Source organism: Lactuca sativa, chromosome 3, assembly GCF_002870075.4.
Source record: "Lactuca sativa cultivar Salinas chromosome 3, Lsat_Salinas_v11, whole genome shotgun sequence".
Classification (NCBI taxonomy): Eukaryota; Viridiplantae; Streptophyta; class Magnoliopsida; order Asterales; family Asteraceae; genus Lactuca; species Lactuca sativa.
The window spans coordinates 46,510,424-46,654,602 of NC_056625.2; the positions used below are offsets into that span (position 1 = coordinate 46,510,424).

Here is a 144,179-nt window from a genome sequence, read left to right on the forward strand (position 1 = left end):
AACAAATGTGAATACCACACCCGGTATCAAGGACCCAAGAATTAGAATGGGGTGAGTTATTAGAAATGATAGTGTAAATACCTGCATGGTTGGGTTTAACTTTCCCATCCTTCACATCTTGCTGGTATTTTGGGCAGTTCCGCTTCCAATGAGCTTTTTCATGGCAATAGAAGCATTCAGCCTCTTTTGGGTCAGAAGAAGGAGTAACGAAACCTTTCTTGGTTCCACTTGAAGAAGAGCCATCAAGGGTCCGAGCCTTGGTACCCTTAGAAGAGCTCTTTCTCTTCCTCCCTCGATTCTTCCCGATTGCCAAAACCGGAGTAGAGTTTTGAGTAGGAGTGATAGCAACCGACTTCCCCTTAAGACCTGTTTCTGCGGTCTTGAGAAGTCCCTGAAGTTTGCTGAGGGTGACTTCTTCCTTGTTCATGTGATATGTCATGCGGAATTGATCATAGCACAATGGTAAGGAATGCAAAATAATATCTATTGCAAGATCCTCCGGGAAGTTCACATTAAGCTTCAGCAAACGATCCACATACCTTTGCATTTTCTGCATGTGGCTCGTGACGGATTCCCCGTCCTTCATCATGGTTGTTATCATGGAGCAGATGATTTCATACCTCTCTTGTCTTGCACTTTGATGGTATCTTTCCATCAAATCTTGGTGCATGTCATAAGGGTAGAAATCTTCATAAGACTTTTGGAGTTCCGCTGTCATCGTGGCCGTCATGATGCAAGCCACTTTCGTAGCATCCCTTTCATGTGCCCGAAATTCAGCGATCTCCTGAGGAGTTGCAGTGGACTCATTAATCTCCTTAAGCTCCTTGTCAAGGACATATTCTTTGTCCTCGTAGCGGGTAATCATCCTGATGTTTCTGATCCACTCATTGAAGTTGGATCCATCAAAGGTGACTTTCCCACACAAGTTCATAAGGGAAAAGGAGCCATTAGGATTAGAGCCAGAAGCATTGTTGAAAGACATCTGAAGGAGAGAGGACAAGATTAGTTTAGTTATAAGAGAGTCCTTAATAAAACACCCAAATGTAATATTAAGGCTAGGATCCAATCACAATATAATATAACTTAGAAGAGGTATGCCGTAATCTAAGCTATATCATATTTGAAAGGTAGGTGAATGACGATTCACCAATTTCCACCACGCAAACCGCAATATTTTACTATTAGGTTTTTGAATGCTTCTTAGAAATTCCTAGATTCTTTGAGTTTCAATGAACTTTTCAAAGGCATGTTTCAATCTCAAGTGTGCCCTCCAAGTTTTGTGACTGGGATACCGAGGATCACAAAACGAGGTGTGAAGTAACCATGCAAATCACTTGGTACCCTTAAAGTTTATCACTCAATCGATGTGCCGGTTAACCACACACGCTCCATCGATACTATAATAAACCCTAAGTCACCCTTTACCTACCTTGTTAAGTCCAAGTTAGTGTGCCGGTTAACCACACACGCTCCACCAACGACTTAATCAAAGTGTAAAGTGTAATTTCATGGAATAGCACCTTATTCACATTTTTCCTAAAGTAACTAAGATTGGGAATTTAATAAAACATTTAGTTACTTTATCATATTCATCATACTTTGAATGAGAATTAATAAGTCCTTGTCTTACCCGTTCGGCTAACGACCCTCCACCGATCAAGCAAGCGGTGGGTGAGAGTGGACACCCATTAAGTCACCATTTTATAGGCAACAACCTTATACCCACCTTATAGACCGGCTTCGTGAATGAGGCGTACTAGCGGTAAGACAACTTTGTTCTTATACATATATATATAATTATTAAATCATAATAATATAAGTATAAGGGTTGAATTTTAACTTTTAAAATTCTAGGGGTTGGAACTAAAGTTTTAACTTAACTTTACTTGTTCCAAAACTTGAGGGCAAGTTTTGTAAACTTTCAAAACTTTTCATTTCTTGTAACTTATGAGTTTAATAGAGTAATAAAATGAGAACTTTTCATTTTTCTAACTCTTGTGTTTTTTTAATGGTTTTTTTTTTAATCCAAGAGACTTTTGGTTTTCCATAACTTGAGGACAAGTTATGGACTCCATTAAAACACATTATGATCATGAATTAATCTACCACATAGGTTACAAATAATTCCTATGATCATCTAAACATCATAAGAACAAGAACATGAATATGAACACTTTCAAGAATCAAAATCACATTTAATCTTTGTAATTTTGATAATTTGTTGTTGTAAATGAGTTAGAAAAGACATTACACCTTCTAAAATAAGTTTTCAAGTACCAAAATATTTTAGGGTAATGATTCTAATCCATTTCCAGCAACACAAGTCGAAATTCTGCACTCTGTCGACCCTACTCGCCGAGTGCATAAACCTACTCGCCGAGTAGGTTGAAGATACACGTGAACTCGTCGAGTCCTCCCCATGGACTCGCCGAGTCCATCAGTCAGACAGCAAGATTTTCGACTTTCTTCAACTTTTAAGCACAAATAACAAACAAACAAGCCTAGGCTCTGATACCACTGATGGGTTTTGAGCATTCTAACACTTCCTAAGTGTACATGCAACCCTAATAACCTTGGATCTATGTTTGTCTAATTATCATGCAAAGTTGAATTCCAAGGTTATATTCCTATCTAGCATACATGGGGAACAATTTTAACTTGAATCATAGATAGAATAACTTACCTTGTTGTTGCTTGTGTTCCTTGAAACCTTGTGAGCCTAGCACCCCAAGTGTGATGCCTCAAATGCTTCACACAACACCAAATGCTCTTGGAAAGACTCTTGAGATAACACACACTTCTCAAAATCGGCCAAGCCCTCTTGTTTCCTTAGTAGTGCCGATTTTTGGTGGAGAATATGCTTCTTATATAGTGTTGACACATCTAGGGTTACACCATGTAAACCCTAATGTGTCATGACTCTTCATTTCCATGACCCATGGGTTTGTAACTCCCATGGAGCATCCTATGGGTAGAACCCAACTTGATAATCCATGGAGCCTCTTAGCCCACTATACAAGATATGGATGATTTACACAATCAACCCATATATTTAATTAGTTATCCTTTGATCACTTAATTAATTCCAAATTAATTCTTTGATCAACTAATCAAATAATATTATTAATATATTAGAACTTATAATATATTAATAATCTCCAAGTGTTATTTCTCTCATTTAGTCTATCCAATTGCATGGTGCCATGCAACCCAAATGGACCATGCCGGGTCGGGTCAAGTACAAGCCCGAAATAGTTATGGACTTAGACACCTTATCCAACAAAAACCGCTTTCCTTAATGGGAAGTTGGTTGAGGATGTTTACATGAATCAACCACAGGGTTGTGTCGATGCAAAGCATCCTAATAAGGTATGTAAGCTTGAGAAGTCCATTTATTGATTGAAACAAGCATCTCGTAGGTGGAATCTTTGTTTCGACGAGAAAGTCAAAGATTTTGGCTTCCTGTGAAGCGAGGATGATTCATGTGTATATGTCAAAGCCAGTGGGAGTATAGTTAGCTTCCTCGTATTATATGTCGATGACATACTACTCATAGGAAACGACATCTCGTCCCTGAAGGAAGTTAAGTCCTGGCTTGGAAAGTGTTTCGCTATGAAGGACCTCAAAGAGGCTGCCTATATTATGGGAATAAGGATAATGAGTAACAGGAGTAAGATATTAATAGGACTTAGTCAGAATACTTACTTGGAAAAGGTACTAAAACATTTTAGTATGGAGAATTCTACCGATCCAACGTAATGCCAAGTTGAATAAGACTCAAAGCCTGAGTACCAAAGTTGAAATAGTCGATATGAGCTGAGCACCTTACGCTTCCATAGTTGGCTCGATCATGTATGCTATGACTTGTACTCACCCTGATGTAGCCTTCGCTTTAAGCATGGTTAGCAGATATCAAGGGAACCCTGGTAGAGCACATTGGACTGCAGTCAAGAATATTCTTAAGTACCTTCGAAGGACCAATGAATGGTTTCTAGTCCTCAGTGGGAGTGATGACTTAAGGGTGCGAGGGTATAGTAATGCCACTTTTCAGACCGACCGAGACAACCACCATTCTCAGTCAGGCTGGGTCTTTACCCTGAATGGAGGAGCAGTAACTTGGAAGAGTTCCAAGCAAGAAACTGTAGCTGATTCAACCTGCAAATCAGATTACATAGCGGTGAGTGAAGCGTCAAAAGAGGTGATATGGTTGAAGAACTTCATCGGAGACCTTGGAGTTGTGCCACCCATAAAGGAGCCTATGGAGATTTTCTACGATAATGAAGGATTGGTTGCCTTGACCAAGGAACCGAGGGATCATGGCAGATCCTGACATATCGACAGGAAATATCACTTTATTAGACATCGGGCAGAAAAAGGACTGCTTGTAGTGAAGAGGGAATCGTCAGAGGATAACCCAACACAACAGATCCCCTTATGAAGGGACTGAGTAGGGTTAATCACTTGTAGCACGCTAGGAGCATTGGGCTGAAGGAAGATATTAGTTTAGATTAGATAGTTTTGAAACGTGTACTAGATAAATTGTAATTAACATTTGATAATTAAATAAAGGAGTATTATTTATAAGTAAAGTTACTGTCTTGTGTTAATTATTTACCTATTGTTTCACTTTGCATGTTTTGACTTCTTGAATAATAAGATTATTCGAATAGTCCACAGTCGCTCATACTTTGGAAGTAGGTATGAAAGAAGATTGTCATGAATTGGCGTGTAGATTGTCTAAAAGTGTATTGGACATAGCAAAAGTTTGCTTCAACGTTCATGAGTGCTTATGAAATAAGATTTGAGCATTGGATTAGACCCACACTTGCTGGTATCACTTAATGGAATTTATCACGAGTGATCACAAGACGATAATATCATATGGTCTTTAAAACTAGATATATGGTTTATTGTTTGTAAGTTGGTTGTGCATTGATAATGCATAAATGCATCAGTAACTTGATGTTATAAAATACATTATTGTGCATGATTTGATGAGTGAATGGTAAATTCATATAATTCGAAGTTTATCTGTTGCTTTTATCCTAAGAGGGTAAAAGCGATATATGGGCCCCCATCGATGTTTTGGTTTGACTTATGTGCCGGGCCTGGTCAGGACTGAATTGATGTGTTCAATTAAGTTTATGTCATACAAATCTGAGATCGAGAAACAAACTGCTGGACAATAAGTATGACTATGTTCCATGTAATTGTCCGCACGATATCTAGAACGGAGGGCTATACGATCCCTTATCTAAAGGACATGTTACTGATAAGATCAGAGTTCAACAGCGTCTTTGAGAGCTACGATTGCTAATCGGATCCTAAAGTCGTACTTGCATTTATAGTTATTAGACTTATCTAAGTGGTAGATTGTTGGATTAGTGTCTAAGTCCATAACTATATTTGGTATATACTTGACCCGGTTGTGCATGGTCCTTTTGAGTTACCTTCACCAAAGCAACTGGACAAGATGATTTATGGAGAGAGAGGTCATTATGGTTTATTAATATATAATATGAATAATATTTTAAAAGAGAAATCATATTAGTTAGTTAATATTAATCAAGAATTAATTACGAAATTAATTCTCTGATTAAAAGAGATTAACTGAACTAAGGGGACTGGTATTACCAATTATAAGATGGTTGGATTTGGGCTATGGATGCTTATGGAAATGAGGGGGACGAAATTAGAGTGGAAGCCCACTATGATTTCGTCCAAGGGCCTTATTCCAGAAGGTTCTTGGAGCTGCTTAGGGCCTAAGCTATCCAATTAGGGTTTTGACTGAAACCCTAGCAGCTCAGCTATTTAAGGACCCCTAGGGCTACAGATTTCGGCCACCAGTGGAGCCCTAGAGTTACTATAGCCGAAATTGTGCCTCCTCACCCTCTTTTCTCAATCATCTTCTTGCTTTGGTGTTTGTAAGCCATTAGAGGTATCACACTTGTGATACTAAGCTCTTGAATATTGAAGATTCTTGCTACTATCAAAGGTAATCATCTACGCTTGTATTTGATGTGAATTTCAAATTTTATAGTATGCTAGATTAGGGTTTACAAGCTTTGGATAAATTTGGATGTACAATAGAGAAACCTAGATCTAAAGCTTTAGGGTTTTGTATGTGCACATAGGAATGTTCTTTTGGTCAAAACCCATCAAATACATGAAAGAATTTAACATTAGGTTTTCGATTATTCAATATTTCATAGGGAGTAACAGAAAATCGCTTATTGAGGATTGATCGATTTTGAGTAAAGCAGGCTGTTCCAATAGCATCCGCCCAGAAGTAAAGTGGCAGATTCACAAATGATAGCATGGTTCTCGCAGCTTCGCACAAAGATCAATTTCGTCTTTCAACTGCCCTATTCTGTTGAGGAGTGTAAGGAGCCTAAAAGTTGTGAGTTACTTCTTTTGTAGTCAGAAATTCTTCAAACGCTTGGTTTTTGAATTCCAAACATTGTCACTATGAATGTTACGAACCGGCTTTCGTAGTTGAATCTCTATCTGCTTTATAAAATCCTTGAGCTAGGTAGTGGCTTCGGATTTCTGTTTAAGAAAATGCACCCAGGTAAATCTAGAAAAATCATCAACAATTACAAGGATATATTTGTTACCATACATTCTTTCAATTGCAGAAGGACCACAAAGGTCTATATGCAAAAGTTCAAGTGGTTCTATGACTTTGGTGTTCACAACTGTTGGATGACTCTTCTTGCTCTACTTCCCTAATTTGCAGGCTGCACAAAGATGTTCCTTATGGAATTTAAAGCATGGAAGCCCTCACACATGATCACCAAGAACGAGTTTATTGATGTATTTGAAATTGAGGTGCGAGAGTCTACGGTGCCACAACCAACTATCATCTGAAGAAGCTTTCGTAAGTAGGCAGATAGCAGGTTTCCCTTTGATGGGGTTCAGATTTAGTGGATACATCTCGCCTTCTCGCTTAGACTTTAGGAGCACAATTTTGGTCTCCTTTTCAATGATCTCTGATCCCTCTTCATAAAATGATACTTCTAATCTAGTACCTACAATCAATTGAGAAACACTTATTAGGTTGAGTTGCAAGCCTTCCACGTATGCTACCTTGCGAATGGAAAATTCCTCATTCATAATCATATCGTATCCCTTGATTTCTCCAAGTGAATATTTCCGAACTTTACTCTTCCTCCATCCTTCAGTTCTCTAAACTCTCTCAGCTCTTCCTTCCTTCCCGTCATGTGATGTGAGCAACTAGTGTCAATGTACCATTCGGAGTCAAACTGCTCGTTATGAATCACCTACAAAAATCAAAGAGATTTAGGAACCCAAAGTTGTTTAGGTCCACGTGAGGCTTTCACAGAAATAGGAAAAGTAATTGCAACATCAACTAAATAAGATCGTTTAATCAAGGTGGAGTTATCTTTCTTTGTGATTTGAAAAACAGTGATCCTATTATCTTTTGAGTTCTTATCCTTTGAGGATATTTTTCTTTGATTATCTTTGATTTATTGCTTTACCAACTTCTTCTCAACTTTCTTCGAGTTAGTTTCGGACCTCTTGAATGGAATTTTAGGCTCCGAAACTACCCTTCCTTTGCCCTTAACATCTTTCAATATCTTGGCAGAATGTGAAGCATTCTTGTTAGAAGAGAAGTGAGACTTTGACTTTTCCATAGGTTTTGCTTGATTTGAAAAAGAGGATTTTTGAAAAACTTTTTGTTTTGAAACCTGTGGACACTAAGACTGAGCTTTTGAAAAACTTTTAGTTTTCGGATGTGAAGAGACTTTAGCACTTGGATTGGATGATTTTTCTTGATAAACGAAGTTAGGACTTTTAGACTCCAGAAATGCTTTATTTCTTTTAGATTTTTATTATATCTAGCATTTCTTTGACGTTTTTGAGTAGCAAATTCCTCAGAGGACTTATGAACACTAGCCCTAGATTTTGAGTTTCTAACAGGAGTTTTAGCCTTTCCGGATGACGTATCATTTGGAAAGTTCTTAGTTCCACTCAGACTTCCCTTTTTGTAGGTTGAGTTTACCTTGTTAAGTGGTTCTACTATGTATCTTCCCATCGTTCTCTAAGAGATCATTTTAGAGAGATATTTGGTTTCATCTGTATTGCCAATAGGGGCCGACCAAAAATATTCGTCGCACCCATCAGCATTGTCTTCTTCCACCAAGGACATTAGTTCTAAAGTCTGATTTTTGTTCAGTCCCTTAGTTGCGAAAACTTGGTTAGGAACAGTTCTAACCCTTTGGATAACTAAAGCTTTTTCTTTTAAAACCTTTGATTTATTTTCAGAAATACAAGCAAACTCAACTGAATTTTCAGAAATTAAGACTTTCGCAGGTTCAGGTTCACTTTTAACAATTTCTGAACAGTCAACCTCATCATCTACAGAAATCCCACTCATGTCACTATCATCGAATTGTACATAAAGAGTCAAATTTTTGTATAGTTTCAGATTTGATCTTCTCTTTATCTTTTTCATCCAAAATTTGTATTAACATTTCGTTATGGTCTTTGGACTGTATGTAAGATTCAACTTTATCCTAACCCATTATATAGGCATCTAAGACTTCATCTGATGATACGATTGATTCGCACTTGTAACAGTCTGCATCGATTTCGTCCTCTTTCAATTCAAGAAATGGCAAAATCATTTTATGAATTTTGTTTCCTATCTCACAATCGATATGCAGTTGAGTAATATTAAAGTAAAGACGTTTAGCAATCAAACAAAAAATGTTACGTTGCTTTAAAATGCCCAAATTATCTCATTGTGAATAAATTAAATCATCCCTAGACCTTGCTAAATATGATTCTAACTTCTTAATCCACATGCACCTCTCTTCACTTTTGTTCGAAAACCTGCCGAGTTGATTAGTTAAATTAGAATTAGTTAAACGGGTTCGTTTTAGACTATCACTGAAACTTGAAAATGTGAATTTTAAGTCATTTAATTCAGTTTCATCTAAGATGCAGGATTATTTAGAGAATTGAGAATGAAATTTACCTTACTGATCATCTTTTGACATTCACTGATCTTCTCCAAGACAAGTTTCGCTACGAAGCAGTTGTCAGAGACTCGGACGTCATCAGTGGCGTAACCCATTCTCTCTAAAACGTCATTGCTAACCATTAAGCATCTTCCACTGAACTGTGAAACTTCATCCTTCGCAACAAAGCTTTTCCTTTGAGTTGGACTTCGAACCTCTTCGTTCTCTGAATCACTCGACCAAACTTCGACTCTTCCAAACTCATCATCCTATTCCTACACAATCAAAGCAGGTTTAGCGTCATCAGCATTTTCCTTCTTTTTGAACTCCTCAAGCTTTCGGAGATAATAAGTCTCATCAACCTCTCCCTCTTTCTTCTCATTTAATCTCCTTAACATGCACTCCCTAGCCAAATTATTTTTGTCATGACAATAGTTGCAGTCATAGCCGAAGTCACCCATAAAACGTCTTCTCCTTCTGAGCGCATCATATGTACAACATAATTTACTATTTCTAGCTAGTGGAATCATAATGGTAGATCACATGCATTCTACTATTTAAATTTAAAATTTTCAAATTAACAACTACAATGTTGACTAAAGAATGTTGTTATTTGGATGGTCACGTCAATTCTTATTTAAATAAAGTAAAAGAATGTATAATAAGTAAATATGGATCGGGTAAAGTTACGGATAATTTAACTAACTTTTTGTTCAAAGATGCCACTCTTGATCAAATCAATTTTTATTTAAAAGTAGATGTCGAAAAAACAAACATACTCATATTATTTATGCTGTGAAAAATTATTATACTTAATTAAGTAATTTATTCAAATTGTTATGTATAATTTGGCTTCATTAGTACCACCATCCCATGCATGTATGTTCCCCAACTTATAGTCTTATACCATAAAGGAACTCTATATCACCGTCCATGCAGGATCCCACATATACTGATAATTCTAGAATTAAGCACTCAACCGAAGTTGTTTTGGGTTTGAATGTCACATACTAAAAATTTGGTGGCCCACCATTCTAAATGAAAGTTTATATAATATCTTACAGATTTTATACGTTTACAAAGATTGAGCTGTGAAAATCCAAAAATAAGGTTAATGTTTTAAAACAAACGTTATTGCTCTACCAAATATTGATCATAATATTTCAGGAGTTACCCCCACAAGATAACTCTATGGCAGGTTCGGTGTAGCCCGTCCAAATGATACATTTTTTTTTTCACAGTACGTATCCCAAGTCTAAAGTTGTATTGACCCAAACTATCTTAATAAAAAACATAATTTTTAGACAAGAGGAAGTATAAGAAAGAAATATGATGTAAAATGTCTTAATAAGACAATGTATTTATTAGATAAATTCATAATTAGAATTAGACTTTATGCTTTTAGACATCTTTGTTAGCATGGAGATCATATACACTAGGAAAAGAAACTGACAGAAAGTAGCATTATTGCTAGTTTTTCATGAAAACAATTAAAAGAATTAATAAAATGCATCTGTTGGGTGTTTCTGCAACCGCTTAGCTGATCGGGGGTTTTAGAAAACAGGAATACTCTGTGGGCGCCTAAAGAAATTGTGAGGATCGACTTTGGCCTTGATTCGAATCAACTTCTTGAAGTTGTCCCTCTTCCAGTATCTCTCACCCCAAACACTTGCTTCTTTGTAGTTAGCACTTCCAACACCCAAATCCAGATCATTGTAGTTGGAGTATGCCTCTCTGGGGTTGTTTGACACATAAGGCGTCATTAAAGCATCCAAGCTTCGCAGCCAAGCTATCCTCCTGAGGGATGTAGGTGTTGTGTCTGAAGGTTGACCGTTAAAATTGACAGTCTTTAGAATTTGTAAAAACACCCCCGCTCTATGAGGATACGGAATTGCTGTCTCTGAGAAATCAGCCATCCTTCCGCCAAATGGATTGATCATCAGAAGCGCCGATTCATCGTTTTGCATAAGCTTTCTCCATATCTTCTTGAGTCCTTTTATGGGGATGGGTGCGCGGGTGTAGTCTGATTTGCTTTTGTTGTTCAGCTTGGCAATGGCAGATCGGTTCGTCAGAATCTCGGTCGGGGTTGAGCTTGGCAACCCCCAAAACACAAGGGTCGACTGCACCATTCTAATTTCTTCACAAATCTCTCGGGTAACACCGAGCTCTGGAAATTTTCTGTAAAGCAACGGAAGCAATGTGTCGGTTGTGCCCTGATATATTCCTTCAAACATAATTCTTATGGTTTTCTTGGTGGTGTTGCCGATATATTCGGCAAAAACTTGAGTTCTTATGTGCAAATTTCTATCGATATTCGGTGCAACGTATTGATATTTATGGAAGATTTCGGTAGCCCCTTGTTCCAAAGTTTTATTCAGTATAAAGACGGTTACTTTTTTTGGAACTGGAACCAAGCTCAGCTTCCATGCAAGAACAATTCCGAAACTTGAAGAACCACCTCCTCGGATCGCCCAAAACAAATCTTCTCCCATTGATTTCCTGTCGAGAATATTCCCATCAACATCCATGAAGCGAGCATCCAGAACATTATCTGCAGCAGTACCGTATTTCCTCAACAGGTTTCCGTAGCCACCACCGCCCATGTAACCACCAACACCCACCGTTGGGCAAACACCTGCCGGGAAATACAAGGTATCGGTCTCTCGCGAAATTTTGTAGTAGAGTTCACCAAGCGTAGCGCCTGCTTGGACCCAAGCAGTCCTTTTTGCTACGTCCACGTCTATAGACCTCATGTTGGTGAAATCAAGCATAACAAAGGGAACATCAGCAGTGTATGAGAGGCCCTCGTAGTCATGGCCCCCACTCCTGATCCTGATCTCGTACCCGTGTTTCTTGGCGCAGTATACACATGTTTGTATAAGGGTTTCCTCCATAGGTGTCACGATCACTGATGGTCTACGTGTGGAGGGCTTAAGGAACCTGGTGTTTTGAACTGCCACTTGCCAAATGGGTAGGAAGGAAGCATTGACAGGGGTGAAAATGAGTTGAGAGACGGTAGTCACATTGTTGGATTTGGACAGTAGGCAGCTTATTAGATCGCCAGAACTTGAGGATGATAAGGACGTTGCCCATGAAACAGAAAGCAAGAAAGTTAGAACCATGAGCAAAACTGAAGAACTAAGTTGAGACTTCTTCATGTTTAGTTAATTTGGTGAGCTTGATCAATAGCAATGGCGTATTTATATACAGCAGAGAGCATACAGTTGACTTCAAATGGGGTTATAAAAATTGTGATCGGTTCAAATTAAGGTGTTTGAAAAACCTCGGAAGGAGGATGGTGATCAATTCAAAGATGTTTGAAAAATGCGGGAAGGAGGATGGTGTTCAACTGATTCTATTTTAGTGTATACAGGTGCAGCGTTGAAGATATATGGCGTGTTGACTTATTCCCTATAGAGTACTTAATTCGCATTCTAAAAACCAATGGAGCAATGAACAAATTGATATTACATATGTTCAGATTTTTAGCGTTTTTATTTAAACTTTCTGATTAAAATCTTTGCTAAAATTTTAACTACACACGTTTTTATAATAATTATCAAACTTATAAGTAAACGTTATCTCATCAAAAGTATATTTTTCTCAAACATAAATTGAAAATATTTCTTACAATGTATGTGCTTAATTTGCTGGCGCCGTATACCAAGTCCTGGGACTAGTTTGTAGATAAAGGGTTGACTTTGACTGTGGAATATAAGCATACAAATTACAAAGCGATTTTACTTTTAACATCAATTCAAATGATGGGCTCCTCACCGTTCTTAATTAATATTCAAAACCTACAAAATATGATTATGTTTTTTAATTATACACTTTTAATAAATTCTTATTTAATATAAGTTATAGATTTCTTTAGAACAACTAAAATTAACATTTAAAATCCCCTAAATAAAGGCAGAATATTCATAAAGTAATGAAAACACATAATCTATCACTAAAATAGAATAAAATAAAAATAGAAATTGTGTGATAATTATGCAAAATTAAATTTGGAGACTTATATGGTGAAATTTGGGATCAAAGATCGGCAAATTGCCTACGCACTCAAGGCCTGTTTGGTTGCTACCGCCTACGGTCCCGGCCAAGGGTCGTTTGGAGGATTAAACAATGAGACACTCATACAGTCGCTTCTCTATCGAGATATAAGACCTGTTTGACTGTTTTTAACATCAATGAGTAGATTGTGATGAGACATCCATGCCGGTTGTCAAACCAAAACAAAAAAAAAAAATACATTATCAACAGTATAACAGCCTGTCTATCTGCTAGATGTGAAGAAACCATTTGTACACGACCGCATGAAGGTGGCAATGTACATGCATCGACCACCATGTTTTTAGGGATATCAAATATCTATCTGAATCATATTTGATACCTTTAGAAACTATTATGTTGTCTTAAATAGGCCCCGAAAGCATGGTACGTTTGATTTGATCAACGAGCTACTAATTTCGGTTTTCACCATAACCAAACCGATTCATCTATATGTATCTAACAATCATTTAATTCCATCACTTACCAACTTCTATATGCATATGACATTATTTTCACAATGTCTTCCATCGAGCTTCTTTAATAATTAGTTCAGTAGTGAATTTGCTATAATAGACCTTGGTAAACTTAAATTATATTTTAGGCGTCTCCTGTTTATTCACCTAAACGGCTATTTTTATATCAACAAAAGTATGGAAGAGAGATTCTATGTCTGTTATTATACTTCACTAAAATCTTATAACTCCATCCGAACTAGTTCAAAAAATTGATTCAATAGGCACCCCGATAGATTATCCTAGTTTATATCGTAGCTTAGTCAGTATATCATTGCAAGGTCTATCATAGCAAATTCACTATTGAACTTACTATTAAAGAAGGTCAACGGAAGACATTGTGAAAATAATGTCACATGCATATAAAAGTTAGGATATGGTAGCATGGAATGATTCTTAGATATTCATAGAGGGATCAGTTTGGTTTGGGTGAAAAACGATGTTAGTAGCAATAGGAATTTCATCTTGCCCATGATATGGAGCAAACTAGACATCTATATCTAACCACATCATGAAATTTTGACTTTCGGAGTTCTAATAAATTTATTATAATTTTTGAAAGACAATGTAAGAAATACGTGACAATACATACCTGTTTAAGAAGATTGTGAATTATACCCTACAAGGAGTTGGAATTTGGTAATTTGATTCAAAGTTTAGCGAAACTAGACTCATAAACCTTTCCACAAGACTAAAATTTATGATTTTGGAGCTTTCAATATTCTTGTAAGATTTTAGAAGTTTGAGGATAGGCTCAGTGAAATTGATCATATTAACCTTAAGGTCATGACCTTAGGTGTCCCATGAAAGACTTAATGATTAAGATTTAACTTTAAAACTTTTATCATAATTAATGGTTACTTATTAGGCTATCAATATATGTAATTCAACTTAACCCGAACGTCTTGATTCTCTGCTTAATGAGCATTTAGTGTTAGGAACTTGACATAAAAAATCATCTTATTAGGGTTAAGTTACAACCCATTACGCTCCTTATGACACTAAATGTCTTAAAAATCGAGTCCCTTAGAAAACTATCACCTATTGGTGGTCGGATGGTGGTGTTGTGGTGGTCAATAATTGTCAAAATACTCTAAAACAAAGTATGATGTTGATTAAGTATAAGTGGAATAATTGGAAAATAATGCTTTTACATTCATTTGTGAATCATCACAAGTAATACAACTATAAGCACATTTGCAAGGTGGCCTACCGTGGCTGAAACAAACACAAACACACACACACATATATACACACACAGCAACAACAGGAGGAGCTGGTGGTTAAGGGAGACAATCGACCTCCAAATTCACAAAACCATAGAAATCGAAGGGCCAATGACAGGAAATAAACGCACCACCCAAACACATCCATTCTTTGGGGACTGTTGGTGGCGGAAGGAACATGCCGACGATCGTGGTTGTGGAAGTAGTGGTGGCTATTCCCGGTAGCCAAAAGAAAAAGAAAAGAAAGTGTAAATGAGATAATTTGATACTTAATAAGGGTAGATTACGATCTGTAAGGGCGTACTTAAATTGGAGTCGGCCACAAGAAAAGTGCCCAACTCTCTCCCGACGATCTCCAAGAGAGAAATATAGGCTTTAAAGTTTCATCACTAACTCTCCCATAACGACACTATCTGCCCAGAAAACAAATTTCTTGACTAAAGACATATTTACAACTTGTCACATTCAGCCCCTTACTTTAAATTATTATTATTATTATTATTATTATTATTATTATTATTATTATTATTATTATTCATGTTATTATAATTATTATTATTTTATTTCCATATTTATTATTTTGTTTCTTAAAATTTATCGAATGTCTTTCATTCCTTCTATTCACTAATTAAAGTTCTTTAGAATTTTTATCCCTAATTATAATATTATTAATATTAATTGATGTTAGTAATTTCTAACCAGAATTAGAACATTACATCCCACCTCCTAAAGCTACAATTGTTTATTGAGGCAATATTATTGACATGAACATTACATCTAATTCGGTTCAACAATCGCACACTAAATACTCTAAATTCATAGAGACTGCATTTATTTTTTCAAGAAAAGGCGTTCTCGACCACATTAACGTACATTCCGTCAAGCTCAAAATAGGCGGAAATCTTCATGATTGGTGTATTGAATTCTCTATTAACTGATTTCTAATTAAGTTTGAACATTTGAAAAAGTCTCCTCTCCTGATCAAACTGTGGCAGGTGTTAGTGTATAACCTGCCTATGGCCGGTTCTTTTAAAAGTGTTATAATATTTGTAATTTTGTGATTTAGATATCGAGGAGAAGCTCCACAATTACCAAATATTTAGGCACGCATGAAACAGAAAAACGTTTAGTCTTCTGATTCTTGATTCCGATAGATCTCATCCCACATGACTAGTAATTGCAACATGATGGTTCTCGTTAACAAAGTAATATAGTTTTAATGTTTATTGAAAAATATTTAACAAGGCCAACTTAACCAAGATATAATTAGTAATCTCATACCTTCAAGACACAAGTTTTCCTATTGAAATGGAATCTATTAAAAGGAATGAGCACATCATATGTATAACCTAATTGACTATTTCTAGCTAGTGGAATCAGAATGCTAGTTCGCATGCATTTTACTATTTAAATTTAATTTGTTCAAATTAACAACTACAATGTTGACTGAAGAATGTTGTATTCGGATAGTCACGTCAATTCTTATTTAAATAAAGTAAAAGAATGTATAATAAGTAAATATGGATCGCGTAAAGTTACGGATAATTTAACTAACTTTTTGTTCAAAGCTGCCACTTTTGATCAAATCAGTTTTTATTTAAAAGTAGATGTCGAACAAACAAACATACTCATATTATTTATGCTGTGAAAAATTATTATACTTACTTAATTAAGTAATTTATTCATATTATTATGTATAATTTGGTTTCATTAGTACCACATATACTGATTATTCTAGAATTAAGCATTCAAACGAACTTGTTTTGGGTTTGAATCTCACATACTAAAAATTTGGTGGCCCGCGCCATTCTAAATAAAAGTTTATATAATATCTTATAGATTTTATACGTTTACATAGATTGACCTGTGAAAAAAAAATATTAATAAGCTTAATGTTTTAACGTTATTTTCTGCCAAAATATTGATCATAATGTTTTAGGTTTGCCCCCACAGGATGACTCTATGACAGGTTCGGTGTAGTCATACAGCTAACCTCTTTTTTTTTTTTCATAGCACGTATCTCAAGTCTAAGGTTGAATTGACCCAAACTATTTTAATCAAAAACATAATATATAGACAAGAGGAAGCATAAGGAAGAAATATGATATAAAATGTCTTAATAAGACAATGTATTTATTAGATAAATTCATAATTAGAATTTGACCACATGCTTTTAGACATCTTTGTTAGCATGGAGATCATATACACTAGGAAAAGAAACTGACAGAAAGTAGCATTATTGCTAGTTTTTCATGAAAACAATTAAAAGAATTAATAAAATGCATCTGTTGGGTGTTTCTGCAACCGCTTAGCTGATCGGGGGTTTTAGAAAACAGGAATACTCTGTGGGCGCCTAAAGAAATTGTGAGGATCGACTTTGGCCTTGATTCGAATCAACTTCTTGAAGTTGTCCCTCTTCCAGTATCTCTCACCCCAAACACTTGCTTCTTTGTAGTTAGCACTTCCAACACCCAAATCCAGATCATTGTAGTTGGAGTATGCCTCTCTGGGGTTGTTTGACACATAAGGCGTCATTAAAGCATCCAAGCTTCGCAGCCAAGCTATCCTCCTGAGGGATGTAGGTGTTGTGTCTGAAGGTTGACCGTTAAAATTGACAGTCTTTAGAATTTGTAAAAACACCCCCGCTCTATGAGGATACGGAATTGCTGTCTCTGAGAAATCAGCCATCCTTCCGCCAAATGGATTGATCATCAGAAGCGCCGATTCATCGTTTTGCATAAGCTTTCTCCATATCTTCTTGAGTCCTTTTATGGGGATGGGTGCGCGGGTGTAGTCTGATTTGCTTTTGTTGTTCAGCTTGGCAATGGCAGATCGGTTCGTCAGAATCTCGGTCGGGGTTGAGCTTGGCAACCCCCAAAACACAAGGGTCGACTGCACCATTCTAATTTCTTCACAAATCTCTCGGGTAACACCGAGCTCTGGAAATTTTCTGTAAAGCAACGGAAGCAATGTGTCGGTTGTGCCCTGATATATTCCTTCAAACATAATTCTTATGGTTTTCTTGGTGGTGTTGCCGATATATTCGGCAAAAACTTGAGTTCTTATGTGCAAATTTCTATCGATATTCGGTGCAACGTATTGATATTTATGGAAGATTTCGGTAGCCCCTTGTTCCAAAGTTTTATTCAGTATAAAGACGGTTACTTTTTTTGGAACTGGAACCAAGCTCAGCTTCCATGCAAGAACAATTCCGAAACTTGAAGAACCACCTCCTCGGATCGCCCAAAACAAATCTTCTCCCATTGATTTCCTGTCGAGAATATTCCCATCAACATCCATGAAGCGAGCATCCAGAACATTATCTGCAGCAGTACCGTATTTCCTCAACAGGTTTCCGTAGCCACCACCGCCCATGTAACCACCAACACCCACCGTTGGGCAAACACCTGCCGGGAAATACAAGGTATCGGTCTCTCGCGAAATTTTGTAGTAGAGTTCACCAAGCGTAGCGCCTGCTTGGACCCAAGCAGTCCTTTTTGCTACGTCCACGTCTATAGACCTCATGTTGGTGAAATCAAGCATAACAAAGGGAACATCAGCAGTGTATGAGAGGCCCTCGTAGTCATGGCCCCCACTCCTGATCCTGATCTCGTACCCGTGTTTCTTGGCGCAGTATACACATGTTTGTATAAGGGTTTCCTCCATAGGTGTCACGATCACTGATGGTCTACGTGTGGAGGGCTTAAGGAACCTGGTGTTTTGAACTGCCACTTGCCAAATGGGTAGGAAGGAAGCATTGACAGGGGTGAAAATGAGTTGAGAGACGGTAGTCACATTGTTGGATTTGGACAGTAGGCAGCTTATTAGATCGCCAGAACTTGAGGATGATAAGGACGTTGCCCATGAAACAGAAAGCAAGAAAGTTAGAACCATGAGCAAAACTGAAGAACTAAGTTGAGACTTCTTCATGTTTAGTTAATTTGGTGAGCTTGATCAATAGCAATGGCGTATTTATATACAGCAGAGAGCATACAGTTGACTTCAAATGGGGTTATAAAAATTGTGATCGGTTCAAATTAAGGTGTTTGAAAAACCTCGGAAGGAGGATGGTGATCAATTCAAAGATGTTTGAAAAATGCGGGAAGGAGGATGGTGTTCAACTGATTCTATTTTAGTGTATACAGGTGCAGCGTTGAAGATATATGGCGTGTTGACTTATTCCCTATAGAGTACTTAATTCGCATTCTAAAAACCAATGGAGCAATGAACAAATTGATATTACATATGTTCAGATTTTTAGCGTTTTTATTTAAACTTTCTGATTAAAATCTTTGCTAAAATTTTAACTACACACGTTTTTATAATAATTATCAAACTTATAAGTAAACGTTATCTCATCAAAAGTATATTTTTCTCAAACATAAATTGAAAATATTTCTTACAATGTATGTGCTTAATTTGCTGGCGCCGTATACCAAGTCCTGGGACTAGTTTGTAGATAAAGGGTTGACTTTGACTGTGGAATATAAGCATACAAATTACAAAGCGATTTTACTTTTAACATCAATTCAAATGATGGGCTCCTCACCGTTCTTAATTAATATTCAAAACCTACAAAATATGATTATGTTTTTTAATTATACACTTTTAATACATTCTTATTTAATATAAGTTATAGATTTCTTTAGAACAACTAAAATTAACATTTATAATCCCCTAAATAAAGGCAGAATATTCATAAAGTAATGAAAACACATAATCTATCACTAAAATAGAATAAAATAAAAATAGAAATTGTGTGATAATTATGCAAAATTAAATTTGGAGACTTACATGGTGAAATTTGGGATCAAAGATCGGCAAATTGCCTACACACTCAAGGCCTGTTTGGTTGCTACCGCCTACGGTCCCGGCCAAGGGTCGTTTGGAGGATTAAACAATGAGACACTCATACAGTTGCTTCTCTATTGAGATATAAGACCTGTTTGGCTATTTTTAACATCAATGAGTAGATTGTGATGAGACATCCAGACCGGTTGTCAAACCAAAAAAAAATACATTATCAGCAGTATAACAGTCTGCTAGATGTGAAGAAACCATTTGTACACGACCACATGAAGGTGGCAATGTACATGCATCGACCACCATGTTTTTAGGGATATCAAATAACTATCTGAATCATATTTGATACCTTTAGAAACTATTATGTTGTCTTAAATAGACCCCGAAAGCATGGTACGTTTGATTTGATCAACGTGCTACTAACTTCGGTTTTCACCATAACCAAACCGATTCATCTATATGTATCTAACAATCATTTAATTCCATCACTTACCAACTTCTATATGCATATGACATTATTTTCACAATGTCTTCCATCGAGCTTCTTTAATAATTACACTACTAGAAAACCGAGCATTAGCGACAGATTTTAGCGACGGAAAAAATCCGTCGCAAACAGCTACAGATTACCGACGGATTTCCGACGAATAAGAAAACGAAAGTATTGGGATACTTAGTAACGTTTTTTGCGACGGATTTGCAACAAAGTACACTAGCGTCGGTATATACCGACTGTTTACCGGCAGAATTGAAGAAAGTTTTAGTTTTGTTAGTAATCCGTCGGTAAATTAAGTCTTCTTATTTATAAACATGAGGGCAATTTGGTCGATTACAATTTAGGGCTACTGTTTCACTTGAGCGGGGCTACGCATCACTTATCCTAAACCAACAAAGCCCCTCCCCATTCTCTGTGAACACCGGCAACCTGTAAATCTTTGTTCCAGGTGTAGAGACGTGGACCTTCAACCGTGTTCAATCCTTCCATCTTCACCGAAATCAGTCGACAACATCGTGTTCAATCCTTCCATCTACAGCTCAGACTTCCGACTTCCGACATCTATACATTCATAGTTCAATCTTCGACCTCAATCGACCAAAAATTGAAGAAAGAGAAAAATGAAATCAAGATTGTTTAGTATTTGCTGTTATTGTGGTTAAAGAGGAAACAGTTTCGAATTCTTACAAAGGTAATAAGTCTCTGTAAAGATTCTTAATCTCCTTTTTATGTTGATATTGGTATTTTGAATGATCTAACCGTTGATTTTAGTTTTTTTGAAATATTAACTTTTTGCTAGCGATTTACTCAACGTTTCGAGATTTATTTTTGTTTTTTGCTTGTCCTTTACGAAGATTCTTGCAATTCAAGTATTTTCGTGGTGTTTCTTTCCGTTATCCTTTTTAATGCACGCCGACTGTTTGTATAAATGCAGGACTGAATTTCTACCACTAATCCAAAGTTTCTAGAACCAGAGACTATTAAGAATGGAGAAATTAGACGATTTAGAAGAGACTTCTGATTTGGGATTTGAGTCATCAACGATTTCTGCATTGGATCAAGGAGCGGATAATTCTTTTGCTCACTATACAACTTACCTCAGGTATGTATGATTTCTTATATGAATTGGTGTTGATGTTATCAATAAACTTCATCTACAAAAATTCCAAACACTGTCATAAGTCTATCTGCTTAGTTGAGGTATTATTGTGTGTGCATAAGTTTTAGTTTACTTGTCTTTCTTCTAAGCAACTGGTACATTGTGCTTTAGAGTTTAGACAAGTTTTTATCTATAAAACAATTCTAATTTCTGTATGGTAGAATCAGTAGTACTTGGTGGTTCTATGTTTGGGAATATTTCATTGGCAATCAGTAATGAATATCGGATGCGACGTGGCATTATACAGATAGATAGCTACTAAATTAAATTGAGTCCCGATATCCTTCCTTCTCAACTCCAAGAATATTCTTCTCTTAACATTTTTTTGATTTCTTCTTTTATTTTTCATTTTCAATTGAAAGGTACAAATGCACAAGTCATCTATGCCAACCAACCAATCATATGCTTATCTTGATCCGCTTTAAGGACATAATTTGTAACCCAAGATCTTGTAAAAGAGGTTTGCTTGCTAAGAATGTTTTAGACTGAACAAGAAAAGGGACATCTTTCATTACCCAAACAACTCATAGTTAATTCATCACCTGGGGTTGAAACAGGTTAGAGCTGCAAACAAAATACACACAAGAAGAGGTGGAATATGACTTACAATTGGTAATTGATAAGGTTAAAGAAAAATTGAGAGACATAAAGAGCCTTGAAGTATCTCTATGGAGTACTCCCTTCTATGATATCAAGGTATATCTTTCACTTTATCACTGCTAGTATCAAAACATTGCATTACAGTTTTAGGATTTGTTGTCTCTTAGCATTATGTTATGTTTTTGTTGGTGAGGTTATGTTGCTGATGAAGTGTCATGGTAAAAGGAAATGGCACCATTTTTTTAGTAGGCCTGCCACTTGTGAAAGTAAGTTCAAATGATATATATATATATATATATATATATATATATATATATATATATATATATATATATATATATATATATATATATATATATATATATATGTTATTTTTGTGTGATATCAAATGTTTCAAACTGTCTTGCTCAAGTTAATCTATTTATTTTTTAAATAAAGTTAGAGCAAATGTCCATAAATAGCAACTTACTTTACTCTCACTACCAATATTGTCAACATACTTTACTTGTTTAACGATAATCCATTTGATTTTAACAAGTAGTGGCCACCTTTTGTTATTGTGGATCGAGTATAATTAGTATATGGCCATTTCATCAGCCATGTTGTTATAATAATTAGCAATTTAGCATCCTCATCAATCTCTCAATGCTACTGTAATACACCAAATTATGTACATGTCCTATATCTTAGCGAACTTAAATCCATGCTTTCCTCTTCAATTGTTTCTAGTTTCATGTTCAGCTTCTTATATGCTTCACCTTTTGTTGCAGGTTAGCTATTGGTTCATCTTTGTTTAAGTAGTGGATAAAGAAAATTCAAAGTGAAAAAGGACTCCCTGTGGATGGATTTTTGTCTCTAAAACAAGTACACATTCAGGTATTTTCTTCAAGCTTCTTGTTAATCAGTAATAAGTACCTTATCGGTCAATTTCTTCTAACAATTTGATACTATAGTTGTTGATATAGGAGTTGACATATTTGGCAACCGTCTTGGCTTTGTCGAGTTTAAAGCAAATGTAATTGAAATGGAAACATGACAAAAGGTATGGTACATGTATCAAAGTGGGTGGTCTCATTTATCAAATTAGCCATCTTTTTAGCCTTTTGAACAGTTATTTCACAATGGGTCATTTGTGAAACTACTTTACTCACAAAAGTCTCCAAAAAATGTTATTGAACATTTGCTAAAAGTTGTAAAGGTGACTCAATTCTAGGGAAGCTTTATACCTTTTAGATTTCTTGAGATGATAAGCGGCTGCCTTTTATTTGAAATAATTTGACATTTTTAAGGGTTAATAGTGAGAAATAGCAACGTCCTTTACCAGAGTTCTCGATTATGGTATCATACATTAAAGTTCATTCATAATAGCAATCTACTTTCATTTTGTTTGTGATTATAGCAAAGTACATTGCTATTACTATTAAAAATAGGCTGCCATTACGAGTAAAAACTTAGTATAATCATGAAAAAATCTAAAATGGTTTCCTATTATAATTATTTGAAAGTATGTAACTATAATGAGGAATTTCAGAAAGGTACGTTGCTATTTCTCATCATTAACTCTTTTTTATTCAAACTTCAGATGGAGGAATATTGTACTTAAAATCACATATTCTTACGTATTATCATAATTGCTACTTCTTAATAACATTCATTTTTACTATTTTATCCCCCTTTATTGTAAACATTGGAGGGCAATATATAAATATCTCTCTAGCTAACAACTCTCAATGACAGGTGTGGAATCCACGAGCTAATCAAGAAGGAATTCTCTATTGGTTGTTGACAATATTTTACAATATGGATTGAAATTTATGGTATTTGATAACATGGATTGAAATTTATAGATTTAATGTATGTCAAATGATTGAAATTTATGGATTTACTTTTATAGTTGTTGGTTTTAAAATATAGATTTGATGTATGTTTAAAAAGTTTATGTGTTGAATATGTAATTATTTTTAGTTTTTAATTTCTTCATTAATTTGTAAATTTTTTTATAATGCCAAAATCCGTCGCTAATCTGTCACAAAAAAAATTGGTAGTCATTTCGAGATTCTATCGGTAATCTGTCAGTAAGTTATTCTGAATTCCGTCGGTAATCCGTTAGTAAATTATTTCACATTCCGTTGGTAATCCGTTAGTAAATTTTTCTGTCGGTAATCCGTTGCAAATAATATTCTGTTGGTGATCCGTTACTATTACCGACGGAAAAATCTGTCACTAAAAATTTGCCATATCCGTCGAAAATCCGTTACAAACAATTAGCGACAAGAATATACCGACGGATTTTGGTTCGTTACAATTCCGTCGGTAAAGAGCATTAGCGACGGATTACCGACGGTTTTGGCCGTCGGTAATGCTCTTTTTTGTAGTAGTGTTAGTTCAGTAGTGAATTTGCTATAATAGACCTTGGTAGACTTAAATTATATTTTAGGCGTCTCCTGTTTATTCACCTAAACGGCTATTTTTATATCAACAAAAGTATGGAAGAGAGATTCTGTCTGTTATTATACTTCACTAAAATCCCATAACTCCATCCGAACCAGTTCAAAAAATTGATTCAATAGGCACCCCAATAGATTATCCTAGTTTATATCGAAGCTTAGTCAGTATATCATTGCAAGGTCTATCATAACAAATTCACTATTTAACTTACTATTAAAGAAGGTCAACGGAAGACATTGTGAAAATAATGTCACATGCATATAAAAGTCAGGATATGGTAGCATGAAATGATTCTTAGATATTCATAGAGGGATCCGTTTGGTTAGGGTGAAAACAGATGTTAGTAGCAATAGGAATTTCATCTTGCCCATGATATCTAACCACATCATGAAATTTTGACTTTCGGAGTTCTAATAAATTTATTATAATTTTTGAAAGACAACGTAAGAAATATGTGACAATACATACCAGTTTAAGAAGATTGTGAATTATACCCTACAAGGAGTTGGAATTTGGTAATTTGATTCAAAGTTTAGTGAAACTAGACTCATAAACCTTTCCACAAGACTAAAATTTATGATTTTTGGAGCTTTCAATATTCTTGTAAGATTTTTATAAGTTTGAGGTTTAGAAGTTTGAAGATAGATTCAGTGAAATTGATCATATTAACCTTAAGGTCATGGCCTTAGGTGTCCCATGAAAGACTTAATGATTAAGATTTAACTTTAAAACTTTTATCATAATTAATGGTTACTTATTAGCTATCATTATATGTAATTCAACTTAACCCGAACGTCTTGATTCTTGGCTTAATGAGCATTTAGAGTTAGGAACTTGACATAAAAAATCATCTTATTAGGGTTAAGTTACAACCCATTACACTCCTTATGACACTAAATGTCTTAAAAATCGAGTCTCTTAGAAAACTATCACCTATTGGTGGTCGGATGGTGGTGTTGTGGTGGTCAATAATTGTCAAACTACTCTAAAACAAAGTATGATGCTGATTAAGTATAAGTGGAATAATTGGAAAATAATGCCTTTACATTCATTTGTGAATCATCACAAGTAATAAAACTATAAGCGCATTTGCAAGGTGGCCTACGGTGGCTGAAACAAACACACACACACACATATACACACACAACGACAACAGGAGGAGCTGGTGGTTAAGGGAGACAATTGACCTTCAAATTCACAAAACCATAGAAATCGAAGGGCCAATGACAGGAAATAAACGCACCACCTAAACACACCCATTCTTTGGGGACCATTGGTGGCGGAAGGAACATGCTGGCGATCGTGGTTGCGGAAGTAGTGGTGGCTATTCCCGGTAGCCAAAAGAAAAAGAAAAGAAAGTGGAAATGAGATTATTTGATACTTAATACGGGTAGATTACGATCTGTAAGGGCGTACTTAAATTGGAGTCGGCCACAAGAAAAGTGCCCAACTCTCACCCGACGATCTCCAAGAGTGAAATATAGGCTTTAAAATTTCATCACTAACTCTCCCATAACGACACTATCTACCCAGAAAACAAATTTCTTGACTAAAGACATATTTACAACTTGTCACATTCAGCCCCTTACTTTAAATTTATTATTATTATTATTATTATTATTATTATTATTATTATTATTATTATTATTATTATTATTATTATTATTCATGTTATTATAATTATTATTATTTTCACTACAAGAAAAGAAAGCATTAGCGGCGACAGCCAGCAATAGCGGCGACACGTAAAAGATGCGTTACTTGTCGCCGCTATTGCTGGCTGTCGCCGCTAAAGGCATCGCCGCTAATGCTTTCTTTTAGCGATCCGCATCATTTTCACCCCAGCCGTCCGATTTGTTTTCAATCTAACGGTTGTTAAGGAAAGCGGAAAGGCGCGCTGAGTTTTCCCTCCGTGTGTCGCCGCTAATGCCCTAATGTCGCCGCTATTGCCCTACGTCGCCGCTAATAGCCGTCGCCGCTAATGCTAAACGCATATACCCTTCACAGTTTACCTTTCTGCCATTCACAGCTGATACCTTCTCTCTCGTTTTTTCTTCAATATCTCGCAATTTTTCAACTTGGTGGACGCATTGCTTCTTGGACCGGTGCTAGCTAGCTTCTCCTTCCCTCAAGGCAGCCACAATACCGCCACAACCCCAACCAAGGTCGACATTTAGCCAAAATTCCGAAATTGCCCCCAACCAAGGTCAAATTTCTCATCTTCTTTATGATTTTTCTGTTTTAGATGATAAATAGTGAGTATTTTTCAAGTTTGTTGAGTGATTATGTTTGTATTTTGATATATGAATTGGTTATGCATTTTGTTGGATTGTATGTATTTTGTTGGTTATGCATTTTGTTGGATTGTTGAATTATTATGTGTGTTTTGTTCACATTTGTGGGAATTTTGTTGGATTGTATGTATTTTGTTGAAATTTATGTTTAGATTACATTGAAGTTATACCACATTGCCTTAACATGAAACTTAGATGTATATATTTGTATGAAATTGGAATATGCAAATTGGATTAAATTGGAATATGCAAATTGTATGAAATTGAATATATACATTTGGCTTAATTGTATGAAATTGGATGAAATTGAAATATGCATTTAGCTTAATTAGGCTATTAATAAATTTAAATTAATTTAAAAAAAACATTAAAAAAATAATAAATTAGTTGTAAATCAAGTTAATGTTAAAATTAAAATAAAATAAAGTTAGTTTAATAAATTAAAATTAAAATAAAGTTAGTTTAATAAATTAAACTAATAAAAAAATATTAAATTAATTATAAAATCTAATTAATTTACGTTTAGAATCAAATTAAGTTACATTTATAAAATCAAATTATATTAATTATAAAACTAACTTAATAGAAAATATTAAATTAATTATGAAATCTAATTAATTTACGTTTAGAATCAAATTAAGTTACCTTTATAAAATCAAATTAAATCACTTATAAAACCAACTTAATAGCAACATACTTTTAGTGACTTCTTGTAATTTTAATTTAAATAGAATAAAATTAAATTAAGTTAAAAAAAAACATTAAAAAATAATAAAATAATTGTAAAATCAACTTAAAGTAGTTTTAAAATCAAGTTAATGTTAATATTAAAATAAAATAAAACTAGTTTAATAATAAATTAAACTAATAACAAAAAAGAAAATATTAAATTAATTATAAAATCCTAATTAATTTACTTTTAGAATCAAATTAAGTTACCTTTGTAAAATCAAATTATATTAATTATAAAACTAAATCAAATTATATTAATTATAAAACTAACTTAATAGCAACATACTTCTTGTAATTTTAATTTAAATAGAATAAAATTAAATTAATTTAAAAAACATTAAAAATAATAAATTAATTGTAAAATCAACTTAAAGTAGTTTTAAAATCAAGTTAATGTTAATATTAAAATAAAATAAAATTAGTTTAAAAAATAAATTAAACAAATAACAAAAAAGAAAATATTAAATTAATTATAAAATCTAATTAATTTACTTTTAGAATCAAATTAAGTTACCTTTGTAAAATCAAATTACATTAATTATAAAACTAACTTAATAGCAACGTACTTCTTGTAATTTTAATTTAAATAGAATAAAATTAAATTAATTTAAAAAAAACATTAAAAAAATAATAAATTAATTGTAAAATCAACTTAAAGTAGTTTTAAAATCAAGTTAATGTTAATATTAAAATAAAATAAAATTAGTTTAATAAATAAATTAAACTAATAACAAAAAAGAAAATATTAAATTAATTATAAAATCTAATTAATTTACTTTTAGAATCAAATTAAGTTACCTTTGTAAAATCAAATTAAATCACTTATAAAACCAACTTAATAGCAACATACTTTTAGTGACTTAATGTTGGTCATTAAAACTTTAAAATTAGCTTTAATTAGGTTATCCCGTGTTAGAATACTTTTTGAATCGTCAACTTTATGAATACTCTACTTGATTTTTGTTTCCCATAAAGTAAACCTTAAACACTAAATTATGTTTCAGTTGCATCATGTCTATTGATAAAAGCTGGACTACTAATCCACATCGTCAATCTCCCGAGTTCCAGCTAGGGCTCGACACTTTTGTCGAGAGATCCATGTTACACCTAGATTGTAAAGGTGAAACCAGATGTCCGTGTGAGAAATGTGATAATCGTTACTTCATGAATCCGAAAGCAATGAGACGTCATGTTCGTATATATGGTTTCAGTCAATCATACAAAACATGGATATATCACGGTGAACCTTTAATCCCTCCAGTTGTAGATGTCGTATCGCCAAGCAACGAGATGGCCGATGTTATTGACGATGTTATGTGGGAGTCGAGAGAAAATGATATAAACCTCGATGAAGGAACCTCGAATACAGGGGGTAGTGGTGTCGATGATGATTTTGAAGAGTTGTTAGAGGCAGTCGAAACCAAGTTATATCCTGGTTGTTCGTTTTCATTCCTTGATTTTTTAGCAAAGCTGATGCATATGAAGGTCAACAACAAATGGACTGATAGTTCATTTGATCAACTCCTTGAGTTGTTGCATTCGGCATTTCCACCGGGCAACAAGGTTCCCCGTTCATATTATTTAGCAAAAAAGAAACCGAAGAACTTGGGTTTAGGGTACGAGTCAATTCATGTGTGCAAAAACGATTGTTTTCTCTTCTAGAAGGAACACAAGTCATTGCAAGTTTGTCCCGTTTGTAAAGAGAGTCGGTGGATTGATAAAAACACCAAGGGCAAGAAAGTGGCTCATAAGGTGTTACGGTACTTTCCAGTGGCCCCTAGACTACGCCGTTTGTATTGTTCACGATACACTTCCAAAAATATGATATGGCATAGTACTGGGAGATCAGAAGATTATGTGATGCGTCATCCCGTTGATGGAGAGTCTTGGCAAAAATTTGATGTAGATTTCCCTGACTTCTCGAGTGAACCTCGCAACGTACGATTAGGGCTGGCAGCTGATGGCTTTAATCCATTTGGTAACATGTGTAATCCGCATAGTACGTGGCCGGTTGTACTCACCACTTACAATCTGCCACCATGGCTTTGTATGAAAGAGTCATCATTAATGTTGGCCTTGTTGATTCCCGGCCCTAAAGCACCTGGAAAGGACATAGATGTTTTCCTTAGGCCATTAGTGGAAGAGCTTAAGTTTTTATGGCAATCAGGCATACGCATTAAAGACGCAGCGACAAACACATTCTTCACGATGAAAGCTATGTTGTTATGGACAATAAACGACTTTCCAGCTCGTAGTAGTTTATCGGGCTGGAGCGGACAAGGGTATAGAGCATGCCCGACTTGCAATGAAGACACTCCTTCGTACCGTGCAATAAATAAAGTCGTTTATATCGGTCATCGTCGGTTCTTAGATGCTGATGATCCATTAAGGATGAATTTGAAATTTAATGGGCAACCAGAGACAAGACCCCCTCCGAGACACTTTACTAATGAAGACATACAAGATCAACTAGGTTGTCTAACACTTCGTAAACCGGGTAAACATCCTAACACTCTCAAAGAAAACATGGATCGGCAAGGATTCGAGTTGAACTGGTCGAAACGTAGCATATTTTTCGAGCTCGAATATTGGTCTTCTCTACAGCTGAAACACAACATAGATTTGATGCATGTCGAGAAAAATGTGGGTGAGAGTCTTTTGGGTACTTCTATGATGAATGATAAGAGTAAAGACACATCAAATGCACGTGAGGACTTGAAAAATCTGAATATCCGGCGTAATCAATGGTTGCAAAAAAAGGGTAACAAGTTCACTAGACCACATGCAAGCTACTCATTCAAGAAAGCTGACCGCAAAATCTTTTGTCAATTTATAAGAGATGTTAAATTTCCTGATGGGTTTGGATCTAACATTAGTAAGAAAGTGGTAGATAATGATACTAACATTATTGGGTTGAAATCTCATGACTATCACATTCTTATGCAACGTTTGATACCGATTGGAGTTAGAGCGTTATTGGACAAAGAAACTTCTACACCAATTGTAGATCTTTGTATGTTTTTCAAGCAAATTTGCTCCAGAACACTAAAGGTGGAGGATATGAGGAAAGCAAAAGAAGACATTATTAGAGTCTTGTGCAAGTTAGAGTTGATTTATCCACCAACGTTTTTCGACATTATGATTCATTTAGCTTTGCATTTACCTAATGAAGCGATTGCCGGAGGCCCGGTATGTATGAGATGGATGTATCCATTTGAAAGGTATATGAAACAACTAAAAAGCTATGTCAGAAATAAGGCGAGGCCGGAAGGTTGTATAGCTGAAGGTTATATTGCTGATGAAGCTTTGACATTTTGTTAGATGTACCTTCAAGATGTCAATCGCCTTAAAATAAACGAAGACGTTGTCATTGAAAAAAAAAATTTTGGATGTTTAAGTCTAAGTGTCGACCGACGAGCGCAACGCAAATCAAACATCTTGATATAACGGAGAAACATAATGTAGAATGGTTTGTATTGAATAGTTGTCAAAAAGTCAGACAATACATCGAGTAAGTGTTCTTACTTTTAATTATCTTTAATTATTTATTGTTACTTTTTTCCATTCATTAATTTAATATATATATATATATATATATATATATATATATATATATATATATTTCATCAATATAGAAAACTCAAATCTGAACATCCTGAAAGTGACGAAAAGACCGAATTTCCCAGCTGGTTTCTTGAAAAGGTAATCATAATTAACAAACAAATATCTTTCATAAATTTAATGAATCAAGAATACATAACACATCAACATATGTTTAATAGGTTTATCAGCTGGAAAAAGAAAACTCTCCTGAATTCCACAAAGAGTTGTCAGCCCTTTCATTGGGTTCACAAATGGATGTTTATACTTACACTGCGTGCATAGTCAACGGTGTTAGGTTTATGGTACTTAGTCGTGATGCACAACGCAAAACGCAAAACTCTGGGGTTCTAGCGGTTGGTGAGAATGGAGAGAAATATTATGGCCAGTTAGAAGAGATTATGGAGGTGCAATATCCATATGATTATTCGACTGTAATATTTCGGTGCAAGTGGTTTGATACGGGAGATATTCCTGATGATAATTTCATAAGTATCGACACAGAAAAAGAAGCGTACCAAGATGATCAACTCATATATGCTTCGCAAGCCAAACAAGTGTTCTACATCCGCCAGCCTGTTAATCATCGAAGAAACCAAAACAACAACCCTCGTTGTATCGTCGAGCATGTTAATCATCGAAATATTTGGGATCTACCATCCGACAATCCTCGTGTCCAAAATGCTTACAGTGACTCTATCCAAGATGTCGACAATGTGGAGGCCGAAAATGTTGACATAGTTCAAAACAACTCTTCATCTGGAGCTAGACTTTTTATTGACTTCTCACAATACTTTCAAAACAATGTTGATGTAGCTCAAAACAATGCTGATTATGATGATGAAGACGAGACTGAAGTACCTCCGCCAACGGGTAGAATCGATAATGTTTCCGATGAAGAGACTGATTATGATGATGGCGATTCTGATTATGATACGGATGAAGAAGACATTGAATTATATGATCAAGATTCTGATTAAAAAATCAATTTTTTTTGGTAATAGAAACTTTATTTGAAATGTAACTTTAATTCATATTGTTTGTTTATGTTTTATTTATGTTGTTTGTCTATATTGTATATCTTACAATTTCGCAGGGTAACTAACTTTTATTCATATTGCATATGAGGTTTACTTGGGCAATACTCTTGGCCATGATGGCCGATGTTATGGGGCTTGGACACGGAGGTGATGGAGCCGGGGATCCACCACCTCCAGGAGGCTTTGGTCGTGGTCAGCACGAACAAGATGGTGAGTTTTATTCTGATATATTTATTAACTATTTTTATTATTTTATAATAAGTTATCATGACTAATAGGTTTAATTGTATTTTTGCAGCCGAGCTTCCTAAAAAAAGGAGAGGCATGTCAAAAAATATTGAGTTGGGAAAGTTGATAAGGGCAAATAAGGGAAAGCCCATAGATTTGGATTTCGACAGGGAGATCACATATTCCCCTGTCGGGAAGCGTGGTAATTGGTTCACCCATGAAATTGGGAGGTATTTGTGGAACAATGTCCCTTTCAACGTATCTGATTGGGACAATGTTTCCCCCGCTTTAAGGAACGCAGCAGTTGTTCATCTAAAGGTAACTTGGATACAATTTTAATTTTAGTTGTGATTGTTATTTAATTAACTAAACTTTTTGTGTTTTGCAGAATAAATTTGATTTGGATAAGGTTAACATGGATCCGGAGCGTGCTCAATTGTTGCGGAGCATTGATTCAAGTCTTGCAAAAGTTTACAGAGGTCGAAAAAGTAAAGCTCATGCTTATTTTAAGGAAATCGGGGGCCTGTAGATATCCAAGCTGCATTAAACAACCCCCCTAACGGAATGTCACATGAAAATTGGGCGAAGACAGTCGAACATTTTCAAACGCCAGAATTTTTAAGGCGTTCGGCGTCAAACAAGGAATGTCGTGCAAAACAAGTAGTTGTAAACAGAGGGGGGTCGAGCTCATACAACAATGCATGTTTTAAAGAGGTAAGTTATGATATATTTAAATATTTATTTAAAGTATAACTAATCTAAATTTTAATGTTAAATAGGATATCAGTCGAATCGAAGCTTTTCGTAAAGCTAATTCCAATTGCCAAGGGGTATTTTATAGTCCTGCAGTCGAGCAACAATACGTAAGTGGTTAATTTGTATTTTTCATATAAGTGTTTATATCGTCAAAGGTATTTAGTAATCTAATTTTTATGATTTTTATTGTTTTTAAAAAATACAGAATGCTTTACTCGAAGAGATAAACCAACGAACCCAAGCTACTTCTGAGGCAAGCGGTCTAGCACCAACTGATATAAAAGATTGTTTTGAAAGAATATTGGGTGTTCGACGCGGACATATCAGAGGCATTGGGCGTAAACCCCCTACCGTTGTGTCTATGTACGATCAACAACAACCAATGACACAAGAACAACCACAATCACAGGTAATTGTTAGTAAATGCTATAATGGAATGGTATAATTAATTATAATGTTATTCTGATATATTGTTAATATATTTTGTTTTTTTTATAGTTGCAAATGCTCCAAACAATACTACAGGACCCGGCTTGTTCTGCAGCATTGGAAGAGTGGTTTCGCTCATTGCCGCCACCAAATAATGGAGATGATGATGAGGACGAGTAGTTATTTTAGGATTTTATGAAACGTTTTGTAATTCGAAACAATACTAAATGTGGTATATATATATATATATATATATATATATATATATATATATATATATATATATATATATATATATATATATGGATTAATATTTTGGATTGATTTTATGTATTAATATTTTGGATTGATTTTATGTATTAATATTTCTATATAAAATTATCAGATTTTTCAAATGCTATATGGATTAATATTTGGATTGATTATAAATTTAATGTGAAATAAATAAACAAAAAAAAATCAAAAGAGCATTAGCAGCGACGGGAATAGTGGCGACGGCGTCCTATTAGCGGCGACAACAGATTAGCAGCGACGGACAGCATTAGCGACGACGGGAGTATTAGCGGCGACACCAAATATTTGCGGCGACATTGAGCGTATTAGCGACGAATCAATACCGGCGACGTATTTGCAGCGACATGTCGCCGCTAAAGGTATTAGCGGCGACAAGCCTAACCTTTAGCGGCGACGTGTGTCGCCGCTGTTGCCCAATCTTCTTGTAGTGTTTATTTCCACATTTATTATTTTCTTTCTTAAAATTTATCGAATGCCTTTCATTCGTTCTATTCACTAAAAGTTCTTTAGAATTTTTATCCCTAATTATAATATTATTAATATTAATTGATGCTAGTAATTTCTAACCAGAATTAGAACATTACATCCCACCTCCTAAAGCTTACAATTGTTTATTGAGGCAATATTATTGACATGTACATTACATCTAATTCGGTTCAACAATCGCACACTAAATACTCTAAATACATAGAGACTGCATTTATTTTTTCGAGAAAAGGCGTTCTCGACCACATTAACGTACATTCCGTCAAGCTCAAAATAGGAGGAAATCTTCATGAGTGGTGTATTGAATTCTCTATTAACTGATTTCTAGTTAAGTTTGACCATTTGAAAAAGTCTCCTCTCCTGATCAAACTGTGGCAGGTGTTAGTGTATAGCATGCCTATGGCCGGTTCTTTTAAAAGTGTTATAATATTTGTAATTTTGTGATATCGAGGAGAAGATCCACAATTACCAAATATTTAGGCACGCATGAAATAGAAAAACATTTAGTCTTCTGATTCTTGATTCCGATAGATCTCATCCCACATGACTAGTAATTGCAACATGATGGTTCTCGTTAACAAAGTAATATAGTTTTAATGTTTATTCAAAAATATTTAACGAGGCCAACTTAACCAAGATATAATTAGTCTTCTCATACCTTCAAGACACAAGTTTTCCTATTGAAATGGAATCTATTAAAAGGAAGGAGCACATCATATGTATAGCCTAATTGACTATTTCTAGCTAGTGGAATCAGAATGCTAGGTCGCATGCATTTTACTATTTAAATTTAATTTGTTCAAATTAACAACTACAATGTTGACTGAAGAATGTTGTATTCGGATAGTCACGTCAATTCTTATTTAAATAAAGTAAAAGAATGTATAATAAGTAAATATGGATCGCGTAAAGTTACGGATAATTTAACTAACTTTTTGTTCAAAGCTGCCACTTTTGATCAAATCAGTTTTTATTTAAAAGTAGATGTCGAACAAACAAACATACTCATATTATTTATGCTGTGAAAAATTATTATACTTACTTAATTAAGTAATTTATTCATATTATTATGTATAATTTGGTTTCATTAGTACCACATATACTGATTATTCTAGAATTAAGCATTCAAACGAACTTGTTTTGGGTTTGAATCTCACATACTAAAAATTTGGTGGCCCGCGCCATTCTAAATAAAAGTTTATATAATATCTTATAGATTTTATACGTTTACATAGATTGACCTGTGAAAAAAAAATATTAATAAGCTTAATGTTTTAACGTTATTTTCTGCCAAAATATTGATCATAATGTTTTAGGTTTGCCCCCACAGGATGACTCTATGACAGGTTCGGTGTAGTCATACAGCTAACCTCTTTTTTTTTTTTCATAGCACGTATCTCAAGTCTAAGGTTGAATTGACCCAAACTATTTTAATCAAAAACATAATATATAGACAAGAGGAAGCATAAGGAAGAAATATGATATAAAATGTCTTAATAAGACAATGTATTTATTAGATAAATTCATAATTAGAATTTGACCACATGCTTTTAGACATCTTTGTTAGCATGGAGATCATATACACTAGGAAAAGAAACTGACAGAAAGTAGCATTATTGCTAGTTTTTCATGAAAACAATTAAAAGAATTAATAAAATGCATCTGTTGGGTGTTTCTGCAACCGCTTAGCTGATCGGGGGTTTTAGAAAACAGGAATACTCTGTGGGCGCCTAAAGAAATTGTGAGGATCGACTTTGGCCTTGATTCGAATCAACTTCTTGAAGTTGTCCCTCTTCCAGTATCTCTCACCCCAAACACTTGCTTCTTTGTAGTTAGCACTTCCAACACCCAAATCCAGATCATTGTAGTTGGAGTATGCCTCTCTGGGGTTGTTTGACACATAAGGCGTCATTAAAGCATCCAAGCTTCGCAGCCAAGCTATCCTCCTGAGGGATGTAGGTGTTGTGTCTGAAGGTTGACCGTTAAAATTGACAGTCTTTAGAATTTGTAAAAACACCCCCGCTCTATGAGGATACGGAATTGCTGTCTCTGAGAAATCAGCCATCCTTCCGCCAAATGGATTGATCATCAGAAGCGCCGATTCATCGTTTTGCATAAGCTTTCTCCATATCTTCTTGAGTCCTTTTATGGGGATGGGTGCGCGGGTGTAGTCTGATTTGCTTTTGTTGTTCAGCTTGGCAATGGCAGATCGGTTCGTCAGAATCTCGGTCGGGGTTGAGCTTGGCAACCCCCAAAACACAAGGGTCGACTGCACCATTCTAATTTCTTCACAAATCTCTCGGGTAACACCGAGCTCTGGAAATTTTCTGTAAAGCAACGGAAGCAATGTGTCGGTTGTGCCCTGATATATTCCTTCAAACATAATTCTTATGGTTTTCTTGGTGGTGTTGCCGATATATTCGGCAAAAACTTGAGTTCTTATGTGCAAATTTCTATCGATATTCGGTGCAACGTATTGATATTTATGGAAGATTTCGGTAGCCCCTTGTTCCAAAGTTTTATTCAGTATAAAGACGGTTACTTTTTTTGGAACTGGAACCAAGCTCAGCTTCCATGCAAGAACAATTCCGAAACTTGAAGAACCACCTCCTCGGATCGCCCAAAACAAATCTTCTCCCATTGATTTCCTGTCGAGAATATTCCCATCAACATCCATGAAGCGAGCATCCAGAACATTATCTGCAGCAGTACCGTATTTCCTCAACAGGTTTCCGTAGCCACCACCGCCCATGTAACCACCAACACCCACCGTTGGGCAAACACCTGCCGGGAAATACAAGGTATCGGTCTCTCGCGAAATTTTGTAGTAGAGTTCACCAAGCGTAGCGCCTGCTTGGACCCAAGCAGTCCTTTTTGCTACGTCCACGTCTATAGACCTCATGTTGGTGAAATCAAGCATAACAAAGGGAACATCAGCAGTGTATGAGAGGCCCTCGTAGTCATGGCCCCCACTCCTGATCCTGATCTCGTACCCGTGTTTCTTGGCGCAGTATACACATGTTTGTATAAGGGTTTCCTCCATAGGTGTCACGATCACTGATGGTCTACGTGTGGAGGGCTTAAGGAACCTGGTGTTTTGAACTGCCACTTGCCAAATGGGTAGGAAGGAAGCATTGACAGGGGTGAAAATGAGTTGAGAGACGGTAGTCACATTGTTGGATTTGGACAGTAGGCAGCTTATTAGATCGCCAGAACTTGAGGATGATAAGGACGTTGCCCATGAAACAGAAAGCAAGAAAGTTAGAACCATGAGCAAAACTGAAGAACTAAGTTGAGACTTCTTCATGTTTAGTTAATTTGGTGAGCTTGATCAATAGCAATGGCGTATTTATATACAGCAGAGAGCATACAGTTGACTTCAAATGGGGTTATAAAAATTGTGATCGGTTCAAATTAAGGTGTTTGAAAAACCTCGGAAGGAGGATGGTGATCAATTCAAAGATGTTTGAAAAATGCGGGAAGGAGGATGGTGTTCAACTGATTCTATTTTAGTGTATACAGGTGCAGCGTTGAAGATATATGGCGTGTTGACTTATTCCCTATAGAGTACTTAATTCGCAATTTCGCATTCTAAAAACCAATGAAACAATGAACAAATTGATATTACATATGTTCAGATTTTTAGCCTTTTTCTTTTAGCTTTCTGATTGAAATCTTAACTAAAATTTGAACTGCACATGTTTTTATAATAATTATCAAACTTATAAATAAAACGTATCTCATGAAAAATATATTTTTCTCAAACATAAATTGAAAATATTTCTTACAAATATATGTGCTTAATTTCCTGCCGCCGTATACCAAGTCCTGGGACTAGCTAGTTTGTAGATAAAGGGTTGACTTTGACTTTGGAATATAAGCATACAAATTACAAAACGATTTTACTTTTAACATCAATTCAAATGCTGCGCTGTTATATAGGCATTTTGGGAACCGGCTTCACGCTCCTCACCGTTCTTAATTAGTACTCAAAACCTAAAAAATATGATTAAGTTTTTTAATTATACACTTTTAATACATTATTATTTAATATAAGTAAGTTATAGATTTCTTTAGAAAAACTAAAATTAACATTTAAAATCCCCTAAATAAAGTTAGAATATTCAGAAAATAATGAAAATACATAATCTAAAATAGAAATTGTGTGATAATTAGGCAAAATAAAATTCAGAGACTTATATGGTGAAATTTGGGGATCAAACATCGGCAAGTTGCCTACTCACCCGGGCCTGTTTGGTTGCCAACGCCTACGGTCCCGGCCAAGGGTCGTTTGGAGGATTAAACAATGAGACATTTATGCAGTTGGTTCTCTATCCGAATACAAGACCTGTTTTGCTGCTAACAGTCGTTTCAATGTCAATGAGAAGATTGTGATGAGGCATTCATGTCGGTTGTCAAACTGAAAAAAAAAAAAAAAAAAAAAAAAAACGCATTATTATCAGCATAACTGCCTATCTATCCACTAGATATGAAGAAACCATTTGTACACGGCCACATGAAGGAGGCAATGTGCACGCATCGACCAACATGTTTTTTGGATATCAAGTATATATCTTAATCATATTTGATACCTTTAGAAACTATTATGTTGTCTTAATAAATGCCGAAAGCATCGTACATTTGATTTGATCAACGTGCTACTATATCGGCTTTCAACATAACTAAACCGTAACATCCCAAAAATCATAAAATTTAAAATCTTCAAAAAATAACCCATTTCAACCATAAGGTATTTACGAAACCATAATTTCAAAAGTATAAATACAATCAGAGCTTTTCCCAAGATCCAATATCATAAAAATAGGAAAATATGTACGATCACGCCTTCATTTTTCCTTGATCATCAAAAGTACATGAAACAATAAACTGAAACTATAAGCCAAGGCTTACTGAGTTCCCCCAAAGTACCACAACACAAACAATATTATATGCAATTTTGCATGCTGGGTCCATAACCTCCTGGTTGGCTTACCCTGACCGACAAAATCCGTGTTGGATTGCCCTATATATAACGTATTGGTTCCACAACCTCCCGGTTGGATTACCCTGGCCCATCACCTCTCGGTTGGATTGCTCTGGCCCACAACCTCCTAGTTGGATTGCCGCGGTCTATGGACTGACAGCACAAAGCAGTAGTCTCAACCCAAATATAACATGTCCACCTATAATAGATAACAAACATATTCAACATAAATATAATCATATAGCCAGGAATCACAGGTAATCCTGCAGATCTACCAGTCTAACGCATATCAGCAGCCATCATATAATCATACATGTCTACCACATAATCAACATATCATTAATCAATATATATCAGTAAATCAACTTTAATGGGCAGACCTTGGTGCCTTCGACTCACAAGTACAGTGAGGAAAACTCACCTCTTAGTCTGAACAAAAAGTTGAATAGATCTCTACTACGAATATCAGCTCTACATGTCACCTATACAATAGATACGGACCAATCTCAAATACAACTCAAAATACCCAAAATACACTTAGGTCAACTTGGCTAAAACTGGTCAAAGTCCAAAAGTCAACGTGCAATTGACCGCCACATCGTGGCCTTCCTTGGCCATGTCGTGGCCATAAAATGCCAAAACAGACGGGCCTTAACCCAATCGCCACGCCGTTGTTGTCCAAACAACACCATGGTCACTGTTCCTCGAACCTCTTAATGGAATAAGCCGATTTCTTCCGTCTCTGGGGCTCCAAAGCCTAAATCTGGTCTATTATAGGGTCTAAATGGATAAAGTTCCAACTTTATTCCTTAAGTCTCTCCAACGAATAAGGATCTTAAATTCTATGTTCAAAAGAGCAAACTCTCAACATGGCTTAAACATTAAGCTCCTAATCCTTGAAGTCCTTTCCTCTAAAACACATTTTTGATCCCAAATAACATTCTAATTCATAAAGTTTCAAACTTGATGATCTTTCATGGCTGTAAAGTGTCCAAATCATAAACCATAACATTTCAAAATGCAACAAGTCATCAAATGCATGCATGGAGGAAAAGAAAGGGTCAAGATTCTATTTTTATAAATCTAAACACCCAAAAACATCCAAAAAGGCAACTCATTTGATCTTGAGTAGTCCATACTCATATAGACTAAAAAAATATGGGACTAAAAGCACATACTTTCTAACATCAGCAAGATCTAAAGAGATAATCATCATGTTCAAAACTTTATATCTCTTGGGGGTTGCTCAAGAAGTGTACAACTCAGATCTACAAGGCTTGGAGCTCCCTTTTTGCTTTCCAATGGCTTCCTTCCCTCTAAAATAGACACCAAAAACCAAAATGAGCGCAAAACACCACCAATGGAGATTAGGGTTTGAAAGGAATGGAGTGGGCAATGGAGGCTGATGAGGGTAAAAGGTCTTCAGGGTTAATGATTCTTAAAGAGGGTGCAAACCCTAAAAATTAGGGTTTCTCCAACAGCGACCACCACACCGTGGCACCTATTGCCATGTCGTGGTGGTCCTTCAAAAACCTGCGACCTAAAAAGAATTACCACACCGTGATGGAACTCTACTATGTCGTGGCCACCCAGAAACATAAATCATTGAAATTTAGAGGCATACATGGAATCGGTGTTACACTAACTGATTCATTTATTTTTATCTAACAATCATTCAATTTCATCACATACAACCTTCTATATGCATTACATTATTTTCACAATGCTTTCCATCAAGCTTCTATAATAGTCAATTTAGTAGTGAATTTGCTATAGTAGCCCTTGGTACACTTAAATATATTTTAGGCATCTCCTGTTTATTATCTTAAACGACTATTTTTATATCAACAAAAGCACGAAACTAAGATTCTATGTGTGTTATTATACTACACTAAAATCCCATAACACCATTCGAATAAGTTCTGAAATTGGATTCGATAGGCATCCCGATAGATTATCCTAGTTTATATCGTAGCTTATTCGGTATGTGATAGCCTGGTCTATCATAGCAAATTCACTACTGAACTTACAGAAGGTCGATGGAAGATATTGTGAAAATAAGTTTATATGCATAGAGAAGTCAATATACGGTAGCATAAAATGATTCTTAGATAAACATAGATGGATCGGTTTGGTTATGGTTAAAACTAATGTTAGTAGCACTATGAATTTCATCAAGCCCATGAGATGGAGGAAACTAGACATCCATATCTAACTACAGACCCTTGAATTTTGACATTTGGAGTTCTATTGAATTTATAATAATTTTTGAAACACAACATATGAAATATGTGACAATACATACTAGTTTAAGAAGATTGTGAATTATACCTTTCAAGGAGTTGGAATTTGGTAATTTGATTCAAAGTTTAGAGAAACTAGACTCATCAAATTTTCTAGAAAACTAACCTTAATGATTTTTGGAGCTTCTGATAGTCTTGTATGATTTCTAGAAGTTCGAGGACATATTTAGTGAAATTGATCAAATTAACCTTTAGGTCACTTTAGGTGTCCCATGAAGTACTTAGTGATTAAGCTTTCACTTTAAAACTTTTATCATAATTAGTGGTTACTCAATAGGCTGTCAATATATGTAATTCAACATAGCCTAAAGGTCATGATACTTAGCTTAATGAGGATTTAGAGTTAGGAACTTTACGTTAAAATCATCGTATTAGGGTTAAGTTACAACCAGTTATGGTCTTTATGATACCAAATGGCTGAGAAATAAAGTCATTCTTAAAACCAACACCTATTGGTGGTTGGATGGTTGTGTTGTGGTGGTTAATAATGATCAAAGCACCCTAAAAAAAGTACGGTGTAGATTAAGTGTTCGTGGAATAATTGGAAAATAATGCTTTTTACATTCATTAGTGCACCATCACAAGTAACACAACCATAAGCACATTTGCAGGGTAGCCTGTGATGGAGGAAAAACATGCATTGTAATGACCAAAATTTCCAAATATATCTTTTTAATTAATCAAACATTTCCATAAAATATAAATTATCAATGACAACTTTTTTCAAAATCCATAACATCAACATTTTATTTTAAATATCAGAGTGTCCCCATATAAAATGCCGGAGAGTGCACGCCGTGCCATCAAACATTGCCTTCGCCTCTAGGATCTGAAGTACCTGAAACAATCAAAAAACTATAAGCTAATGCTTAGTGATTTCCCCCGAGCATACCCCACATAATCCACATAACCATATAATCCATAACAATCACATAAGTCATGCATATAAACATTTAAGGATGTCTTGAACACCCTCCAGGGTCTTACTCCAGGATGTCATGGGCACCACCACATGGTCTTACACCTATGTGCCATAGGCACCCCCATGGTCTTACATGGAATGCCATGGGCACCCCCACATGGTCTTATAGCCAAGTGTCATGGGCACCCCCATGGTCTTTACCTGGAATGCCATGGGCACCCCACATGGTCTTACAACCAAGTGCCATGGGCAACCCCATGGTCTTTCATGCAATATACATAAATAACTAACATACCACATAGCATATAACTAAATAATTTACCACATATCACTATATCAACTAGCATTCCACATAATACGTAATTGGCCGGCCTTGGTGCCTTGGACCCATTGGTATGGCATTGGTATGGTGAGGAGCCTCACCTCTGTCTGCTGAATCCGAAAGCCGCTCTCCTAATAGTGTGTGACCACCCGTGCTGCACAATAATACCATTAACCCAAGGTTAGGGTTGAACATAATCCAATTAAAGGACCTAAGCCCCAAGTCCTTTCCTTATGGCCCAAAAGTCTCCCATTGCTAATGGGCCTAAAGTCTATGTCCAAAAATCATTAATAGGCCTCATGGACCAATAAAGCCAAACCATAGCATTCATGGCCCAAAACAGATAAATTAGCCCACTAACTCAAAACGTGACCAGGCCTAATGACTGATTAGGGCCCAAAGGGCTTACAAGCTGAAAACAAGTCCAATCCCATCTGAGTGCGTACACCCTGCGTACCACTCCTATACGCTTAGTGTACTGGGTCTTTATGTTGTACGCGTTACGTATGCTATACTACGCCCAACGTACAAACAACTTAAGCACATTTTTTATTAAGTGCTTAATACTTGATGTTCCAACATCCAATCTTTAGATCTGAGTCCATTAAGATGTCCAAAGGCATAAAGCTGGCAACCTTATGCCTTTTCATGTCCCATATACTCCCAACAACCCATTAAGACCTTTCCAAGAGTTTTAATCCATGCATGAGGTCAAAGCACCCATCAAAACTCCATTTTTATGCAATGAATGGACCAAAGGACTTCGGATCTATCCTCCCTAAGCTCTGGAGTTGCTCAAACTCTCAAGAGGTGGTTCAAGAACACAAAAAGGGACTAATGAAAAAACCCTAGCTCTAGGAATGAAAATGATGACCAAGGTGAAAGCTTTTTACCTCCTCAAGCTCCCTAAGCAGCTCAAAATGTAAGATCCAGAAGCTCTTCCTCGTTCAAGCTTGATTCCTCCTCTTCCTTGTAGCTAACACACCAAACAGATGATGTTTAAACACTCACAAGCTCAAGAACACACTCTCTAATGATTTTAGGGTTTTCAGGGATGTTTGAGGGTGAAGGAGGCTGGTTAGGGTGAAGCTCAAATGAGATAAGGATGCTTATATAGTTCTTAAGTCTGGAAATTAGGGTTTGAGCATTTGTCATGTACGCCCAGCGTACGTGCTGGCCCTCCGCGATCATCCATGCATGGTACGCTAAGCGTACTCATGTAATACGCCCATCGTACTTTAGGGACCATTATGAAATGTTTATAATTTCAAGGGCTTCAAAGGTAATACCTGATTTGGAGTGTTACATGCACACACACACACACACTGTCACTTACTGGCAGCTGGAGGTTGCTCGTGGTTAAGGGCGAGAATCGACCACCAACTTTACAAAACCTCAGAAATCGAAGGTGCTGTGGCAGGAAGTAAACACACCACCCAAACATGCCTACCCTTTGGTGGCTGGTAGTGGCAGAAGGAACAAGCCGACGATCGTGGTTGCAGAAGTAGTGGTGGCTATTCCTGGTTGCCCGAAGAAAAAGAAAAGAAAGTGCAAATGAGATGATTCGGTACTTAATAGGGTTAGATTACAATCTTTACTTGCCACTACCTTCCTCCTCCAGTAACAATCACCAACGAAGATTTTGACTAACTATTCTTCAATATCTCGTCGTTGCCTTCTATTATTATTTTTATTTCTCTTTTTTCTCGATAGTGATCCTTGGCACAAACATTCAAAAGCTAAGGCAATTTAGGGTTAAGTGGAGCTCCTAAGGGCATACATAAGTTGTATTCGGCCTTAAGAAAAGAGCCCAACTCTCCCCCATCGATCTCCAAGAGAGAAATACAGGTTTTACAATTTCAACCCCAACTCTCCCATAACGACACTATCTACCCTGAAAACCAATTTCTTGACAAAAGACATATTTAAAACTTGTCACTTTCAGCCCCTTACCTTAAATCTTTTATTATTATTATTATTATTATTATTATTATTATTATTATTATTATTATTATTATTATTATTATGATCATCATCATCATCATCATCATCGTTATTATTATTATTATTATTATTATTATTATTATTATTATTATTATTATTATTTTATTTCCATATTTATTATTTTATTTCTTAAAATTTATCCAATGCCTTTTATTCATTTTATACACCAAAAGTTCTTTAGAATTTTCATCCATAATTATAATGTTATTAATATTAGTTAATGCTCGTTTCCTGAATTTCTAACTAGATTTAGGACGTTACATCCCAACTCATGAAGCTACAATTGTTTATGATGGATCATTATTGACTAGTACATTACATCTAATTCGGTTCAACAACACACTAAATACGTAGAGTTTGCATTCATTTTTTTTTTTAGACAAAGGCATTCGGCCACATTAACGTTTATATTGTCAAGTACCAAACAGGCAGAAATCTTCAGATTGGTGTATTGAATTCTCTATTCATTGATATCTAATTCAGTTTGAACATTTGAAAGTCTCCTCTTCTCATCAAACTACGGCAGGTGCTAGTGTATAGCCTGCCATGGCCGGTTCTTGTAAAAGTGTTATTATATTTGTAATTATGTGATTTAGAAATCAAGGAGAAGATCCGCAATTACCAAATCTTTAGGGAGGCAAGAAACAGAAACACATCTGTTGTTCTGATTCTTGATTCCGATCGACAGTAGCCCACATGACTAGTAATTGTAACATGAAAGTAATATACTTTCAATGATTATTCAAAAACATTTAACGAGACCAACTTAACCAAAATATAATTAGTCATATCATACCTTCAAGACACAAGTTTTCCTATTAAAATGAAATATATTAAAAGGAATGAGCGCATAATATGTACAGCCTAATTGACTATTTCAAGCTAGTGGAATCAGAATGCTAGATCATTCTACTATTAAAATTTAATTTGTTCAAATTAACAACTACAATTTTGACTATAGAATGTTGTTATTTGGATAGTCGCGTGAATTCTTATTTAAATAAAGTAAAATAATATATAATGAGTAAATAGGCTAAACTAACTTTTTGTTCAAAGATGCCACTTTTGATCAAATCAATTTTTATTTAAGAGTAGATGTCAAACGAACAAACATACTCATATTATTTATGCTTTAAAAAATTATTATACTTACTTAATTAAGTAATTTATTCATATTGTTATGTATAATTTGGCTTCATTAGCACCACCATCCCATGCATGTATGTTCCCCAACTTACAGTCTTATATCATATGGGAAGTCTATATCAACGTCCATGCAGGATCCCACATCATGATTATTCTAGAATTAAGCATTCAAACGAAGTTGTTTTGGGTTTGAATCTCACATACTAAAAATTTGGTGGCCCGCCATTCTAAATAAAAGTTTATATAATATCTTATAGATTTTATACGTTTAGATAGATTGAGCTGTGAAAATCCAAAAGTAAAGCTTAATGTTTTAACGTTATTTTTCTGCCAAAATATTGATCATAATGTTTCAGGTTTATCCCCACAGGCTAACTCTATGACGGGTTCGGTGTAGGCCATTCAAATGATACAGCTAACCTGTTTTTTTTTCATAGCACGTATCCCAAGTCTAAGGTTGTATTGACCCAAACTATTTTAATCAAAAACATAATATATAGACAAGAGGAAGTATAAGAAAGAAATATGATATACAATGTCTTAATAAGACAATGTATTTATTAGATAAATTCATAATTAGAATTTGACTACATGCTTTTAGACATCTTTGTTAGCATGGAGATCATATACACTAGGAAAAGAAACTGACAGAAAGTAGCATTGTTGCTAGTTTTTCATGAAAACAATTAAAAGAATAAAATGCATCTGTTGGGTCTTTCTTCAACCGCTTAGCTGATCAGGGTTTTAGAAAACAGGGATACTCTGTGGGCGCCTAAAGAAATTGCAAGGATCGAATTTGGCCTTGATTCGAATCAACTTCTTGAAGTTGTCCCTCTTCCAGTATCTCTCACCCCAAACACTTGCTTCTTGGTAGTTAGCACTTCCAACACCCAAATCCAGATCATTGTAGTTGGAATATGCCTCTCTGTGGTTGTTAATTTGACACATAAGGCGTCATTAACGCATCCAAGCTTCGCAGCCAAGCTATCCTCCTGAGGGACGTAGGGGTTGTGTATGAAGGTTGACCGTTAAAATTGACAGTCTTTAGAATTTGTAACAACACCCCCGCTCTATGAGGATACGGAATTGCTGTCTCGAAGAAATTAGCCATCCTTCCGCCAAATGGATTGATCATCAGAAGTGCCGATTCATCGTTTTGGATAAGCTTTCTCCATATCTTCTTGAGTCCTCTTATGGGGATGGGTGCCCGGGTGTAGTCTGATTTGCTTTTGTTGTTCAGCTTGGCAATGGCAGATCGGTTCGTAAGAATCTCGGTCGGGGTTGAGCTTGGTAAGCCCCAAAACACAATGGTCTACTGGACCATTCTAATTTCTTCACAAATCTCTCAGGTAACACCGAGCTCTGGATATTTTCTATAAAGCAACGGAAGTAATGCGTCTGTTGTGCCCTGATATATTCCTTCAAACATAATTCTTATGTTTTTCTTGGTGGTGTTGCCGATATATTCGACAAAAACTTGAGTTCTTATGTGCAAATTTCTATCGATATTTCGTGCAACGTAATGATATTTATGGAAGATTTCGGTTGCCCCTTGTTCCAAAGTTTTATTCAATATAAAGACGGTTACTTTTTTCGGAACTGGAACCAAGCTAAGCTTCCATGCAAGAACAATTCCAAAACTTGAAGAACCACCTCCTAGGATCGCCCAAAACAAATCTTGTCCCATTGATTTCCTGTCAAGAATATTCCCATCAACATCCATGAAGCGAGCATCCAGAACATTATCGGCTGCAGTACCGTATTTCCTCAACAACTTTCCGTAGCCACCACCGCCCATGTAACCACCAACACCCATCGTTGGGCAAACACCTGCCGGGAAATACAAGGTATCGGTCTCTCGTGAAATTTTGTAGTAGAGTTCACCAAGTGTAGCGCCTGCTTGGACCCAAGCAGTCCTTTTTGCTACGTCCATGTCTATAGACCTCATGTTGGTGAAATCAAGCATAACAAAGGGAATATCAGCAGTGTATGAGAGGCCCTCGTAGTCATGGCCCCCACTCCTGATCCTAATCTCGTAGCCGTGTTTCTTGGCGCAGTATCACTACAAGAAGATTGGGCAACAGCGGCGACACGTGTCCCCGCTAAAGGTTAGGCGGGTCGCCGCTAATACCTTTAGCGGCGACGTGTCGCTGCAAATGCGTCGTCGGTATTGTTTCGTCGCTAATATGCTTGTTGTCGCCGCTAATATTCACAGTCGCCGCTAATACTACGTATCGTCGCTAATGCCATGCGTCGCCGCTAATACGTGTGTGTGGCCACAAAAGCTGTCGCCGCTAATACTCTTTTGATTTTTTTTATTTTTTTTTAGTTTATTTATTTAACATTAAATTTATAATCAATCCAAATATTAATCCATATAGCATTTGAAAAATCTGATAAGTTTTTATAAATCCATACCATATTAATCCATATTATACAATCAATCCAAAATATTAATCCATACCACATTAAGTATTCTTCCAAATTACAAAACGTTTCATAAAATCCTAAAGTAACTACTCGTCCTCATCACCATCTCCTTCATTATCTGGTGGCGGCAATGAACGAAACCACTCTTGCAATGCTGCAGAACAGGCCGGGTCCTGTAGTATTATCTGCAGCATTTGCAACTATAAAGAAAACTAAATATATTAACAACATATCAGAATAACATTATAATTAATTATACCATTCTACAAAATATCAACATATCAAATACACTTAAACATACATCTACTTTCCATTATAGCATTTACTAACAATTAGCTGTGATTGTGGTTGTTCTTGTGTCATTGGTTGTTCCTGGTCGTACATGGACACAACGGTAGGGGGTTTACGCCCAATGTCTCTAATATGTCCGCGTCGAACACCCAATATTCTTTCAAAACAATCTTTTATATCAGTTGGTGCTAGACCGCTTGCCTCAGAAGTAGCTTGGGTTCGTTGGTTTATCTCCTCGAGTAAAGCATTCTGTATTTTTTAAAAATAATAAAAATCATAAAAATTAGATTACTAAATACCTTTGACGATATAAACACTTATATGAAAAATACAAATTAACCACTTACGTATTGTTGCTCAACTGCAGGACTATAAAATACCCCTTCGCGATTGGAATTAGCCTTATGAAAAGCTTCGATTCGACTGATATCCTATTTAACATTAAAATTTAGATTACTTATACTTTAAATAAATATTTAAATATATCATAACTTACTTCTTTGAAACATGCATTGTTGTATGAGCTCGACCCCCCTCTGATTACAACTACTTTTTTTGCATGACATTCTTTGTTTAACACCGAACGCCTTATAAATTCTGGCGTTTGAAAATGTTCGACTACCTTCGCCCAATTTTCATGTGACATACTGTTAGGGGGGTTGTTTAATGCGGCTTGGACATCTGTAGGCCCCCCGATTTCCTTAAAATAAGAATGAGCTTTACGTTTTCGGCCTCTGTAAACTTTTGCAAGACTCGAATCAATGCTCCGCAACAATTGAGCACGCTCCGGATCCATGTTAACCTTATCCAAATCAAATTTATTCTGCAAAACACAAAAAATTTGGTTAATTAAATAACAATTACAACTAAACTTAAAATTGTATCCAAGTTACCTTTAGATGTACAACTGTTGCGTTCCTTAAGGCGGGGGAAACATTTTCCCAACCAGATACGTTGAAAGGGACATTGTTCCACAAATACCTCCCAATTTCATGTGTGAACCAATTACCACGCTTCCTGACAGGGGATTATGTGATCTCCTTGTCGAAATCCAAATCCACGGGCTTTCCCTTATTTGACCTTATCAACTTTCCCAACTCGATATATTTTGACATGCCCCTTCTTTTTTTTGGAAGCTCGGCTGAAAAAATACAATTAAAAATATTAGTGACGATAACTTATTATAAAATAATAAAAATAGTTAATAAATATATCATAATAAAACTCACCATCCTGTTCGTGCCGACCACGATTAAAGCCTCCTGGAGGTGGTGGATCCCCTGCTCCATCACCTCCATGTCCAAGCCCCATAACATCGGTCATCATGGCCAAGAGTATCTCCCAAGTAACCCTCATCTGCAGCATGTAAATTACAAGATGTATAATATAGAAATGCAATATGAATAAAAGTTAGTTACCCTGCGAAATTTTAAGATATACAATATAGACAAACAACATAAATAAAAGTTAGACAAACAATATGAATTAAAGGTACATTTCAAATAAAGTTTCTATTAAAAAAGAAATTTGATTTTTTTAATCAGAATCTTCATCATATACTTCAGTGTCTTCTTTATCCGTATCATAATCAGAATCGCCATCATCATAATCAGTCTCTTCATCGGAAACATTATCGATTCTACCCATTGGCGGAGGTACTTCAGTCTCGTCTTCATCGTCATAATCATCATTGTTTTGAGCTACGTCAACATTGCTTTGAAATTATTGTGAGAAGTCGATAAAAATTCTAGCTCCAGATGAGGAGTTGTTTTGAACTATGTCAACATTTTCGGCCTCCACATTGTCGACATCTTGGACAAAGTCACTGTAAGCATTTTGGACACGAGCATTGTCGGATGGTAGATCCCAAATATTTCGATGATTAACATACTCGACGACACAACGAGGGTTGTTGTTTTGGTTTCTTCGATGATTAATAGGCTCGCGGATGTACAACACTTATTTGGCTTGCGAAGCATATATGAGTTGATCATCTTGGTATGCTTCTTTTTCTGTGTCGATACTTATGAAATTATCATCAGGAATATCTCCCGTATTGAACCACTTGCACCGAAATATTACAGTCGAATAATCATATGGATATTGCACCTCCATAATCTCTTCTAACTGGCCATAATATTTCTCTCCATTCTCACCAACCGCTAGAACCCCGGAGTTTTGCGTTTTGCGTTGTGCATTACGACTAAGTACCATAAACCTAACACCGTTGACTATGCACGCAGTGTAAGTATAAACATCCATTTGTGAACCCATTGAAAGGGCTGACAACTCTTTGTGGAATTCAGGAGTGTTTTCTTTTTCCATCTGATAAACCTATTAAACATATGTTGATGTTATATATTCTTGATTCGTTAAATTTATGAAAGATATTTGTTTGTTAATTATTATTACCTTTTTAAGAAACCAGTTGGGAAATTCGGTCTTTTCGTCACTTTCAAGATGTTCAGATTTGAATTTTCTATATTGATGAATATATATATATATATATATATATATATATATATATATATATATATATATATATATATATATATATATATAATTGATGAATGGAAAAAAGTAACAATAAATAATGAAAGATAATTAAAAGTAAGAACACTTACTCGATGTATTGTCTGACTTTTTGACAACTATTCAATACAAACCATTCTACATTATGTTTCTCCGTTATATCAAGATGTTTGATTTGCGTTGCGCTCGTCGGTCGACACTTAGACTTAAACATCCAAAATTTTTTTTTTTCAATGACAACGTCTTCGTTTATTTTAAGGCGATTGACATCTTGAAGGTACATCTAACAAAATGTCAAAGCTTCATCAGCAATATAACCTTCAGCTATACAACCTTCCGGCCTCGCCTTATTTCTGACATAGCTTTTTAGTTGTTTCATATACCTTTCAAATGGATACATCCATCTCATACATACCGGGCCTCCGGCAATCGCTTCATTAGGTAAATGCAAAGCTAAATGAATCATAATGTCGAAAAACGTTGGTGGATAAATCAACTCTAACTTGCACAAGACTCTAATAATGTCTTCTTTTGCTTTCCTCATATCCTCCACCTTTAGTGTTCTGGAGCAAATTTGCTTGAAAAACATACAAAGATCTACAATTGGTGTAGAAGTTTCTTTGTCCAATAACGCTCTAACTCCAATCGGTATCAAACGTTGCATAAGAATGTGATAGTCATGAGATTTCAACCCAATAATTTTAGTATCATTATCCACCACTTTCTTACTGATGTTCGATCCAAACCCATCAGGAAATTTAACATCTCTTATAAATTGACACAAGATTTTGCGGTCAGGTTTCTTGAATGAGTAGCTTGCATGTGGTCTAGTGAACTTGTTACCCTTTTTTTGCAACCATTGATTATGCCGGATATTCAGATTTTTCAAGTCCTCACGTGCATTTGATGTGTCTTTACTCTTATCATTCATCGTAGAAGTACCCAAAAGACTCTCACCCACATTTTTCTCGACATGCATCAAATCTATGTTGTGCTTCAGCTGCAGAGAAGACCAATACTCGAGCTCGAAAAATATGCTACGTTTCGACCAGTTCAACTCGAATCCTTGCCAATCCATGTTTTCTTTGAGAGTGTTAGGAAGTTTACCCTGTTTACGAAGTATTAGACGACCTAGTTGCTCTTGTATGTCTTCATTAGTAAAGTGTCTCGGAGCGGGTCTTGTCTCTGGTTGCCCATTAAATTTCAAACTCATTCTTAATGGATCCTCAACATCTAAGAACCAACGATGACTGATATAAACGAATTTATTTACTGCACGGTACGATGGAGTGTCTTTATTGCAAGTCGGGCATGCTTTATACCCTTGTCCGCTCCAGCCCGATAAACTACTACGAGCCGGAAAGTCTTTTATTGCCCAAAACAACATAGCTTTCATTGTGAAGAATGTGTTTGTCGATGCATCTTTAATGCGTACGCCTGATTGCCATAAAAACTTAAGCTCTTCCAATAACGGCCTAAGGAAAACATCTATGTCCTTTCCAGACGCTTAGGGCTGGGAAGCAACAAAGCCAACATGAATGATGACTCTTTCATACAAAGCCATGGTGGCAGACTGTAAGTGGTGAGTACATCCGACCACGTACTATGCAGATTACACATGTTACCAAATGGATTAAAGCCATCAGTTGCCAGCCCTAGTCGTACGTTGCGAGGTTCACTCGAGAAGTCAGGGTAATCTACATCAAATTTTTGCCAAGACTCTCCATCAACGGGATGACGCATCACACCATCTTCTGATCTCCCAGTACTATGCCATATCATATTTTTGGAAGTGTATCGTGAACAATACAAACGGCGTAGTCTAGGGGCCACTGGAAAGTACTGTAACACCTTATGAGCCACTTTCTTACCCTTAGTGTTTTTATCAATCCACCAACTCTCTTTACAAATGGGACAAACTTGCAATGACTTGTGTTCCTTCCAGAAGAGAAAACAATCATTTTTGCACACATGAATTGACTCGTACTCCAAAACCTAACTTCTTCAGTTTCTTTTTTGCTAAATAATATGAACGGGGAACCTTGTTGTCTGGTGGAAATGCCGAATGCAACAACTCAAGGCGTTGATCAAATGAACTGTCAGTCCATTTGTTGTTGACCTCATATGCATCAGCTTTGCTAAAAAATCAAGGAATGAAAACGTACAACCAGGATATAACTTGGTTTCGACTGCCTCTAACAACTCTTCAAAATGATCATCGACACCACTACCCCCTGTATTCGATGTTCCTTCATCGAGGTTTATATCATTTTCTCTTGACTCCCACATAACATCGTCAATAACATCAGCCATCTCGTTGGCGATACGGCATCTACAACCGGAGGGATTAAAGATTCACCGTGATATATCCATGTTTTGTATGATTGACTGAAACCATATATACGAACATGACGTCTCATTGCTTTGGGACTCATGAAGTAACGATTATCACATTTCTCACATGGAAATCTGGTTTCACCTTTACAATCTCGGTGTAACATGGATCTCTCGACAAAAGCGTCGAATCCTAGTTGGAACTCAGGAGATTGACGATGTGGATTAGTACTCCAACTTTTATCAATAGACATGATGCAACTGAAACATAATTTAGTGTTTAAGGTTTACTTTACGGGAAACAAAAATCAAGTAGAGTATTCATAAAGTTGATGATTCAAAAAGTATTCCAACACGGGATAACCTAATTAAAGCTAAAATACGTTGCTATTAATAACCTAATTAAAGCTAAAGTTGTAATGACCAACATTAAGTCACTAAAAGTATGTTATTTTCTAATTAATTTAATATTTTATTTTTTGTTATTAGTTTATTTTTTTAAAGTAATTTTATTTTATTTTAATATTAACATTAACTTGATTTTAAAACTACTTTAAGTTGATTTTATAATTAATTAAAAAAGTAATTTTATTTTATTTTAATATTAACATTAATTTGATTATAAAGGTAAATTTATTTTATTTTCTAATTAATTTAATATTTTATTTTTTGTTATTAGTTTAATTTTTTAAAGTAATTTTATTTTATTTTAATATTAAGATTAACTTGATTTTAAAACTACTTTAAGTTCATATTACAATTAATTTATTATTATTTTAATGTTTTTTTAAATTAATTTAATTGTATTCTATAATTAAATTAAAATTACTAGAAGTACGTTGGTATTAATAACCTAATTAAAGCTAAAGTTGTAATGACCAACATTAAGTCACTAAAAGTATGTTGCTATTAAGTTGGTTTTATAATTGATTTAATTTGATTTTGTAAAGGTAACTTAATTTGATTCTAGAGGTAAATTAATTTTATTTTCTAATTAACTTGATTTTAAAACTACTTTAAGTTGATTTTACAATTAATTTATTATTTTTTAATGTTTTTTTTAAATTAAGCCAAATGTATACATCCAATTTGCATATTCCAATTTCATACAATTAAGCCAGATGTATACATAAATTACAATAAAGCCAATTTCATCCAATTAAAGCCAAACATTAAGTCACTAACAAAATTAAGCACTTTGAAACCATATACAATACATTACTAGAAGTAAGTTGCTATTAATAACCTAATTAAGCCAATGTATACATCCAATTTGCATATTCCAATTTCATACAATTAAGCCAAATGTATACATCCAATTTCATACAATTTGCATATTCCAATTTCATCCACTTTACATATTCCAATTTCATCCAATTTCATACAATTAAGCCAAATGTATACATCCAATTTCATCCAACTTCGTACAAATTTATACATCTAATTTTCATTTTAAGGCAATGTGGTATAAACAAAAATTACAATCCAACAAATGTATATATTCATGCCAAATTTCATTTTTAAACCAATGTAATCTAAACATAAATTACAAAACATACACAAAATGCATAATAAAATTCCCGCAAATCTGAAAAAACACACAATCCAACATAATGCATACAATCCAACAAAATGCACAACCACTTCATATCTCAAAATAATAACATCATCACTCAACAAAATTGAAAATTACTCACAATTTATCATCTAAATGAACACCAAAACAAAAAACTCATAAAAAAGAGGAGGAATTTGACCTTGATTGGGGGCAATTTCGGAATGTAGCTAAAGGTCGCCGGTTTTTGGGGCTGTGGCGGTCTTGGGGGAAGGAGGGGCTAGCACCGGTCCAACAAGCAATTCCTAGTCCACCAAGTTGGAAAAAATTCGCGAGATTGAAGAAAGACAGAGAGAAAAATAAGAGAAAGAAAGGGTAGTGCAGAAAAAAAAATGGTAGAAAGGTTAACTGGGAAGGGATAACTGCGTAAAGCATTAGTGGCGACCGGCAATAGCGGCAACGCTAGGGCAATAGCGGCGACGCTAGGGCAATAGCGGCGACACTAGGGCAATAGCGGCGACAAGTGGAGGGAAAAGTCAGCGCGTCTTTTCGCTTTCCTCTACAGTCGTTGGATTGAAAAGAAATCAGACAGTTGGGGTTAAAATGACGCAGATCGTTGTACAAAGCATTAGCGGCAATACCTAGCAATAGCGGCGACATGTAACGCGTCAATTACATGTCGCTGCTAAAGGCGTCGCCGGTAATTCCAAGGTTTCTTGTAGTGTATACACATGTTTTTATAAGGATTTCATCCATAGGTGTCACGATCACTGATGGTCTAGGCGTGGAGGGCTTAAGGAACCAGGTGTTTTGAACTGCCACTTGCCAAATGGGTAGGAAGGAAGCATTGACAGGTGTAACGCCCCGTTCTGAAAGTATTTATGAATGAGTCCCTGAGATTTAAGAGAAGGGGTATTGTTGGTCCTTTTATGGAAAAAGTGGAAAGGAAAGACCATGCATGGAAAAGAGGTTATGCTGGGTACGCCCAGCGTAAGCTGGACGTACGCCCAGCGTAGTGGAGGAAGGAAATGCGGGTGTTTGTGTGAGTATGCCTAGCGTACTAGTGGTACGCCCAGCGTACTCTCAGAATCCCCAAAACCCTAATTTTAAGGCAACCACTATATAAAGAACATAAAGGCTTCCTCCTTAGCCTCCATAATCACTCTCTTAACCTCAGAAACCCTAACATAGTCGTCCCACCTCCTTGGTTGGGTGTTTTTGGTCTTGGAAAGCTTGGATTAGCAAAGGAGAGCATAAAGGAGGAAAGGAGAAGTTGTCAAAGAAGGAGAGGAACGGCTGGAGGTTATAGATCTGGGAAGACATCATCCTTTGGAGCCGATTTGAGGTATAAAGCTTCTTACTTGACATTCATATTGTGTAGATCTATGTGTTGTGAAGCTTTGACACCATTCTTGTCCCAAAAGTCCTCATCTTGTTGCATGTTTCGAGTCGGTCAAGATTATTTGTCCTTTCATACCTTAAGAGAGGTCTTGAGTGAGAAAAATGAGGTCCCAAGGGCTGAGGTTGTTCTATGTGTGAGATAAGTGGGTCTTAATGGATTAAGACCTTGGATTAAGAGCTTTATGGACGTCCCAAGTGACAAAGTTTGAGACTTTATGAATCTTAGGCATATTTGGCCTAGGGATCTGAAGTTTGGGCTTAAGAGCTTAAGCCATTAAGAAGTTATGAGGACTCAATGAGTAGCGAAGTTACGCCCCGCATAGCGGGTCAGTGCCCCGATCCCCAGTTGCGAGTCAGCGTGTACGCCCAGCGTACTCCCTTTGTTAGGTTTTTCATTTTGGGCCTTAGGGATTGGGCTGTTATTTGGGCTGCTGGAATTTGGGCCGTGACTGGACATTATGTATAGAGTGTTGTGGGGCCATTGGTCGTTATGGATCATGGGTCTAGGCCCGTTTGGTGAGGTGGGCCCAATTTAGTAAATTGGGCTAAAAGTGGGCTTTGCTTCGGACTTTTGAACTTTGGGCCATTGGTGGGCTTTGGAGCTTGCCTAGTGTTGGGCCGGATTGAGTTAAGGGTAAAATGGTCAATTTACCCTTGAAAGAGTTTTGTATTTGGCCTAATGATTATTTGTGCTATGTTGGCTAGTTCGGGATTTTCGGTAAGGCGGTGATTCGAGAATCTGCTTCTTCAGTTCAGAGTTTCGGCAGTGCGAGGTGAGTTATCCTCACTATATCAACAGGGTCTAAGGCACTAAGGCCGGCCCTTTATCGGATTGAGATTCGGGTATTTGTTGTTATGTTATTGCTTTGTTATGTTTGCATCCTGGTAGTTAGGATGGTATATGTTAGAGACCCGGTTGAGGTCGGTATCCTGTTATGTGGGTGGTGTTATGCTAGAGACCTGGTTGAGGTCGGTATCTTGTTATGTAGGGTGATGCTATGCTAGTGACCGGTTAGGTCGGTATCCTGGTAGGATGATGATATGTTATGTGATCTGCTTGATCGGCTTGTTGACTGTGAATTGTTATATGATTGTATGTTTATGTGCACATGGTTGTTTGGACTGGAGTTGGGTTGAGGCGGGTCCTGCTTTGTGCTGTAGGCCAAGATACCCTGGGCAGACCGGTTGTCCCGAAGGCCCAGCGAGCGGTCCGTATAGGCTGTAGGCCCCAAGAGGGCGGACCAGACGTGCCGAGGCTCGGAGAGTGGACCAGGCCGACTGAAGGCCCGGTGCGGGCGGACCAGTCATACTATAGACTCAAAGAGTGGACCAGGTGGATTGAAGGCCTTGTGCGGGCGGACCAATCACACTGCAGACTCGATGTATATGGCTAGACTCGGAGGGTGGACCAGGTGGACTGTTGGCCGGAGCGGCGGACCAGTCACACAGTAGACCCGAAGTGCATGGCTGTTCTGTGATCGGATATGTTATGGCATGTTATGCATATATGGTATATGTGGTTGGTATTTTGGGGATATCTCACTAAGCTTTCGGGCTTACAGTTGTGGTTTAATGTTTTTTTCAGGTTCTTCAGGAGACCGTGGCAAGGCGAAGGCGTGATCATACCGCTCCTCATGATTATGTTGTGATATGATTCTGGGAATACTCTAAATTAATTGTATTGAAAACCTTTTTGTAATAATTTAATGAAATCGGGTTGTTTTTGAAAAGTTTAAATTGGTTGGAATTTTTCGGTCATTACAAGTTGGTATCAGAGCCTTGGTTTGAGTGAATTGGAGGAACACTTGTGTGACTCCAGTCTCAAATCAGGGAGAGTTTTTTTTTAAAATAGAATTTTAAATGGTTTTCAAAATGAGAAAAAAGAGGACGCGGAGGTACGATCAGCCGGAGCCAGTAAGTAACCCCAAAATACCATACATGTTATTTGTTTTGAGCTTTGATAGAACAGCATGCTAGTGCTAGGCTAGGGATCTTCAGGATTTCATGATAATGTTGTCTGTTTTATGATGCCTGCTAGCCTAGGGATTCTTCTGTGAGAGATTTCCAGTGTTCCTCTAGGAGTGAGGGTTGAGTTCTTGTTATGTTGTTCTTCACTAGGGTGTTGTGGTGATAATTGATATAAATATGGGTAGGTGTGGAAGGTAGTATGGGCCCGTACTACTGAAAGCATAGGACCCATACGTGTATCAAGTAAGCCACAACCTCTAGGGTTGGGCTGAGAGTTGGTTCCCGGGTTAGTGGAAAGTGTCTGAGATTTTGCTGTGTTTTTCAGTATGGAGATTCTGAGGCATGTTGGGAGTGGATCTGGGTCAGGATCGGGAGCAGGAGAGGGAGTTTCGGGCAGGTCAGTACCGCTCGAGGTTATTGGTCAGATGAGCACGTGCGAGTTGGATGCGAGGATTCGTGAGATCCTGCATGATGAGGTTGCTGCGTTGTTCCAGGCTGAGTTGCCGGAACTGTTTGGGTCGATCAAGATCGCCATGGTTAAGTATTTTGATGAGCACTATGCAGCTCTCACAGAGACGGCTGCCGCGGCAGCTACAGGTACTGTAGCAGCGGTAGGGGAGGAGCTGGTCGGGGTTTTCAGTATCGGGACTTCAATAATACGAAGCCTCCTACCTTTGATGGAGTTCATGACCCGATTGTTGCTATGAGATGGTTATCGGACGTGGAGGGGTGTTTCTTCACGTGTTCATGCCCTGCTGATCAGAGGGTGAGGTGTGCTCTGAACCTGTTGAGACTCGAGGCGAAGGATTGGTGGAGATTGACCACGGGGTCATATTCGGATGCGCAGAGGGTTGCAGTTTCATGGGATCAATTCAGAGAGATGTTCAACACTCGTTATGTTCCGCAGGTTGAGAGAGAGAGAGAGAGAGAGAGATTGGCTCAGGAGTTCCTTGAGCTGAAGCAGGGTTCAGAGTCGGTGACTGAGATCACCAGGATGTTCACTGAGAGGGCAATGTTTTGCCCCGAGTTCGCTTCGGAGCAGGCTCAGATGTCCCAATATTTGAGTATGCTCAAGAGAGATATCAGACAGTTTGTGTCTATGCAGAGGTGCGAGACTTTGTTGGAGTTGCAGAAGGCCGCCAGGCGGCGTCAGTTAGAGATTGAGTTGTAGTTGCGTGAGCTGAGGCAGGCTCCGGTGCAGTCGCATCCGGCGTCGAAACGGTCCAAGACCGTTGATTCTAGGGTGGGAGATCAGAGTAGCCACGCTTGTGGGAAGTGTGGGAGCGGTCACACAAGAGTTTGTAGGTCCGGTGGTGCATGCCGCAAGTGTGGGAAGGAGGGGCACTATGCGAGGGATTGTCGGTAGTCAGCGCCGGTTCGGGATTTGAGGATTTGTTATCATTGTCATCAAGTTGGGCACTTGAGGGTCAACTATCCACAGCTTGCTGCAGGACCGGTGCAGGCTCCAGCACCGGCCACTTTGAGGATCACGGGTGGAGGTCAGGGTGGAGCGGAGCCCCCAAGGGCTCAGGGTCGTGCTTTTCAGCTTACAGCAAAGGAGGTCAGAGCAGTGTCGGATGCAGCTGCGGGTATGTTTCTTTCTTGATGTCTTGTTATCTTGTGTTTATTGCGGAGTATTGTTATCTGCTAGTCTCATTGTGTGGTTTTCGGTATGGTATTCTTTGTTCTTTGAGGGTTATGGTATGGCTATGGGTTAGTGATGGGAATTTCGTTGGTTATCATTCATGGGGATTATTAGTGGAAATCTTGCGTCTGGTTTGAAGGTTGGGTAGCATCTGCATTCTGAGGGGTGGTTAGCTGCAGATTGAGTTTCTTTCGAGCTCGGGATGATCGGTGTTGATATGTGATTTTGTGAAGGTTGATTGTGCTTGCGGGACACAGTTCGCGTGTAAGTGTTTGTGTTGTGTAAGGTTGTTGAGGGAGGTCGGTGATGGCGACCGGTGATTGATAATCAGTGCTATAAGTGGGGGAGAATTGGAAAATTCTCCGGAAGATCGATGAGCATGCGAGGTTGTTTAGCTGTTTGGGATTCAGCAGTGTTCTGACAGCCAAGAGCGTAGGCTGGTATGAGTAAGTGGCAGGCATGCGGGGTAGGATACAAACCAAGGGTACTTGATTTGTGGAGGGCCTGGGATCAGGCCGGGATTGAGTTTGTGTGATGGAAATAGAGTTCGGAACCCCTAGAAGGCTAGAACAGTATGCATGGGAGGATTTCCCAGAGAGATAACTCGGAAAGTTGAATGCTAGTTGAGCGGTCCGGATAGACTGGAGGCCGGTAGGCGTACCAGTCAGGCCGAAGGCTCGGAGGCGGTCCAGCCAGACTGAAGGCCCTAGAGGGCGGTCCAGATTGGCTGAAGGTTCTGAGAGTGGTCCAGATCGGTTGAAGGCCTGGTGAGGCAGTCCAGTCATGCTGAAGACTCTGCAGCTATTGTCCGATCGGTTCGAGGGAATGGATTGAGTATGTTGCGATGAGTTAGCATTAGAGGGTCTGGCCCCGGATATTGATCTTGATTTGTGGAGATGGTGCATGGACTCGAGAGTCCTTGCGGTGCTGATTCAGAGCATGTGTGTTGCATGGATAGCGGTTATGCCATAAAGGAGTGGTGTAGCGTTGGGCGAGCACTGTGGCACTTGTCGTAGTGACAAGGCGGTCAAGTGGATTTCCTTGGTAAGGAAAGAGAGAGGAATGTAGCTCCGAGAGGGAGTGTAAGTTCACGGAAGTGAAAGTGGTAGTGCGGAGTTATAATTGGAGTGATCCAATTAAGGTCTTTGAGCAGCATGATTGCGGCAGTGGTATGGAATCACATCCGGATGGGATGTCTGCTGAGGTCGCGGAAGGGATTCCGCGGGTGTAGAGCCAAGAGGATCGGAAGGGGTATAGGGATGGAGTTTTGGTTTCCCAGTTTGATTCTGATCAAAGAATCGTGTATGTAGTGGTGATTCATCCTGGGGGATGTTTGGAGGTGTCGTCAGTGTGACGGGTTTTATTAACCCGAGGGTGCTAGAGCTAGTGCAACATGTGCATGCGATTGCGAGAGGAGAACTCATGGGAGTTGCTCTGAGACTGAAGAATGTGTCATTCTGCCAGCATGGGATAGATAGAGTTGGACTCGGATCGGGAACCCGGTGGTTCAGGGTTATATCTAGCTGGTAAAAGTCAAGTGTTTGTTGTGATCAGGATCGAGAAAAGGGCCATCGAGTGGTACTCGGTTGATAAGTGTGGAGCCTGATAGGTGTGGTTATTAGAGGGTAAAGCCGGTGGCCGGCTTGAGACAGTGGTCAGGACACCGCAAGAAAGGAGAAAGTGAGTTTCGGGTTTTGATGGTTGTGTCTTGAGGAACCTGGTCTGGTTAATGCCAGGTGGTGCGTTGCGGGAGAAGTTCTGGAGTCGAGTTGTCACAGGCTTCGAGGGTGAAGCCTAATTTAAGTGGGGGAGAATTGTAACGCCCCGTTCTTAAAGTATTTATGAATGAGTCCCTGAGATTTAAGAGAAGGGGTAATGTTGGTCCTTTTATGGGAAAAGTGGAAAGGAAAGACCATGCATGGAAAATAGGTTATGCTGGGTACGCCCAGCGTAAGCTAGACGTACACCCAACGTCGTGGACGAAAGAAACGCGGGTGTTTGTGTGAGTACACCCAGCGTACTCTCAGAATCCCCAAAACCCTAATTTTAAGGCAACCACTATATAAAGAACATAAAGGCTTCCTCCTTAGCCTCCATAATCACTCTCTTAACCTCAGAAACCCTAAGATAGTCGTCCTACCTCCTTGGTTGGGTGTGTTTGGTCATGGAAAGCTTGGATTAGCAAAGGAGAGCATAAAGGAGGAAACGAGAAGTTGTCAAAGAAGGAGAGGAATAGCTGGAGCTTATAGATCTGGGAAGACATCATCCTTTGGAGCCTATTTGAGGTATAAAGCTTCTTGCTTGACATTCATATTGTGTAGATCTATGTGATGTGAAGCTTTGACACCATTCTTGTCCCAAAAGTCCTCATCTTGTTGCATGTGTCGAGTTGGTCAAGATTATCTGTCCTTTCAGACCTTAAGAGAGGTCTTGAGTGAGAAAAATGAGGTCCCAAGGGTTGAGGTTGTTCTATGTGTGAGATAAGTGGGTCTTAATGGATTAAGACCTTGGATTAAGAGCTTTATGGACGTCCCAAGTGACAAAGTTTGAGACTTTATGAATCTTAGGCATATTTGGCCTAGGGATCTGAAGTTTGGGCTTAAGAGCTTAAGCCATTAAGAAGTTATGAGGACTCAATGAGTAGCGAAGTTACGCCCTGCGTAACTTGGTAGTACGCCCCGCGTAGCGGGTCAGTGCCCCGATCCCCAGTTACGAGTCAGCGTGTACGCCTAGCGTACTCCCTCTATTGGGTTTTTCATTTTGGGCCTTAGGGATTGGGCTGTTATTTGGGCTGCTGGATTTTGGTCCGTGACTGGACATTATGGATAGAGTGTTGTGGGCCCATTGGTTGTTATGGATCATGGGTCTAGGCCCGTTTGGTGAGGTGGGCCCAATTTAGTAAATTGGGCCAATAGTGGGTTTTGCTTCGGACTTTTGGACTTTTGGCCATTGATGGGCTTGGGAGCTTACCTAGTGTTGGGCCGGATTGAGTTAAGGGTAAAATGGTCAATTTACCCTTGAAAGAGTTTTGTATTTGGCCTAATGATTATTTGTGCTATGTTGGCTAGTTCGGGATTTTCGGTAAGGCGGTGATTCGAGAATCTGCTTCTTCAGTTCAGAGTTTCGGCAGTGCGAGGTGAGTTATCCTCACTATATCAACAGGGTCTAAGGCACCAAGGCCGGCCCTTTATCGGATTGAGATCCGGGTATTTGTTGTTATGTTATTGCTTTGTTATGTTTGCATCCTGGTAGTTAGGATGGTATATGTTAGAGACCTGGTTGAGGTCGGTATCCTGTTATGTAGGGTGATGTTATGCTAGAGACCTGGTTGAGGTCGGTATCTTGTTATGTAGGGTGATGCTATGCTAGTGACCGGTTAGGTCGGTATCTTGGTAGGATGATGATATGTTATGTGATCTGCTTGATCGGCTTGTTGACTGTGAATTGTTATATGATTGTATGTTTATGTGCACATGGTTGTTTGGACTGGAGTTGGGTTGAGGCGGGTCCTGCTTTGTGTTGTAGGCCAAAATACCTTGGGCGGACCGGTTATCCCGAAGGCCCAGCGAGCGGTCCGGATAGGCTGTAGGCCCCAAGAGGGCGGACCAGATGTACCGAGGCTTGGAGAGTGGACCAGGCCGACTGAAGGCCCGGTGCGGGCGGACCAGTCATACTGTAGACTCAGAGAGTGGACCTGGTGGATTGAAGGCCCGTTGCGGGCGGACCAATCACACTGCAGACTCGATGTATATGGCTTGACTCGGAGGGTGGACCAGGTGGACTGTTGGCCGGAGTGGCGGACCAGTCACACAGTAGACCTGAAGTGCATGGCTGTTATGTGATCGGATATGTTATGGCATGTTATGCGTATATGGTATATGTGGTTGGTATTTTGGGGATATCTCACTAAGCTTTCGGGCTTACAGTTGTGGTTTAATGTTTTTTTTTTTCAGGTTCTTCAGGAGACCGTGGCAAGGCGAAGACGTGATCGTACCGCTCCTCATGATTATGTTGTGATGTGATTCTGGGAATACTCTAAATTAATTGTATTGAAAACCTTTTTGTAATAATTTAATGAAATCGGGTTGTTTTTGAAAAGTTTAAATTGGTTGGAATTTTTCGGTCGTTACAACAGGGCTGAAAATTAGTTGAGAGATGGTACTGACATTGTTGGAGTTGGACAATAGGCAGCTTATTAGATAGCCAGAACTTGAGGATGATAAGGACGTTGCCCATGAAACAGAAAACAAGAAAGTTACAACCATGAGCAAAACTGAAGAACTAAGTTGACACTTCTTCATGTTTAGTTATTAGTTAATTTGGTGAGTTAATTTGATCAATGGTAGTGGCGTATTTATATAGAGCAGAGAGCATATAGTTGACTTCAAATGGGGTTATAAAAAATGTGATCGGTTCAAATTAAGGTGTTTGAAAAACCTCGGAAGGAGGATGGTGATCAATTCAAAGGTGTTTGAAAAATGCGGGAAGGAGGATGGTGTTCAACTGATTCTATTTTAGGGTATACAGGTGCAACGTTGAAGATATATGGCGTGTTGACTATTTCCCTATAGGGTACTAAATTCGCATTCTAAAAACCAATGAAGCAGTGAACAAATTCATTACATATTTTCAGATTTTTAGCCGTTTTCTTTTAACTTTCTGATTGAAATCTTTGCTAAAGTTTGAACTACACACGTTTTTATAATAATTATCAAACTTATAAAAAAAACGTATCTCATTAAAAGTATATTTTTCTCTAACATAAATTGAAAATATTTTTTACAAATATATGTGCTTAATTTCCTGGCGCCGTATACCAAGTCCTAGGACTAGTTTGTAGATAAAGGGTTGACTTTGACTTTCGATTATAAGCATTCAAATTACAAAGCGATTTTACTTTTAAAATCAATTCAAATGTTTGGCTGTTATATATGCATTTTGGGAACCGACTTCACGCTCCTCACAACCTAAAAAATATGATTACGTTTTTTAATTATACACTTTTAATACATTCTTGTTTAATATAATTAAGTTATAGATTTCTTTAGAACAACTAAAATTGACATTTAAAATCCCCTAATTAAGATACTGAATAAAAGTAGAATAAAAGTAGAATATTCAGAAAGTAATGAAAACACATAATCTATCACTACAATAGAATAAAATAAAAATAGAAATTGTGTGAAAATTAGGCAAAATAAATTTTGGTGACTTTTATGGTGAAATTTGGGTATCAAACATCAGCAAATCGCCTATGCACTCGAGGCCTGTTTGGTTGCTACGAGCTACGGTCCCGGCCAAGGGCCGTTTGGAGCATTAAACAATGAGAAATTCATGCAATTGGTTCTCTATCCGGATACAAGACCTGTTTGGCTGCTGATGGTCATTTCAACGTCAATGAGTAGATTGTGATGAGACATTCAACCCGGTTGTCAAACCGACAAACAGTCGCGGAGCCAGGGTCAAACTTAAGGGGCATCCCAATTTTTTTTTTTGTGTAATATAGAATAAGGAAAAAAACCGCAATTTCATTAGATATAAAGTTCAAGTTCCATAACAAAATTAAATTTTAAAGTTCACCTTTTCGATCTTTCATTTTACGAAAGCGAGTAATTACATTTTTAGTCTTAACATTCTCTAGTGCTTCTTTTTCTACCCAACAAATCAAAGCAACATTCATAAAATCGTCACCTATTCTATTACATAAATCGGTCTTGAGGAACTTCATTGCAAAAAAACACTGTTCAACAGTTGCGGTTGCGACGGGCAAAACCAAATCTAGTTTTAATAATCTATATACCAAAGGAAAAGAGATGTCCTTCCCGGTTCCCACCAACAAATGAGAGAGGTCTACAATTCTCTTAAAGTTAAAAAAATCTTTCATCATGGAGCAAAGAGTGATAATAGATATCAAGTTGTCCATTAAGTTGTGCCCTTTATGAATCGTCAAAATCGTTTTTGTATATCCCGCTTAGCCTTAACAACTTTGCTTTATGAAAACTAGAAAATGAGTCACAAGGACTCAATGCCACCATGTACTCCATCAATTCCGTGTCAACTTCACTAAATCTATCCTCAAATTCTTGAATTTGCATAACTAAAATTGTGTTAAAAATCACAACTTCAAAATGATGTTGATTAGTCTTATTAGTCCTACGCTTGCGTGGGGTAACATAATATTCCGACATGTCCACAATTCCAATACTATGCTTTTCACAAAAAGCACATACATTCTTCCAAATTCGTGGAAACCCATCTTTTCTAAAAACTAGCAATGTTTTCTTTGTCCTTTTTACTAACGATACCGCTTCTAAAATATTTTGATTTTTTTTTTAAGATGCTTTGACAAGGTATCCGTGAGGCATAGAATTTCCAACATCAAGTCTAGAAGAAACACAAAATCAAGTGTCTTGAAATATGACAAAATACTCTTTGCTTGATTACGGTTAGATAAAGTAGACCCCTCCTCTTTGACATATTTAAGTACTGCAACAACTTCTGCAAACAAATTCACCAAACTTACAATTGTTGTAAAATGTGAACCCCATCTAGTATCTCCAGCTCGAACAAGAGAAATCTTTTGATTCAACCTTTTTCCTGTTTCTGTTTCACCAATACCAATTTCAGCTGCCACTCTTTCTTTTTGCATCTCTAGTATCATATCTTTTCTCTTACAATACCCACAAACAATAGTAACCAACAAAGCTACTTGTTCAAAGAATTCATCAACATCATCATGTTTCTTTGCAACCGCCACAACCACTAATTGAAGTTGGTGTGCAAAACAATGTATATAATATGCAGAACTATTTTTATTTAAAATCAAAGATTTCAAACCATTGAATGCACCGCTCATATTACTTGCTCCATCATAACCTTGTCTCCTCACCTATCACTACTACAAAAAACCACATAGGACCCGCCATATAAGACCCAGTTATTAAAAAAACCGGGGTGTATTATATAGAAACCGGGTTTTATAAAAAGGAGAACTATATGACCCAGTTTGCTGTAAGGAACCGGGCTACATGATCAAGTTAAAGAACCCGGGCTCATTGATAAAACCGGGATGTTTTATCTAAAGAGTCATATGGCCCAGTTTGTAAATAAACCGTGTTATATTTCCAGGGGATGCATTTTATAAAGCACAAGGTTTTTAACAAATCATGAAACAAAATTTAACTATTAGGCTCAGCCTATTAAGATATTTGAGGATAATTTCTAATAGTTTCTTGCGATTTAGTATTTTATTTATTCATCCATTAGCTAAAGATAATAAACGTTAGCAACATATTTATCCATCCCTGGTGCCCTGGTATTTTTCTAATTTGCTTCATATTCTGACCATTTTTCCCTTTGTGCTAATTTGAGTCTTTTTTGCCTGCTGATTCCTCCTCTCTGGTTCCTTGCTGGAGTATATAATTTATACACCAGAAAACTCATCTGGTGAAGTTCGTGTTGTCGGTCTTTTCATCATAGTTTTGTATTTTGATGTTTTTGCCCTTAGTGGTAGCCAATCTGCTAAAGAAACAGAACATCAAAATAATTGCAAGGTGCATCCTATACTTGAATCCAATTCAAAAGGACATTAAACATTGAGATGTACAAAAGGAGAATAAAAAACAAACATAAAAAGCTTCTACATATCTGAAGTAGGGGAAACAGATTTAACACAAATAATGATAGGACAGACTTATTGAAACATTAAGAAAGGAGTAACGGCGTGAATCTGGTGGGTAATTCGGTGAGGGTGTGAGGGCATGATAGAGGAAAAAACAGAGAATTAAAGAAATAAAAATCGTGAGTGTTGAATGAGAAACCAGGATACAAACTATGGAGGCTGAATCTCTTAGATTGTAGAGGGTGTAATGTTTTCTTCTCTCCTCTCTTTTTACGTCCTCTATCTGTCTATCACATCCATCTTCCCATTTGTGTTGTCTCTCCATATAATAACCCTTTGTGTTGTCTCTCCATACAATAGCCCTTCTTGATTTCTTCCATTTTTTTCTCTACATCTCTCTTTTTCTCTTTGTTGTGTATATTAACAATTGAATCGGTGTTTGTGTATATTAGAAAAGAAATCGGACGATGTTGAATCTAGATGGAGACATGGAGTGGGCTGAAAAAGGTGTAGTGTTGTATATACCTAGTCAATCGATGATAGAATAAAATGAAGTTTTGTGGCGGGAAAAATAATGTATTCCCTCCTTCAAGAAGAAAACTTGAGTTAAAAGGGAAAGAATGACAAATTAAAGAATTCATAAAGGTCTAAAAAAAATTATAAACATTTATATTGAGAGGGTATTTTTGTGCCTTAGTAATTTCATTTAGAGATAATTCACCTTATTTATGAAATTATTTTTATTTTTATGTTGTTAATTTTGCCTATTTATTAGTAACTAGGGTTGTTCATGCTTTGCGGCTCTCAATTAACGTATTGTACTTTCAAATGACAGTACACCTAATAAGAAAAAACTATTTTCATGAGTGATTGCTAATGTTACGGATCCTCTTCTTATCGATCAACCATTCAACCTTCCTACGTGTGTTCATGAAAATCATACTTTGAGTGATTGCAAATTTCTCGTAGAGATCACATACAAATTCAACGATCCATTACTTAATAAAAGAAAAAGATTAACAATTGCTTAACAAACACCAAGATCACGAAGAAAAGTATCAAATAAGCATAAAAATGAAGAACTAGGAATCATAAACATAAGCTAAATAACAAACATACATGAATCCTTCAAAGCTCAAAAATATTCATGGGTTTTAGCTGAAGTCAACCAAATGAAGTACTTAACCACTCATGACAACAAAACAATAATAAAAAAAATTATGTCTAAATATCAAAGATAAAGAGAATTCAAGAAGAAGATGATAATGAATGCGTAATATAATAACCAATTAAATTGTTGCTTCAAAAAGCACTAAGTAACATTTGATTGATTGAAACCATGTGTAATCGGAGTTAAATATACAAAAGCGCGGAAACAAACATCTTCGATGCATGTGTATAATCCTGCCGAACTCTTCTCACGAACGACCCATAAAATGTTTGTAACACCCGATACTTGCAATTAATTCCTTTCTTTATTTGTTAAGTGTAAGTATTTAGTTTTGATCTACACAGGGCGTAGATAGCCTCTACGCGTTAGTAAAAGGAAAAATGTTGACGGACCTCTAACCTTTTAGTTTTTATTGTTGACCGTTGAGGTGATTTTTCAGACTGTGGTGTGATTTTTTCTCGTTGTATTCGTGGGTCGAAGGCACCTATCTATCCTGGTGTAACACCCGATTCCTGGTACGCAGTTAATTCAAGCATTTCTTGTGTTTTTCTATGGGACTCAACGAGTTGGAGGCCCAACTCGTCGAGTAGAGTCGAGATTTGCGGACAATTTAAGTGCCCTAGAGAGGTTGTATTCAGGATTAAGTGTTGGAAGTCAGTGTATGCTTTAGATTCAGGTCTATTGAGGGGTTTTATGGCACAAAGGTGCCCATTTTGCTGCCATGAACACCCCATGCACTTTGGAGGCCATCTTTTATGGCTTTTTGGGCCAAAGACCCCTTGCACGCGTACTAAGTTTGGAACTTTACATGTAAAATGGACATTAGGAGGCCAGATATATGGTTTTCTTGTGTTAAGTCCCACTGAAATTTGACTGTATAGTATTGGCCAAGGAGGGACTCGGCGAGTCACTTGGGTGACTCGGCGATTCGAGATGCTTTTTCCCCAAAAACGTCTTATGGAATGGTTTTGGTTGAGTGAAAGTAACGCTCACCCTGCTAGGGGTTTGCCTTGGACCTGGAAATCATGGGACTCAACGAGTGCTAGAACAGACTCGACGAAGGGGAAGGAGATGGCGCGGTATCGGCACATCATACACACACACATTGTTTTTCCACATTCATGGGATTGTTCTAGGAATCGTACTCTGACATTTTGATTAATCACATGTTTTGGTTTTCAAACATAGTATATGTTATGAAATGGTTTGATCAGACAATGTTTATTTGCAAATGATTTTACCAGTTATTAATTGAAAAATGAAATTTTTTTGGACGTGAAAAATGGGTCGTTACAGTTGTGTTCGCAGGATTGTTGGGGATTAGAGTGCACTTGAGGATTATTATCTACAAGGACTAGTTTTATTCTGAGTGACCGGGCGGAAGGTCGATGGAAGTGGTCGGCCGGAGTTATATTCATTAGGCAAGGGTGGTACGAGAGGATTGCGGGATAGTTGGTCGTAGCGGACTTCGAGAACGAAGTCTAGTTTAAATGGGGGAGTTGTAACACCCATAATCATAAAGGCCAATAAACGAAAGGAAAACCAAAAGTTAAGGGGGGGGGGTGTCAACTCGTCGAGTCCAAGGAATGACTCGGCGAGTCGAAGCGGGATCCGTGTGCAAGGTTAAGTGACCGACTCGACGAGTCGGAGAGTGGACTTGGCGAGTTGACCCCCCTTGACTTAGGGTTTTCCTTTCCTTTCTTGGCCTTTCTGATTATGGGTGTTACAGAAGCTTTAAAGTTGGAGGTTTAAAGCTTGGAGGGAAGACATAAATCCATAATCTCCCCACTATTGCAGTCTCTTTGAGGTATCAAGTTTATACATTGCTTTGCTATCATTTAGATCTCTTTGTTTTGGGGTTTATCTTGATTTCGGGCTCATAGTTGGGTTGTCCAAGAAGTTGAGTGTTACGGGGGTTGTTATGTTAGACCTGACCATTTTTGGGACTATGTCTTGGGAGTTTTGTTGGATTAGGTGTATAATCCCATAACTATAATTGGTATGTACTTGACCCGATAGTAGCATGATCCTTTTGGGTTGCCTTCACCGTAGCAATTTGATAGGATGAATATTTGAGAAAGAGGTTATTTGTGATTTATTAATATATTATATGAATAATATATTAATTGAGAAATCATATTATTTAATTGGTATTGATCAATAATTAATTTGGAATTAATTTAGTGATCAAAAGTGACTGGTTAAATTTATGGGGATTGATTAGGTAAATCAGTAATACTTATAGTTTTGGGATAATGATCTATGGTTATTAGGGATGGACTAAACTTATATGAGAGTCTATGAAGGTTTAGTTCAAAGGACATATCAAATGTGAAGAGTCATGGTGAATTAGGGTTTACATGTAAGAAACCGTAGGATTTCCACACTATAAAAGTAATCCCTAGCATCCCTAAAATCGGCCATTCTATTTTAAGGTGAAACCCTAGCCGATTTTTTATGCTTCCTAACCTCTCTCATAAGCCTCCAATTGCTTTTGGTGTTTGTGACTTATTTGAGGTATCACACTTGAGGTACTAAGCTTTGAAAGTCTAAGAACTACAAGCTACAAGCTACAAGCTACAACAAATAGGTACTAAGCTCCAAAGCATTAGGGTTGTATGTGCACCATAAGATTATTATAGTGTTCAAAACCCTTCAGTGGTATCATAACCTAGGGTGTTTTCTGTTATATTGATGCATTGTATTATTTTCAAAGGTGAAAGATTTCAATTTTTGCTCTCTGACTGTTGGACTCGATGAGTCTCACGGCCTACACTCTAGTGTGTGTTCTTGGTGTTCTTTGTGAAATGATGATGATGCAAGTGTTTACGCCCCAAAGATCTTGATGATCTTGGGTTCACGACTTGATGTTCTTGACAAATGGTGAGGATGCAAGGGTTCACGGCCCAAGAACACTCAATGTTCTTGAGTTTACGGCCTAATGATCTTGAAGATTTAAGAACACTAGATGATCCTTAGCAATATCTTTAAGAAGATTCAAAGGAAAAGGATGATAGTTTGGAAACAATTGTGGTTGTTTTCGATAAGTATAAAAGTTAAAATTTTCTGTGAAATTTTGGGTTGTTATAGAAATGGAGGATAAGGTATCATTCTTTAGAGGAAAGAGGTTGATCCATAGAAGCCCTAAAAGTTAGAGGTGCTTAAATAGAGCCCACACCCCAAATATAGGTTTTGTGCAAACAATGGGGCTACGCTTAGTGTAGACATACCTACGCTCGATGTAGCCCTACACTCGGCGTAGCTCATCTATGCTCAACGTAGGAACACAATTTTAGAATTCATCATTTTATACTAACACATGGCATCTCGAAAAACGGATGTTACACTACATATCCCTCTTGTACCTGTATCCACACCCATCCACACCTACATGCACACTTGCAAGCCAATGCGAACAACCCTACACTAATGACGACGCCCACCCCCACATGCATACATCCATGCTGACATTAACAAATCCACATAGGTTTCAAGTAGGCACGATAATGAAGGTTTATCATTTTTAAAATAATAATAAGTTATTACAAATCAATAAAAGGGTATTTTGGTTATATTATAAAAATTTACTTTCCAATAATTTGTAAAATATTGAAATCAAACAAAAATACGATTCCATTATATATTAACTAAACACAATAATATTTCAATTACTTCAAAATCCAATTCACTATATTCTAAATATTTTAGTAGATTAATCAATTATTTAATTTCAACCCATGGAAACCTCAAGAAAAACAATTACTTTTTTTTAACGACAAACATAATCTAATGCTAAAGTACTCTTTAATTTCATATATTTTCATGATGAAACTTGAACCGTTAACCTTAAGGAGTGTTAATAACATCTGATACCGTTAAACCAGAAAAAAAAACAATTGCATAATTTAAAATAGTTATATAAATATTAATAAATTATTTTTATTTATGATTAAAGCTATAACTTTTTAATTAATTGCAATACATTTCGATTGAGGAATAGCTGACAATAATTCAAGCAATAAATGGGATGGAGTAGGTTACATGAATCAATTTACAGCCCGCCTAAATTCGTGAAAAAAATTGAAAAGTAGCGCCATTTCACACCATAATTATCTCCTAGGGTACGAAAAACGACTATGAGAAAGCCTGGTCACCATTTACTCTCCTTCGGACGATCACCACCGGAGAAAAATTATCGCCGCTTGTCCTCTCGCATTTGTTTCGTTTCAGTAGACGACCTATGTGGTGTAAGTTTGTCTCTCTTACCTTAATCTTCATGATTTAACTTTACGTCTTTACTGCAGATCATCTTCGTTTTTTTTTTTTTTTTTTTTTTTTTTTTTGCTATTTTGTTATTAGCTTCCCTAAGTTTGCAATTGTAAGGGCTATTGGCTGCTTCAAATTTGCAATTGTTTTTAGTTAGTTTAATCTTTATCAACACTATTAAAAGTCTTAAGGTGTTTACTTTAGGGTTCCCCCACCAATCAATTCTACACCCAATGCTAGGCATGTTAAATCTGCCTATAGAAGCCAGTCAAGTAATCTACTACACTTTTGCATTAAATACGATTCCATTTTAAAAATCACAAACCCTATACCCATACAGAAACAGAGAATCAAAGAGCCATACTCACAGGGAATAACAACTTTTAAATACTCGTTATAATTTGTTTTGGTTTGTTGCTGTACAGAGATCACACAATTTCACCTAATTAGTTAAAAGTTATAATGTAAAAATTTGCTTCCAAATATTTAAATAAAAAGCCCTCACTCTGTTATTGTTCTATGTACACAACTTTTATGATGTGCTCATGTCTCTTTTTTTTTTAAGTTTGTCTAGAAATTAGAGTAAATATGATGAACGATTAGCCACACCAAAATCTTGAAAGCTATTATATATAGCCAATGTGTAAGTATTTGTTGATTGTTAATTAATTTTATTATTTAATAGTTGTTATTAAGTATATGACAGCCATGTTAATTGATTTTGCCAAAATGTATTTATAACTTCTTATTGTGTTTGAGTATTTGTTAATTATTAAAAAGTTATGTTACATAGAGGACATCAAAATGAAGAAACAATAAACTAATACCGTTCCAAAAAAGAAAACATTATTATTTTTTATGTATTAGAGTAGCCACAGATGAATGTTTATTATATACTTTGGTTTTATATTTTATTCAGCCCCTCCGGTCAAAACTTTTGTGTTCCGCCTCTGGACGTCGGGACAAATTTGAAGTTATTTGTTTTTTTTATTTATACTAAAATTTCAAAAGTTACTAGTATGCATTGGGTCCTCTTGGTGATTTGCCTTTAAAATCATATTGTATACATTTTGGATTTTCTGATGGAGCCTATGAAAAATCTTGTTGACAACTACTACTTGGTTAAACTTCTTGGAAAAGTAAGAAATTTTTTAGTATGGCATGAAAATAACATTCTTTCTATAAGTTTGAATACAACTCTGCTACTTGTATATTTTTAGGGCTTTTGAGAGTTATAAAGAGAACACATCAATTCTAATTGTATGGAAGCTCACTGAGGTAATTTATCTCATTACTTATCTACTAGTTAGATGTAGTTTCATACTTTCATTTATGATTTATGTTTATCTTCTATCACAATTTTAGTACAATCATGCCGGTGTATTGGAACGTGAGCTAGTGAGCATTATGTAATGAATTGGATCTTTGACTTTGTGTTGAACAGACAACATGGATTTCCGAGTAGAGTAAGTACTTAAAAAAATCTTTTATTCTAAAGCTAGTAACAAATTGTTTCGTTTTTTAGTAGTTTTAATTTTATTTTCATATAGTTTGGTACCCTTTGGAATGACAAAATTGCATTTGAGGAAAAGGTGTTGGTTACAACTGTTGCTACATGGGCCAGAGAGTTTCTGAAAATTTTTATGAATGATGTGGTTGTCTAAAAGTGCATATAAGGTTAGTTGTTAATCTTTATAACATCCTACTTCTAGTTTAATGATTGTTTGCTAAATTCAATTCTTTTAAAATGCTAGACAAAAAACTAATTGTTTATTTTGTTTTGTTTTTTTTAGTGAGAATGAAGGATACTTCTTGTGTTTTGCTTTTAAGTGAGGTTGGAGGATAGCTGCAACACTTGATTATTGGATAATACTTCTGCATGGGAAAACAATTTTATTTTTGAATTTATTTATGTAAGTTTTATGTACTATGAAATGACCAAATCAATGAGTTTTTAGCAACACTTAAGCTTGTTTTTATCGATGACTATAATGATTGGTTATTTAGCATATTTATATTAATATAATTTGTTCATCAATGCATAATTTTTGTTTTGTTTTGAATGTGTGCTTTGGATGCAAGTATTAGTTTGTGCTTTTTATATGGTTATTTGAATAAAGTTGTCACCAATTTGATTGTTATAACTATGCTTTTTGGTATTGTAACTATAGTTGGTTTTTGCAAGGCTGAAAAAGACCCGGTTATTTGAATGGAACCAGTCCATATTTAATCTTTATATGACCCGGTTTGGGGATTGGAACCGGGCTCTTTTAGCCATATATGACCCGGTTTCATATGTTGGACCGCGCCCTAATCTTCATATATAATCAAATATTAGGTTTTATGCTCCTCTTATATGTCCTTGTTTTATAAACCACCGGGTTCTTTTGTGTTAGATAGGAGCCGGTCTTAAAACCAGGTTCTATTTAGGTTTTCGCATAGGTCTCACTGGCTTTAGGACCCGGTTCAAAACCGGGTTATTTAATTAAAATAACTGGGTCCTATAAGCTTTTTTTGTAGTGGTGTATATATTTAAAAACATTAATAAAAAAACTTTCAGATTTAAAATAAAACTAATACCGTATTAAAATTTAATGGAATAAATATTTTATGATTTCTCACCTAAGCCATACTCAAGTTATTGTTAGAAAATATGGTATCAATGACGGCTTTAAGAGTCAAAGAAGATGTATCCAACATGCGAACAATTCCAATAAATCTTTCCTTTACAATCCCAAGTCTATCAACATATCTCAAAACTATAACCATTTGTTCTTTTTTGGAAACATTTCTAGACTCATCAACTAAAATAGCAAACATATCTTTACCAATTTCATCACAAATAGACTTGATTATCTCTTTTGAAAAACAATCGACGATATCTTTTTTAATCGTGGGAGAAGTCAACTTTTCATTTTTTGGTGCATTTTCTAAAGTAACTTTAAAAATCTTCTCATTATCTTCTCTAATCAAAGATAATACTTCAATGAAAAGTCCTTTATTATTAGACTTTTCCATCTCATCATGTCCACGAAATGGTAATGCATTTTTCAATAAAAATCTACAACTACATATTGTAGCAAGCAATCGAATTTCATAATTACTTTTCTCAAGTTCTGTTTGCTTATGCAAGACTTCACCAATAGATTGGTTTTTTCTCAATAGCAAATCACACTTTTCTTGGCCTTATGGTGATAACTTTGAATATTACCCATATGTTTCCGGAATGAGTCTTTTTTACTCCAATAGTGAAAGCCTTCGCTTATAAATTCATCTCTTCCACCTTGTTCCCCTACCATATCTCCAAACAAATAGCAATAAAAACAATATGCCTTCTTATTTTTTATGCTATACTCTAACCATGGAAAATCAGTAAACCATTGCACAACAAAACGTCTTGTCTTATTACTAAATAATGTATATTAAAAACTATGCCCCTTTGGTTGACAAGACCCTTTAATCAAATATGCCCTCTTTATTTCATCCCTTTGATTAGGATTATAAGATGTAATCTTTGGCCTATCCCCCGGGTCCGAAGGAAAATCATTCAAATCAAAAGATTGTGTCGCTTTTGGTTTTGGCATTGATTGATTAGTTTGTGGAACTTGAGTAGGTTCATTAGATTGTGTTTCTTGTGGTTTTGGTATTGGTTGAGTAGTTTGTGAAACTTGATTATTTTCATTAGCCCTATTTTTTTGGAAGTTCCTTCACCATTGTTGCCTCCAACATCTAAATGTCTTTTGAAAAAACTTTTAATAGCAACCTACAATAAAAATATATGAACTATAAACTTGATTTCGAGTTTCAACAACAGTCAACAAATAACAATCTAGTAACCTACAGTCAAATTATCAATTATCAAGATATATAAACTATAATCTCGATTCCAAGTTTCAACAACAAATGAACAAATAGTGATCTACAATAAAAATATATCAACTATAACTTGATTTCAAGTTTCAACAACAAATAATCATTAAGTATTAACCCTAAGTCCGTAATTTAACAAAGTTAATTGTTAATTTCTAATTTTTCAAAGATAATAACAAAAAATTTGAATTTGAATTAACTTAAAAACATAATAGAGATGAGTATTTTGGTTATACTAACTTGTTTCATTGTGATGGAATATTCGAGGAGCGGAGGAGGTGCCCGAAATTTTGCAATTAAGAATGCTTGATTACGAGTCCGATGTCCAAGTCTCCACGAACGCAGCAAGGCAAAAAACGATTTATGAAGTCGGCAATTGAGAAGACCTGAAGACGCACGAAGTGACGATCAGATAATTGTGATTACATCTTTTTTTAATTGGACTATTGGGCTTTATACCTCTTTGTTTCAATAAACTAATTGGTGTGGGTTTAAAAATTTTGGACCACTTGGGTTAAGTTTTATTTTGGTCCATTTATAAATAAACTGAAACTTTTTAAGGTAACCAAATTTTTTTCCCGATATAAAACCGCAACATAAAACTAACACTACTAAAATTTTTTTGTGGAGTACCCCAGGATACATTATGGATCCACCAATGCCGACAAAAAAACACATTATCATCAACATAACTACCTATCTATCTGCCGGATGTGAAGAAACCATTTGTACACGGCCACATGAGGGCGGAAATGTACTTGCATCGACCACCATGTTTTTGGGGATATCAAGTATATATATATATATATATATATATATATATATATATATATATATATATATATATATCTGAATCATATTTGATACCTTTAGAAACTATTATGTTGTCTTAAATAGGCACCGAAAGCATGGTACTTTCCAATTGATCAACTGCGACTAACATCGGTTTTCACCGAAAGTTCTTTAGAATTTTTATCCATAATTATAATAGTATTAATATTAGTTAATGTTGGGTTGCTGAATTTCTAACTAGAATTAGGACGTTACATCCCACCTCCTGAGGCTACAATTGTTTATTGATGCAGCATTATTGACTAATACATTACATCTAATTCAGTTCAACACTAGCACACTAAGGGGCTGTTTGGTAGAATCTGAAATTTTAAGATCTGAATTTTTAAGAGGTCTGAATTTCTAAGAGGGTCTGAATTTTTAAGATCTGAATTTTAACATGTTGTTTGGTTGAAAGCTCTGAATTTTTGTGTTGAATGATAAAAATGACCATTTTACCCTTCTGTATCATTTCTTTCAACTACAACACCATACCCTTGATCAGGACCGTTCCAAACATATTTTGGGCCCAGGACGAGAGAAAAAAATGAGCCCTTAAAAAACACAAATGTCATCAAGTTTTTTATAATAAATCAATAATTAAAAGAAAATTATTTGTATTATCTTCTAAATATAACAATTTTCATAAAAAATTTGGGTCCCTTTAAAAAATGGGCCCTGGACGGTCGCCCCTATCGTCCACCCTCTGGGACAGGCCTGCCCTTGATAAAAACACATCAAAGTAGGATGCTAGAAATAAACATCATACATGTGATTTTTTTTTTTTCATCAAAGTAGGTTGATAAATATAAGCATTACACCGAATATTACAAAAAAATACAATGTAAACTAAACAACACAATATTTTATTACAATTATCGGACAATAATTTGGTCAGCATCACACCGCATACAAGGTTTACATGAAATACTGCATATGGTCTTTTTGGTTCTTGATCATGTGAATGAAAAATGTTGCTAATCTACAGAAACACACACAGAGGACATTTTCACCATTAACATGCAACAACCCGTCACCCTCTTCATCGTACGCTACCACCATACACCATCACCGGGCACAAACCTGTCATCGAACTTTATCATCATCATCGCAGCCTTCATGACACCATCAACTTCTATTCACCAACCCTGGTCACTCAACAATAGATTTCAACAAAAATTTAGCACATAACAACAAGATTAGCAATAGATTTCAACAAATGAACAAAATCAACAACTTGTATTAGCAACTACAAACACATTCTCAATAAAATAGATCAAATCAACAAAGTTCAACAACAAGTTTTAGCTATACATATCAATTTTCAGTTATACAAAATCTGAAAAAAAAATAGCATTTATATTCAGCATTTGCATAAAACTATACTCCGCATCTAATTTCAGAAAAAAGAAGAAAAAAAAGTTTTCTATGAAATCACTGAATTCAAGGAGACATAAACTTGCAAAAATCATCAGCACTTGAAGAAAATGATAGTACTTGCAAAAACCATCAGCACAAGATCAAGAACATTCTATTTCAATATTAGATTTCAGCATAACATCAAGACCAGTTGATTTCAACGAACATTTCAACATAACAAGAAATGAACATAATTCAACTGTGATTTTCAAGTACATCAGAACAAATTACATACAATTTCAACATAAAAAACTCTATTTCCGTAGGAAGAACAAATCACATCAGAAAAAAAAGACCAAAACACCCTTAATATCTTGAACTCGATTTTCAGAGGAAGATGAAAAAAATAGCATATGATACTCGATTTTCAGAGGGAGGCAGAAAATAACAGTCGAAAATAGAAGCAAAACATTCTAGAAAAAAAAGTCTCCAACTCTTATTATCGAGTTTTGGGGGAAAAAAGAGGAAGAAACTCTCACCTGGAACTGGAAAATTGATTACTTTGACGAAAGGAGACGGCGATAAAGGAGGCGGCGACGTTGGATGGGTTGCCACCGGCGACGTAGCTGGTGGAGGGAGGCAGTTCGGAGATAGTAAGGAAGAGGGAGAAGTGGCGCTCGTCTTGTGAAGCATAGAGCGAAGGAAATGAGCGTTGATATTTTAGGGCACAAAGGGAAGACGTGTTATTTTCAAAGTTCAGACATGATTTGACATCTGAAAGTTTAAGAGGCCTTTATAAAATTAAGAGGTAAAAAATAAGATGCTAACAAACATGTTGAATCTGAATTTGTAAGAGGTTGCCTCTTAATTTTTCAATTAAGAGGTAAACAAACAACCCCTAAATACACTAAATACGTAGAGTTTGCATTCATTTTTTTTAGATAAAGGCATTCTCGGCCACATTAACGTACATTCCGTCAAGCACGAAATAGGCGAAAAATCTTCAAAATTGGTGTCTTGAATTCTCTATTCATTGGTTTCTAATTAAGTTTGAACATTTGAAAGTCTCCTCTCCTGATCAGACTACGGTAGGTGTTAGTGTATAGCCTGTTCTTGTAAAAGTGTTATTATATTTGTAATTATGTGATTTAGAAATCGAGGAGAAGATCCACAATTACCAAATCTTTAGGCAGGCAAGAAACAGAAACACATCTGCTGTTCTGATTCTTGATTTCGATCGATCTTAGCCCGCATGACTAGTAATTGTAACACGATGCTTCTCGTTAACAAAGTAATATACTTTTAACGACTATTCAAAAATATTTAACGAGACCATCTTAGCGAAAATATAATTACTCATATCATACCTTCAAGACACAAGTTTTCCTATTGAAATGGAATCTATCAAAAGGAATGAGCGCATAATATGTAGAGCCTAATTGACTATTTCTAGCCAGTGGAATCAAAATGCTAGGTCGCATGCATTCTACTATTTAAATTTAATTTGTTCAAATTGAAAACTACAATGTTGACTAAAGAATGTTGTTATAATTTGGACTGTCACGTCAATTCTTATTTAAATAAAGTAAAATACAATAAGTAAATATGGATCGCGTAAAGTTATGGATACTTTAACTAACTTTTTGTTCAAAGATGCCACTTTTGATCAAATCAATTTTTATTTAAAAGTAGATGTCAAACGAACAAAAATAGTCATATTATTTATGCTTTGAAAAATTATTATACTCATATAATTATAGTTAAGTAATTGGGATAATGTCATAATAACCCTCAAGTTTGGTTGAAAATATCGGTTTTACCCTTTGACAAGATTTTAGTTCGTTTATACCGTAAACTTGCAATATTTTTTTCGGTTTTGCCCTTTTACAGGATAAACCGGATACCTGTACAAATGGCATCCCACATGTGCGCTGAGTAGGCTAGAGTTGCTGATGTGTCTTGCTGACTGTGTTCTTTAATTCCTTTATAAGGAAAACTAGAAAATAGTCAAAATGAGGCTTGCAGAAAGCGAACCTGCCTCCTCAAAGCCACACGCTTACCACTAAGCTGAAAGGCTTCTTTTGTTTCCTTTCTAAGCAAATCGTATATATTGTATACCACCTAAACAATCTGAATACACTTTCAATTATTATTATTATTATTATTATTATTATTATTTCTTTGAATTTCAATATAATTATGTAACTTTTTTTATTATCAATATAAAAACGTTTTTTTTTCCGTATTTTCACTATAAATTCATTTTTTTCGTATTATCAATATAAATATTTTTTTTCTTCGTATTTTCAATATAATTAGTTAAATACATTCATTTTGTATTTTCAATATAAATACCTATATGTCATATATCAATATAACTATCTTTATTCGTATTTTCAATATAAATATGTAGATTTCGTATATATTATGTAAATTTAATAATTGTATAAATAATTTTTAGATGCATTATTATTAAACGTATTCTCGACCGAATAATTCAAATGCGTATTTAGTAAATGAATAATACAAAAAATACATATTTATATATTATATACAAAATCTACGTATTTATATTGAAAATATGAAAAAAGACACTTATATTGATATAAGGCATATAATTATTTATATTGAAAATACAAAATGTATGTATTTAACTATTTATATTGAAAGTATGAAAATTAAAATACTTATACTACAAAAAAAGGCATTTATAGTGAAAATACAAAAAAAAAAGCAAAAACAAAAAAAAGTTTTTATATTGATAATAAAAAAAATAAATAATTATACTGAAAATTCGAAGAAATAATAATAATAATAATAATAATAATAATAATAATAATAATAATAATAATAATAAGGGTCAGTCCAAAGGTTTTCAATGCCCCGGGCAAAACAGCTTAATGATGCCCTATGTTTAACAACTAATATATATAATGATATGAATTACTCATAAATATATTCAGAATGCATATATTTATGAAAATAATCCATAACAAGAAACACCAAGTAACAATAAGAAGAGGTTTAAATTTAGAAACAATAATTCAATTTCAAAGTTATAGCTCAATCATTTATAGTGAAAATACAAAAAAAAAAAGCAAAACAAAATAAAGTTTTTATATTGATAATAAAAAAATAAATAATTATACTGAAAATTCGAAGAAATAATAATAATAATAATAATCAGGGCCGGTCCAAATGTTTTCAATGCTCCGGGCAAAACAGCTTAATGATGCCCTATGTTTAACAACTAATATATATAATGATATGAATTACTCATAAATATATTCAGAATGCATATATTTATGAAAAAAATCCATAACAAGAAACACCAAGTAACAATAAGAAGAGGCTTCAATTTAGAAACAATAATTCAATTTCAAAGTTATAGCTCAATCATTTATAATCAAATCGACTCGAGTCAAAAATATAATTCTAACATTCATTTATGAAATTAAACAAATACAAATGCAATGTTTTTTGAAAACAAAACATAACTCCAACTTTAAGTTTATTTACTAATCTTTTTGGTAAAAATAATTACTAGAACTATGAATTAGATAATCAAAAAGCCATTAATAGTACAACCACACCCTTAAACATGGGAAGGGTGATATATATAAAGAGAAAAAAAGAAAAAAAAAAGGATTAACTAGCTTGCAAAAGGGCAGATTCGTGTTTTAAGCTAAAGAGTAACTTAGGTCATTTTCCTCTTGGGTAAATTCATCTTTCAAGCCAAGGGGCAAAAAACCCAACTGCAGGTTTAAGAACTTCGGAGGCTCAAAGTTCAATTTTCAAGACTAGAAGGAAACCTTGACCATTCTCTGGTGCTCTTCACAAAAGTGCTACCGAAGAAAACTTATAACTTTAAAAAGAAACACATATATCGATCAGAAAACTTAAGCAAAGAAAGAAAGAGACGATTTTTAGTGTTGTTTGAAAGAAAATAACAAAAAAACGGAACTCGATTTTTGCCCCTCATTGTAAATGATAGAAACAGAAAACCTCAGACAATGCCCTTCGTAATGCCCTTCGATATGAAAGAAAGAATCGGAAATAGTGTTCATGTTTTTTGCTTGAAACGAAATACTCAGTACCCGATTCCTTGATATATACAAGATCGAATCAGAAAAACTAACTCTCAGGGATTCCTCGGTAATTCTCCCAGTCGGCTAGTCTCCTCGTCTTCTTAGGCGTGCACTTTTTTAGCCGCTATTGCCCGTCTTCTTTCTAATTTCATGTTTCAGATCACGCCATTCTTATTGGACTACTTTTGTGCGAAAAACTTTGGTCCAATTTACATATACCAGTAAGAGTTGAAAAAAATGTGATGCTCTATCCTATAGTGATGCCCTGGGCAGTGGCTCAGTTTTCCCTGCCCTTGGTCGGCCCTGATAATAATAATAATAATAATAATAATAATAATAATAATAATAATAATAATAATAATAATAATAATATTGAAAAATATATTCAAAAAAGTTTTTATATTTATAATAAAAAAATACATAATTAGATTGAAAATTCGAAAATAATAATAATAATAATAATAATAATAATAATAATAATAATAATAATAATAAATAAAATCAAAATAAAAAGTGTATTCAAATTGTTTTAGTCGTATACAATATATATCATTATTTCGGATAAGAAACGCAACATGGCTCTCATCCTAGTGGTAAGATTGTGTCTTTGTGACTCAATGAATTAAAGAACACAGTCAGCAAGACACATCAGCAACTCCAACCAACTCCACAAACATGTGGCATGCCACCAAGACACATCAGCAACTCCAGCCTACTCCACAAACATGTGGCATGCCACTTGTACAGGTGACCGGTTTATCCTGTAAAAAGGGCAAAACCGAAAAAAATGTTACAAGTTTGCGGTATAAACGAACCAAAATTTTGTCAAAGAGTAAAACCGATATTTTTGGCCAAACTTAAAGGTTATTATGACATTATCCCTAAGTAATTTACTCATATTGTTATGTATAGTTTGGCTTCATTAGCACCACCATACCATGCATGTATGTTCCCCAAATTATAGTCTTATACAATATGGGAACTCTATATCAACGTCCATACAGGATCACACATATACTGCTTATTCGAGAATTAAGCATTCAAGATGAAGTTGTTTTGGGTTTGAATCTCACATACTAAAAGTTTGGTGGCCAGCCATTCTAAATAAGAGTTTATATAATATCTTATAGATTTTATACATTTAGAAAGATTGAGCTGTGAAAATCAAAAAATAAGGTTATTGTTTTAACGTTATTGTTCTGCTAAAATATTGATCGTAATATTTCGGGATTTACCCCCATATGATAACTCTATGACGGGTTTGGTGTAGGCCGTCCAAATTATACATTTAACCTTTTTTACTTTTTTCATAGTACGTATCCACGGATCCTTTATATGGCTAGGGGGGCCATGGCCCCCCCTGTTTTTTACCTCCTTAATACTATATTATATATAAAAGTTTGGTTTTATTTGTTGACTAACGATTTGGCCCCCAAGTTAATGATATACATTTATTTTTATATGTAATGTTAAAATAACTACTTTTAAAGATAAACACATGGATGCACCACTTTTAAGAGAATTAGCTATATTATTATAAAGTTTTGCTACTTTTAGTGTGATCTAGGCTCATATTTATTTAGAGAAAAGAATGTAGTTTGTAGGAAAATTAAGTTAGTGAAACGATCTGCTAATGCCAAAAATATAAGATATCTAATTTTGTAAAGGTAATTTTAGTATAGTTAGAATAATAGTTATATTTAAGTATAATTATTAAATTGTTATTCTCTTTTACTAGTTTTGTTAACTATTAGCAAATCATATTACATAGTCAACATCAAAATGATAAAACGATCAACAATGGTTTCAGCCCCTCCGGTTAAAGGGTCCGTGTTCTGCTCCTTTACGTATCCCAAGTCTAAAGCTGTATTGACCCAAATTATTTTAATCAAAAACATAATTGTTAGACAAGAGGAAGCATAAGAATGAAATATGATATAAAATGTCTTAATAAGACAGTGTATTTATTAGATAAATTCATAATTAGAATTAGACTTTATGCTTTTAGACATCTTTGTTAGCATGGAGATCATATACACTAGGAAAAGAAACTGACAGAAAGTAGCATTATTGCTAGTTTTTCATGAAAACAATTAAAAGAATTAATAAAATGCATCTGTTGGGTGTTTCTGCAACCGCTTAGCTGATCGGGGGTTTTAGAAAACAGGAATACTCTGTGGGCGCCTAAAGAAATTGTGAGGATCGACTTTGGCCTTGATTCGAATCAACTTCTTGAAGTTGTCCCTCTTCCAGTATCTCTCACCCCAAACACTTGCTTCTTTGTAGTTAGCACTTCCAACACCCAAATCCAGATCATTGTAGTTGGAGTATGCCTCTCTGGGGTTGTTTGACACATAAGGCGTCATTAAAGCATCCAAGCTTCGCAGCCAAGCTATCCTCCTGAGGGATGTAGGTGTTGTGTCTGAAGGTTGACCGTTAAAATTGACAGTCTTTAGAATTTGTAAAAACACCCCCGCTCTATGAGGATACGGAATTGCTGTCTCTGAGAAATCAGCCATCCTTCCGCCAAATGGATTGATCATCAGAAGCGCCGATTCATCGTTTTGCATAAGCTTTCTCCATATCTTCTTGAGTCCTTTTATGGGGATGGGTGCGCGGGTGTAGTCTGATTTGCTTTTGTTGTTCAGCTTGGCAATGGCAGATCGGTTCGTCAGAATCTCGGTCGGGGTTGAGCTTGGCAACCCCCAAAACACAAGGGTCGACTGCACCATTCTAATTTCTTCACAAATCTCTCGGGTAACACCGAGCTCTGGAAATTTTCTGTAAAGCAACGGAAGCAATGTGTCGGTTGTGCCCTGATATATTCCTTCAAACATAATTCTTATGGTTTTCTTGGTGGTGTTGCCGATATATTCGGCAAAAACTTGAGTTCTTATGTGCAAATTTCTATCGATATTCGGTGCAACGTATTGATATTTATGGAAGATTTCGGTAGCCCCTTGTTCCAAAGTTTTATTCAGTATAAAGACGGTTACTTTTTTTGGAACTGGAACCAAGCTCAGCTTCCATGCAAGAACAATTCCGAAACTTGAAGAACCACCTCCTCGGATCGCCCAAAACAAATCTTCTCCCATTGATTTCCTGTCGAGAATATTCCCATCAACATCCATGAAGCGAGCATCCAGAACATTATCTGCAGCAGTACCGTATTTCCTCAACAGGTTTCCGTAGCCACCACCGCCCATGTAACCACCAACACCCACCGTTGGGCAAACACCTGCCGGGAAATACAAGGTATCGGTCTCTCGCGAAATTTTGTAGTAGAGTTCACCAAGCGTAGCGCCTGCTTGGACCCAAGCAGTCCTTTTTGCTACGTCCACGTCTATAGACCTCATGTTGGTGAAATCAAGCATAACAAAGGGAACATCAGCAGTGTATGAGAGGCCCTCGTAGTCATGGCCCCCACTCCTGATCCTGATCTCGTACCCGTGTTTCTTGGCGCAGTATACACATGTTTGTATAAGGGTTTCCTCCATAGGTGTCACGATCACTGATGGTCTACGTGTGGAGGGCTTAAGGAACCTGGTGTTTTGAACTGCCACTTGCCAAATGGGTAGGAAGGAAGCATTGACAGGGGTGAAAATGAGTTGAGAGACGGTAGTCACATTGTTGGATTTGGACAGTAGGCAGCTTATTAGATCGCCAGAACTTGAGGATGATAAGGACGTTGCCCATGAAACAGAAAACAAGAAAGTTACAACCATGAGCAAAACTGAAGAACTAAGTTTACACTTCTTCATGTTTAGTTTTGTCGAGTTAATTTGATCAATGGTAGTGGCGTATTTATATAGAGCGACATAGTATCTGGTTAATTTGTAGATAAAGGGTTGACTTTGACTTTAGAATAAAGGTATACCAAGTGATTTTACTTTAACGCCAATTCAAATGCGGGGCTGTTATGGGCATTTTCGGAAGTAGCTTGGTTGCTCATCACGTTCTTAATTAGTACTCAAAACTTTAAAAAAAAATCATTAAGTTTTTTAGTTATAGTTTTAATTAGAAAATATATTCTTATGTAATATAAGTAAGTTATAAATATTTCTCCTATAAAATTCACGTGAAATATAGAAGAAGATAAATTTTGGATCTCATGAAAAATAAAGGAAGTTGTAGTTCATATTTCCTTTGTTTTCATGAAATTTGATCATATATATACCCACATGTTTAGCTCCTATAAGCACATATTATTATTTAGAAACAACAACTTTAATATCGCAACAAAGCTAACCAGGGGTTAGCAGGCAAGAACGTTAATATCACCCTTCTTTTTCGTGGAATCTTCCTCATCTGTCACAACTCCTTCTAACACCTCATCAAACTTTGCTTCATCACTTTCAAGAAACAACATTAAAAGATGTAAAATAAATAATATACTTACAAGTTACCCATTTGTTATTTATCAATTCATCGGATCAATTTTTTATTTAACAAAAATTTACAACCCCCCCCCCCCCCCCCCCCCCCCCCCAAAAAAAAAAAAAAAAGAAAACCTTCAGAAGGGTATATTTGGAAATTCATAATTTATAAAAAAAATAAAAAACTGTTTGTTAGAAGTTTAGAAAGGAGGTCTTAGACTTTATTCTTTTATTCTAGGCATTGGAGAATTTAACTAACTTGGTGATACTAACTTTTAACCATAACTTGTCATTCAAAAAAATAAAAGAAAGATGAAAAAACCAAACTACACTTAACAGCTAGTTTTTTGTAACATTCAAAATTTTCATTTCTAATTAACTAAAAAATTCTTCATAAAACTCATCTCAAGAAAATCACAAGTACAAAATACAAATCATTATAGTAATATTAGAGTGTCCCAAAATACACGGAATCATAAACTGTAGTTGGATGTGTACAATCAAATTTCCGTCTTCTCGTGATCATCACAAGTACCTGAAACACATGTAATCAATAATTGTAAGCACGAAGTTTAATGAGTTCCCCAAAGTATCACATACAACACAACACAAATAAACAATTATGGGTCATCATCAACGCTGGAGACTACCCGAAGTCTCAGTGGGCAAACAACATGCCCTGTGGATTATCAACAATCTTGGAGACTACCTACAGTGTAAGCACACACAGTAACACATATCACAGAACAACAAATAGAAACAGTTGGTCAACACATATATTCTACCACACAGGTAAGAATAGTGAGGAGACTCACCTCACATTGAAGACTGATAAAACTCATACCTGAACTGGCCGAACTAAACTCCGCTTATTAATCGCACCAAATAACCCTAACTAACAATTAAGGTAATTTTCCATACTCAACTAACCACAACTTTGGCCAAAAGACCATTTTGCCCCTTCCAAGACCAAAACCCTCACAAATTGACCCAAAAATCACACTTAGCCAAAAAGTCAAAAAGTTAAAGGTCAACACAGTTGACCTTTACGTGCGACGTACTCGGATCTATGTTGGGCATAGAGCACAAAACCAGACAATGGGCTCCTAGCTGACTGTGTTGGGCGTAGCCAGATTTACGCTCAGCGAGCACAAAACCAGAAAATGGGATCCTAGCTGACTATGTTGGGCGTAGCCAGATTTACGCTCAGCGTACTTGGCCTAAATTCAAAACTCAACTTTTAAGCTCTGAATCATTAAGCCACTTTACCGCAACCTCCGATCTGACCCTAAAAGGCATTCTAATCAATAAACTCTCTAACTTTATGCCTTTGCATGGCTAAAGAGAGCTCAAACCCCAAAGCCTAACTTCTAACATCACCAAAACCCCCATAACTCATGCATGGATGAAAGGAAAGGACCAAGCTTGCATTTTTATGACACCATGCTCTCAAAAACGTCTGAAAGGATAGATCAAATGGTCTGGAGTACTCCATACTCACAAAGACCAAGGTTTTATGGTGAATAAACATAAACTTAAGCTTAAACAAGATCTAGCAAAGTAAGCCTTAGGGTATGAACTTTATACCTTCTGTAGATGAACAATGAGGTGTAGATTTTAGATCCAAGAGCTTGAATGCACCACCACTTCTTCACTGATCTACCTTCACTACCAAGAACACTAAAAAATCACTCAAAGGCTTCAAAACTCACACTCAAGGGTTAGGGTTTCGATATTAAGGCTAAGAGGGATGGAGGATGGTCATAAGAAGGTCCAATTGGGAATAGGATGCTTAAATAGGGGACACAACCCTAAAAATTTAGGGTTTGGGAACAGCACGAATACGCCCAACATACTCACGAAGGTTCAAGATCCAATTAATGACTTACAACCGATGTACAATCAATGTACGCCCAACATAAGGAATTTCTTTGCAAAAATTTGAAATTTTAAGGTTGAAAATGGAAATATCTGGAAACGGGTGTTGCAATTCTTCTCCAATTGAATCATACTTCATCCTTGAAGTCAGCCACTATAAAAAGATCAGGGTAATGCTCCTTCATCTTAGCCTCGTGTACCCAAGTCCACTCAAACCCTTTCCGATGATGCCACCAAACTTTGACTAAGTTCACTACCTTGTTCCTCAAGGTCTTCACCTTCCTATCTAGAATCGTCATCGGCCTCTCGATGTAATTCATGAGAACATCGACCTAAATGTCCTCTAAAGGAACCACAACTTTCTCATCACCTACACACTTCCTCAAGTGGGAAACATGGAAAGTGTCATGAATCTGACTCAACTCCTATGGCAGCTCTAACCGGTATTCCACTTTCCCAGTCGGGCTACCACTCTGAAAGGGCCAATAAACATGGGGTACAGTTTGCTCCACTTCTTGAATCGGATAACACTTTTCCATGGTGATACCTTCATACCAAATCTCCACCCGGAAAATCTAACTCAGAGCGTTGTCGATCCGCATAACTCTTTTGGCGGCTCTAGACCGTCAGCAACCTCTGTTTGACCTGTTAGATAAGCTCTATCGTCTTGAGCACTATCTCAGTGCTCCCCAAAACTCTCTATCCCTCTCCCTGGAAAATAAGAGTCCGACACTTCCTCCCATACAAGAGCTTAAAGGGAGGCATGCAATTACTAGCATGATGTTTGTTGTTGTAAGAAAACTCGGCCAACCGAAGGTAGAAGACGAGAAGAAGTCTTAGTACATCATCTTACCTTGAAAGCCTCACTATCTTCTTTATTTTTGTTTTCTGTACTTTTGTAAGTCCTCGTGTTCCATGCTTTATGACTCCATGAGCTTAGATCTAGGTTGTCTTGTGTTATCCTTCATATTTAGGTTAGTTGGAAGGTTGGTTTTTGTATAATGTTGCAAACCTTATGGTTCCCCAAAGTCCCTTTATAGTTTAGAGTTATGGATCTAAAGTTTGATAGAGTTTTGAACTCCTGTATGAGATCTTGGCCTCATTTTTACACTTTTTGACCTAGCTTGAGCTCAAGAAATACATTGGACATGCATTTCTATAAAGATATGATCTTTTGAGGATTTAGAAGAATTCTATAAAGCTTTATAATGGGGGGGGGGGGGGAGGATTAAGAGCTTAATGGATTTGGTTGGTCTGGAAGGTTCTCATAACGTGGGGGATTAGTCGCCACGTCGTGGTATTTGGCAAATTCGCGACCAATTTGTATTATTATCCCACGTCATGGCATATGCTTGTCCAGGTCATGGCGACCGACTGTTGACTTTTTGAACGTTGATCATTGACTTTGACCAAGTTTGACTTTTTAGCTAATTAAGTATGTTGAGCTATAGATTGAGACATGGTCCCTATTTCTTGTGTAAGTGGCCTATAGAGCTGGTTATCGGATCAGGATCATCACTACTATCTTATAAACTGAGAGGTGATTTTTTCCTCACTGTACTCGTCAATCAAAGACACCAATGCCAACCCACTAGATTGTGTTATCTACCCTTATGTATAGGTGTTGCTATGCCGTAGTGATCTGTAGATTGGTATATTTATAATGATTACCTTTATTTACTATTTATCGTTTATCTCTTGCATATGTCGACATATGACAATTGGGTTGAGGTGGTACTACTTTGTTCAGTATGGAATAAAACCCATGAGCAATCCAATCATAAGCAGAGGGCCAGGAGGGCAATCCATTCTTATGTTGTGGGCTCGACAGCAAGCCAGTCATAAGTTGTGGGCCAAGGGTGGGTCTATCTAGTCTCATTCTTAGGCTTACAGGGAATCCATTCTGATTTTGTGTGTCCTGTGTGCATGCATTATATGTATTCTTATGTGTGGTATTTTAGGGGAAAGTTACTAAGCTTTGTCTTACAGTTATTGGTTTCATGGTTTCAAGTACATCAGACGACCGGGGCAAGGCGAAGGTGTAATCGTACACATCTGCCTTATTGATTATGTTTTAAGTGATTTTAATACTCTAATTCTATGGTTTTGTGTTGAAAACAATTGATTCTTGTCTTATGGTTTTGTGGAATGATTCTATAAAAATGAAAAAAATTATCATGGTTTTGGGAATGTTACAAGAAGGAAAACAAGCATTAAGATTTGCCGCTAAGTCTTAATCTGTGTATAGCCCAGAAAGTCACTAAAAAAGCAAGGGTACAACTTGATTAATCCTGTGTACACCTCTTTGACTGGTCAAGGCCAATACAAGCTTGCATGGTCAGGCCAAAGGGCCCATACCCTTTGTGCGCCTCTACACGTGCACTAGTCTTAACACAGATAAGCTCTTCATCGCTCATAGGTGTGATTCTTAATGCCCACTTTCCACCATTTGAATGAACATTGCCTCCCCAACACGATTACAATGACTATATGACAAATATACATTATGCATCCCAATAACAACCACTAGTACTAAAATGACCTACGGTGACACTTTCCCAAAAACGGTTTGTCACACTTTTTATTAAAAAGGTCACTAAAAAAATTTAGAGACTGTTTTTGGATACATTTAAATTAGTTTGTGTGTCCATTGTATAGAAATCAAAACTTTAATCACACTTAATTATACCAAATGTGACAGTTATTAGCCACACTCGACGACTGTGTCCATATTTCACTATCAACCACATTTATAGATTAACATTATGATTTTTTTTATATAAGAGACAATACATAGACATCTGGTGACATGAGATGATTATATATGTTTCTGTATCATGGTGCTATTTTGACACATGAAATCCAATGTAGCTAAGAGAGGACACATATGGCCACATTAAATATTATTGTGTCCATACGGTGGCGTTTAGCAGTAACGAAGTAGCATGAAAACAAGTTAATTTTAGTGGCTTATGGTTATGTTCTTTTTATTGTGCGTGCATGTCAAAATATGATGAATTGACTTTGAAAAAAAAAACAAATAATATGAGTGTAAGTTGCATTTCGTTATGTTTACAATTAGTATGTGTTTCTATAAGTAAATTTAGTTAGAAGAAATATAAAATCTGATCAGTATAATTATAGTATGGTCATTGAATGTGTGACTATAATTATGTAATGGTCATTCTTTTTGTACTAGTTTGTGTATAACTTTAAAGAATAGCCTTCATAAAAATACCCTTTGTTGAATAGTCAACCATGTGACTTATATAGAGCCATTGACTCAAACCCAAACTGTATAACTTATTATTGGAATTTGGGACATATTTTGCAAAAAAAAATGTAATAATTTTCATTTAAAAACTGTTGGAATTACCTACATCAAATGATTTTTGGTTATAAATCAGTTTGACTTTTGGAACCTATTTTGGTCATATAACAGTTGGAGTGATGTCAACATGTAAACAATAAATGGTTAAAGTTGCATCTGCAAGGCTTGTTTAATTCAACCAAAATACCCTCTAGAAGGGGACATAAATTATTACTACGGTCTATATATTTCTGCATCTAGAACCACAAAAAATGTAAAAGACCATATTGCCCTTTTGTAGTAAAATAGTCCCAGTTTTCTTATTATATTCCATTTTAGAGTTGAAAATCCAAACCAAAACAACTCCCTATAGAGAATACCAAAAATAACATTCAATTTTAAAATGCCCCTTTTCGACTTCTGATCACACAATTCAAAAAAACAATTAAAAATTGAATGACTAAGTAGATAAATTGCATTAAATATGAATTGGTAGCATTGTGCTGGAAATAGTACAATTAAAAGGATAGAAACATATACTAAAATCTTATAGATATATCTAAGCACCAATTTTTAAACTAAGAAAAATGATAAGGGTAATATTGTCAATTTAGGGCTGAAACACCATACAGAGTAGTTACTAGTATGCATACTAACGCAAACTTCCAAACAAACTTCCACGCAACATTTTTTATCTTTTATGGAAGTAACTATCCTTTTTTGAACACTCGAGAGTGAAACACAATTTATTTTATGCATCGATCAATACGTGCATCGAAATGGTTTATCTTTACCATAAGCATACTAAAAGAGTAAAAAAAATACTTTAAATTAACCATAATGGTGAAGGAGGTTATATGTTTGTGGGTTGAAAATAACTTTAAATAAGATACTACTTAGAATCCTTTCACGACAAAACTCTAGGATTAAGGTTTGGCCTTTACCTTATACAAACAGAAGTAAAGATTATAGTAGCACACCGGAAAATCCAAGGGCAAAATAGTCAAGATATAGGAACACACTCCCAATAACAATCTCAACATCAAACAAAAACCAAAAGCATACTAACTAGAAATATGAAGTTTATATGAAATGTGCAATTCAAGGCACCAACAAAGCAACACACAATGAACACCATGTAGGGGTAAAATGGTCTAGGTATAGGAAAACACTCACATCAATAACATTGACATTGTAAAAAAACGTGAGACAGTGTAATCTGCTCGAAGATGCTGTAAATGTGTAGGAAATTTAGTATTATCAGAAATCTAAAACTAAGAATGAGATAGTGTAAATGTTTAAGAATAAGAAATTTGAATGCATCAGAAATCAGAATAATGGAATGACAACATCGGATTTGAAAAAAAAAATCAAAGTTAACAGTCTACGAAATCAAAATTGTATTACATTGTAAAAAAAAAATAGAATTTGCATCAAAGTAAGAATAGAGTTTAACAACCAAGAAGCTTTAAATTTAGAAAAATTAAAAAACCACGTGGGCGATATGGGAGGTTCACTGCTTTTTGTCTTTCAATTAAGAAATCATGAATTTTCATGTAATGAACACAAAGGATGAAACAACACCAGAAACAGTCTTTTTCATTCCCTGTAATATCGTAAAAGAGAGAGAGTGTGACATCCCTATTTTCACGGCCAGAAAAGACCAATTTGTTTATGCTTTGTTTTATAAAATCAGAATAATCTTTTAAAGAAAACGATTGCGGAATTTGTTCCCAAAACAAGATATGATAATAACTTATCAAAACATTTCTCAAGGAGAATGTATTTTCATTTATTAATAAAACATCGAGATGTCATGTTCCGATACAGACATATAAGCATAAACAGAACTTACATTCAATTACACTAATGATTTATATCTCCTTTAAATCTCTCTGTGAAATATGTCTTCATATTGATACCTGTGATACAAAGAAAACTGAGTGGGTCAGGCTTGGGAGCCTGGTGAGCATATAGGGTTTTCCTCCCACAATATTATATCATATATTTATAAATATAGAGCATTTAAACTTGTATAATTTCACCATATAAAGGCAACTCTTATCCCACCCCATCGATCCTCACAACGACACGATCTAAACTCTCGTATCTAAAATTTACCTCTTTACCTGATCCCTATTCACGAATCTAAAACTATCCTCTTCACCCGATCCATACTCATGGATCTAAAACTAACCTTTTAACCTGATCCATACTCACGGATCTAAAACTAACCTTTTCCCCTGATCCATACTCATGGATCTAAAACTACCTGATCCATACTCACGGATCTAAAACTAACCTCCAGACTAGGGACAATTAACTTAGTCTTAATCCATACTCCTGGACTAATAACAAGTTTTTATCCCTTTACCTGATCCATACTCCCGGATCTAAAACTAACCTCTTGGTCTAATCCATACTCCGCTACTAACTAGATCAACAACAACAACATCGGGGCCTCTCATCTGTTTATCACACATCAACTATCTACCCATGTTCTACCCAACATATCACTAGATAAAAATATATATTTTTATACATAGTTTAAAACCTGTATAGCGTTTTCATTCATTACCTATTCCACATAACAGATGAGGCACACCCACATAACACGTATTTCATAGAGAATAAATCAGGTCTATGAGATAGAAGAAAGTGAATATACATTCACACACATAACAACAAAATTATACACATAACACGTATTTCGTATAAAATACTTCATAATTATGTGTTAGAAGAAAGTAACCACACACTCACTTGATTAAAAGATGATCTGACAACACTACGACTTGCATAAGTAGTATTCTTCGGTAGATCTGTAAGATCTCCACAAAAATCGAACTTCTCGCGGGTAGAGCTTCGGCTCGGGAATCGCACTTCTCGGGATCTCGGGAGCGTAAAACTTCCTTCTTAACTTGGATACGAGATCCGGGGTGTCGGGATGGCTTCAGGGGTTTACACGCAGAGCTTTGGCACAAAAACGAGGAGAAATGAGCAAATAAGCTCGGAACCCTCGCATCCTATTTATAGGAGGCTGAAGCCTCGCAGTACGCTGGGCGTACTGCCTTACGCGGGGCTTAAGCCTCCGAAATCGTCACTGCATGCGTCATCCGAAGAACTCGAGTGCGAGGCGTGTCATGCTTCGCAGTACGTTGGGCGTATGCCGGTATGCTGGGCGTACTTCAGATAAGTCCGATGACTCCCCTTCGGATAATGTCGGATTTAGTAATTAAATTTAAATATTAATTATTTAATAAACTTTGAAAATTCATATCTTCTTCATACGAACTCCGTTTTCGACGTTCTTTATATCCACGCGTAGGTGAGACTATGCTCTACAACTTTCGTTTAGACTCCGTTGGCTAAATTTGACTTTATATCATTTATTTTTAGTAGGCCGAGATAGGAAAACTTCGTTATAAAATCATAACTTCTTTATCCAACGTCCGTTTTTGCCTATCTTTTCATCGTTTCACTACAATTTATGATATCTTCGATTCTCATTTAGATTGTTTCGGATAAAAACCGCTCGGTCTCAAATCGAGTATTCGGGCTGCATACCGTTAAGTCGAAACTTCGAAAAATCATAACTTCTTAATATGTAGTCAGATTTGGGCGTTCTTTTTATGCACGCTCATGGTTTAACGAACTCTACGACTTTCATTTAGATTGCTAAGGCTAAATATCCCTCTAACGTAAATTCACTTTTTACGTCGCGCTGTGTCGTGCCGGTTCTGTCGCGAAACTTCGACAGGTCATAACTTCTTCGTTATAGCTCGGATTTCGGCGTTCTTTATATGTACGGAATCCTTATAACATATACTACAACTTAGTTAAGATTATTCATTCTAAATAATCTTTCATCAAAAATTCATTTTTTGAAGCCTATCGTTTCTAAATTGACTAGCCCTGATCTACGGGCGTTACAATTATCTCCCCCTTAGGATGATTACGTCCCAGAATCATCAACGAAAATAGAACTTGTATAATGATTCCATATGCTATCTCTTCATCCTAGGTAATAACCATAAATTCTATGTTTCCTCGAAAGAGTATTTAACTCTATGGATTTCTTGATCGCAGACGATGCTCAATCTTGCCTCTGCTTATCGTACTATGCTGTACTTTCAATCGTAACCTTCGAGTTACCAAATAAGTCCTTATTATGGACTCCTTCTTCTTCTTAGGATAAATACTTTCCTTTATCTATTGTAACAAACCAATGGGTCGTGCTCTACTGACCTCTCATCGAATGATGCAATGCTTAGACTCAGGTCTCTTAGAGTTAAATTCCAAAATGGAATATACCTTCCTTCATATTCTAATGTGATATAATCACATTTTAGCATGTAGCATTTCTACCTACAAACTTCTTTTAACAACGAGCGCGACACTATCAATCGTATTAACTTCAACCTTCTGACTTAAGTCAGATGATACATCTAACTTGGTCCTCTAGACCACGTAACATACTCCTCGTAGTCGAACTCAAATTTAAACATGACCACTAGGGTCAGAACAAGAACCATCTTACTAGTCATTACCGAAAACATGGTAATGACATACCAGAATAAAATGGAATCAATCACTAGCTTCTTGGTAACCTTGTGACTTTCCCTGATCCAAGTGCGAGTCCTGTGCTTCCGGTAGTATATGCATCTACTACCTTTCACACCTACTCATTCTCGTCCCAAGTATTGTCCCGTAGTCGACCAAGTCACCATACAAGAAAATCACATAATCATTCAACACATCAGATAGCAAAACTAGGGTTTATATTATTTCTTGAAACGATTACACAAAGGTTCAAGTTCACCCTATACTACGCCTCTAGTAGGCTACACTTCCTGATATAGACTTTATATATTGACATGAAGTCTTCATCCTTGAATCCTCGCATTGTTTTCTGCTTTGTCGAGGATCATGTGGAATGCTCTTGGCTTTGGTGGTGCATTTGGCCTTATAGCCTCTTCTCTTCTTAGGCAGTTTTGCTTGAAGTGCCCTTCTTCGCCACACTTAAAGCAGACTTCTCTTTTGGTTGGGCATTTGCTGGCGTAATGACCAGTCTTCCCGCATTTAAAGCAGGTCATTTCTTTAGAGCATTCCCCAATGTGCTTCCTTTTGCACTTGTCACACCATTGTGCTCCTTCTTCGAGCTTCTTCGAATCAGACTTCGAAAATTTTCTCTTCTCATCGGACCTTGAAGATCCTTTCATTTTTCTTTTCTCGCCCACCTCGTTTCTCTCCAGACCCCTTTCCTTTAACTGGGTCTCCACATTTTTAGCTGCTCGGACTGTTGTCTTCAAAGTAGTTTCCATCTTGACCGTTGGGCCAAAGTCGGCAGGTAGTCCATTTGCGAACCTCTCAATTTTTGAGAGTTCAGTTGGCACTAAGTATGGAAATAACTTCATCTTTTCGGTAAATGCAGTAGCATAATCATCAATGCTCAATTTACCTTTCTTCAGGTTCTGGAATTCATTGTTCAGAGCAATCAGGTTTATCTCTGAGCAGTACTGCATCTTTAACTGCTCCGGGAATAATTCCCAAGGCATCTTCAGGGCTTCCCCTCGAGGCTTCATATCTGCCAGTAACTTCCACCAGCTCAAGACTCCATTCTTCAGTTGTCTAACTGCAAAGACAGTCTTCTGTTTGTTGCTACAATCGCAACTCTCAAACACCATCTCCATTTCGGAGATCTAGTCCATAATCTCAACAGGATTTGGGCTTCCAGAAAGACTTGGCGGCTTGGCGCCCAAGAAATTTTTATACATACACCCATCCCTGTTTCTTTCCCTTTCCAGGTCATTCCTTTCTACCACTGGGGGTTCTGCTCGTCCAACCATCCCACTGTAGTTACCTCCCTCCAAATGCCCTCCATTCACTTCAGGCTCTTCCACTTGAAGTGACACTCCCTCACGATTATGTTGGAGTAATTGCCTTGTCTCCTCCATTTGGCGATCCAACATCATCTGTATCATCGCTTGCACCCCAGCCATCGTCATTGGCTCTGGTGCTGCTGCTACAACAGGTGGTTGATTCTTGTCTTCGTTCACATTTCCAACTCCACTTCTGGTTCTTACCATTTTTGATCTACACACCAAATAAGGTGAATTCAGATCCTTAATCACGATAGATAATTAAATCATCCTTATTACCCTGAAACTTTTACATGCTAGTTCTAATATCGTAGTCGTACACTTAGAATCCTAAACACATAAGGTCTCTAGATCCGGTCGGCAACAGACCATGGATCCGAACAAATAATAGCATCAATATAGCTATCACACAAAACATTTAGCACATAAAAGCATTTTAGGCATCATTCCTAAAATAAACTAATGCTTGTGTCAATTTAGGTGTACTACCTAACATATTTTAGACACACTCCTCACAATCATTACTTAGCATTCTAAGTTTAAGTCTAGAAATTTCCTACAAATTCCTAGTTCGCTTAAACTAATGCGCTGATACCAACTGTGACATCCCTATTTTCACGGACAGAAAAGACCGATTTGTTTATGCTTTGTTTTATAAAATCAGAGTAATCTTTTAAAGAAAACAGTTGCGGAATTTGTTCTCAAAACAAGATATGATAATAACTTATCAAAACATTTCTCAAAGAGAATGTATTTTCATTTATTAATAAAACCTCGGGATGTCATGTTCCGATACAGACATATAAGCATAAACAGAACTTATATTCAATTACACTAATGATTTATATCTCCTTTAAATCTCTCTGTGAAATATGTCTTCGTATTGATACCTGTGATACAAAGAAAACTGAGTGGGTCAGGCTTGGGAGCCTGGGGAGCAGATAGGGTTTTCCTCCCACAATATTATATCATAGATTTATAAATATAGAGCATTCAAACTTGTATAATTTCACCATATAAAGGCAACTCTTATCCCACCCCATCGATCCTCACAACGACACGATCTAAACTCTCGTATCTAAAATTTACCTCTTTACCTGATCCCTATTCACGGATCTAAAACTATCCTCTTCACCCGATCCATACTCACGGATCTAAAACTAACCTTTTAACCTGATCCATACTCACGGATCTAAAACTAACATTTTCCCCTGATCCATACTTATGGATCTAAAACTACCTGATCCATACTCACGGATCTAAAACTAACCTCCTGATCTGATCCATACTCCTGGATCAATAATTATACCCAATCCATACTCCCGGAATAAGGACAATTAACTATACCCTAATCCTGATCTGATCCATACTCCCGGATCAATAACTATGCCCAATCCATACTCCCGGACTAGGGACAATTAACTATACCTTAATCCTGATCTGATCCATACTCCCGGATCAATAACTGTGCCAAATCCATACTCCCGGACTAGGGACAATTAACTTAGTCTTAATCCATACTCCTGGACTAATAACAAGTTTTTATCTCTTTACCTGATCCATACTCCCGGATCTAAAACTAACCTCTTGGTCTAATCTATACTCCGCTACTAACTAGATCAACAACAACAACATCGGGGCCTCTCATCTGTTTATCACACATCACCTATCTACCCATGTTCTACCCAACATATCAGTAGATAAAAATATATATTTTTATACATAGTTTAAAACCTATATAGCGTTTTCATTCATTACCTATTCCACATAACAGATGAGGCACACCCACATAACATGTATTTCATAGAGAATAAATAAGATCTATGAGATAGAAGAAAGTGAATATACATTCACACACATAACAACAAAATTATACACATAACATGTATTTCGTATAAAATACTTCATAATTATGTGTTAGAAGAAAGTAACCACACACTCACTTGATTAGAAGATGATCTGACAACACTACGACTTGCATAAGTAGTATTCTTCGGTAGATCTGGAAGATCTCCACAAAAATCGAACTTCTCGTGGGCAGAGCTTCGGCTCGGGAATCGCACTTCTCGGGATCTCGGGAGCGTAAAACTTCCTTCTTAACTTGGATATGAGATCCGGGGTGTCGGGATGGCTTTGGGGGTTTACACACAGTGCTTTGGCACAAAAACGAGGAGAAATGAGCAAATAAGCCCGGAACCCTCGCATCCTATTTATAGGAGGCTGAAGCCTCGCAGTACGCTGGGCGTACTGCCTTACGTGGGGCGTAAGCCTCTGAAATCTTCACTGCATGCGTCATCCGAAGAACTCGAGTGCGAGGCGTGTCATGCTTCGCGGTACGCTGGGCGTACTTCAGATAAGTCCGATGACTCCCCTTCGGATAATGTCGGATTTAGTAATTAAATTTAAATATTAATTATTTAATAAACTTTGAAAATTCATATCTTCTTCATACGAACTTTGTTTTCGACGTTCTTTATGTCCACGCGTAGATGAGACTACGCTCTACAACTTTCGTTTAGACTCCGTTGGCTAAATTTGACTTTATATTATTTATTTTTAGTAGGCCGGGATAGGAAAACTCCGTTATAAAATCATAACTTCTTTATCCAATGTCTGTTTTCGCCTATCTTTTCATCGTTTCACTACAATTTACGAGATCTTCGATTCTAGTTTAGATTGTTTCGGCTAAAAACCGCCCCGGTCTCAAATCGAGTATTCGGGCTGCATACCGTTAAGTCGAAACTTCGAAAAATCATAACTTCCTCATACGAAGTCAGATTTGGGCGTTCTTTTTATGCATGCTCATGGTTTAACAAAATCTATGACTTTCGTTTAGATTGTTAAGGCTAAATATCCCTCTAACGTAAATTCACTTTTTACGTCGCGCTGTGTCGTGCCGGTTCTGTCGCGAAACTTCGACAGGTCATAACTTCTTTGTTATAGCTCGGATTTCGGCGTTCTTTATATGTACGGAATCCTTATAACATATACTACAACTTAGTTAAGATTATTCATTCTAAATAATATTTCATCAAAAATTCATTTTTTGACGCCTATCGTCTCTAAATTGACTAGCCCTGATCTACGGGCGTTACAGAGAATGTCAGTATTCTTCCTCCTCAGTCTTCGTCATTCGTTGTAGGTAGGTTTTTGTTGAGCTTTGTCTTACTAAGTCTATCCTACTGAGGCGGAGTGGGTGGTGGAGCAGTGGTCAGCGAAAAGGGGTGGTGGAGCTGTAATCGACAAATAGGGGTGGTGGACCGGCGACAACGATTTGAAAGGGGTTTATTGGTTTCAAAGGGATTTCATGGTGTTGGGTTCTCATGTAATTGGAAGATATGAAATTAGGGTTGAAGCCATAAAACAAGACCACCGCTAAGCTTGTGATCGAACATGGGGGAGATGGAGTAGTGGTGGTGGACAAGGGACCTAAGGGGTGGGAAACGAGAAAGGGTTCCTGATACCCTTTTTCTTTCAATTAGAGCTTCGATACTTGAAAATAAAAAAAGAATGGGAAAAGAAGAAACAGCGGGAAAGATTATGTGTGGGGAGGGAACTGAAATTTTAATTTAAGGTAGACGAGGGAGAATGGTGTCGACAACATGGGAAAAGGGGGTATCTGTAAAAAACGGTCAAAATCAATGGAATTCGGTTAAAATTGGTTATAATTGGAAAAAGTAGAAATCGATCAAAATCGATAAAACTTGGAAATATTATCTTTTTTTAGAAAGAGAACTATCATACTATTTATACACGTAAACTATCTACTTATTTGTTATGGTCTGATCCCTGGTCTTTCATATAATTTGTGTGGAGCCACCTATGGGTCTTTCATACAAACTCTAAGAGCCACCCCCTGGTCTTCCTATATCTCATAAGCCAATGGGCCGAAATTGGTGCCTTTGACCCATAGTATAGTGAGGAGACTCACCTCAAGCTGTTGAATAACATAAACCAAAATCTCGAATTGCCGATCCTGAAAATCCACGCGCTAACAACATCAAATAACACCAAATAAATGATTGGCCCTCCACCCATAGCCAGAAACCTTGTCCGACTGTCCAATACTCAGGGTAAAAATCCATTTTACCCTTTCCTCTCTTAGCCCAAAATCCAAAGCCCAAAACAATAGTAACAAGAGCCAAATATGGTCCAATATCCAAATTGGGCCCAAAACCCATCATGGGCCTAATCCAAGAAGTCCCAATTTCCTAAAAGGCTCAAAATATCCATTGGTCAACCCTATTCAAACTTCTAGTCAATGGTCAAAGGTCAAAGAGTCAATAAGTCAAGGAAGCCAAAAACCCTGAATGGCCCAAGGCCCAAAATTTATCCATTGGGCTTCTGCTGAGAAATGAGGATGTAGGTTGGAGTGGTGAAGGGTTTTGAGACCATAATGTTCTTTAAATAGGGTGCAAACCCTAAAAATTAGGGTTTAGTCTCTGCGTGCAAACGTCGGGCATTTATCATAGAACACCTGGCGTTTGAACGCCCAACGTTCTATGCCAAACGTCTGGCGTTTGAACCAAAGTGCCAAAAATTAACACAACAAGGGTCTAAGCTAAAAAAGTACTTTGAATTGGGTGTTACAATATGTAAGGCTTATGGCTTAGGAGTTAGGGTTTAGGGCTTATGTCTCATAACTTATGATTTAGGTTAGCCTAGGGCACGCCTAATGGCTAATGACTTATGAATTATGACTTACGACTTATGACTTATGGCTTAAGGCTTATGGTTTAGGTATTATGGCTTATGCCTTAGTATCAAGGCTTATGGATTATATTTTAGGGATTAAGGCTTATGAATTATAGCTTAGGGCTTATGACTTGGATATTAGGGCTTATGACTTAAGGATTAAAGTCTTATGGCATGATGATTATGATTTGGTCATATGACTTAAGGCTGATTTTCAAACTGCTTGTATTCTCAGGTCCACATTAGACAGGTACCCAGCGATCCTTTTGGCGAAGACGGAGTGTAGAAGTCACGTCTTTACTTTTGTTCATATGATATTTATGTATGACACTTGTAACACTTTGGTTTCAAACAATGTAATTAAATCTATGTAATGTAATGCTTTGTGTTTACTATGCTTACTATGTACATTGGTTGCAATATTCATGATGTCTTCCACCCCGGAATGTTTCCGCCTTCGGTTTCGGGGTGTGACGTATTGGTATCAGAGCCCTTGTTTATAGTGAACTAGTAGACCAAACCTTACATGGTATAAGACTATAAACACTAAGGGGCCTAAGTGCTCTGAACTAAAAGTATACTTTAAAATATAAGTATTTTCAAAAGTATACAAGTATACCTAACCGTCGAAATCCATAACTACAAGTAGAACAAAACATAAGTAAAATGGGTGCTGTACGCTGCGGTTAAACCTGGGCAGTTATGTAGTCGTGTCTAGGATCAATATATCCTGGCCAACTATATTCATTCGAGACACTGCCAACATGTGCTTGGGAGTGACTGTGGTATGCGACATGCCTAAAACTTACCCAATACCCAAACAACGAGCCGTCATTGCAGCGAGACATGAAATACTATGGGAGTATTTCTCGAGCCAAATCCATTATAGAAATTCACATCCCAACTTTGCTCCTCAATCATTCCTTTAGCAATAATTTATCTGCTTTGATAACTCTTTCCTGCTTTATCGCTTAATAGAATGCTATATATGTTTTAATGAGATGTCCCCTGTTCCATATCTCTTGATACAATTCAGAGGACTTACCGTCCTCCCTTTCCTGGTCTTTTTAGATCAAGATGCCTCCAAGAAAGAGACCCAGCTCAAAGAACAACAACAACCCTCCGCCACCACCTCCTCCTCAATTTGATCCCGTAATGTTCCAGGCAGCTGTTACTGCCGCAGTGGTAGCCGCCATGTCTCAAATGAACCCCGGTGGTTCAGGAGGTGGTCCCCAGTCCCAAACTCAGGAAGGTAGCCAGGGACACCGGAAAGAGTGTACCTATAAAGATTTTATGAACGCGAAACCCACATCCTTCGATGGCACTGGAAGTTTCATTTCCTTAACCCGATGGTTCGAGAAACCGAATCTATTTTCAAAATTTGTTCTTGCTCTGAATCGGATAAGGTGAAATTCGCCGCCTGCACTTTCACCGATAAAGCCCTGACTTGGTGGAACAGCTGAGTCAAATCCCTAACCCTACCTGTAGCCAATGACATGGGTTGGGAGGCTATGAAGGAACTTCTGCTTGCTGAGTACTGCCCTCGGGGTGAAATGCAGAACCTAGAACACGAACTCTGGAACCTGAAGATGAAGGTTTCCGATATCACAGCTTACACTTCAAGATTCGATGACTTGGCGCTACTCTGTCCGGGAATGGTTACCCCGGAGAGTAAAAAGATAGAAAGGTTCATCCGGGGATTGACCCAACAAACCAAAGGAAATGTCTTGGCTGCGAAGCCAGACACCTATGACAGCGCCAAATGTCTAGCGCAAATCCTGATCGACCATAGTGATGACCTAGAGGAAGCAGCCACCACTCCAGAGCCGACAGAGAGAAGTGGTGAGAAAAGAAAGTTTTGGAAGAAGAATAGTTAGCCTTCGCAGGAGTCCTCGAAGAAGCAGCAAATAGTGGCAATCTGCACTGCTACTGCCCCTACTGATGTCTCTACCGTCGGATCCACAGCTCAAACTCCTACCAGTAGATATGCTGGTACCCTCCCTCCGTGTAACAAGTGCAACTATCATCACCTCACTTCCAGCCCATGTCGAGAGGTACTTTGTAACAGTTGTGGCACAAAGGGTCACACTGCAAAAACTTGTAAGACACTAACCCAATCAACTAACCAAGCTTCCGGAGCGGGCATTAGTCCGGCCTGCTACGGTTACGGCAAAGTCGGGCATTTCAAGCGAAACTGCCCCAAGACAGCAACAACTGGTAGCACTGGAAGAGTCCTAGCTATAGGACAAGTTGAGGTAGCTGCTGATCCTACCGTTGCCACAGGTATATTCTTCCTCGACAGCCCTTATGCTTGCAATCCTTTTCAATTCTAGTACTGAAAGATAATCTTTTAGCTATACATTCGAACATCTTTTTAAACATAGTCCCAACTAGTAACTGAAACATTTACCGTCGAGATATCTAACAACGAGAGAGAGGACGTTAGTGATATATTCATAGGCTGAACCCTTACTCTCGACGATCATCCTTTTCCTATCGATCTTATGCTGGTTTTGCAATTAAGAACTTTGAAGTATTCATTGGCATGGATTGATTGAGTCTCAATCGTGTTGATATCCTTTGTTCTAAAAAATCTATCCATCTCAACCTTCCCTCTTGTCAAACTCTTATAATCTATGATGATAAACTTAGCTTCAGCCATTGCATCATTTCGTACATCAAAGCTCAAAAGGCTTCTCCGAAGGGAGTGCCATAAATTCCTAGCCTATATGACCATCGAGAAACAAGAAGTTGCATCCCCGATGTCTGCAATTTTTCCTGGTGTCTTTCCCGAAAAGCTTCCAGGAATTCCTCCCGAACGTCAAGGTCGAGTTTCGCATCGACCAAATTCCTGGAGCTACCCTCGTAAACAAACCCTGGTCACGTGGTAAACTAGGAAGTCATACACGTGGAACCGTCTAAAACCCAGGCGATAGAGAATTAGTCGGCACCGAAGACACTCACAGAATTATGAAAATTTTGGGTCTCGTCGACTACTCTCGTTGATTCATTCAAAACTTTTCGAAGATTGCCAAACCCCTAGCCACTCTGACACAGTAAGGTGTACTCTTCCGTTGGAAACCGTGTCCTGTTGAAAGTTTTACCCCTAAAAGACATAATACGCTTTGGAAAGCGTGAGAAACTTAACCCGAGGTACATAGAACATTTCGAAATCCTCATTAGGATCGATCCGTAGCCTACAAACTCCGACTACCCTCACAACTTAGCAGCATCCATCCGATATTTCATGTCTCTGTCCTTAAGAAGTGCCTACCCGATGAAACCATAGTAATCCCTTCGATGAGACCGAAATCAACGAAAGTATGAACCTCATGGTAGAACCAATCGAAATCATAGATCGAGAGATTTAACATATGAAACAAGCTGTATCCCAATAAGTGAAAGATTGCCTGGAATGTCATGCGAGGACCCGAATTCACTTGGGAGCATGAAGATCCGATAGAACAAAAGTATTCGTATTCTCTTTCCAAATCCACGAGTCGCATCTAAAGTTTGAATTTCAGGACGAAATTTCCTCTAACGGGGGGATAATGTGACAACCCGAAGTTCGTTCCGTCGTCGTAACCTGTTCCGTCATTAAAATTTCGTCGTCTTGAATTATGTTCGTTTCGTTTCTAAATTAAGTCATTAATTTTGAGTTTGCCATTATGACTTAATTAGTATCCAAACACGTTAGAAACTCATGAAAACGCCCCAAATAATTATTTGGAAAATTTTAGTTTTATTCCGTCAAGTTATAAAACAATTAAATCGGGTACGACCAAAAAGCCTCACTTAACGTTAGTATCCGGTAGAATTCCACCGTCTCCCAAACTTTAAGCATATATAAATTTGAGAGAACCTCATTTAAATCCTTTTCCACTCTCTCTACTTTCTCTCTCTACTCTCTCTCTAAAACTCGAAATTGAGCCAAAATCATCCAAAAAAAGCTTCAAATCATCAAGGTAACTATCCTAGCTCCTAGTATAACATCCTTAGCCTTCAAATTCGTGTTTAATCTATGAAATAGGACCATTAGCATGAGTTTACAGTCCTAGAACATCCCTAGGCCATGAACTCACATAAAAGGGGGGTTTTGAGCCTTAAAACCCTCCCAAATCACTCTTGGAGCTTGGAAATGACCTAAGGAGTTATTTGCATGGATTTAGATCACCTTAAACTCTTCACTTAGGGTGTAAACATGAGTTTATGGCCCAAGCACATGCTTGGACCGTAAACAACTATTCATAGGGAGTAAACTCATTTTTAAGTGTTAAGATGCCACTTTAACATACCATAAGCCTTGGAATAAAGTTTAGAAGCAACGACAATCAAGTTAAGGGCCTTAAACATGCTAAAACTACACCCATAGGAGCTTACGGCCGTAAACCCCTCAATAATGGGTTCTTAGGCCGTAAACTCCTAAAACATGGTCAAATGATGTCTTAAATTCATTCTATGGCTTGTAGAATTAGCTAGAAACACTTTTAATTTACCTAGGACCACCAAAACATCAAAGGAAGGTGTGTGGGGGAGTTTACGGCTGTAGGCTCTTAGTTTACTTCCGTAAACTCCATTAGATGGTCCATATGTTGGTTTAATCCATTCCTTTACCCTAGAATTGATCCTAGCTAATTTTCCCAAGTGATATAAGACCATTTGGCACCATAGAACACCCCACCATGAGTTTACGGCCGTAAACTCATGTGGAGTGGGTCATTAGGTCCGTAAACCCTCTTATGAGTTTACTCTTGAAGAGTAAACCCCATATCCAAGCCATATACGTCCCTAGATGTCACCCGGGTCACTCCAAACACTTATTTTGAAGTGTTTTCGCGTCTTGGAGTGTATAATCTCATCTAATTAGTGTTTCAAAGTCTAATTAGATACAATTGTGTATCATTTCACATTACATAGGAACCTCGCGTGTTTTCAAGCCTTGAACTGACGTTTAGCATCCAAACTGACACATTCCGCGATTTGGTGAGTTCATACCACTACTTTTTCCATGTTTTAAATGTTTTTAGGGGGGAATACAAGCAAAAGTATAAGGAAATCTTGTTCTCAAACTTATGATTTCATTTTAAATGTTTCATATTCCGTATGCTTTTAACACTAGAAAACTTTATTAACCAATCGTTCAACTTGTAGAGTAAACCGTAATATTATTTGTGAAATTCGTTTTAAAATGTTATATTTTATATTTCACAAATGAACTTCCATATCATTATTGTTAAAAGCATGACCTTAAAACTTTAAAACGTTCTTGATATCACTCCCCGTAGATACAAGAGTGCAGGACTAATAACGTTAAACTTAGAAGAGCTTTACCACTCCCCGTAGATTCGAGAGTGAAGGAATAATAACATTAAACTTAGAACCTTACCACTTCCCCTAGTTACGAGAGTGGAGGAATACTAACATTAAACTTAGAACTTTAGACAAGACCTTGATAACACTCCCCCTAGTTACGAGAGTGAAGGACTAATTAATCAGAATTTCCCGTTTTATTGTCTTTTAATTCATTAATCTTAAGATTGGAGACACGTCCTTGTAACACTCCCCCTAGTTACGAGAGTGTTGGACTACCCCCGTAACCAGAATCTCTTGGAGGGAGAACGTGACTTGAGTGTACAGATCTATACGGGATTGACAACCCCGCACCTGGCTGCTAGCTAAAGTCGAACTGAAAGGTTCAAGGGTGACAAAAGTCATAAAAAGATATTGGCCCTTGTTTCGAGCCTTATCCAGTCTATGGTATGGTTATGGAACTCGCAATTTAGTGTAACATCCCCCTCTGGCACGTATCACAATATTGTCCGCTTTGGGCCACTCGGCACGAGGACTTCCCAGGGGGTCACCCATCCTGGTACTACTCCCGCCCGAGCACGCTTAACTGCAGAGTTCTTATGGGATCTGCTGGCCTCACGGCTTTAAAACGCGTTGTGATAGGGAAGGTATCCACACCCCTTATAAGGAATGTTTAGTTCTCCTTCCCAGCCGATGTGGGATCAGATCTAACCCACTTTCACCCCCCATTGTAACAACTCAAATTTTCAAACTAATTTTTTTCATTTTTAAAACATAAATATTTCCATTAAAAACCAGGGCATAAACAGTTTAATTATTCAGTCAATACAATTATTCAAACTCCCAAGATCATGAAACATTCTTCAGTGTGTATCGATCATGCCGGCGCCTTCCCACGGTCCTCGCTAGTACCTGAAACACATACATACATAACAACTGTAAGCATAAATGCTTAGTGAGTTCCCCAAAATACAACTTACGCACATACGCCTTTCCAGGCCCGATCTTCCGGTCCATGTGTCTCAGGGGACTTCCGTCCCTGCTGGGTAAACCTTCCGGCCTTACCCACGCCGACCTTCCGGTCCATCACACATCCTCCGGTCCATGTGTCTCAGGGGACTTCCGTCCCTGCTGGGTAAACCTTCCGGCCTTACCCACGCCGACCTTCCGGTCCATCACACATCATATCGCCTTCCGGCCCATAATACATAGCACATATAACATATAACATACCACATATAGCATACATATCACATATCATATCCGACCTTCCGGTCACACAGTCAACCCTTCCGGGTACAGTATAGTGAGAAGACTCACCTCGTAGGTGCTGAAAGCTAGCAACTCCTGAAATCACTCGCGCACAAACCAACGAGCTACAACCCTCCTATAACATTACATAACTCATTATCACTCATATCATCTAAGTGTGACTATCCCTAAGAAGTCAGACTTGGGTCAACTCTGGTCAACGGTCAACGGTCAACTCGACTGGACTCGGCGAGTACCATGGCGACTCGGCGAGTCTAGTCGTCCTCACAAATTCCTGAACATTCCCTTTCTACTCGTCGAGTATTCCTCTTGACTCGACGAGGTCCTCATGGAAGAATCGCGGGGCCACCCCGACTCCACTCGCCGAGTCTGATGAACAACTCGGCGAGTCCCAACAAATCTTCAAGCTACTCGCCGAGTCTGAAGAACAACTCGGCGAGTCCATGCCATGCAGACGAGTAACTGAGTTGTAACAGCCCGGAATCTCAGGTATTATTAAAATTATGTTTTGGGGTGGTTTAAGAGGGGACTCGGCGAGTTGGAGCCTAGACTCGCCGAGTAGGATCGCGGACTTGGTCGCGGGTCCGCGACTGGACTCGACGAGTCCAGATATGGACTCGGCGAGTCGACGCTGTTCAGCAGAAACCCTAACCGTTCAATTGGGATCGTATTTAACGCCTCTTAGGCCGTCATTTTCAGTCTTTTGGTCAATTAAGAGGAACCCTAATCGCTGTGGACGCCTAGAGCAAGGGAGAAAGCTTTGGAACTTGGAAGATTTGGTTAGGCAAGAAGAAGAGGGTTTTGGCTAAAGGAATATCAAGGAGGATTGAGTCCTGAGATTTGGGGGACACAGAGAGTGCGTTTCCAGGTAATACTCGGACCAAATCTGTTATTTTGATGTATTTATGAAATTAGGGTTTATAGAACCCATTTAGTGATTTGATGAAGTAATGCTTTGTTACCCCACGATTATAGTCTTGTATTAGGACCCTTAGAGGTCCAGAAGGTCCCATGCATGTGTACTTTGGGACGAGACCTATCTCAGGAAGCAGTTACTCGTCTGCATGGCATGGACTCGCCGAGTTGTTCTTCAGACTCGGCGAGTAGCTTGAAGATTTGTTGGGACTCGCCGAGTTGTTCATCAGACTCGGCGAGTGGAGTCGGGGTGGCCCCGCGATTCTTCCATGAGGACCTCGTCGAGTCAAGAGGAATACTCGACGAGTAGAAAGGGAATGTTCAGGAATTTGTGAGGACGACTAGACTCGCCGAGTCGCCATGGTACTCGCCGAGTCCAGTCGAGTTGACCGTTGACCGTTGACCAGAGTTGACCCAAGTCTGACTTCTTAGGGATAGTCACACTTAGATGATATGAGTGATAATGAGTTATGTAATGTTATAGGAGGGTTGTAGCTCGTTGGTTTGTGCGCGAGTGATTTCAGGAGTTGCTAGCTTTCAGCACCTACGAGGTGAGTCTTCTCACTATACTGTACCCGGAAGGGTTGACTGTGTGACCGGAAGGTCGGATATGATATGTGATATGTATGCTATATGTGGTATGTTATATGTTATATGTGCTATGTATTATGGGCCGGAAGGCGATATGATGTGTGATGGACCGGAAGGTCGGCGTGGGTAAGGCCGGAAGGTTTACCCAGCAGGGACGGAAGTCCCCTGAGACACATGGACCGGAGGATGTGTGATGGACCGGAAGGTCGGCGTGGGTAAGGCCGGAAGGTTTACCCAGCAGGGACGGAAGTCCCCTGAGACACATGGACCGGAAGATCGGGCCTGGAAAGGCGTATGTGCGTAAGTTGTATTTTGGGGAACTCACTAAGCATTTATGCTTACAGTTGTTATGTATGTATGTGTTTCAGGTACTAGCGAGGACCGTGGGAAGGCGCTGGCATGATCGATACACACTGAAGAATGTTTCATGATCTTGGGAGTTTGAATAATTGTATTGACTGAATAATTAAACTGTTTATGCCCTGGTTTTTAATGGAAATATTTATGTTTTAAAAATGAAAAAAATTAGTTTGAAAATTTGAGTTGTTACATTTAGATTATGAATATTTTTATACTTACTTATTAGTTTTATATACGTGTTAAAACTAATGTACTTTTCAAGGATAAACAGGTTTTCGGGAAACATCACGAACACATAAAGTATGGTAGATACTTGTACATTACTTTCAGAAACCGATAACTAAACTTTGCTTTTAAGGAAAATAAGGGTTTTTCCTGAGACAAATGAACTGTACTTAACTAGACCATGAAACTAATGGATAACTAAACTTTACTTTTAAGGAAAATAAGGGTTTTTCCTGGGTTAACAAACTGTACATAACCGGATTGTGTAACAAACGGATAACTAAACTATTCTTATAAGAAAATATGGGATTTTCTTGGATAATGAACTTTTTCGGAAAACCAAAGGAAACTTGTACATTTTCAGAAAACAACCTCTTATGAACTCACCAGCTTTATGCTGATTTTCAAACTGCTTGTATTCTCAGGTCCACATTAGACAGGTACCCAGCGATCCTTTATGCTGATTTTCAAACTGCTTGTATTCTCAGGTCCACATTAGAAGTCACGTCTTTACTTTTGTTCATATGATATTTATGTATGACACTTGTAACACTTTGGTTTCAAACAAATGTAATTAAATCTATGTAATGTAATGCTTTGTGTTTACTATGCTTACTATGTACATTGGTTGCGATATTCATGATGTCTTCCACCCCGGAACGTTTCCGCCTTCGGTTTCGGGGTGTGACACTTTATCACATTCCCATTGGAATAATCATCTTGTCTCCGAAGGAACATCTATCTTATCCCCGAAAGAATCATTATTTTGTCCCCGAAGGAACCTTCTTTCTTATGCCCAAAGGAATCATAATCTCATCCCCGAAGGAACCTCCATCACATTCCCGAAGGTATCATAATCTTGTTTCCAAAGGAACGTTCTCTATCTTTTGTCCTCGAAGGAACCTTCTATCTCTTACCCCCGAAGGAACCATACTCCGATTCCCATAGGAACCTCTATCCTTTGTCCCTGAAGGAACATCTTTCTCTATTTCTCTCTCTTTGTTATGTGACCTACCATATAATACATGTCCCTTGGACAATCTATCTCTTTATATCATTAAGAGATCTTCTATTTTTCATATAGTACTTAATACATTAATTAGTTAATCTATATCTATGTCTAGTACCATATAACATTCAACATAATATTAACTGTATCTAGACATACATTATTACTCTTATGATTATACTACTTATAATCATCTTCTAACTCTTTCTATTTTCTCTTATGTATTGTTAGCAATTACCCTTACCATCTTTGACCATACATAAGATTATATTACAGATAATCCTATTCTTTCTTCATCTATTCTTTAGGTATTACTCATAATACCCATGTCTTTCCTTATACAAATCCGCATGCTTTGATTATACATACATGCTCAGGTACATGGTCTTATTATGGAAATGATCAAAATCACCATCATCCACCATCACTAGCTCTCCTTAACACCTTCTTAGCTGCAAAGTTGCCCCTTATCAGCTCTCCATTGGATTGGAAGAGTAATGGGCCGAGAATGAGCTTTAATAGGCTTAAACCCTGTGTTTTAAGTGTGTAACCGCATCGTGGCAACCTTTTGACATGAGGCCATTAGCTCTCATTTAGTTTCCACACCGTGGCCATCTACTTGCCGTGTCATGGGTATTCTTCCTCAAGGGCACTCTACTTTGGCCACTGCTTCTTGGCACCCATATACCGCACCGCAGGTCAAAGTGGATTGCCTTAACTTCTTACGTAGATACCCACTGTACCATGGAGATTCAAACGCCACGTCGCGGTTCTTGTTGTGACAGCAGCCCTTGGCCGATTCCATTCCAACATTTAGATATTTTTCCTTCAATCCTTAAACCTTCATATCTCCTTCATTACTAACCCATTTTCGATGTTCTTTATATCGACGCGAAAGTGGGAACATACTCTACACATCTATTAAGTCACAAAATTGGCCCAAAAAGTATAAAAATACAAATTTTACCATTTTGGCTAAAATGCATCTTCTCATGCATTTCTTCTCATGCATTTCTTCTCATGAACTTATTCATATAACCTCTTATAAGTGACTTAAACTCTTATTGGCCATTTTCATGAAGTCACAACTTCATATTTTCAATTAATTCTCATAATTGACCAGATTGTCGTTTTGGTCAATATTTGACTAAAATTCAACTTACACTAAATTTCAGGTTCTTACAACTTCGATGGTGAGAGACAGGTTGCAGAAGAGGATTTAGATGTGCAATTTTTCGACATCGGGCATGGAGAGGTCCTCATCAAGGGCCAGGTTGCAAATCTGATGTCAATCAATAATTTCACCCCAACGTCGTTCAATAATTTCCTCAGGCTTTGATTCTAGATCCAACCACCTTAGTGTCATTGACCTTGATCTTCATGGGGTCGCCGGACACGGAGTGGTCGTCAGAGATTTTCTGTGACATGATGCCGACTTTGAAGAAGGTAGAGAGGAAACATGTGTGTGAGAGGCAAGGAGATATGAACATTTTTTTAGAATAGTTGATCCCTCATGTTTTTTTTCTTCTAAATTATAAATAATTTAAAAAAATAAGTTAATTGAAAATTAAAAATTTAGGGCATTATAGTCATTTCTATAGGGCAGGGACCTACACCATAACAAAATCAAAATCTAAGGACGAACTGAATACAAAAAAGAAAGGGTAGGGTATAAATGCGGACCATTTCAATTTTTTTTATTATTTTATTTTTTTGTAGAGAAAATAGGAGGTACAACTTTTTGTTTTCGTTAAGAGGTACCGCATAGCCTTAACGTGTCGTTCCCGCGATCCCCTCGCTGCAGACCTCGAAGATCGCATTCCATATAGAGAAACCGTTGAAGAAAATTAATTACTTCAATTCAAGTAGTGCGATTCCACGATTGTTGAGGTACGTATTCCATTGAAGCCCTTGCCCTCTCTTCGTATTTTAGGATTATAGAGTTCTTATGAGTTTATATCTTGATCTCTTAAAGGGTTTGTTATGAGTTTGTATATTGTGAGTCGTTAAGCAAGTTTAGCTATATGTGTATCTCAGTATTGAAAGCTTGAGTCCTAATATTTGCGAGTCATTAAGCAACTCCAGCTATATTTCCTTATGATGGATTGATGATGTATAAGCTATTTGTGTGTGTGTGCGTATGTGAGATCATCTCAGTTTTACCCACCGAGATGTGTACTCATTAGTCATTCATAGCTTGTTATAGAAATTTAAAGACACAACTGAAGTTAATGGATGTGTATGTGTATCATCTGACTATCAGTCTATCACTATCGGTGTCACTATGTGTGTATGTTTGATTTTGAGGACCAAATTTTGATGATTTATACAATTGTCATTTGTCCATTCATAACTTGTTTTTCATTATTTGTGTGTGCATGTTTTATTTTAGTTGTGTTTTGTAGCCATTAGACCGTGCGGTATGGGCAACGCCATATGGCGTTACGCTGATGTGGCAGTGCCCATAACAACGCCATAACGCGGAAACACCGCCCCAGCCTCCCGCCTCCCGTTATCAGGCGTTACGCGATGATGCGTTACCATGGTAACGGATGTTAACGCCATATATTTCGACCGTTTCAATTTCTTATCCATTAAAAAATGGTAATATTACCTTTTAAAAATGGTAAATTCAAAAAAAATTACTAATTATTTTTTTTAAAACTATATCAATACATACCTCATTCTAGACATCTATTTCTCTATATCCATCTCTATTTCTTTTATCATTCAAAACACAAAAACCACTATGGATCAAAACCCGAATACTCCTCCTCCGAACACAAACAAATCCATTCCATTAGGTTTTGCGGGATATGAGGGATACATAAACCTTCTAAACTCCTAAAATTCACCACAACTTCCATATTTTGGCAATTTTTTCAATCCCACCTCACCCCCACTACAATTCTCTGCCTCACCCCCATTACAATTCTCTACCTCGCAACAAAGTGCAAACATTCAACAAAACCTTTTTAACACATTCGGTCCCATGCGACAAAGAGTCACACAACCCCCACCTACGCAAGAAACCATTGTCGAGACGCAAGCTGGGGGTAGTAAGAAAGCATCAGGAAAAAAGGGAGATCAAAAAAGAAAGGAAAAGAGGTCGTTGTCAGGGACAAGAAAACAAAAGCACCTCCAACATGGTGGACGCCGGAGGAAAAGCATGCGTTGGCGGTGGCTTGGTGCGGGACTTCAAAACAACCAACTTTGTGGAACGATATGAAGAGAGTTGCTTTTTGGGAAGTCGTGATTGTCAAATTCCGTACAATTTTGAACAAGAATGACACATATCGCAATCACGATATGCTTAGTGGCAAATGGACTCAAATTAGCCGAAAGTGCACCAAATTCAATTCCATATACAACAAACTTTCTTCACAACGTCAAAGTGGTGCCAATGAGTTCGATGTGTTTAGAGCCGCGAGGGAGGAATATCACGTGCAAAATGGTCACATATTTGAGTACAAAAAAATTTGGGAGGTCGTAAGGAAAGATCCAAAATGGATGAAAATGACAACATCATCGGAGCAACAATCAAAGATATCTCGTGGTTCGGGTTCGATTGACGTTTCCTACGGACACACGAACATCGACCTCAACGCGGACACCGATGAGATCCCGGACAAGTTTGACGACATCGAGGAAATCTCTCCGCCACGACGATCAATGGGGCGCGACAAAGCGAAGCGCGCTCAACAACATGCAGAGGAGAATGAAAGTCGGCTTCGAGAGCACGACGAAATGAAAAAAAAATTCAAGGCCCACACGGAAATCTTAAAAAAAAGATATGAATTGCAACGGGAGTATTTGGATTTCCTTCGTCAAGAAGCCGAACAAAATCGCATATCGAAGGATTTGGAAATTCTTACGACAAACGAAGAAATTTTGCCATCGAGACGAGCTGAAGTGATACAGAGGATGAAGGCAAAGATCGAGAGCAAATACTTGGACGAAGAATAGTTTATCGGTTTTTTTTTTTTTTTTGCTTTGTAATGTTTTTTTTTTAATTTTGTATTTTTAATTTACTATTTAATGAAATTATTATGTTTTATTAATTTATATGTTTTTTATAGATATATGTCATAAATTAAAAAAATAAAACAGATCAGAAATATATGAAGTAAAAAAAAAATAAAACAAATTAGAATAATAGAAATTAAAACATCCAAAAAAATAAAAAAAGAAATAGAAAATAGTATGTGTTATCCCATGTTATTTGGTGTTGTCCATTTCTATCTTTGGTGTTATAACATCAAATTGTGACTAGGATGATGAGGTGGACAATTTGGGTGTGATAACATGTAATAACATGTTGCGCACACCTAGTTGTCTTAGATTTTAGTATTTGATCCCATTCTTGTCTATGCTGTGCTGATGATTTGGGTGTTTGCTTTTGAGTTTTGAGCGGTTAAAATTTGGTAAAGTGTGTTACTGATTAGTGTTGAACCTGTTGGAAGTTGGTTATTCAGAATTGTGAAAAAACCAAGTAGTTAAAGCTAATGAACATATGGAGTTATTAATGTTTAAAATTGTTAAACTGTGTTGGTATTAGAGCTAGTGTTGTTTATTTTTATAATGGCTTGCTTGACTTATTTTTAGCAGATTTATTTGAATTGATTTGACCCCCCTATAAATAAATAATGTCTTTCATGGAGGAGTTTGATCACCTCAAAATTGTGCTGAAGGATATAATATCAGCCACCGACAATTTCAGTTACCACAAGCGAATCGGACGTGGTGGGTTTGGAGTTGTGTACAAAGGAGAACTGGAAGGAAAAATGATGGCTGCTTTTAAGTGCTTAGATGGAAGTATTGGGCAATGGAATATTGAGTTTTGGAAAGAGGTGATGATGCTTTCCAAATACAGACATGAAAATCTGGTGCCTCTAATGCACTTTTGCATTTAAGGGGATAAGAGTATCCTTATCTATGAGTATGCATCTCTTGGGAGTCTTGATCGCTATCTAAATTAATGACAGTAGTCTGACATGGAGACATCGTTTAAATATATGTGTTGAAGCTGCATGTGCCCTAAGTTTTCTTTATGCTCAGCCCATTGAGACTGATACGCGACAAAGAGTTGTTCATCAAGACTTTAAAAGTTCAAACATCCTTCTGGATGAGAACTGGACTGCTAAGGTCTCTAATTTTGGCATGTCAAAAACACATCTTTTGTCAAATGTTGTTGGTACACCTGGGTATTGCGATCCATTGGCTATTGAAACGGGCTTCCTCTCCGAAGAATCGGACGTGTACTCTTTTGGAGTGGTGTTGTTTGAAGTAATGTGTGGCATACTGTGTTATGTGTACTCTAACCGTGAGATAACTGAAATTTTAGTACCTAAATGGAAAAGGTGTTATGAAGAGAATAAATTAGATGAGATTATCTTCCATGGTTTAAAACAAGAACATGGATCGAGTTCTTTGGATTGTTTTGCAGCTGTCGCTTATCAATGATTCTATAAAACGACCAAGGATGGCTGAAATAGTGAAAGAACTTGAGTTTGCAATTGAGCAACTAGTAAGTGTGGTATCAAGTTCCATACATCTACCATCTATTGTTCCAACATTTTTTCTTGAAATAAAAATAATAATAATAATAATAATAATAATAATAATAATAATAATAATAATAATAATAATTATACAGGAGGATTTCAATGATCTCGGAAAGAAATATTTGGACTTCGAAGAAATGAAATGGATTTCAGATCTTGCGGTAGTTCCCCTAACTTACAATTCTCAAAGTCAATTTTACAGGCTTTTCTTGAAAGGATTCCCCATTGCTGATGGAAAAACCGTAATCATATCATATGCTTCCAACCCACAATAGAATCAAGGCTGACTTATTGAGCTTAATTATGTTATTCATTTACCGTAGTTATCTAAAATTCAATTGTTTTGTTAGGCGGAGGATATCAATGAATGACAAGGGTGAAGTTATCGAAATGATATCTTCAGAAAAATGCATGTGGGACTCGAATGGCCATCTTCAACCTCATACCAGAGGTCAATAAATACATACATATGCTTTCAACTGTACAATCAATAATTAATTATCTAGAAACAGAAATTAGCATCGAGTCATCATAATATATAAGGCGACCCAAGAACCAAACCAAAACAACCCAAGAAGAGAACATGAAACGAAGCAACCTCTTTAATTTGCCAATTTTAGATACTATTCTACAAATGAAATAAAACACCAAAACTCACATGCAAAAGAGTTGTTTTACACATGAAGAAATGCATTCACATTTATAATGCATTGAATATCGATATCGCAAAATCCTTATTTAAATACCAAAGGGCATCTGAAGTACGTTCCATTGTGGACAAATGTTTTGTTTTGTTTTGTTTCCTTCTAGATCGCTCACTTTATTTAAGGGATGGATATTCTTATAGTTTCAAAAGTTAAAAGTATGTCTGATATCCTTTTAAGTTGTTATTATTATTTTTCTAATTATCTGTTTTGCATATTATGATTCTTATGTATGAATGAGTTGAATGTAAAAATCTAATCCTACAGTGGCGTGGCTGTGTGATGTTTGCAGGTTTTTCATAGTGTTGCTGAGCTCAATAAACAGTTGTTTCAAAGTGAATGTGAGCACCCAATTCTTATCACCCGATACTGCATACACCATGAACCTTGTCTTCAAACATTTTGATCCTGATTATGGGACACATGCGCCCTTCAAATACAAATTGGACAATGAGACAGACTATCGAATTTCCTCTGTTGCCCGTGTGAGAGAAGACGGATGGCTAATGATGGAACTATACGAGTTCACAAGCAGTTGTAGGGAACATAATTTTAGGATTCAATTTGTGCGTCCCTTTGTTATCCCATCCCAATTCTGTCTGTTTATTCTTGAAGGCATTGAATTCCGTCCCCTAAAGCATGTGATTAACTTGTAACAAATAACTTCAACTGAGGTGTTTTTTGGTTTGAAAGATTCTAAAGGATTTATAAATAATTTGAAATAGTCTTGTCTTTACAAGGGTTTATGTAATCTCTTCTTGCATTCTTTAAGAAGAAGCAATGGTTTATTTTCGCTGGGTAGTTTGAGACGTTCTTGTTATTACATGTATGATGCATGATGCATTGCAAAAACAAAATCGAGATCTCATAATTTCAGCTAGTGAAAAAACCCGTGTTTTCCAATTTTTTTTCTTGTTTGTTTTTTTTGCATTGTTTTGTTTAGTAGGTGATGTTGGAGATACACAGATTAAATATGTTTTCACCATGAGAAACTCCGAAATATAAACAGTAAAAATTTGAATGTTTTTATTTAATCCTAAAAGTATGAACAATAAAATTAATTTATAAAAAAAAGAAAAGAAGCTTAAAGCACATTGCTCTTTTGACTACTTAAACATGTGACAAGAATTAAAAAAAAATGAAAGCTCATTGCCCTTTCACCAAAAAAAAGTCAAAGTACATTGCCTTTTCATGCTCAAAATATACAATGTGACAGGAAACCCAAAAAAAAGTACAGTACATTGCTGTTGACTGAAGCACCAGCAACATGGATATTCCAATATAGAAAGGTGGTGTTAAAACTCACTAGTTAGTTGTTGAGTCGGATAATTCAATTATAACAACAATTCTAAAAACGAAATACAATGAATACATGATGGTTATAAATAATTTTAACAATATGTAATAAATGGAAGTTGTTATTATTTATTAAAATATTAACTATAGGTTTTGTATCACAAAAATGGTACATTTCAACATTCACGATACCTGATGCATGTCTTTTCAACATTCATTGGGGTGAAGGGAATTCTAATATCATAACATGGATAATACGAATCCAGACATGGCAACCATGAACAACCAACATATTTTTGATCCAGACTCGAAAATATCAATCTTATTTCTATGTTGTCGGTTTTGTAGTTTTGATTTATCTTGAGTAGCCAAATCACATAACGTTATAGAAATACGATAAATATAATATTTTAAGGAATTGATGATTGTTATGTACCAGTTGTTATTCAAGCAGATTGATGTCAGTGATGTGCTTCAAACCTAATCCCTTCATCACTTCAACTTCTTTCATTAACTTTATGCAATATAAACATAATCTTGATTAGACTTAATGTCACCTACTATGAAAGAAAACCAAATCCATTCTTGTAATAAATTTCTAGTAGTCGCACCTTAAATTCCATTTAGAGTGATGACAACTTTACATGCAATGGGTGTCTGACGATGCTGAGACACTCATATCAGCTGAAAAAAATGCATTCACATCAATTTATCAATAATAATCACCGATATTAGTATATGAGATATCATTGTTATCTTTTGAACCAAGATTTTTCTATTGACCTGCCAAGTTCTCATGTTTGAGCTGGAGTTATTTTCCTTCTCAAGTACTCTATGCATGGTTGTTACTCTACTCAATATTTATGGAAAAGATGTAAATCAGTCTCTGGCTAAATGCTTCATATGCCTCTCCATCAATTTCCGATTTCTTGAAAAAGGACGTACTATGGGAATAAACAAAAGAAGGAGAAGATATGTGATGTTTTAAGAAGGTATTCCCCTCGATTTCATGTTCGTAATTGATTTTTTTAGTTGGGTTTCTTCAAAATCAATCATTGAGTCCACTCAAGTTCTATATCTTAATTTCTCAATATTTCTATTTGTTATGTATCTTGATCCTTACATACTTGTAACAATTATTTTTCTTTAACTATTTATGATTGTCGGTTTTAACTGTTGTAGGTCTAACTATGGTTTTAGTTTTATTTAACTCTATCTTATTATTGGTTTTAAATTTTATTGGTTTAAAATGTTGCACTTGGGTTGGTTATGTATTATGTAGAGGTACTGAACTCGAAACTTTTAGGCCATTGCCAAATTAGGTGTAACACCCTATTTCGAATCATTTCATAATTTAGGGTTGTGACCCAAAGATCAGTTATCATAAGGCTTCGAGCCTTGGGGGAAAGAGAGATTTAGACCCCTATTGGATGTGGATAATGTAGATTAGGTGATCTGAGAGTTTCGCTGGTGCTTTGGAGCCCAAGGTGTAACGACCGAAAAATTCCAACCAATTTAAACTTTTCAAAAACAACCTAATTTCGTTAAATTATTACAAAAGGGTTTTCAATACAATTAATTTATAGTATTCCCAGAATCACATCACAACATAAACATGAGGAGCGGTACGATCACGCCTTCGCCTTGCCACGGTCTCCTAAAGAACCTGAAAAACATTAAACCACAACTATAAGCCCGAAAGCTTAGTGAGATATCCCCAAAATACCAACCACATATACCATACACGCATAACATGCCATAACATATCCGATCACAGAACAGCCATGCACTTCGGGTCTACTGTACGACTGGTCCGCCGCTACGGCCAACAGTCCACCTGGTCCACCCTCCGAGTCTAGCCATATACATCGAGTCTGCAGTGTGGTTGGTCGGCCCACACCGGGCCTTCAATCCACCTGGTCCACTCTCTGAGTCTACAGTATGACTGGTCCGCCCGCACCGGGCCTTCAGTCGGCCTGGTCCACTCTCCGAGCCTCGGCACGTCTGGTCCGCCCTCTTGGGGCCTACAGCCTATCCGGACCGCTCGCTGGGCCTTCGGTACAACCGGTCCGCCCTGGGTATCTTGGCCTACAGCACAAAGCAGGACCCGCCTCAACCCAACTCCAGTCCAAACAACCATGTGCACATAAACATACAATCATATAACAATTCACAGTCAACAAGCCGATCAAGCAGATCACATAACATATCATCATCCTAGCCAGCATACCGACCTAACCGGTCACTAGCGTAGCATCACCTTACATAACAGGATACCGACCTCAACCAGGTCTCTAGCATAAACCATCCTAACTACCAAGATGCAACATATCAAAGCAATAACATAACAACAGATACCCGGATCTCAATCCGATAAAGGGTAGTCGGCCTTGGTGCCTTAGACCCTGTTGATATAGTGAGGATAACTCACCTCACAACTGCCGACCGAACAGATAAACCCGAGCTGCTCCGACCACTGATAAGATCTCCAACACTAGCCAATCACCAAAACTCTGTACTCAAAACAAAAGCCAACAATTACCAAAATGCCCCCGGAATCAACTGGTCAACCCTTGGACAAAGTCAAAGTCAACCCCTGACTGAGTCTACTCGTCGAGTCAACCCAATGACTCGCCGAGTCCCCATGCATAGCACTTCCCCAAACCGCGACTCAACTCGCCGAGTCACCCCGAGACTCGCCGAGTCCAGCAACTCTGAGTCCTTACTCACTTGACTCACCGAGTCGTCCCCTGACTCACCGAGTCACAGCTCAACCCGAAGAAACTTGGACCTCACGACCAGACTCGCCGAGTCCAAGAACAGACTCGTCGAGTCCAAGGCTATCTTCAACCTACTCGCCGAGTTGTTCTTCCAACTCGCCGAGTTCCAGTCCATCTTCAAGCAACTCGTCGAGTACACCTTTGTGACTCACCGAGTGCCTCTAGATCTCATCCCAAACAGAAACCTTCCAGGCCATGCAATTGATCCAAAATGTAGATCTAGCCTCCTACAACCCATCCATCACGTAAAGTGGCAAACTTTACGTGAATCCAAAGAGATCTAGGCAATTTACACTCTAGGGCTAGGGTTTAGGACATGATGGCTTCACCAAATACTCAAGAACAGGGACTTTAATGCACTTTAGACTTCCTCCACTCCAGATCTGAGGTAGCAACCTCAGATCTACTCTTCAAACTCAAGATACCACAAGCCAAACCTCCCACACATTCCAAGAATAATGAATATAGAAGAATAACAGCCCAAGAATGAAATTATACCTCAAAAGAAAGCCCCAACAGCAAAGAAATCCGAATCTAAGCAAAGCCCCTTGCTCCAAGCCTCCTAACTCTCCAAGATCTTCCTCCAAATCTCTTCTCCAAGGCTCAATTGCACTCAAATCCTTCACAATCGCGTTTCTAGGGTTTTCTGGACTTCAAGGGAAGGTAAGGAGGCTGGGGAGAGGATATAATGTCCTTTATATAGGGCTCATCCTCCGAAATTAGGGTTTTCTCCACTCAGCACCAACTCGCCGAGTCCAGCCGCCGACTCGCCGAGTTGGCCACTTAACACGCGACCAAAATCAAGACCCTACTCGCCGAGTCCACCCATGGACTCGCCGAGTTGCCCTTTCCAATTTACTCTTTTAGCCCTTCAACTTTACTCTTGATATTCCTGGATGTTACAATTCTCCCCCACTTAAATTAGGTTTCGCCCTCGAAGCCTGCGTCAACTCAACTCCAGAATTACTCTCGCATCGCACCACCTGGCATTAACCAGACCAGGTTCCTCAAGACACAACCATCGAAACCCGAAACTTACTTTCTCCTTTCTTGCGGTGTCCTGACCACCGTCTCAAGCCGGCCACCGGCTTTACCTTCTGATAACCACACCTATTAGGCTCCCCACTTATCAACCGAGTACCACACCATGGCACTTGCCTCGATCCTGATCACAACAATCACTTGACTCTTACGAGCTAGATATAACCCTGAACCACCGGGTTCCCGATCCGAGTCCAACTCTATCCATCCTATGCTGACAGAATGACACATTCTTCAGCCTCAGAGCAACTCCCATGAGTTCTCCTCTTGCAACCGCATGCACATGTTGCACTAGCTCTAGCACCCTCGGGTTAGGAAAACCCGTCACACTGACGACACCTCCAACATCCCCCAGGATGAATCACCACTACATACACAATTCCTTGATCAGAATGAAACTGGGAATCCAAAACTCCAACCCTGCACCCCTTCCGAGCCTCTTGGCTCTACACCCACGGAATCCCTTCCGCGACCTCAGCAGACATCCCATCCGGATGTGATTCCATACCACTGCCACAATCATGCTACTCAAAGACCTTAATCGGATCACTCCAGTTATAACTCTGCACTGCCGCTTTCACTACCGAGAATTTACACTCCCTCTCGGAGCTACATTCCTTTCTCTTTCCTTACCAAGGAAATCCACTTGGCCGCCTTGTCACTGCGACAAGTGCCACGGTGCTCGCCCAACGCTACACCACTCCCTTATAGCATAATCGCTATCCCTGCAACACATGCTCTGAATCTGCTCGCAAGGAATCTCGAGTCCATGCACCATCTCCACAAACCAAGATCAATACCCGGGGCCAGACCCTCTAATGCTAACACATCGCAACATACTCAATCCATTTCCTCGAATCGATCTAACAATACCTGCACAGTCTTCAGCATGACTTGACCTCCTTACCAGGCCTTTAGCCGATCTGGACCACTCTCAGAACCTTCAGCCAATCTGGACTGCCCTCCAGGGCCTTCAGCCTGGCTGGACCGTCCTCCGAGCCTTCGGCCTGACTGGTACGCCTACCGCCTTCAGTATATCCGGACCGCTCAACTAGCATTCAACATTCCGAGTTATCTTTCCGGGAAATCCTCCCATGCATATTGTTCTAGCCCTCTAGGGGTTCCGAACTCTATCTCCATCACACATACTCAATCCCGGCCTGATTCCAGGCCCTCCACAATCAAGTACCCTTGGTCTGTATTCCGCCCCGCATGTCTACCACTTACTCATACCAGCCTATGCTATTGGCTGACAAAACACTGCTGAATCCCAAACAGCTAAACAACCTCACATGCTCATCGATCTTCCGGAGAATTTTCCAATTCTCCGCCACTTATAGCACTGATTATCAATCACCGGTCGCCATCGCCGACCTCCCTCAACAACCTTACACAACATAAACACTTACACGCGAACTGCGTCCCACACACACAAACAACCTTCATAAAATCACATACAACACCGATCATCTCGAGCTCGAAATAAAATCAATTTGCAGCTAACCACTCCTCAGAATGCAGATGCTACCCAACCTTCAAACCAGACGCAATATTTCCACTAATAATCCCCATGAATGATAACTAACGAAATTCGCAACATTAACCCATAACCATACCATACCCTCAAGGAACAACGGATACCAAATCGAAAACCACACAATGAGACTAGCAGATAAACAATACTCCACAAAAATCACAAGATAAACAAGACATCAAAACATACCCGCAGCTGCATTCGGTACTACTCTGACCTCCTCTGCTGTAAGCTGAAAAGCACGAACCTGAGCCCTTGGGGGCTCCGCTCCACCCTGACCTCCACCCGTGATCCTCAAAGTGGCCGGTGCTAGAGCCTACACCGATCCCGCAACAAGCTATGGACAGTTGACCCTCAAGTGCCCAACCTGATGATAATGATAACAAATCCTCAGATCCCGAACTGGCATTGATTGCCGACAATCCCTTGCATAGTGCCCCTCCTTCCCGCACTTGCGACATGCACCACCGGACCTACAAACTCCGGTGTGACCCCTCCCACACTTCCCACAAGCGTGGCTACTCTGATCTCCCACCCTAGAATCAACGGTCTTGGACCGTTTCGGCGTCGGCTGCGACTGCACCGGAGCCTGCCTCAGCTCACGCAACTGCAACTCAATCTCTAACTGGCGGCCTCCTGCAACTCCAACAAGGTCTCGCACCTCTGCGTAGACACAAATTGTCTGATATCCCTCTTGAGCATACTCAGATATTGGGACATCTGAGCTTGCTCCGAAGCGAACTCAGGGCAAAACATCGCCCTCTCAGTGAACATCATGGTGATTTCCGTCACCGATTTCGAATCCTGCTTCAGCTCAAGGAACTCCTGAGCCAATCTCTCCCTCTCAACCCGTGGAACATAACGAGTGCTGAACATCTCTCTGAACTAATCCCATGAAACCGCAACCCTCTACGCATCCGAATATGATCCCATGGTCTATCTCCACTAATCCTTCGCCCCGAGCCTCAACAGGTTCAGAGCACACCTCACCCTCTGATCAGCAGGGCATGAACACGTGAAGAAACACCCCTCCACGTCCGATAACCATCTCATAGCAGCAATCGGGTCCTGAACTCCATCAAAGGTAGGAGGCTTCGTATTATCGAAGTCCTGATACTGAAAACCCCGACCAGCTCCTCCCCCTGCCGCTGCTACAGCCGATGTAGCCGCGGCGGCAGCCGTCTCTGTGAGAGCTGCATAGCGCTCATCAAAATACTCAACCATGGCGGTCTTGATCGACACAAACAGTTCTGGCAACTCGGCCCGGAACAACGCAGCAACCTCATCATGCAGGATCTCACGAATCCTAGCATCCAACTTGCCTGAGCTCATCTGACCAATAACCTCGGGCGGTACTGACCCGCCCGGAACTCCCTCTCCTACTCCCGATCCTGACCCGGATCCACTCCCTGCATGCCTCGGAATCTCCATACTGAAAAACACAGCAATAACTCAGATACTTCCCACAAACCCGGGAGCCAACCCCCCCCCCCCCCCCCCCCCCCCCCCGAACCAACCCTAGAGGTTGTGGCTTACTTGATACGCGTATGGGTCCTATGCTTTCAGTAGTACGGGCCCATACTACCTTCCACACCTACCCATATTTATATCAATTATCACCACAACACCCTAGTGAAGAACAAACCTAACAAGCGCTCAATCCTCACTACTAGAGGAACACTGGAAATATCCCTCAAGGAATCCCTAGGCTAACATGCATCATAAATCGGGCAACATTATCATGAAATCCTGAAGATCCCTAGCCTAGCACTAGCATGATGTTCTATCAAAGCTCAAAAACAAATATCACGTATGGTATTTTGGGGTTACTTACTGGCTCCGGCTGATCGTACCTCCGCGTCCTCCTTTAACTCATTTTGAAAATCATTTTGAATTCTCTTTTAAAAACTCTCCCTGATTTGAGACAGGAGTCACACAAGTGTTCCTCCAATTCACTCAAACCAAGGCTATGATACCATCTTGTACCGACCGAAAAATTCCAACCAATTTAAACTTTTCAAAAACAACCCGATTTCATTAAATTATTACAAAAGGGTTTTCAATACAATTAATTTATAGTATTCCCAGAATCACATCACAACATAAACATGAGGAGCGGTACGATCACGACTTCGCCTTGCCATGGTCTCCTGAAGAACCTTAAAAACATTAAATCACAACTGTAAGCCCGAAAGCTTAGTGAGATATCCCCAAAATACCAACCACATATACCATACACGCATAACATGCCATAACATATCCGATCACAGAACAACCATGCACTTCGGGTCTACTGTGTGACTGGTCCGCCGCTCCGGCCAACAGTCCACTTGGTCCAACCTCCGAGTCTAGCCATATACATCAAGTCTGCAGTGTCGTTGGTCTGCCCGCACCAGGCCTTCAATCCACCTGGTCCACTCTCTGAGTCTACAGTAAGCCTGGTCCGCCCGTACCGGGCCTTCAGTCGGCCTGGTCCACTCTCCAAGCCTCGGCACGTCTGGTCCGCCCTCTTGGGGCCTACAACCTATCTGGACCACTCGCTGGGCCTTCGGGACAACCGGTCCGCCCTGGGTATCATGGCCTACAGTACAAAGCAGGACCCGCCTCAACCCAACTCCAGTCCAAACAACCATATGCACATAAACATACAATCATATTACAATTCACAGTCAACAAGCCGATCAAGCAGATCACATAACATATCATCATCCTAACCAGGATACCGACCTAACCGGTCACTAGCATAGCATCACCCTACAAAACAGGATACCGACCTCAACCAGGTCTCTAGCATAAACCATCCTAACTACCAGGATGCAACATATCAATGCAATAACATAACAACAGATACTCGGCTCTCAATCCGATAAAGGTTCGGCCTTGGTGCCTTAGACCCTGTTGATATAGTGAGGATAACTCGCCTCGCAACTGTTGACCGAACAGATAAACCCGAGCTGCTCCGACCACTAATAAGATCTCCAACACTGGCCAATCACCAAAACTCTGAACTCCAAACAAAAGCCAACAATTACCAAAATGCCCCCGGAATCAACTGTTCAACCCTTGGTCAAAGTCAAAGTCAACCCCTGACTGACTCTACTCGCCGAGTCAACCTGATGACTCGCCGAGTCCCCATGCACAGCACTTCCCCAAACCGTGAATCAATTCACCGAGTCACCCCGAGACTCGCCGAGTCCAGCAACTCTGAGTCCTTACTCACTTGACTCACCGAGTTGTCCCTTGACTCACCGAGTCACAGCTCAACCTGAAGAAACTTGGACCTCACGACCAGACTCGCCGAGTCCAAGGCTATCTTCAACCTACTCGCCGAGTTTTTCTTCCAACTCGCCGAGTTCTAGTCCATCTTCAAGCAACTCGTCGAGTACACCTTTGTGACTCGCCGAGTGCCTCTAGATCTCATCCCAAACAGAAACCTTCCAGGCCATGCAATTGATCCAAAACGTAGATCTAGCCTCCTAAAACCCATCCATCACTTAAAGTGGCAACCTTTACGTGAATCCAAAGAGATCTAGGCAATTTACACTCTAGGGCTAGGGTTTGGGACATGATGGCTTCACCAAACACTCAAGAATAGGGACTTTAATGCACTTTAGACTTCCTCCCCTCCAGATCTGAGGTAGCAACCTCAGATCTACTCTTCAAACTCAAGATACCACAAGCCAAACCTCCCACACATTCCAAGAATAATGAATCTAGAAGAATAGCAGCCAAAGAACGAGATTATACCTCAAAAGAAAGGCCCAACAGCAAAGAAATCCGAATCTAAGCAAATCCCCTTGCTCCAAGCCTCGTAACTCTCCAAGATCTTCCTCCAAATCTCTTCTCCAAGGCTCAATTGCACTCAAATCCTTCACATTCGCGTTTCTAGGGTTTTCTGGACTTCAAGGGAAGGTAAGGAGGCTGGGGAGAGGATATATTGTCCTTTATATAGGGCTCATCCTCCGAAATTAGGGTTTTCTCCACTCAGCACCAACTCGCCGAGTCCATCCGCCGACTCGCCGAGTTGGCCACTTAACACGCGACCAAAATCGCGACCCTACTCGCTGAGTCCACCCATGGACTCTCTGTGTTGCCTTTTCTAATTTACACTTTTAGCCCTTCAACTTTACTCTTGATATTCCGGGATGTTACACAAGGGTATAACTGTAAAATTATATTTCTGGCCTTTTATGATTTTTGGATTTAAGTTTGGTAAGTTTAACGGTAAAGGCAAGTTGATATGGTTGTAGAGCCTCTCAATTACCTTTCATGTGGATATAAGGATCGTCAAAATCGGAGTTGAAATGAAGAAGTTATGACCGTTTGAAGTTAGGGCAGGTTAGGGTTAAGCCATGTAAGTTGGGCATACTGGGGCATCCCTGAGTACGTAGGATACACCAGAGTACATTGGGTGTACGAGATCAGTGACCAAACCCTATTTTTGTGGTTTGAGCCTTATTTAATCTCCTTAACTTCCTTAAACTCATTCCATTCTTAGCCTCCACCTCTCCAACACCCTCCCTAGAAACCCTAACCCTAGTTTGTGTCTTGTGAGCAAAAAGAAGGTTTTTTAAAGTGCTTTGGAGTGTTCTTAGTGCATCTTGAAGAAGAACGAGCTCATTGTAGAAGTGTTGGTTGCATTGGATCTTGTAGATCTAGACTTTGTTCTCCTTGTTCTTTCTTTTAGAGATACAAAGCTTGAATCTTAATGATGCATTTGTTAGATCTAGCTAGTTTTGGGTGTTATGAGCTTTTAGTCACTTTAGTGTATAAATTCTAGATCTTGAAAGTTTGTTACCTTGTTATGGATAAAGTTGGAAACATTATCAAGCTAAAAATCATATGGATTCTGATCTAAAGTTGAGACTTAGACTTAATGGATTAAGTTGAAAAAGATGCTATTTTAGTCCTTTTGAGACTTAAAGACTAGATCTAGGTTGTTTGGACCATTCTAATGGAAAATGTTGGAAACTTTATCCATTATGAAGCTATTAGGAACCAAAAAAAGTAATCTTGGTCCTTAGTTTTACTCCATGCATGTTCTAGGATGTCTTACTCCAGAAAAAGTAAGACTTAGAAGTCAGGGTTTTTGTAACACCCAAAAAATTGAAGCCAATTTAAAACTTTTCAAAACATTATAAACCAACAGTTATTACATATTTGTTTTCAAAATAGTAAATATCAAAGTTTTCCCATAAACATAAACAAAACATGAAGAGATGTATGAGTATGCCTTCGTCTTGCCGCGATCCCCTGATGTACCTAAAACAATAAACTGAAACTATAAGCCCGATAGCTTAGTGAGTTACCCCTAAAATACCAACTCATATAACCAGAATCATGTCATATCAACAAATACAGAACAACATGCATAATGAGCTTTTAGCCTAACCGGACTGCCTCGCAGGGCCTTCAGCCTATCTGGACCGCTCCTGAGCCTTCGTCATGACAAAACTGCCTTACAGGCCTTCCGCCGATCCAGACCGCTCACCAGGTATGTTGGCCTTCAGCACAAAGCAGGACCGCCTCAACCCAACCCCCAATCAAGAAACATGTGAACATAATATCATATACTAGCTCATAACATCTAACAGTCAAACTGATCTATCAGATCACTAATCATAGCGACATCCCCCTAACCGGGATACAGACCTAACTGGTCACTAACATAGCATCATCCAATGACCAGGACACTGATATAACCAGGCCACTAAGCATAAGCATATCACCATCTAACTACCAGGATGTAATCAATAAACATATAATGCCATGAGCGGATACACTCCATAAAGGGCCGGCCTTGGTGCCTTATACCCATTGGTATAGTAAGGGTAACTCACCTCACATTGTTGACTCGAAGATAAACTCAAACTCTCAGATCGCCGGCACAAACTCCATCACCAATATCCACCATAAAACCATGCTTGTAAATTTCCAATTTCCCAAAATGTCCCCAGAAGTCAAGTGGTTAACCCTTGGTCATAGTTAAACTCAACTATCAAGGTCAACAGTCCATGTTGACCTCAACTCGTCGAGTACCCTCAGCTACTCGCCGAGTTCCTTGCATAACTCGCCAACTCGCCGAGTCACTAGTGTGACTTGTCGAGTTCCTAAGGTTTGCGGTCGTAAACTCCTTGGCCGACTCTTCGAGTTTCCCTTGAAACTCGCGAAGTTCATACATGTCCAAAGGTTGGGAAAACCCTAGCCGACTCGCCGAGTCACTCATCTGACTCGCCGAGTCCACGAAAATCTTCATCGGACACACGAAGTTGACCATGCAACTCGCAGAGTCCCTTCAATCCTCCATCCATACATATGCTTTTTAAGCCATGCAAAGGCTCCATATTGTAGATCCAGCTTCCCAAGGCATGCTTATCACGTAAAGTTGCAAACTTTACGTGCATGCAAAGCTCTAAAGTCTTAAAATGAAAAAATTATGCTTGCAAAGAAGTCTTACACTTAAGGGGAGGTTCATACTTGCCCAAGCTGACAACTTTATGAACTTAGAGACCCAAGAGAGTTCAGATCTAAAGTTGCAACTTAAGATCTTAGCTCAAACACAATAAAAGCTTCCTAAAATCCACCCAAAAGAGATCTAGAATGAAATGAGGCTAAGCTAACAGCTTAATACCTTCCAAAGGATGTCAACTAAGGTAGATCTCTTATTCCCACATGTTCCTTGCTTCTAGCTGCTGGTTCCCCAAGCTTTTCTCACCAAAAATCCTTCTTAAAAGCTTAAGACACACAAATGGAACACACTCACACAAGTTAGGGCTATGGGGTATCACGAGGCTGTGAAGGGGAGGCTTGGGAGGCCAATGATCCTTTAAATAGGGTGCAAAACCCCGGAAATTACGGTTTCATCCTCGAACTCCTACTCGTCGACTCCCTCTTTGGACTTGGCGAGTAGGTCACTTAAAAACGTGGACCAACCCGCTGTTACTCGACAAGTCGGGCAACCAACTCGTCGAGTAGACCTTGAAATAAAGAAAATTCTTATATAAAAAATCAATACCTGGGAATCGGGGCGTTATAATTCTCCCTCACTTTAACTAGACTTCGTCCTCGAAGTCTGCTGTAGTGAAAAACTCCGGATAGTGCTCCCGCATCTCTGGCTCCGGCTCCCACGTCCACTCAGATCCCCTTAGATGCTCCTACTGTACATTTACCAAAGGTAGCTCCTTGTTCCGCAGAACTTTCATCTTCCTCTCTAGTATGACCACAAGACTCTCCACGTAATTTAGGCGCCCATCGACGTGAATACGATCCAATGAAACCACTGCCTCCTGATCCATAATGCACTTTCGTAACTACGAAATGTAGAAAGTGTTGTGGACCTGACTAAGCTCCTCCGGTAGCTCTAGTCTATATGTCACCTTGCCAACCCTAGCAATGACCCTGAACGGCCCAATGTAACAGCGACCCAATTTCCCCCTCTTCCTGAAGCGGATCACACCCTTCCTGGGTGGGACTTTCAGGAGTACCATATCACCCACCTGAAACTCTAACGCAGATCAGCGTTTTTCGGCGTAACTCTTCTGCCGACTCTGAGTGGTCTGCAATTGCTGCCTAATGTAACATCCCAAAATTCAAGGCCAAAAAATTCGTTTTAAATAAATTATAACATAAAAAACATCCTTATAAAAACATTCATAATGATATCTCATGTCAAAACCAATGTCTCCATAATCCAAAACATGTCACCGCAAAACCATTTTTTTTTGTCAAAAGTGAAATAAATTAGAGTACATTCCCAGGTAACTCCATGTGGAAAACATGTGTGCGTGTGATGCGCTGCTACACCGTCGGCTCCTTCCCCTAAGATGAAGAGGTACCTGAAACCAAAACTGAAACTGTAAGCACAAAGCTTAGTGAGTTCCCCCATCATACCCATAGCACATAATCATCGGTATCTTTCAACCGGTAACCATGAGCTACTCTCCCCTTCGGTATCTTTCAACTGGTATCTAGGAGCTACCCTCCCCTTCGGTATCTCTCAACCGGTAACCGGGAACTATCCTCCCTTTCGGTATCTTTCAACCGGTAACTGGGAGCTACTCCCACCTTCGGTATCTTTCAACCGGTATCCGTGAACCAACCTCCCCTTCGGTATCGTTCAACCGGTATCTGGGGACTATTTCACCCCTATCCCTATCACATATTACAGGTCATAAACGTATTGGTTCCATACTAACATACATAAGCATACTGAGTCACATAATGACATATCATAATCATACTACTATGCATGGGTTCTATCCACCCCTTCGGTATCTTTCAACCGGTATTCGTCCTCGGTATCTTTCAACCGGTAACCAGGGCTAGCGTGTCCTGCTACTACTGAACACATTCTTAGCACAGATATAGCAGTCAGACAATTATCACAAAGATATCCATCTCAACCATAATCACATACTGTGATACCGTTCACGTGTAACAATCCTAAAAAGACCATACACATAACATCAAAATCACATCGACATAATCATAAAGAAGTAAGAGAAGAAACCATACCCGTCACCACATCGGGTGTAGCACATGCCTCCTCGGTTGTCAACTGAAATGCTCGGCTCCGCACCTCTGGAGCCTCGACCTTGGCCTTTCGGCCATCTGTAACCGGCGCTGCTGCTGGGGTCGGCGCCGCTGCTGTCGCTGTTGTCAGTCTCGGGAAATTGGCCTTCTTGTGGCCCCTCTGATTGCAATGAAAGAAAATAAGGTTCTTCATCTTCACTATGGGGGCGGGGGTAGTACAATCCCTGCCAAAATTCCCAGCCTTGCCACACTTATAGCAGCCGGAACCCGACCTAGTGCGACAAGCTCCCTCGTGTGACCGACCACATTTTCCACAGTGGTCCCGACCCTACTGGCCCTTCGACCTAGAGTCGAATCCCTTGGGTTTCTTCCCCAAAACCCATGTAACCTGCCCAGTCTCAGCCTTCTTCTTCATGAGGTGCTCCAAATCGATCTCCCTCTCCCACGCCCTGGCAAACCTAGAGTCCAAGGTCGGGCATGCCGAGAAGCTGACATGCTCCCAGATGTCGGCTCTCAACATGTCGTGATAGCGGGTCCTCCTCATATCCTCATCTCCTGCATACTGGGGGTACCAAAAGAGCCCTCTCCCGGAACTTGGCAGTGATCTCCGCCACAGTCTCCGTAGAGTGTCTCATGTCCAAAAACTCCTTGGCCAGCTGCTGGAGCGAACTCCGCCCTGAATTTGGTCTCAAAGTGTGACCATGTCATAGCCTCGACGGCTGGGGCTCCCAATGAGTCACCAACCGACTCCCACCAATCTCTAGCTTTGTCTCTCATACATCCTGCCGCAAAACGGTCCTTCGACCCTTCCAGGCAGAAGCTCGTCAACTGTGCAGACTCAATGTCTGCAATCCATCTCCTGGTAGTAATGGGGTCCCTCACCCTGTGAAAATTCAACGCACCACATCCTTTGAAGTCCTTGAAGGATAGTGTGCACGTACTCGTCTGGCCAGACGCTAAATCACTCCTGAATGCTCGGAGGCGATCCTCCATCTGCTCGATGATCCCCTCCTTGATCGACTCGAAAATGACCGAGGTCGACTCAAGTATGCCTCTCATAATCTCAGATGCGATGAACTCGCGTAATCCATCATCAACCTGCTCGGATCCCGCGCTCGAGCCTGATCCCGATCCCGATCCTGACCCAGATCCTAAGCCTCTTTCTCCATGTTGTGTGACCACCATACTAAGAATAAACACATAAATGTCAGGATCAAAACATACCCTGAGAGGTCCCACACATTATCCAAGATTCCTAGTTCCATTTCAGTCCTCCTTGACTCGAGTATGGATCCTCTGCTTTTAGTAGTATGGGCCCATACTACCTTCCACATCTATCTGTACTTTCCTCAATGATTGCTTCGACTTCACCAAGTCCCTTAACCAATATCCCTTTCCAACTATTCTCATTCTAGGATTCCCTAGGGCACTTTCCGACCTACTCTCCGCCATCAGCTGCACTAGGAGTCCTTACCACCCTCCCCTAACTAGCTTGCGGATACTGTTACATATCCACTCACTAGTCAGTTGAAGTTAGCCAGGACCCCTATAGCACAAAGCAAGCAGCATTCGTGCATCTAGTAACCATATCAAGCATTACCTACTAGGCAATCCTACTGCAGACTAGGTAGTACTAACATACCGCTCATACAACAGGCATATAAGGCATCCATCCTAGATCCTCAGCCCTAATCTAGCATGTAGTTCTCGAAACATATATCAGGCATACAAGGCATCCTCCTAGATCCTTAGCCCTAATCTAGCATGCAGTTCTCAAAGTCATATATCATATAACATAACATAATAATTATGGGTATCTTGGGGAAAAGTTACTTGAGCTCGGTCGGTCGCACGCATCACACACCATGTTCTTTCCCAAACTCTTTTTCTTAAATTTCGAAAACCATTTCTTTTAAAAAAAAATCCTTTAGCCCCACGGTTTGAGTCCAGACACCCCCGAGGGTGTGTCCGAATCCCTCAAACCAGGGCTCTGATACCAACTTGTAACATCCCAAAATTCAAGGCAAAAAATTTCGTTTTAAATAAATTATAACATAAAAACCATCGTTATAAAAACATTCATAATGATATCTCATGTCACAACCAATGTCTCCATAATCCAAAACATGTCACCACAAAACCATTTTTTTGTCAAAAGTGAAATAAATCAGAATACATTCCCAGGTAACTCCATACAGAAAAGGTGTGTGTGTGTGTGTGTGTGTGTGATGCGCTGCTACACCGTTGGCTCCTTCCCCTTAGACGAAGAGGTACCTTAAACAAAAAATGAAACGGTACGCACAAAGCTTAGTGAGTTCCCTCATCATACCCATAACACATAATCATCGGTATCTTTCAACCGGTAACCGGGAGCTACTCTCCCCTTCGATATCTTTCAACCAGTAGCCGGGAGCTACCCTCCCCTTCGGTATCTTTCAACCGGTAACCGCGAACTATCCTCCCCTTCGGTATCTTTCAACCAGTAACTGGGAGCTACTCCCCCCTTCGGTATCTTTCAACCGGTATCCAGGAACTAACCTCCCCTTCGGTATCTTTCAACCGGTATCTAAGGACTATTTCACCCTTATCCCTATCACATATTACAGGTCATAAACATATTGGTTCCATACTAACATACATAAGCATACCGAGTCACATAATTACATATCATTATCATACTACTATGCATAGGTTCTATCCACCCCTTCGGTGTCTTTCAACTGGTATTCGTCCTCGGTATCTTTCAACCGGTAACCAGAGCTAGCGTGTCCTGCTACTACTGAACACATTCTCAGCACGGATATAGAAATCAGACAATTATCACAAAGATAACCATCTCAACCATAATCACATACTGGTGGGCCGACATTGGTGCCTTAGAGCCACCCCTACTACAAGGTAACTCACCTCGTAAGGCTAACTGCTGAAAAGCTGATCAACAGATGTCTGACTGTTGCTCTGATGATCCTCTGGCTATAATTTCCATAAAACATTTAGTCAGACACTGATAATTTTTCTTAGGGTAAAACGACTATTTACCCGTGACCAAGTCAAAGTCAAAGTCAAAGCCGACTTCTAGTTAACCTTACTTGCCGAGTTGGGCCTCCAACTCGTCGAGTCCTTACCCTTCATATGTCCTTCCTCACGCCTCTACCCGTCAAGTTTATCAATGACTCGACGAGTTCTTCTTCTAAAACAACCTCGAATGAACCTTCATCCGGCTCGCCGAGTTGCATGAATAACTCGTCGAGTTCATCCTTGTCCTACAAACAAGTCCTGACCTTGACTCGCCGAGTTGTATGAACAACTCGTCGAGTTCATCTTTAATAGTTGGACTCATCAAGTCTGCTCACGCACTCTTCGACTCCTATGAACTCTAGGTCTATGGCTATGTCCAATGTGTTGGGTCACTCCCCTGGACCCTTCTAACGTTATTCTAACACTCACTGGGTTCCTTTGAACCCTAATAGAAAAGGGAAGTCAAGCCTCGAACTCGCCGGGTCCCAAGAACAACTCGCCGAGTCGAGGTTGTCCAAGTCTTATTTCTTGATTTCTAATGTACAACACTTGCCCAAATGATAGATCTAGGCTCCTAAGATCGATCTAGCACGTAAAGTTATGAACTTTACGTGCATGCATGGGGATTATGAGCTAAAAAGACCCTAAAATAGCTCTTGAGTTGCATGAGGCTTTCCATGGGTGCAAAGGCAGTCCCTTTCTGCCTTCTAACCCTTTAATGAGCCTAGATTTGAAACCTTAACCACTATCATGCTTGCAATCATGGTTGGTCACCAATAATGGCTAATAAAAGCCCTAAATCTCCCCAAAAAGGGATCTAACACAAGAAGGAGCAAGGTGACGACTTTATACCTTCCAAGGACTGTAGATGATGCACAAGTTTGACTCCTCTTACCAATCTCTTGGTTCTCAAGCTTCTCCTTCCTACTTGCCACCACAAACCACCAAGAATCATTAAAAAGGCCTTAGATCTTCACCAAGGACGATTAGGGTTTGATGTGAGGGAGGTCTGAGAGCATAAGGGGTGAGGGAGGCTGAATAAGATGTTTAAATAGGGCGCAAACCCTTGGATTAGGGTTTTGTCCGGTCATAGTCTACTCATTGAGTCGTGTCGCTGACTCAACGATTCCGCCACTTAACTTCCGGGTCCAAGTCGCTACTACTCGACGAGTTGGGCCATCAACTCACCGAGTCTTAGTCCAAATTATGAAAAATACTTGAATGAAATACATACCCAGAACCGGGTGCTAAACCTAATCTGTTTAATCTTCTTGGTAGTCTGCAAGACTACCTCCGTCCATCCCATCACCCTGTGTCCGACCTCATCCCAACAAACCGGAGTGCGACATCTCCGCCCATACAACAACTCAAAAGGCGGGGCGCCAATGCTGGAATGATAACTATTGTTGTAGGCGAACTCTGCAAGGGGTAGGTGGGAATCCTAGCTCCCACCAAAGTCAATAACACATGCCCTCAACATATCCTCGAGGTTCTCAATGGTCCACTCGCTCTGACCATCGGTCTGCGGATGAAATGCTATGCTAAAGTGCAACCGCGTGCCCAGTTATTTGTGGAACTTTTGCCAAAAACGGGAGGTAAATCTAACATCCCGGTTGGAGACAATGGAGACCGGAACCCCATGGCGAGCGACGATCTCGCGGACATACATGTCAGCCAACTTCTCGGCTGACGTACTCTCCCGTATTGCCAAGAAATGGACACCCTTGGTCAATCGATCCACGATGACCCATATAACATCAAATCCATTCACCGTCCTAGACAACTTGGTAATGAAATCCATGACGATCTGTTCCCATTTCCACATGGGAATCTCTAGAGGCTGCATCATACCATGCGGCCTCTAATGCTCGGCCTTGACCATCATACATGTCAAGCACCTCTCGACATACCAAGTGATTTCTCGCTTCATACATGGTCACCCGTAACTTAAACTAAGCTCTCTGTACATATTGGTGGCCCCTAGGTGAATAGAGAAGTGAGACTTGTGAGCCGCCTCCATGACTGTCTGGCTGACCGCACCAGACATCGGAACCCATACCGGACCGCATCGGGTCAATAATCCCCGACTATCCTGCAAAATGGGGTGTTCTCACCCTTGATCCTCTCTAACTTCTAGTTCTCCAATCGCATGCCCTCAACCTGAGCATCCCTGATCAAGCTCACCAGCGGAGAATCCACCATTATCCTCATATGTATCGATGGGGGTGGAAGACCCAGTGGACTTGCGGTTTAAAGTGTCCGCCAAAACATTCGCTTTAACGGGGTGGTAAAGGATCTCGCAATCGTAGTCCTTGACTACATCCAGCCACCTGTGCTGCCTCATGTTCAGGTTCGGCTGATCCATGACATGTCTCAAGCTCTTGTGATCCGTGTATATGGTACAACATACCCCATATAGGTAATGTCTCCATATCTTGAGAGCGAACACCACTGCTCCCAACTCTAAATCATGAGTAGGAGATCTCATCTCATGCGGCTTCAGCTGTCGTGATGTGTAAGCTATCACTTGTGATGGACACATCACAGAACACCACATACTTGTGATGGACGCATCATATAACACCACAAAATCCTCCACTCCCTCTAGGAGTGTCAAGACTGGAGCCTTGTGTAACGCCCGTAGATCGGGGCTAGTCAATCTAGAGACGATAAGCATCAAAAGTGACTTTTTTGATACAAAATTATTTAGAATGAATGATCTTAACTAGGTTATAGTGGACATGACAAGGATTCCGGATATATAAAGATGCCGAAATCCGAGTTATAACGAAGAAGTTATGACCTGTCAAAGTTTCGTTACAGAACCGGTACGAAACTACGTGATGTAAATAGTGAATTTACGATAGAGAGATATTTAGCCTTAGTAGTCTAAACAAAAGTCGTCGAATATGTTAAACCGAGAGCGTGCACAAAAAGAACGTCTAAATCTGACTTCGTATGAGGAAGTTATGATTTTTCGAAGTTTCAACTTAGCGATATGCACCCTAAAGTTTGAATATGAGATCGAGTGATTTCTAGCCGAAACAATCTAAACAATAATCGAAGATGTCGTTAATAGTAGTGCAACGGTACAAAAAACAGACGAAATCGGATGTCGGATGGAGGAGTTATGAATTTTTAATGGACTTTTCTTGTCCCGGCCTGTTAAAAATATAATAATAAAAATAAAGTGGAGTCTAAATGAAAGTTGTAGAGCATAGTCTTACCTACGTGTGGATATAAAGAGCGTCAAAAACAGAGCTCGTATGCTAAAGATACGAATTTTTTAAGTTTGGAAATGCAGAGTACGCCCAGCGTACACATGGTTCATGGTCTGGGTTGGGCCACGTCGCAATGCTCCACCACTAGAGTGTCTCGGGTTCGAGACCATGACATATCCGATCTGATCCACTTAGTACGCCCATTGTCCATTGAGAGTACGCCTAGCGTACATGTCGACGAGCCAGTGCACCTAGCTACCCGGTGTACGCCTAGTGTAATGCTTGTAGAGGGAGTACGCCCCGCGTACTCTGAGATTACGCCCAGCGTAATCCGATGCTCAGCCCCCTATAAATAGAACTCGAGGGCTGCCGATCTTTTTGCTAAATTCACCAGTCTTCACCCCTTTTTCTTTCTTCTACTTTCCAAGAAATACCCCAGAACCCCCGATATCATCCCGACACCCGAAGGAAGTCCCGAAGCCCCAAAGATCACGAGAACTAGAGTTGTCAATCCGAAACGTCCGCGAGAAGCCCGGTTTTTGTAAGATATCCCTGTTTCATTGAAGATTATTATTTTAAGAGCCGTAGTGTTGTCCGAGCATCGTCTTATCAAGTGAGTGCATAGTCCCTTTAATGAACACGATTTTAATACAAGTATTGTTTGAATGTATTAAATATATGTTTTGTGTGAGTTATTTGATGATGTATGTATTATGTAATAAAGAACATACCTAATTTTTTTTTTATGATAAGTTAGTTTAAAGAGTAAACCTAAGGTTTGTTATAATGGTTATGGGGTAGTATCTCTTTATGAGTACAAGCAAGATATACACGGAGAACAGAACTTTAAAATATGTCATTGATCCGGAATCATGGATTAGACATAGTTATTCGTCCCTAATCCGAGAGTATGGATTGGACTTAGTTAATTTTCATTAATCCAGGAGTATGGATTAAGACTTAGTTAATTGTCATTAATCTGGGAGTATAGACAAGACATAGAATCTGTCATTAGTCCAGGAGTATGGATTTAGACATAGACCAATTGTCCCTTATCCGGGAGTATGGAATGGGCACAATCATGGACTCGAGAATATGGATAGTATCGTTGAGAGGATTGACAGGGTGGGGTAAGAGCTGGTTATATATAGAGAGAAAATTTTATATTGTGTGAATTCTAAATTATATATATATATATATATATATATATGTTATAACATTGTGGGATTGAAATCCCTCTGTACTCACCAGGTTTTCCAAACCGGACCCACTCAATATTTTTGTATCATAGGTATCGATACAAAGACACATTACACTGAGATGTTAAAGAGATGTATATCAGTAGTGTAGATGAATGTAAGTTCGGTTTATGCTTATGTTTCTATATTGACCAGGACATCACAAATGTTTTCAAACGAATAAAATACATCTCTTCGGAGATGCTTGGATAAAGTATTTATCATGTTTTCTGGGAACAAATTCCGCAACAGTTTTCTTTAAAAGATTATTCTGATTTTAAAACAAAGTATAAACAAATCGGTTTTTTCTGGCCGTGAAATTTGGGGATGTCACAGTTGGTATCATAGCATTAGTTTAAGCGAACTAGGAAATTTGTAGGATTTCTAGACTTAAACTTAGAATGTTAAGTGAAGATTGTGAGATGAGTGTCTGTTATATTTAAGACACGAGCACTAGTTTATTTTAGGAAAGTTGCCTAAAATGCTTTTATGTGCTAAATGTTATATGTTTGCTATATAAGAAATTGTTTGTTCGGATCTACGGTCTGTTGCCGGCTGGATCTAGAAGCCTTATTTGTTTAGGATTCTAAGTGTATGATTACAATATTAGAACTAGCATGTAAACGTTTTGGAGTGATAAGGATGATTTGAATATCTATCGTGAATGAAGATCTAAGTTCATCTTATTCGGTATATAGATCAAAAATGGCAAGAACCAGAAGTGGAGCTGGATACACAAACGAAAACAGGAATCAACCACCTGTGATTGAGCAAGTAGTTTTTGTAGCAGCAGCACCTGAACCAATCACAATGGCTGGAGTACGAGCCATGATTCAAGCCATGATGGTTGAATAAAAGGAGGAAATGAGACAATTCTTGTTGAACAACAGGAGTGAACCTTCAATGCCTGTTGAACAACCGGAATTAAATGAAGATCAGTCAGAGGAAGGAAATTATAGTAGATCTGTTGGTCAAGCTGAACTGCCTGTGGTTAGGAGGAATAACCAAGGGAAGGGAGTTGAGAGAAATGGATGCAAGTATAAAGACTTTATGACTTGCAAGCCGTCAACTTTCACCGGAAAGGAGGATCCTGTCGGAGTAATGGATTGGATCTCGTAAATGGAATTAGCCTTCTTGACATGTGGTTGCAAAGACAAGCTACAAACCTCATTTGCAGTATGTCAGTTCAGAGGTGGCGCTATTCGCTGGAGGAACACAATGCGGAAGACCCTAAGCCCTAATGAGCCACTACAAATGACTTGGGCAGAGTTCTTGTTGCATTTCAAGCGCAAGTACTGCTCGGCCCAAAATCTGCTTGAGCTGGAAAACCAATTTCTGACATTAAAGAAGGGAAGTATGACCATCGATGAATACACTAATAACTTCATAGACAAAATTGAGTTTTCTTTGCGTATCGTCCTAGACAAGCTAAGAAAAATCGACAGATACGCAAAGGGACTTCCATGGGAGTATGCGGTGCCAGTGCGTCAGGCACTTACTCTGGAGATAGCTATATGGGCTACCAAGTCTGTTGAAGATATGATTAAGGGAAGAACCGCCATCAAGGTTGAAGTTGACGAGAAAAAAAAAGTTCGAATGATCCTCAAGGTCCAATGAGAAGAGAAAATTTTCGAAGTCTGGTTCGAAGGAATTCGAAGAAGAAGCACAAAGGTGTGATAAGTGCAAGAGGAAGCACATTGGGAGATGCTCTAAAGAAATGACATTCTTCAAATGCGGGAAGACTAGTCATTATGCCAGCGAATGCACAAACAAAAGAGAAGCATGCTTTAAATGTGGCAAAGAAGGACACTTCAAGCAAAACTGCCCAAGAAGGGAAGAGGTTACAAAGCCAAATGTGGTGCCAAAGCCAAAGGCAAGAACATTTCAAATGATCCTTGATGCAGCAGATGACAATGCTAGGAATCTGGAATAAGGATTTTATATCTAAAGATCAAGTTATAAAGTAGCGATGTGAATAGTGGCATGTGGTGTAGCCTATTAAAGGGATGGTATAGGGTGAACTTGAACCTCTGTGTAGTCGTTTCAAGAATTAATATAAACCCTAGTTTTGTTATTTGGTGCATTAAATGGTTGTGTGAGTTTCTTGTGTGGTGACTTGGATTAACTGCGGGACAATACTTGTGACGAGTATGAGTAGGTGTGAATGGTAGTAGCGGCCTATACTACTGGAAGCACAAGACTCACGCTTTGATCAGGGAAAGTTACAAGGTTACCAAGA

At 38.0% G+C, this 144,179-nt stretch overlaps 7 protein-coding genes and 2 long non-coding RNA genes across 11 annotated transcripts; 3 read left to right on the forward strand and 6 right to left on the reverse strand.

Annotated features, from left to right (window-relative positions):
- Positions 1–10,317: 10,317 nt before the first annotated feature.
- LOC111909076 (tetrahydroberberine oxidase-like) lies at positions 10,318–12,300 on the reverse strand. Its single transcript, XM_023904863.3, has one exon. It carries the CDS (start codon positions 12,143–12,145, stop codon positions 10,541–10,543), a length of 1,605 nt encoding a protein of 534 aa, XP_023760631.1. The 5' UTR covers positions 12,146–12,300; the 3' UTR covers positions 10,318–10,540.
- A 4,596-nt stretch (positions 12,301–16,896) lies between these two features.
- On the reverse strand, positions 16,897–18,870 carry LOC111909078 (tetrahydroberberine oxidase). The gene has a single exon (XM_023904864.3). The coding sequence runs from the start codon at positions 18,709–18,711 to the stop codon at positions 17,107–17,109; it is 1,605 nt and encodes a 534-aa protein (XP_023760632.1). The 5' UTR covers positions 18,712–18,870; the 3' UTR covers positions 16,897–17,106.
- Positions 18,871–20,400: 1,530 nt separating this feature from the next.
- LOC111909079 (uncharacterized) lies at positions 20,401–23,732 on the forward strand. 3 transcript variants are annotated; one of them, XR_002856069.3, is made up of 8 exons: positions 20,401–20,771; positions 21,015–21,182; positions 21,602–21,699; positions 21,797–21,935; positions 22,033–22,105; positions 22,610–22,715; positions 22,793–22,881; positions 23,577–23,732. It is a non-coding gene; the product is annotated as an uncharacterized LOC111909079 (long non-coding RNA). The 3 variants fall into 3 exon arrangements; XR_008230765.1 differs by lacking the exon at positions 22,033–22,105; XR_002856073.3 differs by lacking the exon at positions 21,602–21,699 and having other exon boundaries at positions 21,797–22,105.
- Positions 23,733–35,639: 11,907 nt separating this feature from the next.
- Positions 35,640–37,594, reverse strand: LOC111909080 (tetrahydroberberine oxidase). Its single transcript, XM_023904866.3, has one exon. The coding sequence runs from the start codon at positions 37,451–37,453 to the stop codon at positions 35,849–35,851; it is 1,605 nt and encodes a 534-aa protein (XP_023760634.1). The 5' UTR covers positions 37,454–37,594; the 3' UTR covers positions 35,640–35,848.
- A 28,325-nt stretch (positions 37,595–65,919) lies between these two features.
- On the reverse strand, positions 65,920–66,839 carry LOC111909050 (uncharacterized). Its single transcript, XM_023904846.1, has 2 exons — positions 66,413–66,839; positions 65,920–66,293 (listed from the first exon to the last, which is right to left on the reverse strand). The coding sequence occupies exons 1-2, from the start codon at positions 66,837–66,839 to the stop codon at positions 65,920–65,922; spliced, it is 801 nt and encodes a 266-aa protein (XP_023760614.1).
- A 6,042-nt stretch (positions 66,840–72,881) lies between these two features.
- LOC111909066 (uncharacterized) lies at positions 72,882–75,086 on the forward strand. Its single transcript, XR_002856066.3, has 5 exons — positions 72,882–73,022; positions 74,262–74,319; positions 74,407–74,507; positions 74,592–74,718; positions 74,835–75,086. It is a non-coding gene; the product is annotated as an uncharacterized LOC111909066 (long non-coding RNA).
- A 577-nt stretch (positions 75,087–75,663) lies between these two features.
- LOC111909051 (uncharacterized) lies at positions 75,664–76,340 on the reverse strand. Its single transcript, XM_023904847.1, has 2 exons — positions 76,253–76,340; positions 75,664–76,157 (listed from the first exon to the last, which is right to left on the reverse strand). Exons 1-2 carry the CDS (start codon positions 76,338–76,340, stop codon positions 75,664–75,666), a joined length of 582 nt encoding a protein of 193 aa, XP_023760615.1.
- An 8,782-nt stretch (positions 76,341–85,122) lies between these two features.
- Positions 85,123–86,967, reverse strand: LOC111909081 (tetrahydroberberine oxidase). Its single transcript, XM_023904867.2, has one exon. The coding sequence runs from the start codon at positions 86,948–86,950 to the stop codon at positions 85,346–85,348; it is 1,605 nt and encodes a 534-aa protein (XP_023760635.1). The 5' UTR covers positions 86,951–86,967; the 3' UTR covers positions 85,123–85,345.
- Positions 86,968–117,658: 30,691 nt separating this feature from the next.
- On the forward strand, positions 117,659–118,947 carry LOC111909052 (probable serine/threonine-protein kinase PBL23). Its single transcript, XM_023904848.1, has 5 exons — positions 117,659–117,898; positions 118,071–118,298; positions 118,459–118,539; positions 118,669–118,818; positions 118,927–118,947. Exons 1-5 carry the CDS (start codon positions 117,659–117,661, stop codon positions 118,945–118,947), a joined length of 720 nt encoding a protein of 239 aa, XP_023760616.1.
- Positions 118,948–144,179: the final 25,232 nt, after the last annotated feature.

What these genes read in the sequence shown, in the direction of transcription:
- LOC111909081 (XM_023904867.2), bottom strand. Translation starts at nt 86,950, where the DNA reads ATGAAGAAGTGTAAACTTAGTTCTTCAGTTTTGCTCATGGTTGTAACT.
- LOC111909078 (XM_023904864.3), bottom strand. Translation starts at nt 18,711, where the DNA reads ATGAAGAAGTCTCAACTTAGTTCTTCAGTTTTGCTCATGGTTCTAACT.
- LOC111909076 (XM_023904863.3), bottom strand. Translation starts at nt 12,145, where the DNA reads ATGAAGAAGTCTCAACTTAGTTCTTCAGTTTTGCTCATGGTTCTAACT.
- LOC111909052 (XM_023904848.1), top strand. Translation starts at nt 117,659, where the DNA reads ATGTCTTTCATGGAGGAGTTTGATCACCTCAAAATTGTGCTGAAGGAT. An exon ending in AATACAGACATGAAAATCTG is followed by an intron (nt 117,899 to 118,070) that starts GTGCCTCTAATG and finishes CTTTATGCTCAG; the next exon opens with CCCATTGAGACTGATACGCG. An exon ending in CCATTGCTGATGGAAAAACC is followed by an intron (nt 118,819 to 118,926) that starts GTAATCATATCA and finishes TTGTTTTGTTAG; the next exon opens with GCGGAGGATATCAATGAATG.
- LOC111909050 (XM_023904846.1), bottom strand. Translation starts at nt 66,839, where the DNA reads ATGAGCGGTGCATTCAATGGTTTGAAATCTTTGATTTTAAATAAAAAT. An exon ending in TAACCGTAATCAAGCAAAGA is followed by an intron (nt 66,294 to 66,412) that starts GTATTTTGTCAT and finishes AAAATATTTTAG; the next exon opens with AAGCGGTATCGTTAGTAAAA.
- LOC111909051 (XM_023904847.1), bottom strand. Translation starts at nt 76,340, where the DNA reads ATGGTAGGGGAACAAGGTGGAAGAGATGAATTTATAAGCGAAGGCTTT. An exon ending in CTCATTCCGGAAACATATGG is followed by an intron (nt 76,158 to 76,252) that starts GTAATATTCAAA and finishes ATAAGCAAACAG; the next exon opens with AACTTGAGAAAAGTAATTAT.
- LOC111909080 (XM_023904866.3), bottom strand. Translation starts at nt 37,453, where the DNA reads ATGAAGAAGTCTCAACTTAGTTCTTCAGTTTTGCTCATGGTTCTAACT.